Raw genomic sequence first — 144,179 nt, forward strand, 5'->3', positions numbered from 1 at the left:
TGGTGTGTGACTATGAATGACCCCCTGCCTTCCCCTCAATCTGTCCTCTTTTAATGGATTCAGTCCCTGGGGGTGTGTGGGGTGGAGCGAGAGGTCTGAAGACCTTGAAGGGTTTGCATTAACAAAGAAGGGTGATGTGGGAGGAAGGTGTTAAAAAAGAATTGGAGGCCTCGCACCTGTGCAACAGGTTTGGGAAGAGACTTCAAAGTCTTCCATTAAATATAGATATGGCACAAAGAATTAAAGTAAACTGGAGAAGCAGCTTCGTTCTGGCAGAATAGCTCGGCAGGGGCTTTCCTGCTAAAGAGGACTTCAGCTTTGAGGCTCAACATGATGTTGATTAGTGCAAATAAACCTTTAAGCGAGGCACTTTTTCAGAAATTGCAATCAAACCCTGAGACTGGGGCTTCAAAAGCTTCATCACTCCCTCCCCACCCCACTGAATGCAACCTCCCAACGTGTGCAGCACCAAAGGACGTGAGTAGATGGCAAACTCATCTTAGCTGGTCCTAGTTGATTTGTTTTTTTTGTATTTTTGCAAATGGAAAACAGCCTGGATAAAGAAACAGGCACATTAAAAGAAATATCAGCCTCTGGAAGGCTGAAGAAAATGCACTAGGAAAGGACTATGACATATATATATGTTTTCTGAGGTTTTCGCGGGTGTTCATATGTGGATCATTGGTTATTCGGGTTTTTCCCCGTGTAGAACTAAAGGTGTAGCCCCTACACCTTTAGTTCTATGCGGGGAAAAACCCGAATAACCAAAGATCCATATATATATATATATATATATATATATATACATATATGAGATATATGTATATATATATATATATATATATATACATATATCTCAGAATCTCAGAAGGGTATAGCTGACTGAGGACGACTAAGGAGTCAGAAATGCATCTCAGTTTCCCTTTAATTCTTTGTTAGTAATTTACACAAATATATGAATTGTCCGGTGTGACTACTGCCTGTTTGATAGCCTTCAAGATAGGCTGAAAACAGGAAATAAAGATTTGCCCCATGTTTGGGGCCTAGCAAGGTAATCTAAATAGTTAACATTTGAAACATACATACATATATATATATATATATATATATATATATATATATATATATATATACACATACATACATACATACATATATATATATATATATATATATATATATATATATATATATATATATATATATATATATATATATGTAGATCTTTGGTTATTCAGGTTTTTTCCCACGTAGAATTGAAGGTATAAGAGCAACGTTTCGACGAAATCTCATCCGGCATCCTCAGGCTGGTGGCTTCAGCTTTGTTCTTCTATATATATATATTAAAAGGATAATGCATGGCATGTTGTAGATGCACTAGGAAAGGACTATGACATGACATTATATACATATACATATACATATACATATACATATACATATATCATATATATATGATAATGCATGGCATGTTGTAGATCAGCCACCCGGTAGAAAAGAAACTCATTAAATGCATTTAGAGAAATGTTATGTAAGAAAAGCACATTTCTTCCTCATATGTTTACGTGCGGAAAGTTATTCTGACTAAAAGGATTAAAAAACAAAACAAAAAAAGCAGATTTCAGATTGCTTCCCTTGGACCAGAGAAATTTAACATGCTATTATATAAGAGCCAGAGGTCACGAGGATCAGATTCACATCTGGACAGGGTGGCAAATATAGAAGATTTCAGTGAGATTTGAGAGAAATTTCAGGAGGAAATTGCTGTGTCGGTCTTTGAAAATGAATGAGGGGACAGGAGCAGAGGAAGCACCCAAATGGCATTTTCTTGTGTGGGCGCTGTGAAACTGGGCTGGCATGACGTGAGAAAGGGGCTTGCGCTGGTGAAGAAGAGGAAAAAGGGCACAGAAGGGATGGCATGATAGCAATGTTCCAATATTTGAGGGTCTGCCATAAAGAAAAGGGGGGGGGTCAACCTATTTTCCAAAGCACCTATGGGCAGGACAAGAAGCAACAGATGGAAACTAATCAAGGAGAGATACAACCTAGAACTAAAGAGAAATTTCCTGAAAGTTAGAACAATTCATCAGTGGAACGACTTGCCACCAGAAGTTGTGAATGCTCCAACCCTGGAAGTTTTTAAGAAGGGATTGGATGACCATTTGTCTGAAATGGTATGGGGGCTCCTCCTTGAGCAGAGGGTTGGACTAGAAGACCTCCAAAGTCCCTTCCAACTCTGTTGTTCTGTTCTGTTCTGTTAAATCAATAGCTTTCCAACTAACACATTTTATTAAATCACTTAAGCTTGCACGAGCTTGGTCGAAGCCCAAAGGAATGTAAATTCTACAGTTGATAGTCTTATCCTAATGGGCAGGATGAGGTTATTCTGGACAACAAAATTGTTCTGTTCCAGCCTATGACCGGCCCTGTTTGAATGTAGTCAACAGGCTGGAAAAACCCCAACCAAATTTATTTACAAAGAAATCAAAAGTTCAAACAAGAGCTAAACCAAAAGTTCAAACAAGAGTTAAACAGGAATAACAGACCAGAAGATCTTCAAACGATTGCCTTCAGTAACCAGCACCTCCCACACCTTCCCCTTTTATCAGCAGTCCCAAGGCATGGCTTCTCATTGCCTTCTCCTCCTCTCACTGACTTGCCTCATTGCCTTTCTCTGTTCTGCTCTGCTGGATTGCCTCCTGCTCCTAGCGTCCCTGAATAGATCCAGCTGTGAATCATCTTCGTCCAATACCTCGTGCTCACACGGCTGAGTCTGATGAGGAACATGATGGGAGGGGCCAGTCTGAGAGTCCTGCAGTGCATCAGAGCCTCCCTCTGACACCAAAGGCTCTCCAAACCCCTCCTCCTCCTCCTCTTCAGAATCATCAGACTCAGCTGCCAGTATCACAGGCTGACGCTGAATCACAACAAGAATAAAGACCTTAATAGGTCTTTAGGCACCTGGAGAAAAAAGATTTCCTATGAGTCTTGTTGCTACATTTTCAAGAAAAGCCAAAGAGAAGATCCTCTTTTAGATTGGAATGATGAGTTGTAAATCAGGGTCATCCAAGGACAACTTTAGAGTGATAGGAGAGCTCTTACTTTTCAATATTATTTTTGCCTAGATCTGACAGTGACTGGCCCCGAATTGTCCAACTGGTTTTATGCTTAAAGCAGGCCTAGAACTCATAATCTCCTGGTTTCTGGGCCTTAACCATTATATCAAACTGGGTCTTTTAGTAACGATCCAGATCTAAATGCAGAATCATTATCAACAGTCTTTTCTGAAGATGTTCTATCTGGCACTGTCTTAGTTTGCTTTTGATATTGCTTCTGGGATTGTTGGCATATGGAAATAGGAATGGGCACCTCTCACTTTGGAAAAAGCATCTGCTACGTCCATTTTGTTTTGTCAAACAAACACAGTATTTGATAATTCAGAAATGGGAGTAGAGTTTCGGCATGACATCAGACCAACTTAAAACAGGATATAGTGACACCATCTGACCCAGGACCATCACATCTTGACAGTTGGTCAAGGAAGTGAAAAATAAAGCAGGGAAACATTTTTGAGAATTGTGTGTGTTTAAATGACTGAAAGGAGGGGCAATTGGATAGTTGTGTATATATTTTTGTGCATAAATGTGACCACCATCTACTGCATTCTTGAACAACTTGCTATTTTAATGAATAAAGTTGGAGATTAATTAGGTTGCAGATACAGCACCAAATGGACTTATAATACATTTTATGCCCATCATGGCTGAGTTGGTGTAGCAAACTCAACTGCAACTGATCCATTCCTTTTCACAGACTGATGCTACGGCCCTTTCCTTCAGCAAACAAAAGCTGCTCCCGACACCAATATTTGAATCCAAATCACGCTAGAGAGTACCTGAGAGGGCCAGTGAGAGGCCTATGGAGAAGCAATTTCACATTTGCAGTCCAGCAGCACTGTGTCCATTAGCTGTGATGAGAAATCAGGACACAGCCTTCCTCTAAAGGGTTTTTCACTCACTTCTGGTGCTTTACAGACTCGTATCACTGATCAGAGTTCTGAAAATTCAGGGTTAGGACACTGAGCTTGTCGATCAGAAGGTCGGCAGTTTGGCAGGTCGAATCCCGAGTGCCGCGTAGCAGAGTGAGCGCCTGTTACTCATCCCAGCTTCTGCCAACCTAGCAGTTCGAAAGCACGTAAAAATGCAAGTAGAAAAATAGGGACCACTCCGGTGGGAAGGTAACAGCGTTCCGTGCGCCTTTGGCATCTAGTCATGCCGGCCACATGACCATGGAGACATCCTCGGACAAGTGCTGGTTCTTCGGGTTTGAAACAGAGATGTGCACTGGCCCCTAGAGTCAGAAACAACTGGCACGCATGCGCGGGGGAACCTTTACCTTTACTTTACCTTTATCACTGATCAGAGTTCTGAAAATTCACAGGGATAGATAATTTAATTGGATTTCACCACCTTACTCATTGACACACACACACACAAAACTGTTAAGAGTTCTACTCTGTATAATTTCCCCAGAATTATAGTCTTCCAGGATGTTTTTGTCAACCTTCTCCTTGTTGGAAGCCATCCATAAGTTCCATGATGGTGGTTACTGTTCTAGAAAAAGAACAGCACAAATGTCCCTTTCAAATGTTTACAAACATATGTGTTTGTTATTTCAAATCCTCTGTAACGTATTAATCCTTGCAAAGTAATATTGATAACCAGAGTTCTCCTATTTTATACACAATGCAACAATTCTCTGATGCCTCTTTTGACATCCCCTCATTGCTGCCACCAACGTGACCCCCGGGAAAACAATTTTTGCAGCTCACTCGCTCAACTGGATGAATTGTAACCATTCCCCCCCCCCTTCACATCTCTCGAATAGATCAAGGAAATGTTCGTCTTCCTCCTCATTGCCTTCCGACCTCAGCCCACCGCCCTGAGTCCTCCAGGAGAAGGGCGGTATATAAATCTAATAAATAAATAAATAAATAAATAAATTGTGATGTATACGAGGAGCTGGCAATCTTCATCCGCTCCACAGATGAGAGGACTTGTTGTGCTGCTCCATGCGTCACAGTAAAACAAGCATCGACGTGATGTCCTCAAAGCCAAATTCTGTTTTGGAGGAAGAAAGAAACAACACACGACAGAAACCAAATGTTGTTGGGTGATGCTCACTCGTGGTCTTATTGCTGAATATTCAAGCAGAGAAGAGGCAGTATTTCCCCCCCCCCTCCCTTATAGACCTAGAGATATTCATGCATATAGTGGAAAATTCTTCCTTTTGGTTTAATTTCTAGGCTGGCATTACAGGGTGGCCCACCAAAGTAAATCTTGAGAGCGAACTCATGTCTTCTCCTCGCCCTGTTTCTCTTTCCTCTCCTGATCTCAACACCCAAGGTGATCTGCTGTTTTTTTTTATTATTATTATGTCATGTTACATAGCTCATCCCGCAGGAAGCAAGGAAGAGGCATTTAGGCTCTTTACTCTCCTACCATCCGGTAGGAGATATACGAGTATAGCCAGCCGTACCAACAGGCTGAAAAACAGCTTTTATCCATGGGCTGTTAGGCTTTTAAATGGGACATAATCTCTGTGAACTTATGCAGAATTGACTTGGGAGGCCGGTGTGTGGTGTAGTTGGTTCACATGGTGTGGCAGGATGGAGGGTTTGTTGTCACTGTGTGTTGGGGGGAGAGAGCCCGGGGGGGAGGCTCAGCTAATCTCAATTTACACATGTTTATTTATTTATTTTATTTATTAATGGGACTTATATCCCGCCCTATCTCCCGAGGGACTCAGGGCGGCTAACAACAACAAAAATTAAAGGTCTCTGTACAGTAAATTAAAATTTAAAATTGAAATAAATTAAAGATTAGAGTTAAAATTGTAAACATAATTAAAATGCCTGTCAGCCCAGGTCAGCCAGGTGGAAAAGGAGTGTTTTGAGGCCGCGGCGAAAGGACTGGAGATCTTGGGCCATCCGAAGCTCATGGGGGAGCTGGTTCCACAGGGCTGGCGCTCCCACAGAGAAGGCTCTTCCCCTGGGGGTCACAAGCCGACATTGCCTAGCCGACGGTACCCTGAGGAGACCCTCCCTGTGTGAGCGTACTGGGCGATGGGAATTCGTTCCCGGCAGCAGATGGTCCTGCAAGTATCCTGGACCCAAGCCATGTAGGGCTTTATAAGTAAGAACCAGTACCTTAAATCTCACCCGGAGGGCAACCGGTAGCCAATGCAGCTCACGCAGGAGGGGTGTAATATGGGAGTATCGGGGTGCTCCCATCACTACCCGCGCGGCTGCACTCTGCACCAGTTGAAGCTTCCGGGTGGTCTTCAAGGGCAGCCCCATGTAGAGAGCATTGCAGTAGTCTATACGGGAGGTAACGAGTGCGTGGGTGACTGTACGTAGGGCATCTTTGTTGTACTTTGTACAAAGTACTTTGTACTTTGACAATAAAGGTTTTATTTATTTGATATTTATTTATTTATTTTAGTAGACTGAATTCTGCAAAAAAAAACAAAACAAAAAAACAAACAAACTCCAAGCTTTTTAGACTTCGGGCTGAGGCCGCCCGCGGGCGCCCACTCGACGGCCCCAGAGCGCCTGCCTTTGAGCGCCAGATGCGCATGCGCGGGCCGCTCCAGCACCGCTCGGCTAGCGGACAGCGGCTCCCCGACCGAGAGGCAGGCAGGCAGGCGGGCGGGCAGGTAGGCCTCTCCCTAGGCCGCCCCCGCTTTGGGGACGCGGCCTTTCCAGGGTCTCGGCCCCGTAGGATGCGGGTAGGGGGGGGTCGGTCGGGCTCTCACGGCAGCCGAGCCCTTTACGGCCGCGTCTGAGGGTGACCTAGGCCGCAAAAGCAGGCAGGCAGGCGGCCCGCTTCCCTCCGACCGCGTTGCTACGGCAACTGAGCGCGGCCGTTGAGGCGACCCGCCCTCTGCCCGCGCGAGGGCGCTCGTCTCCACGGCAACCGGCCCGGCCCTCCCTCTCTCTGCGGAAAGGGAGGGGGGCATCGTTGCGCGGCAACCGGAGAAGCTTGCGTTTCCAGGGCAACCGGGCCCTGCCTCCTCCTTCTTCTTCTACCTGGAAGGATGCTTTCTCCTTGCAGGAGCTTCTGAATGGGCCGAGGGGGGCGATTTGGGGACGGAGTCGGGCCGGGAGGGGAATTCTTTGCCTGGGAAGGGCGCCCTTGCAAGCGGAAGAGGAGCTGGGATCGTGGTTTCATCCAGGCAGCCTCCCAGCGTTGCCCAACCGTGGTCCCTGGACTCCAGATGGATGAGGGATGGGTGGGGGAGTGGGTGGGTGGGAGAGGGCATGTGAAGTTCAGGGGCTGGTGGTCCAGGCTGTTTTGTGGGACCAAGAGGGGCTTTTATTTTTTATTTATTTATTTTAATTCCATTTATATCCCGCCCTTCTCCGAAGACTCAGGGCGGCTTACAAGCTTAGCTTTTGTGGATGAGAAGTCTTGGAGTCACAGCTGGAAAAGAGGTGGTGGCTCTGATTCCAGGCACCGTGTGCAGATGGAGGGATGACTCACAATCGGGCATCTCTTTCCTGCATCATCTCTTGGTGGGTGGACCAAAAGACATTCAAGGAAATGTAGGAGGAAAGGGCTGATAATGGAATCCTCCTCCTCCTCCTCCTCTTCCTCTTCATCATCATCTTCATCATCAGCCTTCCAAGATAAGAATCTGAGCAGAACGCTTTACAAGTATTATAAATACCGTCAACAGAAGCACCACAAATATTTATTCAATTAATACATTCTTCAATTACATATGGTGAAAATAGATAAGAAATGGGTAGGTAGTTGGACAGATGAGATAGATAGATAGATAGATAGATAGATAGATAGATAGATAGATAGATAGATAGATAGATATAGATAGATAGATAATGATGGATAGATAGATTAGATTAGATAGATAGATAGATAGATAGATAGATAGATAGATAGATAGATAGATAGATATGATGGATAGATAGATTAGATTAGATATTAGATAGATAGATATGATGGATAGATTAGATAGATAGATAGATATGATGGATATATAGATGAGATAGATAGATATGATGGATAGATTAGATAGATAGATAGATAGAAAGACAGATAGATGATAGATATGATGGATATATAGATAAGATAGATATGATGGATAGATAGATTAGATAGATATGATGGATATATAGATTACATAGATAGATATGATGGATATATAGATTACATAGATAGACAGACATGAATGAACAGAGGGATGGATGCATGGATAGATGGATATTTGCTGCAAAATTAAATGGTGGATAGATAGAGATGGGTGGATAGATTGATGGGTGGGTGGGTGGGTGGTTGTTTGGTACATAGATATTTAGCGGATAGATGAGAAAGAAAAGGAGGGAGGGAGGGAGGAAAAGAGGAAGTAAGTAAGTAAGTCTTAGGTATGGTCATTGAACAAACAATGTAACAAAAAAGCACAAAGCGATGTCAGCAGGATGTAGTAAAAAAATGTCATTGGGATTTGTGACATCACAATTGGAGCTTTGCTTTTCCTGGCTCCTGTCTTGACTTTTTGATCCTATCCTTTGGACCCCCTTTGGGATAACAGCATAGCAGTAAGAAGGACCGAAACATTTGCTTGCTGAATTTTACAGAGTGTAAAGCAACATTTTTCAGCGTTTAAGGCAATGGATTACTTTGTCAGCGAGTCATTCAAGGTACAGTAAAGCAATCTGAGGGCCTTGAGAATTTTGTTGTTAATGGGGTTGGAAGGTGAATGTCTGATATGCCTGTAAAAATGATCACATGAAAAACATGAGCTGTGATTTCAATTATTCCATCACCACAATGGCAAAATCCAAGCACCTAAAAGATTTTTTTTAAAAAAAATGTTCAAGACTGTTGCATGGAATATATTAAAATGGTTTCAATCAATCAATCAATCAATCAATCAATCAATCAATCAATCAATCAATCTATTTATTATTACAGCCATAGGCCAACACATTAAAATGGTTTAAGAATAAGGCTCTTATGAAATACGGAATTGTAATTTTGTATAACTTATAAACTAATAACAGTGGGTGGAACAACAGCCTTAGAACTTAGCAGGTTTGAGTCCCACCAGGCTCAAGGTTGACTCAGCCTTCCATCCTTCCGAGGTAGGTAAAATGAGGACCCAGATTGTTGGGGGCAATTAAGCTGACTTTGTAATAATGCCGCTTGGGGGGGGGCGAAAGCCCTAATAAGCAGGCATATACATAGAATGAAGGCTATTGCTAAGCACATTGATTTGTGCTTCTTAGATTGTAAGCCGCCCTGAGTCTTCGGAGAAGGGTGGGATATAAATGGGATTAAAAAAAACCCCAATGAATAAAGAAAAATGATGGATAGCTTGGACTTTTAAGATCAACCATCAGCAATAAAGGAACAAGCAGTCAAAAAATACACAGACTAGCACTTACTCTAGCAGCTACGAAGGCCTCGGAAAAGATATTTGAATTCTGCAATGTTCTTATAACTGCAAAAATCAGAATTGCGCAAACTATGATATTTCCTTTGACGTTCCAGGGAAGCAAAAGTTGGATTCAAAGACGCAGGATAGGAAGACTCTTGATACTTTGAACTTCCAGGTTGCTTCTCTCCTTAGTTTCCATCCATTGTTTCTTGTCCCACCCTCTGGTGCTTTGGAAAATAAAATGACCCCCTCTTTATTTGTGGTAGCCCCTCAAAAACACTGGAATATTGCTATCGTATCACCCCTGTTCCTTCTTTTCCCTAGACTAGCCAAACCCAAATCCTGCAACCGTTCTTCACATGTTTTTGTCTCCAGGCCCTTAAGCACCTTCTCTGCATTTTTCCCCAAAGTCTCAACATCTTTTTTTGCAACGTGGTGACCAAAAGTGGATGCGGTATTCCAGACATGGTCTTACTTAAGGTTTTATAAAGTGGTACTAATATCTCACGTGATCTTCACGTGATCTTGATGCCAGGAAAGAGAAGAAAACAACAGGGTGCAAAAGTGCTTCGCTTTAGTCAACGATGAGTGCCCCGTTGGGAGACTGAAAGGCCGAAATTAGGGACAGATTGTTTTGGAGAAAGTCTATTTATATGGGCGCTAAGAGTCGACAACAATTGAGGAGGCATAATCAGTCAATTAATAAATAGTAGGCTGGACTTAGGTGTGTGGCCTCATGTTTGCAAAATAATTATTTAGACAGGGAGGTGATAAATTTATTAAAGGTTCAAATTTCTCTGAAAATTTAAAACAAAGTACTCTTGTGTGCCAATGAATGTATTCATATGCTCACCTTTTTTTATATGTATTGCTGCGTAACACAAATGGATGTTATGGCTTGCTTTGCATACCTAAGCAAATACTAAACATAATTATATACGTAGATTTGCCTGATCAGTTTTAGAACTGTACATAGAGGAACTTTGTGGTGTCACTAAATGTGTGAGTCCACTGTTCTCAAAAAAAAGTACCCCCATTTTCCTGTCCATGCCTTGAGGTAAATAAATAGGTTTACATCATCCTAAGTTGTAGCGTAATTAATTGTGATGTATTGAATAAGCCGCAGTTGGGGGGTTTATACTACATTCTAAGATAGAGAGTGTACTTAATAGATGACGGCAGAGCTTTGTGCACACCTACTAGTACTAAATCACAATAAAACAATTCAGTTTGGGGGAGGGGGGTCAGAAATGATGACATGTGCCTTGCAAATGTGTCTTTCAGACCTGTAAACATGTCACTGTGGAGTATCAGCCATGTCATCACAATATTCTCCATGTGTGACTACTGTCACAATTTCTCATTGATGCCACTGCTACTGTTCAAAATAGCTTTTTTTCCCCTAACCAGATGCTTCGCCGTAGATTTAATTACTGTATTCCATTTGCAATTTATCACCAATGCATTCAGTTGAGGTGTGCCTTTTTTTTGTGCAAATAATGAAACTGAGGAAGGATTATTATTATTATTATTATTATTATTATTATTATTATTATTATTATTATTTTATTATTATTATTAATTTTATTATTATTATTATTATTATTTTATTATTATTATTATTATTATTGTTATTGTTATTGTTATTGTTATTATTATTATTATTATTATTATTATTATTATTATTAATTTAATTTGTATACCGCCCTTCTCCCGAAGGACTCAGGACTTAGCCTGCCCCCATTCCCGTACAAGGAATGTAGTGGTTGGATCAACTATGTGTATATTTATTTTTTTACAGTAAATCCAAGTGGATGCTGCAAAGATTGCCCCTAGCAGGTTGTGGAAATCCATTCATTGTCCAACTGCTGTCTTTGCATTATTGGGTAATAGTTTTAGGTTCTGGGGCACCGTGGGATCAGTTTTTCTCCCGCTGGGAATATCATGATTTCCTCCTAAATGCTTCCAATTACATTTTGGGGAACGAATTAGCATCAAACATCTGTGGCGCACCTTTCAGAATCTCAGATGGAGAGATACTGTAGATGGCTATATAAATTAGATTAATGCATAAATTTTTTTTTTATTTTGGGTACAGAATTAAGTAAAAATCATATTGTGCATAATATCCCTGGGAGTTAATTTTAGCAACTTTTTTCCAACGTGTATTTGTAAAGGTAGAAAGATATTCCCCCCCCCACCCCCAATTATTGCTGATTCACCAAAGGCTTAAAAAATCACATTAAGTCGCACTTAATATTATACATTGTTTACTGACTAAGCCAAATCATGTATACATGCAATTAAACCATTGCTATTTATAAACTATAGCTTGCCATTATTGTCTGTAAATGTCTAGTTTATGCCAGTTATGCAAACCTTGGGAATTCTGGTTTGCTCAATGAATCACAAGAGGAGTAGATATGCTGGGCTGATACTGTTAACAATATGTTGCAGGCTGGAACAATATTTGTGTAAATTGACAATGTCTGCATTGCCATCGATTGCTGAAAAAAATCACAGGCATTTGGTAGACAAGATTTGCTCCCATGGTGTGAGCATGAGGTTTTTGAGGATTGTGTATATTTTTACTTTAAAAAATAATAATTTTGAATGATGCCTTTAGGCTTTTGAACTGCCTTTAAGATTTTTAGCATACAGGAACAGTGGCATACAGTAACAGGGACGCGGTGGCTCAGTGGGTTAGGATGCTGAGCTTGTCGATCAGAAGGTCGGCAGTTTGGCGGGTTGAATCCCGAGTGCCGCGTAGCAGAGTGAGCGCCTGTTATTCGTCCCAGCTTCTGCCAACCTAGCAGTTCGAAAGCACGTAAAAATGAAAGTAGAAAAATAGGGACCACTATGGTGGGAAGGTAACAGCGTTCCGTGCGCCTTTGGCGTCTAGTCACGCCGGCCACATGACCACGGAGACGTCCTTGGACAAGCGCTGGCTCTTCGGCTTTGAAACGGAGATGAGCACCGGCCCCTAGAGTCGGAAACGACTAGCATGCATGTGTGGGGAAACTTTACCTTTTTTTTTAACAGTGGTCAAGTGTTTACATAAATGTGGGCAGAAACGCCCAAAGCAATAATAATAATAATAATAATAATAATAATAATAATAATAATAATAATAATAATAATAATAATAATAATAATAATAATAATAATATAATTTTATTTGTATACCACCCTTCTCCCGAAGGACTCAGGGCGGTGTACAGGGCAATACATGTTAAAAGACAAGAATACAAAAATTAAAAGAGATTAAACAAGATGCCCAAAAACTATAACAATAAGTTAAAATACATAAAAAGCAATAAAACCCAAACCCATCACCCATCAGGCCAGGCCGGCTTGTTCGAACAGGTAGGTCTTTAGATCGCGCCGGAAGGAGCGAAGGTCGGGCGCCATCCGGAGCTCAACCGGAAGATGGTTCCATAAATCCGGCGCGCCCACAGTAGCAGAAAAGGGAGCAGCACTTGAAAATCAAAAGACCACTGATTCTTAATCAATCAGTCAATCAATCAATCAGAGCTGGAAGGGACCTTGGAGGTCTTCTAGTCTAGCCCCCTCCTCAAGCAGGAGACCCTATACAATTTTGAGACAAGTGACTGTTGAGTCTCTTCTTAAAAACCTCCAGTGAGGAAGCACTCACAACTTCTGAAGGCTGGTTAATTACTCTGGTTAATTATTCTCATTCTTAGGAAGTTTCTCCTTAATTCCAGGTTGCTTCTCTCCTTGATTAGTTTCCGTCTATTATTTCTTGTCTTGCTTTCTGGCGGGTCGAATCCCGAGTGCCGTGTAGCAGAGTGAGCGCCTGTTACTCGTCCCAGCTTCTGCCCACCTAGCAGTTCGAAAGCACGTAAAAATGCAAGTAGAAAAATAGGGACCACTACGGTGGGAAGGTAACAGCGTTCCGTGCGCCTCTGGCATCTAGTCATGCCGGCCACATGACCACGGAGATGTCCTCGGACAAGCGCTGGCTCTTCGGCTTTGAAACGGAGATGAGCACCGGCCCCTAGAGTCGGAAACGACTAGCACGCATGTGCGGGGGAACCTTTACCTTTACCTTTTATAGTTTAACCTTTACCTTTACCTAGTTTTACTATAAGTAAAACCAGGGCTTTTTTTTGGTCATAGAACGACCAGAACGGAGTTTCAGCACCTTTTTTTGGATGGAACCTTATAGGCAAGGCAGGTTGTATGATGTGTGTAAGTTCCGGCACCTTTTTCTTTCTTTCTTTCTTTCTTTCTTTCTTTCTTTCTTTCTTTCTTTCTTTCTTTCTTTCTTTCTTTCTTTCTTTTTGTAAACTAATCAGGAATTAGTAAAACTAATCAGGAATCTTAATCCTTTAAGTTTAAACAATTTTCTGTGACTCCAGAGGTGGATCTAGCCCAGTGGTATCCAACATTCGCCGTCTTAATGCCTGTAGACTTCAACTCCTAGAATTTTCGAGCCAACTATGCTGGGACTTAAAGTCCACAGGTCCCAAAGTTGCCAAAGTTGGACGCCCCTGACCTAGTTTTTATTTTCTGCCAAAACACAAAATACATCCGTCCCAAGAGAGGAATATTCTAAGAGTGGGAGGAGCTACCAAGGATGGATGTTCCCATTGAATCTTCAGCACTTTGGATGATGGGTGATTCTTCCCAGTACTTAAAGTGGCATCCTGGGAAAATTTATTTGGGAGAGTGGATCCAGATACAGTATGATTTGGAGACATGGCTTTTCTCCGTGGGAAGGTGCTAAGAAGGTAAACGGTGTCGCAATTTTCACGAGTAAGAATATCTAGTATTTGGTGGGAGAAATAAACTAAAATAAGGATTGCAACAGGATTTATGATAAGGTAAACCAAAATGACTGAAAAGAAAAGGAATAAGTATACTAATATGATTATTATTTTTTTTAGGAATATTGGAAAAATTATATACTCAATTGTTATTTATCAAAACAGTAAGAACTGTATTAACCCAATGTTTGCGAAAAAGGATATTTTGGGGAAAGAGGAAATCAACTAAAATTAATGTATGGAATACAGATTATAGAAATTAATTGTTAAGGGTTCTTTTATAAATGTAACCCAGACAACACATTTTTTACCAATTATTGAGTGACTTATGCTTTGTTAAAAAATCAATAAAATATATTATTTAAAAAAAACAGTGTTGCAATGGAGGCCTGTGCCATTTTGGGACCTGTGTGGTCATTCGTGGTCATTCTAAAGGTGTGGCCCTTGCATTGCGATGCTCTACTCACTCTCTTGCTGATCTTGACCACCATTGTTTGAGCATGTCCTATTTTTGGAAGGAATACTCAACAGGTGGGCTGATTCACTTCACACTCATTTTAATACCTGTGGAGGGGAAAAAAAATAAAGACATTTAACAGGATTAATGACAGCACTGCATTCTAAGAACATCAACAGAATTAGATCTCAAATATAGCTCTCCTTATGTGTGAGAAACTCCATCCAGTGGTGGGATTCGCACCACTTCGGCAGAACCGGTAGCTACCGTATTTTTCCTTCTATAAGACGCACCCTTGTATAAGACGCTCTGGCATGCAAGTTTCTCCGCACCGATCAGCTGTTCGGTGGAGCGTCAAACAGCTTAGCCGGCAAATCCGAATGTTCGGCCAGCCAACGATCTTGCCCCCACCACCCTCCCGTTAGTGGCAAGCCCACAGGAGCTTGACACCTGCACCAGGCGGCATGGCAAGCCGCACAGGCATGCTCTGGGCCGCAAAGGTTACCATTATTTTTCTGTGTATAAGACGCTGCACTTGTATAAGACGCAGCTGATTTTTGAACAGGGTATTTGCAGGAAAAAATAGCATCTTATGCACAGAAAAATACGGTAAATCTTTTGTTGCCCAGGCCCAGAATGGACTTCTGGAAGTGGCATCCACACACAGAACCGGTTGTTCACATATGTGAATCCCATTACTGACTCCATCCATTTGCTCAGCCCGCTTCCTTCTAGCACGACGATGTTACCTAGTTGGGTAACGCAACGTCTGCTAGAAAACAATCCAGATCAGAGAACACCAACGACCCCACAGTTCTCCTTCTCTTTCTCCTCCTCTGCCTCTTCTCCACAAACCTTAACTCTATTCTAGCACTGATAACGTTACCTAGATCGGTAATGAAACATCCACCCAAGCTCAGAGAGCACCAAAGGCCCTACAGTTCAAATATTCTCTTCCATTGGTAACACAGTGTGTGTTTTACTGTAAGGTAACCCTCGTGTTTTTTCTTTTTTTTCACAGTTCCCCATCGATGAAATATGAGTCACTTGCGGTTGGTGGCTAACACTCTGAAATGTTGTGGCATTTCTTCCTTTGTGAAGAGGAATGGAAACAGGGCAGCATTTTTGCCAAGTCGGCCTTACGTTTCCCCCGGGGTCAAAGAACCATTTCTGAGTGGGAGCAATTCGAGCTATGTTGAAGAAATGTATTACGCATGGCTTGAAGACCCAAGTAGTGTGCATAAGGTAAGATTTATATATATCTTAAGACTTGTTAGGGCACTTCCACTTTTTTTTTAAAAAAAATAATAATTAAAATTGATGTTTGTGCTTCCGTTTCGCCTCAGTGCTGTGTGTTCTCCCTGTTTCTATACACTTGAAATTCAGGTGAGGAAGTTCTTTAGGCGTTCTGAAATAAAACTTTTATTAAGAGGGGAACACCAGCAGCTTTCTTCCACAATTATTTTACCTTCCTCTTATAATGTTATAATTTTATTATGATTATCTTGTCTCGTGAAGTCTAGTATATATATGATTGCTGGGCAGCGTGATCTGCTGCAGACGGAAGCGTGGATGGAAAGGAACTTTATTTGTGCAGAGTTTGCCAATTAAGTTAGGCGTTCTCGTGCTTCGTTATTTCTCCAACGTGGCATAGCAGTATTGCATTCTCACTTCTAAACTTTAATAATTTGTGCCTTCAGGGATGAACTACTTTCGTTCGCAAAGCCTAAGCTGTTAGATTGGTTGAGAATGTCAGCACCTTGCTGAACCTACGTGAATAAAAGAAACCTTTGTTACCAGACATTTAAATAAACTTTTATGTTATAAAATTTTATAACTAACACTGTTACTTAATAGCTTATGCTTTTCCTGCAGAACACTATTTTTTTTTATTAGCTGCTGGATGTGACCTAATTTTCCATGGGTTTTTTTTTTTAATCAGTGCTTAGGTTCACAAAATGCAGGAATTGATCTTAGAAGTTGTATAGGCAAATATTCCACAGATTTACATGGATTCCCTCATGGATGCGTAACGAAACATAAAGGTCGTCGCCTGCAGTAAGCACTCAGTGCGCGACCACACGACCAATCACAAGCCGAGCAGCCGGATGAAGTACAGATGCATCGGATTCGACGCACAAGCAGCCTTGAACGCACCGTTTTAAGGATTTTGCTGCCGACCTGCTGCGCTCGACAGGGCGATTCAAATCCACGCGGACCAAGCATCAAATTTTTTCAAAAGTGACTTTTAAAACTTGGAAAATCTGTCAAAAAAAGGGTGCTGGAACTCCATTCCGGTGAGTTCTATGACAAAAAAAAGCACTGGCTATGGATCAAATAGGGACGTGGTGGTTCAGTGGGTTAGGACACTGAGCTTGTCGATCAGAAGGTCGGCAGTTTGGCGGGTCGCATCCCGAGTGCCGCGTAACAGAGTGAGCGCCTGTTACTCATCCCAGCTTCTGCCAACCTAGCAGCTTGAAAGCACATAAAAATGCAAGTACAAAATAGGGACCACTACGGTGGGAAGGTAACAGCGTTCCATGCGCCTTTGGCGTCTAGTCATGCTGGCCACATGACCACGGAGACGTCCTCGGACAAGCGCTGGCTCTTTGGCTTTGAAACGGAAATGAGCACTGGGCCCTAGAGTCGGAAACGACTAGCACGCATGTGTGGGGGAACCTTTACCTTTACCTTTATGGATCAAATAATATATTTGGAAAATATATATTTCGAGGGAGATTTCCCCTTCCCTTGACACAGCGATAGTGGAGAGGATAATAATTATATCAACAATTATATTGGCTCAGCCAATCTCATTGTATACATGGTTGTACTTTGACAATAAGGGTTCATTCATTCATCAACAGATGTATGCAGGATTATCCCACAATAAGACATGCTTCAACATAAACCTGGGACCTTTTTTTTGTTCTGAAAAAGGCTGGATACTCATGTAACTTCCACAGATACAGCATCCTGTTTGAGATCTTTTTTTTTTCCCAGCGGGACATTGGCCCCTAACGCGTGCCGTGTTATCGAGGCTATGCTAAACTCTCAAAACAAATGTTAATACCTGAGTTTAACCATGACGTCCCCAGGATAGTACCAATAATAAATAGGGGCCTTGGATACCAATCCCAAAGCAGGTGGAGCCCCACTTGAACACCATTGGCCTTGGCAAATTCACCGTCAGTCCATTGCAAAAGGCGGTTTTATTTGGAACCACATCCTGCAATGACACCTCTAACACCGTGTGACAACGACCTCTGCCTCTCCCAGCTCCTTGGAAGGACTCAACAGGTGGGAAAAAAAAGCCCAGTCCAATATGAACATCTGGGTGACTGGGCAATGAACAATAATAAAATGCATAACATAATCCAGCTGTCTTTGGACACTTAGTACTGGAGTGGTTAACATGAATAAGATCTGGAAAAGTAGAGATTTTAAAAAACAGCCTCGTTCGAGCAATAGCCTTCCCCATAATGATGTATGGGTGTGAGGGTTGGATACTAAGAATGGCTGATCAAAGAAGAATCCACCCCTTTGAACTGTGCTGCTGGCACAAATCATTGCATATGCCATGGACAGCTGGAGTAACTAACAGAGAGCTGTTAAATCATATAAAATCAGATGCATCACTAGAAGCTAAAATCACAAGACTGCACCTGATTTACTTTGCCTATCTCCTGCATGCAAATTCATTGGAGAAGGCAGTCAACTAGGAATGGTTAGTGAAACAGGAAGAAGGAGAAAGCAAAGAAGACGCTGGCTTGATAGCATCAAATCTGATACAAAGATGAACATCCAACAATTAAAAAACAACAACCGCTTGACAGGGTAGCACGGAGACACTTGCCTATCAAGTCACCAACACTCGGACACGGCTAAACGGTTAAAATGGCAATACCACAAATCCTAGACAGGAAGCAGTGAAAAAAAAATGAAAATATCCATCGTGTTTAGATTTCAAAGGGACGCGGTGGCTCAGTGGGTTAGGACGCTGAGCTTGTCGATCAGAAGGTTGGCAGTTTGGCGGGTCGAATCCCGAGTGCCGTGTAACAGAGTGAGCGCCTGTTACTCGTCCCATCTTCTGCCCACCTAGCAGTTCGAAAGCACGTAAAAATGCAAGTAGAAAAATAGGGACCATTACGGTGGGAAGGTAACAGCGTTCCGTGCGCCTTTGGCATTTAGTCACGCCGGCCACATGACCACGGAGACGTCCTCGGACAAGCGCTGGCTCTTCGGCTTTGAAGCGGAGATGAGCACCGGCCCCTAGAGTTGGAAACGACTAGCACGCATGTGCGGGGGAACCTTTACCTTTACCTTTACCTTAGATTTCAACTGTATTTTCCTGAAAAAAAAATCTATTCTTTTTCCTGTTGATCCATTGGGTCAGGCTTTTAAGAACCACTGTGCCTTTTTTCCCCTGTCCTCTGTACCACTACCGCAAAATAGCATCTAAAGCAGGTCTGGGAATAAATATAGCAGAAGCCCTAAAAAACGGTATAATATCTGCTCATGGAATAATGTCAGGACCATATATCTCAGGGAAGGGGTTGACAAGATTCAGTTATTGCTATTGCAAAATTGAGGGGGGGGGGAAATATATGCCTGGATGCCTATGGAATTTTTCTGTTGTGGTCTTCTCAGCCTGCAGCCAATCTTCTATGAAGGTACTACCATTTCCTTGATTCTATTTAGCTGCTATGGTGAAGGTTGTTTGGCTTCGTTTCCTTAATGCAATTATTAACGCTCAATACAGTCAAGTTTAAAAAAAATAATCCAGGTACTAGAAATGGAATGGTTACAGAGCCCTAACACGAAACTTTTACGGGAGCCATTTTTAGTCCTGGGTTTTTGTAATCAATCCAATCAAAGTCTTATGAATGTAGTAATCCACATGAATGTCTCCATAAGGATAGATCATCGTTTATACTTCAAACTCAGTTTTTTTGCCTTAAAATAACTCTTTTGTCTTCAGTTCTGATTGCTCAATACAGGTAGTTCTTGACTTATGACCACAACCAAGCCCTACAGTTCTGCTGCTAAGTGAGACATTTTGCCCCATTTCACAAGCTTCCTTGCCACACTTGTTAAGTGAATAGAATGGAATGGAATAGAATAGAATAGAATAGAATAGAATAATGAGATAGAATAGAATAGAATAGAATAGAATGGAATAGAATAGAATAGAATAGAATAGAATAGAATAGAATAGAATAGAATAGAATAGAATAGAATAGAATAGAATGGAATAGAATAGAATAGAATAGAATAGAATGGAATAGAATAATGAGATAGAATAGAATAGAATAGAATAGAATAGAATAGAATAATGAGATAGAATAGAATAGAATAGAATAGAATGGAATAGAATAGAATAGAATAGAATAGAATAGAATAGAATAATGAGATAGAATAGAATAGAATAGAATAGAATAGAATAGAATAATGAGATAGAATAGAATAGAATAGAATAGAATGGAATAGAATAGAATAGAATAGAATAGAATAGAATAGAATAGAATAGAATAGAATAGAATAGAATAGAATAGAATAGAATAGAATAGAATAGAATAGAATAGAATGGAATAGAATAATGAGATAGAATAGAATAGAATAGAATAGAATAGAATAGAATAGAATAGAATAGAATAGAATAGAATAGAATAATGAGATAGAATAGAATAGAATAGAATGGAATAGAATAGAATAGAATAGAATAGAATAGAATAGAATAGAATAGAATAGAATAGAATAGAATAGAATAGAATAGAATAGAATAGAATAGAATGGAATAGAATAATGAGATAGAATAGAATAGAATAGAATAGAATAGAATGGAATGGAATAGAATAGAATAGAATAGAATAGAATAGAATAGAATAGAATAGAATAGAATAGAATAGAATAGAATAGAATAGAATAATGAGATAGAATAGAATAGAATAGAATAGAATGGAATGGAATAGAATAGAATAGAATAGAATAGAATAGAATAGAATAGAATAGAATAGAATAGAATAGAATAGAATAGAATGGAATGGAATGGAATAGAATAGAATGGAATAGAATAGAATGGAATGGAATAGAATGGAATGGAATAGAATAGAATAGAATAGAATAGAATAGAATAGAATAGAATAGAATAGAATAGAATAGAATAGAATGGAATGGAATAGAATAGAATGGAATAGAATAGAATGGAATGGAATAGAATAGAATAGAATGGAATGGAATAGAATAGAATAGAATAGAATAGAATAGAATAGAATAGAATAGAATAGAATAGAATAGAATAGAATAGAATAGAATAGAATAGAATAATGAGATAGAATAGAATAGAATAGAATGGAATAGAATAGAATAGAATAGAATAGAATAGAATGGAATAGAATAGAATAGAATAGAATAGAATAGAATAGAATAGAATAGAATAGAATAATGAGATAGAATAGAATGGAATAGAATAGAATAATGAGATAGAATAGAATAGAATAGAATAGAATAGAATGGAATAGAATAGAATAGAATAGAATAGAATAGAATAGAATAGAATGGAATGGAATAGAATAGAATGGAATAGAATAGAATGGAATAGAATAGAATAGAATAGAATAGAATAGAATAGAATAGAATAGAATAGAATAGAATAGAATAGAATAGAATAGAATAATGAGATAGAATAGAATAGAATAGAATAGAATGGAATAGAATAGAATAGAATAGAATAGAATAGAATAGAATAGAATAGAATAGAATAGAATAGAATAGAATAATGAGATAGAATAGAATAGAATAGAATAGAATGGAATAGAATAGAATAGAATAGAATAGAATAGAATAGAATAGAATAGAATAGAATAGAATAGAATAGAATAGAATAGAATAGAATGGAATGGAATAGAATAGAATGGAATAGAATAGAATGGAATAGAATAGAATAGAATAGAATAGAATAGAATAGAATAGAATAGAATAGAATAGAATAGAATAGAATAGAATGGAATAGAATAGAATGGAATAGAATAGAATAGAATAGAATAGAATAGAATAGAATAGAATAGAATAGAATAATGAGATAGAATAGAATAGAATAGAATAGAATAGAATAGAATAGAATAGAATAGAATAGAATAGAATAGAATAATGAGATAGAATAGAATAGAATAGAATAGAATGGAATGGAATAGAATAGAATAGAATAGAATAGAATAGAATAGAATAGAATAGAATAGAATGGAATGGAATGGAATGGAATGGAATGGAATAGAATAGAATAGAATAGAATAGAATAGAATAGAATAGAATAGAATAGAATAGAATAGAATAGAATAGAATAGAATAGAATAATGAGATAGAATAGAATAGAATAGAATAGAATAGAATAGAATAGAATAGAATAGAATAGGACAGGATAGGATAGAGCTGGAAGGGACCTTGCAAGGTCTTCTAGTCCAGCCCCCTGCTCAAGCAGGAGAACCTATACCATTTCAGACAAGTGACCGTCTAGCCTCTTCTTAAAAATCTCCATGATTTCTGAAAGCAGCTATTAATTGTCTTCACAGTCAGGAAGTTTCTCCTTAATTCCAGCTTGCTTTTCTCTTTGATCAGTTTATTTATTTATTTTATTTTAATTCCATTTATATCCCGCCCTTCTCCGAAGACTCAGGGTGGCTTACAAGCTTAGCAGTAGCCTTCGTTTCCAACCATTGTTTCTTGTCCTGCCCTCTGGTGCTTTGGTGAATAACGTGACCCACTCCTTTTCTTAGTGGCAACCCCTCAGATACTGGAACACTGCTATCATGTCACCCCTGTCTCTTCTTTTCTTTAGACTAGCCAAACCCAAGTCCCGCAGCCGTTCTTTGTAGGTTTTAGTCTCCAGGCCTTGGATCATCTCAGTTGCTCTTCTCTGAATTTTTCCCAAGGTCTCAACATCTTTTCTCTGATATGGTGAGCAAAATTGGCTGCAGTATTCCAGGTGTGGTCTTACTAGGGTTTTATAAAGCGGTATCAATACCTGGCGTGATCTTGATTCTATGCCTTTGTTTATACAACCCAGGATTGTATTAGCTGTTTTGGCTGCTGCTGCACACGGCTGGCTCGTGGTGAAGTGATCATCCACTAGGACTCCAAGGTCCCCCTCACAGTTGCTGCTTTTGAGCCAAGTCTCACCCAATCTGTGTTTGTACCTTTGATTTTTTCCTGCCTAAAATGTAAAACTTGGCTTTTTTCCAGGTTGAAACTCAATTTGTTGAATAGGGAATTTGCTGAATGGGAAGATTTAGCAAGCGAAGCCTTTGTTCTGGCTTTGCCTTTGACTTGACGCCTAGTAAACTATACCTTTCTCAACAAGTGGGAGTTGGGATGTTTTCACTTAGACCAGGGCTTTTCAACTTTTTCACCCATTGTACCACTTTTAGGATATGGCAACATCCGAGTACCACCAGTCACCTAGCAAGGTGTCAAAAACTTGATGAGCAAAAAAAAAAAAGGGAAAAAAGTGATGAGGTACAGGTAGTCCTCGACTTACAGCAGTTCGCTTATTGACTGTTTGAAATTATAGTGGCCCTGGAAAAAGTGCCCTCCCCAAGCCACAGCCGAGCAGGACACCTGCCTGCCCGCCCGGTGGCGCTCTTCCTCCTGTCTGAGGTTTTCATTGTTGTGAGCATTTCTGTTGAGGATTGGCAGTGGGGGGTGGGGTGGAGGGTGTTTGGTTTTTATTCCCCCCCCTCTGCTGGGTGGTTGCAGCAGGTTTTGGTCACTTCACATGACCCTGGGACACTGTGACCGTCATAAATATGAATCAGTTGGCAAGCATCTGAATGTCAACCACAAGACCCTGGAGATGCTGCAACATTCCAGCTGATCGGCGCTTCTTCTTCTGGGCTTAGCAGACGTGCCGGGATCAGTGCCAAGCTCCAGCTGGAGCCCGGCGCTGATCCCGGCGCTTCCGGTGAGCCCTGACAGCCCTGAACAAGCTCTGATCCTGACACTTCCGCTCAGCCCTGACAGCCCTGCGGCTCCAGCCATCTCTCGCTCAGGCTTGTGCGGTGCTGCCACCGGTTCAGCTCACTCCCCTCCTCTGCTACCACTTTTCTAGGATGGTCGCATACCACCTGCCAGGTGCCAATGTACCACGGGTGGTACCCGTGTGCCACTGGTTGAAAAGCCCTGACTTAGAAGACCAAGTTGACACAGTATTACACCATTGGAGAACTAACCATTTCTCACTCCTCTCTCTCTCTCTCTCTCCTACCCTCTGCCCTTCTCAGTCTTGGGATTTATTTTTCCGTAATGCAACTGATAAGGCTGCTTCTGGACGGCCCCTTCCTTCATCTTTGCCAGAGCTTTCTGAAAGCAAGACATCGCTCATCCAGAGCCATGGGCTGACCAAAGCACCTGGTAAGGCTGAGAAGCTGGTCGAAGACCATCTGGCAGTCCAGTCCTTGATCAGAGCTTATCAGGTAAGTAAGCGAACAAGAGGACTTCCCAGGAACGGTCTGATCTTGTCACGCTTCCTCCGTCTAATTTCTTAGGGGTGGAAAGAGCACCACCAGGCATAACGGTCCCTCATTGTTCTTGGGTGGTTTTAACAGGGGACAATACTTTTCACTCTGGTGCTGTTTCTGTGCCTTGTTTCCATAACCGCCAAATTCAGTAGCATCCATCACGTATGAAGCCAAAGATAGAGGAAGGACTGACTACGGACTTAAAACTGTTCACCCTAAGCAACAGTCTTAGAAATTACACTGCATAAAACAGCATGGCACGGTTATTTACCAGCAACAACTAAATAAGAACCTATTCTTTAATAAAATAGAGGAAGGGGAAAGGGAAGAAGGGAGGGAGGGAGGAAGGAAGGAAGGGAAGGAAGGAAGGAAGGAAGGAAGGAAGGAAGGAAGGAGGGAAGGAGGAAGGGAGGGAGGGAAGGAAGGCAGATTATGCCTACCTCTGTAACGTATCCCCAACAGAAGACCTACTGTACGTTGTTCTGCTATTTTTTCCTGTTCCTTCTTTAGAACATAAATTTGGTTTATTTCTACTATAAACGCCAGCTGAGCAGAATTGAGGAAAACCGTTTACCGTACGGTCTTTCTAAGTGAAATATGTTCAAAGCAACAGAAAGAGCCGTCATCTCTCGCAGATAGGAAGCAACAGCTCATCCGAGGCTGTATGTGCAAACAGGGCATTCCGAAGGAAAAGTCCTATTTCCCAATTCTCTTGACTTTTTAATTATATTCAGGGTCCCAGGAGCGCTTTTATCAGAACTGGGTGTGTGCGCGCGCGTCCCTGGTTCATATATTGACCAGATGACTTGAGTGAGAGGGAATGTAATGTTTAATAACAGAAAAGAGCCATGGCTGCGTAGTGGTTAGAATGCAGTATTGCAGGCGAATTCTGCCGACTGCCAGCAGTTCGAGTCTCGCCGGCTCAAGGTTGACTCAACCTTCCATCCTTCCAAGGTTGATAAAATGGGTGACCCGGGGCAAGAGGCCGACTCTGCAAACTGCTGAGAGAGGGTTGCAAAGCACTGTGAAGTGGTAGATAAATCTAAATGTTATTGCTATAACTTATTTGGTTCTAAACACCCACCTATGCACGTCGGAATGGGACAAGCCACCACAGCCAATTCGCCACGGCCAACTCGTCATGGCCAATTCGCTAGTGGCCAGCACAGCACTCGACAACTCACCATGGGATTCATTTACTTCCTTTTATTTTTGTTGACTCCGTTTTCAACCAAGTTATTTGATCTCTTATATCAAAGGAAATCATTTCTTTGGACTACCAACGTTTGTAATCCTTTGGTAAATGACACAAAGAACTTATTCCGCCTCGGAATTGTTCCGCGGTGAGTTGGCAAGGGCGAGTTGGCTGGGCTGAATTGTCCGAGAGCCCCGTGCACATCTGCGTAGAAAAGATTTAATCAAATGAAAGCCTGAATTGGAGTTGTCAAAATGGTTCTACACAGGGCTTTTTTTCTCATTAGAACGCTCAGAACGGAGTTCCGGCACCTTTTTTGGATGGAACCAAGCTTCTGATGATTAAGTTAAATTATACTTGCCAGTGCCTAATTCCTCTAAACTTCATTTCTTCCACAGCTCGTAAAAATACGTTATGTGTTCCTCCTTTGAATTTTTGCCGGCATAATAGTAATAGTAACCATGATAAAAGGACTTCATTAGCAAAACAATGCATGCTCTGATCCTGTGTAATTTTCACATTCTGGGTACCAGCCGCCTAAGTTGGGAATACACCTAAAATATTGTATATTAATTTCAACACGCTTAATAACCTCCATGACAAGAATCCCACTAATTTACTCTTCACCGACAATGCTAAAAGAAAAATGATTTATGCAGATCAATCACCTTTACCCAAGGCGGGTTGTATGACATGTGTGAGTTCCGGCACCTTTTTCTTTTACAAAAAAAGCACTGGTTCTACGTAAGATCATATCGTGCACGAAGATAAGAGTAACGACAAGAAGGACCGATTTGGGGATGATTCGCTGAAATTCCCCAGTGCCACTTCGCGTTATCAGCAGACAGGGTTCTGTCTGTTTGCTATAAGGAACGCACCTTAGAATTTTCAATTTTAACATTTAATTCTAAAATTAATTCCTTGCAACTGGGCACGAAGGTGCTTTTCACTGCTAACTGGGCCAAATTTGGTAAACTAACCAAGATAAGCTTGTACTGCTAAGCTTGTAAGCCGCCCTGAGTCTTCGGAGAAGGGCGGGATATAAATGGAATTAAAATAAATAAATAAATAAATAAGATTTCTTCTAGTTCGCGTGCCCAAATGACAGGTGTACTTATTTCCAGTTTGTAGGGCACTACAAAGCTCAGCTTGATCCTCTGGGGATTCATGCCGTTTCTTTTGATGCTTCTATGAACCATTGTAATTCCACGAATTTCGGTGAGCTTCTCCTCTGATTTACCCCGTTTGGCGGTGATGCTTGTTCTTTTCTTCGCCTTTCCTACTTCCCTTCTTTCCCACTCTTAACCTCTTCAGATCCGGGGACACCACGTGGCTCAGTTGGATCCCTTAGGAATCCTGGATGCCGACCTGGATTCATTCGTTCCATCGGATTTAATCACTACTATAGATAAGCTGGGTGAGAGTTTTAAACCTCGTTGGCCGTAAATTAATATCCATAGTCAGAGGAACGTCTCAGGGAAGCGAAATGCAACTAGCAAGAGAGTTGAGCATTGGCATTTCCTTTCGTGAGATTGTCCTCTAATTATGGGTATTAGTTTATCGTGAATCGATTAGCATTTTTTTATATGTACGTCCGTGGGTTTTTGCGTATGTTCACACATACATTGTGTTACTTCACTGAAGGGGTGTCTGTCCGTATAGGCCCGAAGAGGGGAGTTTTTTTTAAAATAGCCGAAATCTGGGGTGAACTTTAAGAAATGTTCAGAAGTCATCCCAAAGGTGCTTTTTCAAGACACAACTGGGAATTTTTTTTTTTGCCTTGAAGACATTTCGCTTCTCGTCCAAGAAACTTCTTCCGAAGAACTGAAGAAGCTTCTTGCTTGAGAAGGGAAACATCTTCAAGGAAAAACAATAATAAACCTTTATTGTCAAAGTACAACATGTGTACATTGAGATTAGCTGAGCCTCCCCCCGTGCTCTCTCCCCCCCAACACACAGTGACAACAAACCCTCCATCCTACCACACCATGTGAACCAACTACACCGCACACCGGCCTCCCAAGTCAATTCTGCATAAGTTCACAGAGATTATATCCCATTCAAAAGCCTAACAGCCCACGGATAAAAGCTGTTTTTCAGCCTGTTGGTACAGCTGGCTATACTCCTATATCTCCTACCCGATGATAGGAGAGTAAAGAGATACCGGCCAGGGTGTGAGTCATCCCTGAGAATTTTCCTCACTCTTCCAAGGCAACGAGCCCTGGCCATGTCATCCAGTGGTGTCAGGGGACAGCCCACAATGTCCAGTTGCCTCCTGAAAAAGCACCTTTGCGACAGCTATGACCTGTATGACTAAAAATCTCCATGCACGTGTTCAGAAGTCAGTTCCACCCTCGAAAAAATTAACCAAGAAATTCAAACCAAAATAGGAAATACTGAGAAAGAATATATATATATATATATATATATATATATATATATATATATATATATATATATATATATATATGTATATGTATATACTGTATATATATATATATATATATATATATATATATATGTATGTATGTATATGTATATACTGTATATATATATATATATATATATATATATATATATTCTTTCTCAGTATTTATATATGTATATGTATATGTATATGTATATACTGTATATGTATATATATATATATATATATATATATATATATATATATATATATATATATATATATATATATATATATATATATGTATATATATATATATGTATATATGTATTCCAGAAGAAGGAAGCTGAAGCCACCAGCCTGAGGATGACGGATGGGATTCCGTCGAAACATTGCTTCTACACCTTCAATTCTACGTGGGGAAAAACCCAAATGACCAAAGATCCATATATATGTGTATATATATATATATATATATATATATATATATATATATATATATATATATATATATATATATATATTTCAGTAGATAAGGCTTGAACTTGCATCATGATGCCTTGAGAAAACTTCTCTCCTGGTTGCCGAAATCTCCCAAGTGAGCGTCAGATGTATGTTTACATCCATGTTTGAGCAGTATAATGGTGGCACTCACACATCACATTAGTCGTTCTGTATGTCAGCCGTGTCTTAGGGCATAGCTTGCTCAAATCTAGTTACCTATGGCTCCCTCAGTAAATCGTGGCTACAGCCAGTCATTCAATGCGCTGTGTGAATCCAGTCAGTGTGTTAGCACGTCTTCTCCCCGTGAGAAGATAATCCTTTGCAGAGAAAGTCTGAAAGGGAACAAGGTGAGCACGTATCAGGTGGACCTTGGGATATAGGGGCCTTGTTCGATTTTTGGCTTGCTGTCTTCCTTTCTCTTTGCTAATCGTGTTCATGTCACAGAGTTTTATGGTTTATACGAATCTGACTTGGACAAAGTGTACCGGTTGCCTACCACCACCTTCATAGGAGGAAATGAGACGATGCTTTCTTTGCGGGAGATTATCAGGCGGCTGGAGGTCAGTGTGGTTGCTTCTTCTTCTAAATGGGACTTGGGTAATTTTCAATCTTCCAGCAACACTGACAGAGCAATCCACTAGTATATAAAAAGAGATCACCCCCCCCTTCCTTCTAGCTCTGATGATATAATCTAGTTGGGTCATGAAACATCTGCCAGAAAACCATCAAGCTCAGAGAGCACCAAGGACCCCTCAGTCTTCAGTCTTTATCTTTTTTGAATAGAATAGAATAGAATATGGAATGGAATGGAATAGAATAGAATTAGGAATAGGAATAGGAATAGGATAGGATAGGATAGGATAGGATAGGATAGGATAGGATAGGATAGAATATGGAATGGAATGGAATGGAATGGAATAGAATAGAATAGAATAGAATAGAATAGAATAGAATAGAATAGAATAGAATAGAATAGAATAGAATATGGAATGGAATGGAATAGGATAGAATATGGAATGGAATAGAATAGAATAGAATAGAATAGAATAGAATAGAATAGAATAGAATAGAATAGAATAGAATAGAATAGAATAGAATAGAATAGAATAGAATAGAATAGAATAGAATAGAATAGAATAGAATAGAATAGAATAGAAAATATGGAATGGGATAGGATAGGATAGGATAGGATAGGATAGGATAGGATAGGATAGGATAGGATAGGATAGAATATGGAATGGAATGGAATAGGGAATAGAATGGAACAGAACAGAACAGAACAGAACAGAACAGAACAGAATAGAATAGAATAGAATAGAATAGAATAGAATAGAATAGAATAGGGAATGGAATGGAATAGGGAATTGGGAATAGAACGGAATGGAACGGAACGGAACAGAACAGAACAGAACAGAACAGAATAGAATAGAATAGAATAGAATAGAATAGAATAATGGAATGGAATAGAATAGAATGGAATAGAATAGAATAGAATAGAATAGAATAGAATAGAATAGAATAGGGAATAGAATGGAACAGAACAGAACGGAACAGAACAAACCAGAACAGAATAGAATAGAATAAAATTCTTTATTGGGCAAGTGTGATTGGACATACGAGGAATTTGCTTCCAGTGCATAAACTCTCAGTGTACAGTACATACAAGCAACAAGTGATAAATCATGATTCTAATCATGAAAAACATTCATCGTAAATCATAAGATGCAACGCTCAGTGATGGTCAAAGCGGTTGTATCATTTCTTTGTTACAATTTGACTTAACTAGCTGTTGGCTGTAAATTGATATCCATAGTCAGAGGATTGTCTCAGGGGAAACCAGATGCAGCCAGATTTCCTGGAGGTTTTGAAGGAGGTAATACTATGGGTAAGGAAAACACAAACCGTTTTATGTAAAATGTAGCAATAGACTGTAAAAGTAAACTTTATTGACCTGTCTGCCCGTCGTATTCCCCCTTTTAATTTATACACCCATTGCCTTGCTGTCCAGAATACCTACTGTCAGCACATAGGGCTGGAGTTTATGTTTATTAATGATGTGGAACAGTGTGATTGGATACGGCAGAAGTTTGAGATGCCTGGCGTCATGAAATTTAACAACGAAGAAAAACGGACGTTGTTGGCCAGACTGGTACGATCCACAAGGTATATTTGGAAGGATGGGATAAACGTGTGCTGTTGAGATCTGTCTTAGCTGTCTTAGCTGTTTAATAAATACTTAGGGGTTTCCCACCCACCCCCACATTCTTACGGCAGGCTGAGGCAAAGCAACCATAAAACCACAGTCAGCTTTTTTTTTTTGGCCCCTCATCACAGTTAATGAACCTACCCATGAATGCTTGTGCTCTCAAGAAGATTTAAATATTAATTTCACATTGTTCCTCAAATACAACATTTGCTTCCTTGGGAGTATTTATTCAGCAAGACAGCCGTGGATCACTGTGCCGAGTTTAATTAAAATAAAAATGAATTCCAGCCAGATGCTTTTAATAATTGGGTTAACATGGCATTTGAGTGACAGGCTGTTAACCGCGTGTCACCCAGAAGTTTTGCTCATTTATCTTCCTGGAAGTGGGGGAAAAAGCCTTCAGTCGTACAGTTTCTGCTGCTTGTGCTGATTAACATGCGAAGGATCTCTTTAATAAAGTAGGAAGGCATTTCTTAGTATCTAGTTTATACACAAGAAGAACAGATGCGAAGCATACCTTAATAATGACTATATGGACGGATTCAGATCCTGTATGTGTCTCCTCTCCTCTCCTCTCCTCTCCCCTTTCTCCTGTGCTCTCCTCTCCTGTGCTCTGTTCTCCTCTCCTGTGTTCTCCTCTCCTCTCCTCTCCTCTTTGTCCTCCTCTCTTCTCCTCTCCTCTCCCCTTTCTCTCTTCTCTTCTCTTCTCCTCCCCTCTCCTCTCCTCTTCTCTCCTCTCCTCTCCTGTCTTCTCCTGTGCTCTCCTGTCCTCTCTGCTTTCTGTGCTCTCCTCCTAATCCTCCTCTCCTCTCCTTTCCTTTCCTCTCCTCTTTCTCCTGTGCTCTCCTCTTTGTCCTCTTCTCTTCTCTTCTCTTCTCTTCTCTTCTCTTCTCTTCTCTTCTCTTCTCTTCTCTTCTCTTCTCTTCTCTTCTCTCCTCTCCTCTCCTCTCCTCTCCTCTCCTCTCCTCTCCTCCCCTCTCCTCTCCTCTTCCCTCCCCTTTCTCTCCTCTCCTCTTCTCTCCTCTCCTCTTCTCTTCTCTCCTCTTCTCTTCTCTCCTCTCCTCTTCTCTTCTCTTCTCTCCTCTTCTCTTCTCTTCTCTTCTCTTCTCTTCTCTTCTCTTCTCTTCTCTTCTCTCCTCTCCTCTCCTCTCCTCTCCTCTTCTTTCTCCTTTCTCCCTCTCTCCTAGGCTCTCCTCCCTCCTCTCCTCTCCTCTCCTCCTCCTTCCCTCCCTCCCTTTATTTTATTAAGGAATACATTCCTGTTTACTTGTTGCTGATAAATAACTATGCAACACTCTTTTCTTCAAGTGCAATTTCTAAGATGGTCATCGCTTGATGTTAATATACCTGCTAGCTCAGTGGATGTCTGCTTCTTGTTTTAGCAACAGACTTGAGTTTGCGCGTAATAAACCATTGCTTTTTCACTTCCTTAGGTTTGAGGATTTCCTCGCTAGGAAATGGTCATCAGAAAAGCGCTTTGGCCTGGAAGGATGTGAAGTCATGATTCCCGCTCTTAAAACAATCATCGATAAATCAAGTGAAATGGGAATTGAGTATGTTATCATGGGCATGCCTCACAGGTAATGGCCTGGCTGATTCATCTGATCCCATAGCAATGCACTCGCTTGCAGTTCCCGAATATTATTAGGAATTTGGGCCTCCCTTTTTTTTTTAAAGACCTTGGCTCTCAGGAGCAAATCACATTTATGTGTTGACAACGAATGAATCCCTTAGTACTAGCACTACCGCTTAGGTTTATATACCGCTTATGTATACTGCTTTACTGCCCTCTCTAAGCATTTTACAGAGTCAGCATATTTGTCAAGTTTCCAACGTACGGGCTTTTCAAGTGACTCTGAGGCATTGTTTACCTTAAAAGTCCTTTATTCAGCGTAATACACCAACAAATGCTTGCTTGAAGGAATCTGGAATCTGAAATCTCCGCCCCCTTGCACAATATATTAAAACAATATATTAAACAATATTATAGATAGATAGATAGATAGATAGATAGATAGATAGATAGATAGATAGATAGATAGATAGATAGATCTATAAAGATTTTTCCTGATGATTGCAAGATGCCTCCCGGCAGGATGGAGGCTGGATGGCACATGGATTGCCTGGATTGCCTGATTTGCCTTGAGAAGCCCATCGCTGGTCCTGAAGACCTGAAGAGAAGGTGGGAGGCCGCGGGGGTTGATAGTTGGGAGACTCCAGGCTGGACCCCTCCTGGCAGTTAGGCCCTGGGGAGAGGGTAGGAGGCCTTGGAGGGGGGCTGGTCACTCCCGATGTCCTTTTGGCCTCCAGGGCTATCTAATCTAATCTAATATATATATCTTATATCTATCTATATCTATATCTATATCTATATATCTATATCTATATCTATATCTATATCTATATATCTATATATCTATATCTATAGATAGATATAGATATAGATATAGATATAGATATAGATGATATAGATATAGATATATAGATAGATATAGATATATAGATTAGATATGCCTGTAGATATAGATATAGATATATATAGATATATAGATATAGATATATATTGTATATATATTAAATATATTAAAACACAATTCTCCACCTGCTAACATTGAATGTTATTGCTTGACAATATTACCCTCAACAATCTGGATCCTCATTTTACCAACCTCAGAAGGACGGAACGATGAGTCAACTTTGACCCAGTCAGGATCGAACTCCTGGCAGTGGGCAGAGTCAGCCTGCCATACTGCATTCTAACCACACTACACCTTAACATTGCCTCAGTCTTTTTCGACCCAGGGCTAGGAGAGCTCAGGATAGGGAGCAGAAGGGAATTCCCTCTCTAATCATCAGTCGTGGTTCACAAACCGCCTTGAGAATGCGACTCAGTGGAACTGGAACTAACATTTGCCAGGGATCTTGTCCGAGGAGGCTGAGTTTGAATGAGAAGCCGATTTGGCTACATTGAAATCTAACCCATGTCAGGCTTCCTCGATTACAAGCCGTCACATTCTATGAAAAAGGAGTTTGTTTTCTCAGCAGAGTGACACATTCCTGAACAAGAAGATTGCATTGTACCTAGGAAGAATTAATTTATCTTACAGAGGCAGGGGAATTCTGCTTTTCATCAATGAATGCATAGTCTACTTTCCTAAATCATCCAGGTCATGGTTGTCCCAAAGGTGTTTTTTTCCCCCCAAAAGGCAGCTGGACTTTCTTGTTTTGTTCTTTGAAAACGTTTCACTTCTCATAATAGAAACTTCTTCAGTTCGTTTCTTGGATTAGAGGTGAAACATGAAAGAGAGAAAGAAAGAAAAGAAGAGAGAGAGAGAGAGAGAGAAAGAAAGAGAGAGAGAGAAGGAGAAAGAAAGAGGAAGGAAGGAAGGAAGGAAGGAAGGAAGGAAGGAAGGAAGGAAGGAAGGAAGGAAGGAAGGAAGGAGGGAAGGATCTAGTTGTTTTTTGTAAAAAGCACCTTTGGCTGGTAAGAACTAACAAATTCCAGATTTTCATGGAATATATTTTTATTTCTATTTTTAAGGTTCCCCCCCCCAATTTAGTGTGTTATCATGTTTGTTCTAATTCATTCTGGTACCAAGAACATTCCTCTTCATTGTAAACATTTGGGGGAGGGGAACCCCAAATCTTTTGTTCTTAGGATCTCCTTTTCCTACTGTTTTTTAATCTCTTGCTGTGCTGTCAGTGTAAATTAAAAGTTCAAAGTAATAAACCTTCAACATGTGAATTTTATCATTTGATGCTGTTGCATGCTGCTTCCCCCCCCCAATCCTCTTGTCCGTTGTTCCCAAAATTTGGCAATTTGGCCATTCAGCTTATTTTCTCTTTATTAGTGGTTTGCTAATTTCAGGAAGGCCTGCTTATCGTTTAAAACAGTCCTGCTCACATTTAGGCGAGGTATAAACGCATTGATAAAAACATCAGGGAGAGAAATAGTAAAAATTTAAACCGCGATGTATGACGCCGATCACAAAATCTTAGTCCTCAATTCTCTAAAGAAGGTCGGTGTAGATTTGTTGATTATTATTTTTTTTACCTCTTGTGATTTATTTCCGATGCTTTTTTTTTTCCTCTCTCCCAGAGGAAGACTGAATGTGTTGGCAAATGTTATTCGAAAAGAACTTGAACAAATATTTTGTCAGTTCGACCCAAAGCTTGAAGCAGCTGATGAGGTGGGAAAATATCCTTTCAACTTTTCAGAATATTGTCAGCTACAATAGTTGGTCTTGATTGCACCGCTGTGTAGGTATTGGTTTGGGCAACTTGATCGCTTTCCCTAAAAGCTGGAGTTACCGCTTGTTTAATTAATTTTGATTAGGTAAGTCAACACTTACAGGTCACGCTCTGCCACACGACTGAACGATAATAGTTTTTGCTGTATATTAAATATATATTTAAAAAAGCAAGGATTCCACTCTCGGTGTATCAGGATGTACGTAGTTCTCTGTAGAGGTCATGCTTGTCCCAAAGGTGCTTTTTCAAGAGGCAATTGGGCTTTCTTGCTTTCCCTTGAAGATGTTTCGCTTCTCATCCAAGAAGCTTCTTCAGTTCTGAAACAGAGGAAGCTTCTTGGATAAGAAGTGAAATACAAGAAAGGACAGATAGGAAAGTCCAGTTGCCTCTTGAAAAAGCACCTTAGGATGTAGTATTTTTTCCTTTTCTTTTAAAGTAGCTTTAAAGTCTTCTTCTGCTGCTTCTGTGAATATTAAACTGTTGTGCCGAATGTTAAAATAATCAATGAATTAACAAAAGGAGGATTACCAAAAATTCAGAGGATTACCAGAAGCCAACAAAGAGAAAGAAGAAACTGTAGTTCTCCCCAACCTCTACGGGTTACTTGGAGTATTACATATGTACTCTGGAAGCCACGGATAGAATAGGTGTTATATCAATTATTTTGCTGCTGGGCAGTTCAGAAACTTAACGGACAGTATAAACACTCTCCTGCTAAGTTATTCGGATTCAGCTAAGTTACAAAATAAAGAGCAAAACACGGCTCAAAGAAGCTCAAATTTAGAAGAATCAGCTGCAAACTTTGAATTCTTGGTACACTTTGCTGATTAAATAAAGGCATACAAATGAGTCAGAGTTTGGGTAAAGAAACCATTGTTTTAACATTCTGCCAATCCATCCTAGGAGCGTATGCTTATATTAACATTCCTAACTTCTGATTGCCTAAGGGATCTGGAGATGTAAAATATCATTTAGGAATGTACCACGAGAGAATCAACCGAGTAACGAACAAAAAGATCACCCTGTCCCTTGTGGCCAACCCATCTCATTTGGAAGCGGTAAATCCCGTTGTCCAAGGCAAAACCAAAGCCGAACAGTTTTACCGAGGGGATACCGAAGGGAAAAAGGTAACATTGTCTGAATAGCTTCGGTTGAGTGTCATAAAACGTTCAATTTTCAAAGCTTGCTTTGAACTCCAGTTGAATTTATAGAAGAGGTTAAGAGGAAAATCCCCAAGGATGTTTAGTACAAGCCGTGACGGCACCCAAATTATGTCTGGTATGTCATGTCATCATTGCGCAACCTGGAGAGGTGGCCAACTCACGGCAGGACAATTCCCCGTGGGACAATTCTATGCAGGACAACTCAAGAGAGGGACAAGTGAATTGCAGCGGGTGTCTTACTTTAGATTTAATTCTTCTCAAATTAGAAGTCCTTGGGGCTGGGGCGAGCTGCATTTCTATCGTGTGTTGAATTGTTCCATGGCTAGTTGTCCCATGGCAAGTTGGCCATAGTGAGTCAGCCAGGATGAGTCAGGAGTAGTGAGACAGGCCAGGGCTGGTCAGCTATGCCGAATTGTCATCGTGTCGACCAGGAGAGAAGCTGGAGAATTCCTTCATGAGCTCCAGAAGCTATTTTAAGCGAATCTGGCCCTAAGACTTTGAAGGCACTAAAGGTCACAACCGATAGGTCTCTGCATCTTCAGAAGAAGTGCTTCAGGGTCTGTGGAAGTGCAAACGTTTTCTTTTCTTTTTCTTTTAAATTTTATTTTATTCCAATACAGACCATACAGACAAAACACATATAAATCTAAGTAAAAAAAAACAGTATATAAAAAATACAAATGCTACGGTGCACCCAGACCCCTGGAGACCATTTTTATTGCCTATATTTCCTCTCATATAACAACTTACAATATATTTCAATTGTATCTAAACGTCCCTTTGAAAGTTCTCTAATTTAACCTAAGCAAAGGTTTTCTTTTCAAAATCATTAAAGCAGCCATATCTTTCCAGACCCACCTAGTAATTTTGAGAACTGCTCTTGGCTTCACGGCTCCAGGGTGCAGCTCCAGGGTGCTGTTCTGTACCAGCCTGCTACCAGCCCTGCAGAAAAAGCAGGGACAACCCCTTTACAAACGGCAAGAGGCTGGAATAAAGCCTGCCAAATTTATTAACATAAAACAGACACCAACCATGAAACAGGAGCTATGAAACAGGACTATTCAAGCGGTTGCCTTCAGCAAAGCAGCCCTCCCACACATTCCCCTTAAATACAGTTCAGGGCGTGGCTTCTCTCTGCCTCCTTCCGAGGTGCCCCATTGCCTTCCTCTGTTTACTCCTGATTGACTGCCTCCTGCATCAGGCGTCCTTGAACAGGGCCAGCTATGGGTCATCTTCATCCACGCTGTCAGGCTCACACAGCTGGGTCTCCATCGTGACCAGGTGGGAGGGGCCTGGCTGAGGGCTCTGCGGAGCCTCAAGGCCATCATCAGCAAGCTCTTCAACACCCCCCTCCTCCTCCTCTGAGTCGTCCGACCCAACTGCCGAACCCACAGGCTGACCCTGAATCACAACAGGTGCAGCTTTTAAAGCATTGCACAAACCCTTAAAAAATAATAAAAAAACACCCCACCACAACTGCTTTAATTCCTGAGTGCTTCGCACTCACCACTCCTCTTCCAAAAGACTCGCATCACCCTTCATCGTCGTCTTTCTGAAATTCCACCCCAAAACAGACATGCTCATTTGTAAGACCGTTGGTTGATAACTACATATATTCTTTTTTTTTTAAAAACCCATTACGGCTTAGGTTATGTCTATACTTCTGCATGGAGATGCTGCCTTTGCTGGCCAAGGAGTGGTTTATGAAACTTTCCACCTGAGTGATCTTCCATCGTACACCACAAATGGCACAATTCACGTTGTGGTCAACAATCAGGTACAAAGCAAAAACTACTCTTAACAATTTGAGTTGCATTAGCATCTTTCGACAGCTCTTTTTGAAGCCGCTTTAGAATAGAGTAGGAGCTGGAAGGGACCTTGGAGGTCTTCTAGTCCAGCCCCCCCTCTCCCCCCCCCCCCGCTTAAGCAGGAAAACCTATACCATCTCAGACAAGTGACTGTCTTACCCGGGGGTAGGCAACCTTGGCTCTTTTATGACTCGTGGACTTCAAATCCTAGAATTCCTGCGCCGGCATGGCTCAGTATGGAAACCTCTCCATTTCTCCTCGGCATGGCTGGCTCAGGAATTCTGGGAGTTGAAGTCCACGAGTCAAGTCCACGAGTCATAAAAGAGCCAAGGTTGCCTACCCCTGGTCTAGCCTCTTCTTAAAAATCTCCAGCGATTGAGCGCCCACAATTTCTGGAGGCAACCTGTTCCACTGGTTAATTGTCCTCACTGTCAGGAAGTTTCTCCTTAATTCCAGGTTGCTTCTCTCCTTGATCAGTTTCCAACCATTGTTTCTTGTCCTGCCCTCTTTGGTGACCCCCTCTTCTTGGTGGCAGCCCCTCAAATACTGGAACACTGCTATCATGTCTCCCCTATTTCTTCGTAGGCTAGCCAAACCCAAGTCCTGCAGCCGTTCTTCGTACGTTTTGGTCTCCAGGCCTTTGATTGTCTTAGTTGCTCTTCTCTGAATTTTTTCCAAACTCTCAACATCTTTTTTTGTCATATGGTGGCCAAAATTGGCTGCAGTATTCCAGGTGTGGTCTTACTAGGGTTTTATAAAGCGGTACTAATACCTCACGTGATCTTGATTCTATGCCTCTGTTTATACAACCCAGGATTGCATTAGTTTTTTTGGCTGCTGCTGCACACGGCTGGCTCATGGTTAAGTGATCGTCCATAAGGACTCCAAGGTCCCTCTCACAGTCACTGTTTTAAAGCCAGGTCTCGCCCAACCTGTACTTGTGCCTTTGATTTTTTTTTCTTCCTGCCTAAATGTAAGACTTTGCTTTTCTCCACACTGAAACTCATTTTGTTGGGTAGGGCCCATTGTTGAAGTTTGTCAAGATCTTTTTGGATCCTGACTTTGTCTTCTGGGGTGCTGGCTACTCCTGCCAGTTTTTTGTCATCTGCAAATTTGATGTGTTCCCCTTGAATTCCCTCATCTAAGTCATTTATGAAGATATTGAAGAGTACTGGGCCTAAGACGGAACAACCTGTGTGGCACCCCCAATGAACCTATGTGACATTTGGTTCTGCCTGGAACCAAATTGTTCTATGGCAGAAAAATATGGGTTAAGAATTATAGTTCTCAGAATATCCAGTTAACCATAGTTGTAACCCCAACCAAGTTGGAGGGCATTTAAGTTGGAAATTCCTAACTATGGGAATTTGGTTCTCTATCTCTGTTTCTCTTTTTTTTAAAGGCAAGTGTCGCCAAAAAGACCCCCCCACACACACACACCAATATTGTGCTGCATGCAGGTTAATTCTGAATTTAAAGCACCATCGTGCTTGTTCGAACCAATCTCGAATTGCCATGGACTCTGCAGATTTTATTTTCCCTGTCTCTTCCGCGAATGAAAATGTTGTTAAGTCAAAGAAGGAAGAGAATGAAATGATACTTTTTCAAAAAAAAAAAGAATTAAGGTCGTGCGCCAAGCTTAAAAAGCATATGATACCGTCAGAGAAGTCAGGACCAAAAGCTAAATCTCGGACGCTTTAATGCAGGGGTGTCAAACTCAATTTCATGGAGGGCCACATCAGCATTGCGGTTACCCTCAGGGGGCCGGGTGGGTATGGCCAGGGTGGGCGTGTCCTACTGGGTGGGCATGGCTAGAGTGCGTATGGCCTACTAGGTGGGCGTGGCCAGCTCTACATCGTTCGCATCAAGGGTGCCTATGGGCAGGAGTGGGACAGATCTGAGGGTCTCTGGCAGAAGGAGGGTCTCTGGGCCAGGGCCAAGGCAGTGGGGGCCGTTCCCTCACTGTTTCCAGGATGGCTTCGCGGGCCACATGAAACCACTTTGCGGGTCAGATCCGGCCCCCGGGCCTTGTGTTTGACATGTCTGCTTTAATGAGTCCAATAGAAGGCAATCTCTGTCATTCAGGTTTGAACTGAACTCTTTGAGCGTGGTGGTTTTCTTGCGGACATTTCATAACCCAGCTAGGCAACATCATCAGTGAGTTATTTTTTCATCGCGTCATCTGACAATGAAATGTCGGCAAGCAAACAGATCACCCAGCTCAAAGGACACCAACGAATCCACCTGAATAACTTTCAGCAACAGGGAAGTGGAAGAACGGGAACACTGCAACTACTCAGTTGACCGATTTGTCTTTTCATTTGAGATTGGTTTTACTACGGATCCACGAATGGCTCGGTCCTCTCCATATCCCACCGATGTGGCACGGGTAGTCAATGCGCCCATCTTCCACGTCAACGCTGATGATCCAGAAGCAGTGATGTATGTATGCAAGGTCGCTGCGGAGTGGAGAAACACCTTCAACAAAGATGTGGTTATCGACCTGGTAAGGGGGCTCATTCTTTACTCAAATGGGTATCTAAACACGTACACAAAATCTTCCTTCCCATGAGCGCAGTAGAGCTTTTTAAAGCAGCCCCTTCCTCTCGGTGTGCTCTTTTGCCGCTCCTGCAAAACTCCTGGGAGTTGCTCGGGAACAAAGCTGTTGTGAGAAGAGGCCATCAGTGCAAATCTTGCCTTTAGACCGATAGACTCTGAAGGGAAGGCATGTACTTTCCAAAATTCTGATCCTTAAGTTCTACATACGGAGAGTCCTGAATGTGATAATATGGTGTTAATAAGCTGACAAGTTGTCTTATTTATTTATTTTTATTTTTATTTTTTTTATTTTTATTACATTTATATCCCGCCCTTCTCCGAAGACTCAGGGCGGCTTACAAGCTTAGCAGTAGCCTTCATTCTATGTATATGCCTGCTTATTAGGGCTTTCACACACACCCCAAGCGGCATTATTACAAAGTCAGCTTAATTGCCCCCAACAATCTGGGTCCTCATTTTACTTACCTCGGAAGGATGGAAGGCTGAGTCAACCTTGAGCCTGGTGGGACGCGAACCTGCACTAATGGCAGGCAGCTGGTGTTACTTAAGGGTCCAAAATTGCTGTGATTAGGTGCTTCCCTCTGCAGGAAATCAAAGAAATCATTCCCCTCTTTAAAAATACACCAGCTATGCTTGCCAACACTTCATATTCTGCTTTTATTAAAAACTTGCAGTTGGCTGGGTAGCAACAAAGAACATGCAATGCTGGAGGTGGTTGCTTAGATGGATGGTAGACTCCACCTCTCACCTTCTGTTCTCTGCTCTCCACCCATCCATCTTTTTGATTATCCTATCGATGTATTTATTCTTGAGGTGTTCCTTTGTCATCGTTTTTTTTACTGTTCTGTTCTTTTACTTCTGTTTACACATCTTTCATTTTTCTTCCTTTTTATTATCACGAGCCCCCTACGGTGAGATAGGCGGCAAGTGCCCTTAACAAATAAATAATATACATATCAACAATTCATGGTTTAGCAAGTGTGAGCTCCACTTTACATGGGAAATGGGAAAAAGACATCAGAATGAAAGGAACAGTTTCTTCGCTCTGTTTAGAGAGCGAATGTGTTGTGACTCAGGGCCAGCCTGTGGGTCCGACAGCCGGGTCCGATGTATCGGAGGACTCAGATGTGGGGGAGGAGGGAAACGAACCGGCTGATGATGATTTGGAGGCTTTGCAGAGTCCTCAGCCGGGGACCTCTTCTCAGCTGTGTGAGCCCGAGAGTGCGGAGGATGATGACCCACAGCTGGCCCTGTTCAAGGACGCCCGACGCAGGAGGCAGACGAGCAGGGACAAACAGAGAAAAGCTATGGGACTCCTCGGGAGGAGGCACAGGGAGACCACGCCCTGAGCTCTCTATAAAAGGAGTGTTTGGGGAGGGGCTGGTTGCTGAAAGCAACTTTTCCGTTTGAGAAGTCAAGCTCTTGTATTTTTGTAACAGTGTAATTAAAACTTGGCAGAAGCCTTTTGATCTTGGACGCTTTCCAGACTCTTCTTTTGATTAGGGGTGCGAGAAGAGGGCTGGTTCAGAACAGAATGGGGTACAACTTCATCCTGATGTCTATGGAGATTCTCAAGTCATCCAGGTCGTGGTTGTCCCAAAGGCGCGTTTTCAAGAGGCAACTGGAGTATCTTTGCTTTTTTCCCTGATGATCTTTCGCTTCTCATCCAAGACGAAGCTGAATAGCTGAAGAAGCTTCTTGGTTGAGGAGTGAAACCTCTTCAAGAAAAAAAAAGAGACGAAGATAGTCAAGTTGTCTCCTGGAAACTTCACCCTGATGAAAATCCAACCTCTCTCTGCAGGTTTGTTATCGCAGACGAGGCCATAACGAAATGGATGAACCCATGTTCACTCAACCGCTGATGTACAAGCAGATTTCGAAGCAGGTGCCGGTGTTGAAAAAGTATGCTGACCAGCTGATTGCCGATGGAGTGGTCACACTGCAAGAGTTTGAGGTAGACCCGGGCGACGTGGGATGCCAGTTTTGTGATAAGGAACCCGTTGACCCGTCATATTTTTCCTGCATGTAATTAACGGTGGAAGCCAGGCTGTGGCTTCTAAGTCTTTTAAAAATAAAGCAACCTTTAACATCTAGCAACGTTAAGCGGGGAAAAAAAAAGAACAAAAGAACAGTAGGCATGACGAATTGAATAATAACCGGAAAGGTGAAAAGCCAATCAATCAGGGACAAGGGGGATGGAGGATTTGATTGTTGCGCGCAACACACTGTTTCTAAAATGGGGCCTAAAACCCAAGTTAACTTCTTCAAAGATTGCCAGCATCTTTTCTGTATGTCTCAGGACTTCGGAGAGATGGGGTTCGGTGTCATTAGAAGCAAGAACAAATTACAAAGATTATGGGTGCCTTGTTATGCAAAGTTACTTCCAAAAGCTGTTTCTGGCTCTTATAGACGAATAAGTCAGAGGTTATTTAAATTATTATTGCATTTCTGTTGCCTAAGATCAAAGGAACATTGTTTCAATAGTGTTTTTCCTCCCCCCCCCTCACTGGTCTGCTTTTGAATCCTCGTTGTGACTTGGAGGGCAGAAAGTCTCTTATGTACTATGGCGTTAAAACACAGAGGGACTGTATTTGTTTGTTTCTGCTTGTTTACTCTGTTGTTCCTACGGAGAGCCATGTTCATAGCGAGGAGGGGTGGGGGTCTCTCTGATCCTCACAGTGGGTGAAATGATAGAGGTGGGTCCAAAGACATCAAGTGAGCTCATTGGTCAAGTGAGGACTTCAGTTTTAGAATACAACGAGGTAACCTCAAAGACTGAATAATTATTAGGGCAGCGAAACTATTCAGAAGGGTCACCATGAGGGGAGAGTCCATCCTAAGCTGCTCTTCAAAGCATCAAGGCATCACCAGCACGGCCATGGTGAGGGCCTTCAAAGCATCAAGGCATCACCAGCACGGCCATGGTGAGGGCCTTCAAAGCATCAAGGCATCACCAGCACGGCCATGCTGAGGGCCTTCAAAGCATCAAGGCATCACCAGCACGGCCGTGCTGAGGGCCTTCAAAGCATCAAGGCATCACCAGCACGGCCGTGCTGAGGGCCTTCAAAGCATCAAGGCATCACCAGCACGGCTATGGCGAGGGCCTTCAAAGCATCAAGGCATCACCAGCACGGCCATGCTGAGGGCCTTCAAAGCATCAAGGCATCACCAGCACGACCATGCTGAGGGCCTTCAAAGCATCAAGGCATCACCAGCACGGCCATGCTGAGGGCCTTCAAAGCATCAAGGCATCACCAGCACGGCCATGGTGAGGGCCTTCTAAAATCTGCACACGTTCTTCAAAAGTTCAAGAGCATCCACAGAGAACCATGAACGTTCCAGTAGGCCTTTGATGGGACATGGCTATCTCTGGGCTGCAAGGAATATCCTTCTAGGTGATTTATAAAATCAAAAATCAGCGAGACGTGGCTGATACACTTGAGTACGCAGATCTGTCTGATGTGTGTTTGTTTCCTCCTGCAAATCTGAGGAATAGAAGAACGTTGGCTAGATGAATTTGGCGACCAAATAGTCTTTCTTCTCACGCTGAAAACTGCAATTAATCACACGTTTTCTGTCATATGTGAGCCTAAGACTCTGGCCGCTAGCTTTTTCATGTGCCACATTTGGGAGGTAGCTTTATATCTGCACAACGAAGGTGGATGTCATTTCGCTTTGCAAACTGCTCTTAGTGCGTTAAATTAGTCTTGTTGCTTAGATTTGGAAATAATTGTATGGTTCCTTTACTGCTAGAGCATACTGCTATTCAGTCGGTAGATTAGCACTCATAACAGATTTACTTGTTGAGAAGATTTAAGCCACACCAAGAAGACCATCAGCATTTTTCAAGAGGAGACAAAGAAAAAAAAAGAAAGGGAAAATACGCAAGAGGAGACAAAGATTGCTTCTGGATAAGACATTGGTTCAAAACTCACTCTCTGATCCAACCACTAAGTTCTACATGATTACAGCCTGTGATTTCTCTCTCTCCCCCCCCTTCTATTCTACAGGAAGAAATTGCAAAATATGATAAGATCTGTGAAGAAGCTTACACCAGATCCAAAGATAATAAAATCCTCCATATTAAACACTGGCTTGATTCTCCTTGGCCAGGTACTGAGATTGTTGCAATTGCGCTGAGGTGCTCAGCTTTTCAGTATTTCCCTCTGAAGCATGGTTAAGGGTGCATATACTGTTTCCACGCGTAAAAATAATGCATTTCGATTGGTTAAAGATTGTTATTGGGGTGATCAAGGGTATCGGCACAGGGGATGTGTAAAAAAGAGGCGGAGTCCCGACGGCACAATTATGGCAGTCTAGTTGACTGTTTTGACACACACACGCAGTCCCCAGCATCCCTTGTGGTGGTGATAGCTTTCTTATCATTTTCCTCTAATCAGTCCCTGTGTGGGCCTTTTCGAATATTAAATTTACAAAACGGAAGATGTTGCCAGCATGCTTGAGAAACATAAAAGGAAGGGGTACCGTCAGCAAATCACATTTCCCACAAAAGAGGTTAAAAATATTTCACTTTCCATCTCCTATCCCAGTGATGGCGAACCTTTTCAAGACCGAGGGCCCAAACTGCAACCCAAAACCTACTTATGTATCGTCGGGTGCTGGGTGGGCATGGCCCGTTGGGTGGGCGTGGCTGCGGTGGTAACGGCAGACTGGGTGGGACTAAAAAGTTCAATCAATCAATTCCAACTTGTGAGATCTTTTTTTTCCCCATGAGAAGTTGAAATTGATTGATTGAACCTTTTTTTTTTGTACACAGCAGCGAAGGCCTAAAGCGAAAAGGTTTTATAAAACCCAGCTAAAGGCCTAAGACTGGGACGATGGCACGTGTGCCCACAGAGAGGGCTCTGCGTGCCACCTGTGGCACGCGTGCCATGGGTTCGCCACCATGGTCTTATCCTAATCATATTTTTCTGTTAAGATCTCTGAAACCACCAAGCCAGAAAGTCTTTTCAGCCTAAAAGTGGTCTGTCATCTCCATAGGAATCATCAAAAGTTGGGTGGTCAATATGTCTGAATAAATACACAATATCTCAGAATATATAATATTAATTGGTGGGACCCCATGTGGTGTAAGAGGCTGAGCCCTTTCTCAGAGTATGACTTCAAGTCTTGGAAGTTGGCAATAATTTTTCAATCAATTTGATTAAAGAAAAGAATACAATTAATCTCGTTTCCTCTTGGAAACCACTTCTGGACTTTGTGCTTGAGGTGTGTCTGTGTGCGGGGGGGGGGGGGGGCGGAATTGAAACTTTGATTTTGTGTCCTGCTGTTTAGATAGATTTATTATTATAAAAATGGCTAGCACATATTATTATGCAAAAGTAAAAATGTTAGGTTGTATGTTATTACCTTATTGTCAGGCCTGCCCAAGCTTGGCCATCTAGGAAACAAAGTCCCTCGACTCTATTTGTAGTGAAAGGTATTTGTTGTTGTTGTTAGTTGCGAAGTCGTGTCCGACCCATCACGACCCCATGGACAACGTTCCTCCAGGCCTTCCTGTCCTCTACCATCTTCTGGAGTCCCTTTAAGCTCACACCTCCTGCTTCAGTGACTCCATCCAGCCACCTCATTCTCTGTCGCCCCCTTCTAAAAGCCAAGTGGTTACAGCATAAGCAATGCCAGATCTGAGGATTCCTGCATAGGCCCAGTAACTTTCACTTCTCCCACACCATCCTTGCTTGGTCATCTTTGTTAATGTCCAATGAGGTTCAGACCAGTTGTTTTGGTAACAGTTCTAAAGTTTAGCACCTCTTTGGTGGGCATTTCCACTCCGTTCCCATGCCTGTGTCCTTGGATTGTTCAACCATTGTCTCTGGTTGACACTTCTGATTCCTGTCATCTCCTTACATTCTCTCCCCCCATACTTTATGGCAGGCTGCCATCAAAGCAAAGCAGGGCTGCAGCTGTGTGATGGTGGTCAGAATTCAATGCTTGTCTTTCCCCTTACACGGTTTTCTCTTCCCTTTTCCATTCCTTCCCTTTCTCTTTGTAGTTCTGTGTTTTTTCCATTTTGAAAAACTAATGCAAATTCGAACCCCCGTGTGGGAAGTTGGCAGGTGGACCTCTTGGAGTCCAATGCTGGGTTTACAGAGGAGTAAAGCAGTTCTGAAAGTAAGACTGTCAAGCTTCCCACGGACGAACTCGTCACAGAACTCTGAGGCATTGTTTACCTTAAAAGTCTTTATTAAAGCAACATAACATCGGCAATGCTTGGTTAAAGCCGAAATCTGGATTCCCCTCCCCTGAGCACGATAATATTAAAGCATAGTGCCCTCCTTTAGCTAACCGTCATAAATCACATTCTCCAACTAGTTTGAAAGGTACGTTTTCCCTCCTTAGCTTAACCTGCCAGTTCTTGTCGCCTCTTTATTACATACAACCTTCAAATTGCTTTGCTGCTATGTTCTTACGTCTATCTAATCCCCCATGCATATTCTTCCTTCCCCCTCCCATCTTCATCTAACTTTTCACTCTAAAAGGGATACACAAGTAGAAATACAAAATAGCTGCTTCTTCATCTTTGGTCAAAGCAAGAACGTCCGAGGTGAGCAACGTTGACAAAGACATCCCTGCCCTTTGGAAAGTTCCTCAGCCCATTACCTGATCATGGAACACCAAGACAGCCCTAAACTAATCTCCAATCTTTTGCAGAACATCCCTGTTTCAGACTGGGTGAAATCTGGTGGGAACAGATGAGGATGGAGACAGTGCCCAGGGAGATTTCAGGGACAGGGAAATACCCACATGGTCACGTTCCCACCACGTCAGGTTTCACCCAAGGTGGAAAAGGGATACGCCGTTAAAAGGCTGGGGCTACCCTTTTGCTGCGATTCCTCAGTTGACTTAGAGTGAGTGAGTGAGAGAGAGAGAACAGTTTTGAATACTATTCCAAATATCTCTCTTTTCCAGGGTTTTTTAACTTGGATGGCGAACCCAAGAGCATGACCTGTCCTGCCACAGGCATCCCTGAGGAGGTACTGACCCATATTGGCCAAGTTGCCAGCTCTGTACCCCTTGAAGGCTTCAAAATACACGGAGGTGAGCAACAGCTTCATTCTTTTCTGGGTTGGGGACCTCAGCTTCTCTTATCCTCCGGACGGGGTAGCGCTTGGATCCCACGAAAATGCAATGTTTCTTTTTTCTCCCTATTTCCAATGATGGTTTTCCAAAGAGGTAGCATTTCCCCACCTCTATTTCACTACCCCTAGCACAGAGGTCCCAGTTGCAATGTATGGCAGTGAAAGTTGGACCATAAGAAAGGCTGAGCGCCAAAGAATTGAGGCCTTTGAGCTATGGTGCTGGAGAAGACTCCTGCGAGTCCCTTGGACTGCAAGACGATCAAACCAGTCAGTCCTAGAGGAGATCAACCCTGACTGCTCTTTAGAAGGCCAGATCCTGAAGCTAAAACTCAAATCCTTTGGCCACCTAATGAGAAGGAAGGACTCAACGGAGAAGAGCCTAATGCTGGGAAAGATTGAGGGCAAGAGAAGAAGGGGACGACAGAGAATGAGGTGGCTGGATGGAGTCACTGAAGCAGTAGGCGTGAGCCTAGATGGACTCCAGAAGATGGTAGAGGACAGGAAGGCCTGGAGGAACGTTGTCCATAGGGTCGCGATGGGTCGGACACGACTTCGCAGCTAACAACAACAAGCACAGAGGTAGGCAACCTTGGCTCTTTTCTGACTCGTGGACTTCAACTCCCAGAATTCCTGAGCCAGCCACGCTGAGGGGAAAGGGAGAGGTTTCCATGCTGAGCCATGCCGGCTCAGGAATTCTGGGAGTTGAAGTCCGCGAGTCGTGAAGGGGCCATCGTTCCCCCATGCTGGCTCAGGAATTCTGGGAGTTGAAGTCCACGAGTCATAAAAAGAGCCAAGGTTGCCTACCCCTGCCCTAGCAGTTTACCACATGGGCATAAGCGTTCCATCGCTGTTTGAATCTGACTATCGGATTTGAATGTCAGGTTCGTTAATTATGCTTTGCTAAGTAACTGAACTTGAAACCATCAGGAAGAATTTGTTAGCTGTAACGAGCTAGGCAAATATTGCGTTGGGATTAGTGCTAGCTCGCCTGAGAGTAAAATGAAGTAATAAGGTAATAAAGTCAATAAGAGTAATAGCAGATGTTCTTACTGACCGTAAAGGCAAGCCTTTTACAATAGAGCTCATTGTACCTATGCATTTCCTCCTAGTGAACATGCAAAGTTAAAAGAGGAAAAAAATGTTTTTGCATGATGGGCTTTTTTTAAAAGTAGAGAGCAGAAATAAGCTGAAAGGGCTGGGCTGTGAAGGAAATCAAAAGTTGTGTCTACTGCAGTTTTTCTGTATCTCTACATTTAAAAAAACCTTGCTTTAACATGTTCTCCTAGGGCCTAGACACTGTCCAGCTTCTCTAAATATTCTCTAAATATCATGAACTAACTGAAGACATTTTCACATCTGTATACCTCTAGTCATACTGTGTGGGTCTAATAACAAATTATTCAATCAGCTGGCTATATTTTAATTATTTTCCCCCTTCCTTCCTTTGAGATTGATCAACAGGAGGTTTAGGCAATTAAAATTCCCAAGAAGCCTTTATTGCAATGCTTTCAATTATAATTCTCTAATCTTTTGTGTTCGAGTGGCATGCAATTAACCAAAATGTTCTGACTAAGTTACAATATCATTACTCATTAGGAAGCATTTGAAGTATGGCTGATAGCAGTTCTGTAGTTGCTAGAATGGTTGATGCATGGATATTTCATTAAATCCATATAGACATTTCTGGACCACTGAAAAGTAATAATGCATCTATGAACCATCTGCTTGTTATTTTATGGGCGTCTGTAAATGTTTCTAATTTTGGAGAGACAATTGTTGGACTGATTCAATTTCAGTTTATCAGACACACTAGAGTTGAAATTGTCAGTTGCAACAAAGTGAAATCTTGCTTGTCTCGTGAAATAGATGGGGACTTGCCCACAATATTTAAGCCTTAATATAAATCTAGACAGGGCCTTTGCTTCTGCTGCGAAACTTCACAAATTCAGCGAATCGTCTCATCTTCCATGAATGAAATGCAGAATGTGCTTTATTGGCTAATAGGCATTTCTGCAACATTCTGTTGCTTGCTTCAGGAAGGACCACAATTTAAATTTAAAAAGTAGGCATTTAGATCAAACAGGCAGAGGTTAAAAATGCCAATAAAACTGAGAAGTGAAGGCGACGTTTTTTTGGCAATTTATCGTACAGGAAGACAGATGACGGTCTGGGGTTCAGTCTTTTTAAAATGCAAATATATTACCGGCAAGAGGACTATTAAAGTATCAATGATTGTGAGGCTTTGCATGCGACTGCTCAAAGTATTCTGTTATGCAAGAAGGACAAGGTAAGTAATAAGACAGAACAGAAAACCTAGCAGGAACTTAATTACATGGAGGTTGTGCGAGTTGAATCCAAGTGCAGCTAGCAGAAAGGTAGAAATAGTCAAGGAGGAAAGTGAATTAAAGGTTTAAATGAGGCCACCGTGGAATTCGTGTATTACGCCTTTCAGCTCCTTTGGGATGGCTGATTTATACGGTTAATTTATTTGTTAGATTTTTTTTTTGTCCCAACTTTATTATTTTGTAAGGAAGTCAAGGTGGCGAAGGGACGCGGTGGCTCAGTGGGTTAGGACGCTGAGCTTGTCGATCAGAAGGTCGGCAGTTTGCCGGGTCGAATCCCAAGTGCCGCGTAACAGAGTGAGCGCCTGTTACTCATCCCAGCTTCTGCCAACCTAGCAGTTCGAAAGCACGTAAAAATGCAAGTAGGAAAATAGGGACCACTCCGGTGGGAAGGTAACAGCGTTCCGTGCGCCTTTGGCGTCTAGTCATGCCGGCCGCATGACCACGGAGACGTCCTCGGACAAGCGCTGGCTCTTCGGCTTTGAAACGGAGATGAGCACCGGCCCCTAGAGTCGGAAACGACTAGCACGCATGTGCGGGGGAACCTTTACCTTTACCAAAGTGGCGAACGAGCACAACATTACTCTTTCCTCTGTCCATTTGCTTTGCAAGTGAGAACAAGTCAAGAGCTCTCCAACTGCGACTCCTTTTTTTTTCCCCCTGCCACCTTTAGGGCTTTCTCGGATTTTGAAAAGTCGACTGGAAATGACCACGAACCGGGTTGTTGACTGGGCCCTGGGAGAGTACATGGCGTTCGGATCGTTATTGAAAGAGGGCATTCACGTCCGGTTAAGCGGCCAGGATGTAGAACGGGGCACTTTTAGGTGAGTTGTCAATCATCTGTTAAGTATTGGGGGGAAAAACAAATGAAACAAAAAAAGTTTTATGGTCATGTTGTCCCGCAGGTGCTTTTTTCCAACCCCCCCCCCCAAAACAAACTGACTTTGTTGGCTTTTCCCTTGAAAACATTTTGCTTCTCATCCCAGAAACTTCTTCAGTTCTGCCCGAGTGGCGGGGAATGGAAGGATTGCAAAGGATTTCAAAGAATATAAATCCTTCCATTCCCCGCCATTCAATCAGAACTGAGGGAGCTTCTTGGGGTGAGAAGTGAAACGTTTTCAAGGCAAAAAAACAACAACTAACAACAACAACAACAACAACAACTAAGAGCCCAGCTGCCTTTTGGAAAAGCACCTTTGAGACGAACATAAAGATTTTTTTTTTAACTAAGAGTTGGTGCTCATATTGGTCGGCTTCAAAGTTAGGGTGCGTTATTGGCCTGCATATTTTCCTTAACGGTTTGGTATGTTCGTTAAAAAGGGGACGCAAATTATATGGGCAGCAGGATACGAATCCCCGGATTCTAAATTGACTGCAAGAATTCTTAGAAGTGTCAGGAGCAGGATTTATTTATTTATTTTGCTTAACAGTAGAGAAGAGAAAAGGGACAGCGTGAAATTTGTGACGCTAGGACTGTCAATTTGTCTCAAAGAAATGACAATTCAGAAATTTGCTACTGCGATGATCGTTGGCTTTCCAAATACGATTTAGAATTTTGCTATTTCCAAAGCGGTAGCTGTCTCTCCGTACGTTTTGGTAAAAACGACAAAGGACCTTTCTACCTTACCGCTAACAGAAAACTTTTGTTTATTTATGGGATGAGGCCTCTCTGATTTATTCTGAAAACTAGAACGAAGCTTGGCATTCAAGTTTGCTCTTTTAAAAAATAAAAAATAAAAATAAAAAATGAGGTGAGTAGCGAACTAAATTTGCTCTCCCAATTGGCTTTTCACGGTCGTTCTCTCCCCTTCGACTCAAGCTGGTCTCGTTTTTAATGACCTTCATTTGTTGCGGAGCGATCGTTCGCTAAGAGCTCTTTGCTCGGCACGTTTGAAGATCAGAGCTCCTGGCTGCAGCTCGGGGAAGCATATGTCCACAGGATAGCTATTTTCAGGGTAATAACCCCTTTTTTTTCTCTTTCGTGGTTCTAGAAGTTGAACATATTGGTATGTCTCAGTCTGTTAGTCCTGCTCAGGGATTTAATGGATTACAGTAATTACTTCAATCGTCTCCGTTTTGAGAACGGTCCTCGGTGCCCCATTTTAAGGGTGATTAATGGCGCTCTGGAGGGCTCTCAGCAACGAATGTGTGGAGGGGGCATCGCAAAGAATCCGCTCTTTCCAGCTTGGGTCTTGAGGATTGCTTAAGGAAGTGGAAACCAAGGAGATGCGCTACAAACTGCTCATGTCTAAAAGCAATGAGTAGTAGAGTTTGGCAGCCGTAATTTGAGGGAAAGCAGCTCCGTTGTGCAATAGCTTCCACACTTCATATTTTATGGAGTATAACTGCTTACCCCGAAGAGCTTCGGGCCTTGCATAACAACGGTTCCAAAGTTGCCTTTGGTGGCTGAAGAGGCAGCATCAGTTCGCATGATGTTTAAGGGCTTCCTTCCATTCCTCCATTTTTATTTTTTATTTTAAAAAAAAATCTTGATGTCGGTATAATGACATCAGCTGTGCATTCACGCGATCTTCAGGATAGGGCGAAGGTGGGAAAGGGTGTGAGATTTCAGCAAGGAAAGCCCTCATTTAAATTGAACCTAAAGGAGGAACTCTTTCAGTTAAAGGCAAACCACGATATCTTGGCCTGAATCCACCAGGGGTCAGAGAGACTGCTCAACGAAAATTGTCTTTGGAGATTCTCAAATCATCCAGGTCATGGTTGTCCCAAAGGATACTTCTCCAAAAGACAACTGGACTTTCTTGGGGTTGTTTTTTTTCCCTTTGAAAAACGTTTCACTTTCTCATCCAAGTTAACCAACTTGGTATTGTGGTTTGGTATGCTGGTCTGACAGCCGCGGATAGGAAAGTATTACAGAGGGTGGTGAGTACAGCACGAAACATTGTGGGCTGTCCCCTGACACCACTGGATGACATTGCCAGGGCTCGCTGCCTTGGAAGAGTGAGGAAAATTCTCAGGGATGACTCACACCCTGGACGGTATCTCTTTACTCTCCTACCATCGGGTAGGAGATGCAGGAGTAGAGCCAGCCGCACCAACAGGCTGAAAAACAGCTTTTATCCATGGGCTGTTAGGCTCTTGAATGGGAAATAATCTCTGTGAACTTATGCAGAATTGATTTGGGAGGCCGGTGTGTGGTGTAGTTGGTTCACATGGTGTAGTAAGATGGAGGGTCTGTTGTCACTGTGTGTTGGGGGGTGGGAGCACAAAGGGAGGCCCAGCTAATCTCAGTGTACACATAGTTGTACTTTGACAATAAAGGTTCATTTCAAAAAGCAACCGGACTTTCTCATCATTTTCCTTTGAAAACGTTTCACTTTCTCATCCAAGAAACCTCTTCAGTTCTTGGATGACAAGCGAAAAGTTTTCACAGGAAAAAAAAAACACACAACAACAACGAGAAGAAAGTCCGGTTGCCTTTGGGAAAAGCAGCTTCGGGATTCAACGAAAGTTCTTGCAGCGCTACTACATTTCAGGTGCCCAAACAGTCAGTGTTTTTCATACCTCCGTTGCATTTTGTTTTTCAAATTCTTTTTCAACCGGCCTGCGGGAAAACCTTTTGTAGCCATCGCCACCATGTGCTGCATGATCAAAACGTCGACAAAAGGACTTGTGTTCCTATGAATCACCTTTGGGAGCAACAGGCTCCTTATACGGTCTGCAACAGCTCTCTTTCAGAATACGGAGTCTTGGGTAAGTTGGACGGGGTTTTTTTGGCACTATTTAGCTTAAATGGCTGTGCATGGCTTTGACAATCAGAAGGAACTATATTTTGATATTATGCCAATGTATTCATTAGATTTTTCTAAAAACAACAATCCACGAGGGGACAGGGATGAGAGGAAGGGAGGGCAAGACCTGCATGGACACGAACTGATGAAACGCCGCCAAAGAAGACAGGATTGTCTGGGGCGGGCATAATAGAACAGGCGAGGAAGGGAACGATGGGAGGAGAAAGGACGGTAAGACCCAAATGCGGACAGGTGGGCGCGAGGCAGTCAGAGCGATGACGGTTGGCTAGAGTGGATAGACCTATTACACGCTCAATGAGCAGAGTGCAGGAACAGCTAGGTTTATAAGCAGACTCTCCAACTTCCAGTTTTCACTCTGAAGACGTCAGCAGGGGACCGACGAAAGCTAAGGCAATAGATAGTTGTTTGTACAACAAACCGTTGTTTTTAACAATAAACTGTTGTTTTCACGTATCCCAGAGTTGGAAGATTTTGTACTTTCTAGGATAGATAGATAGATAGATAGATAGATAGATAGATAGATAGATAGATAGATAGATAGATAGATAGATAGATAGAGATAGAAAGATAGATGTGGAGAGAGAGAGAGAGAGAGAGAAAGAGAGAGAGTGTGTGTGTTTTTTATTGTGTTACCCCAGGAAAGAAACCCTAGCTCCTTTTCTATTAACATAATTTTAGGTGGCTACCATTGGGAAGGAAATATAAGATGCCAGAAATATTCTGCGTTGTCATATTAGTAATGTCAAACGTAGGAAATCAGGAGTCCAAACCATTCAATGAATATATAGGTTTATTGTATGCTAAAGCTCTCTACAAGAATCTGAACTGCTAACAGTCAGAGCCAATTGGTGGTATATAAGAGTCAGTGGAATTCAAGGAGGGCTGGATTTAGATCACTTGTGAGCACAAAGGGAGTTGAGACTTATAACACGTTTGACCCTTCCCTTGGCCTCAGCCTGGTTGTATCCTACAGTAATGCCATTATGGCCATTGAACTTGAAGTGGAAAATACATTCAAATTATCTTTCAGCATGATGTTCTCTAAATCAAATGCCATTTATATAGCATAGTAAGTTGTAAAAATTGTAAAAGAGACAAGCTTATGGTATGAGTGTTATGATGGGTATGAAAGTAGAGGAATAATGGCTCTAATGCGAGTGGTTTAATTTTTTTTAAAAAATGAAATAACATCTGCTTCCTGCAATTCCTTGAGAAAAAGAGAGAAAAGATGTATATTGCAGTAGGATGTAAAATTGCTGTAGCAAAATACTATTAATTAGGCAAAAGAAAGGTATGGAACTATTTTAACATTTCACAAATTCTTTTACTTGACTTTTAGGTATATTGATACAAAGATAGTTAAAAAAAATGGGCTCCTCAGATAAAAATACTGCTTCCATAACCTTTGCTGGGGCAATGCTAATGTTAAAATCCCTAGTATCCTTCTGATTGGAAGACATATTTAGTGATAATTGTAGAAAGAAGAAAGAACATTCTCAATTGCAGAAATGGTTTTGCTGTTGTGATTCAGGGTCAGCCTGGGGGTTCGGCAGTTGGGTCGGACGACTCAGAGGAGGAGGGGGGTGTTGAAGACCTTGCTGAGGGGGTTGAAGATCTTGCTGATGAGAGCCCTCAGCCAGGCCCCTCCCACTTGGTCACCACGGAGACCCAGCTGTGTGAGCCTGACAGCGTGGATGAAGATGACCCACAGCTGGCCCTGTTCAAGGACGCCCGATGCAGGAGGCAGTCAATTAGGAGTAAACAGAGGAAGGCAATGGGGCTCCTTGGAAGGAGGCAGAGAGAAGCCACGCCCTGAACTCTATATAAGGGGAATGTGTGGGAGGGCTGGTTTGCTGAAGGCAACCGCTTGGATAGTTCCTGTTTCTTAAAGCTCCTGTTTCTTGGTTTGTCTTGTTCCGTTTGTTTTTGTAGCAATAAATTTGGCAGGCATAATTCCAGCCTCTTGTCTTCTTGTAAAAGGGGTTGTCCCTGCCTTTTCTGCAGGGCCGGTAGCAGGCTGGTACAGAACATTTGCTTATTTACTTAGACACTGGTTGTACTTGCATTGAATTTGTCTAGTACCAGAGGTTGCTGGGAGGAGTGTGTCAACCCAAGTTGAAGAGAACTGGGACTTTGTCCATTGGATCAAGGTAGCCACTTGGGGACTGAGTCACCGGTTCTATTGGCATTTGCATAGCCCCAGGGGTTGCTGGCAGGAATGGCTCAACATAAATAGAAGAGAACTGGGACTTTGTCCGTTAGATCAAGTTAACCATGTTTTTAGCGCCTTTCAGCTCTGGAGATTATGACTCGCGGGTGGCAGGAATTCAGCTTCAGCAGCCTTTGCAGAACTTTTTCTTCGGCTGGGTTATCTCTGGACACCAAGAGTCTCCGCTAGGCAGGGCCCACTCCGATGACCAGATGTGTTCCCGCTGGCCCTCATGTTCCTTTGGCCTTGCGCCCACCGCCGGGGCTACCGTTATCACACTTCCTATCGGAGCCATGGCCTGAGCTCCATCCACCGATCTAGTCGCTGTGGTTGCAGCGGTAGTGACAGGTTCCTTTTTTTTCTCCATTTTGGGTCCTTCCTGAGTCTTTGTCATCCTCCCGAGACCCTGAAGAGGTGACAGGAACTCAGGAACCCATGAGTTTTAAATTGAATGTGAGTCTTGGGTGAATGTCATGGTTCCATTAGATGAAACTGTTTAGAAGAACTTCAAGGAAAAACTATCTTCCTTAGAGAATGTTTTATTTAGGAAGCAAAGTATCGGCACATACATAGGTGAACCCAAGACTAAAAATCCCCTCTCCTCGGTTACAAAGTTACAATTGCAATTCCCGCCCCAATTTACTGTCATAAATCACATTCAACAATTGTTACAAAATGCAGGCTCTCCAGCCCGCCAAAATGACCTTGATTCTCACAGATACGAATTGTTTTGGCTACCTGAGAAACTACACATTCCCGCCCCCACACACCTCTTCCTTAATCTAATATCTCTAAACTAAAATGTGGCAACGAAGACAAAATGAAAATGGCTTCAGTTCGGTTTGTCAGAGCATTGCCGGATGGTTTGCATCCATCGCGGAAAGGGGCTGAGTTACTTGGTACAAAATTCGGGGGTTTTCTGGAGAAGCATTTAAACTGAATAACGGGGACCGAGAGCTAATTGATACACAACATTTCTGTCCCCAGCAAACTAAAACTTAACAAGGTGGTTGGTGTTTCTAACATAGATGTTTGTACGGTGAAGAATGTTAAAATTGCTGTTAAGAAAAGTCAAGATTTTCATAGTGATACGCTATGTACACTAATCGAACAAGTGGTAAGGAAGAACTTAGCACTCAGGCACAAAACAGGTTGTGTGGAGAACAAACAGTGGGTCAGTCGAAAAAGACTCGGCCTACACACCAATGCACAGAGTATGAGCAATAAACAGGGTGAATTAGAAACTCAGGTAAATGAGGGCAGATCTGATATTCTTGCCATTGCCAAAACTTGACGGGATGAAACCCAGAAATGGAATATACAGCTAGAGGGATTTAAATTACTTAAACAAAGCAGACCTAATAAAAGCGGAGGTGGAGCTGTGCTATATATACAAGAAATAACTACATCTCTGCAGAAATGCAGCAGAACAATGACGACAACCGACTTGAATACATTGGGGCCATTATAGAAAGAAAAAAGAATGACATTGACATAGGTGTATACTACGGGCCACCCACAACAGAAATTACTTTTATATAAAAGAGTGTGACAATTTCTCTTGATAACAAACATCACTTTGAGGAAGACATAATAATTGTAGACAGTACTTTTTTGTAAAAGAAAAAGGTGCCGGAACTCACGCATGTCATACAGCCCGCCTTGCCTACCCTACAAGGTTCCATCCAAAAAAGGTGCCGGAACTCCGTTCTGAGCATTCTATGAGAAAAAAAGCCCTGGTTGTAGAATTCTCCAACTTTTGGGTAGGAGAGGCCACAATTCTATGGACATGATACGGTGGTTTTAGAAGCCAACCCTACGTTATATTTTAATTCCTTTTGACACTAACTTAATAATCCTCTCTCATTTCTTGTGTTCTTCAACTAGCAGTGAGTTAGCTGTTTGGAGCCTGGTAATGAAAAGGTACTGCTGTCATGCAGCCCAAGCTAAAACAGCTTTGCCTGTATAATATTGACATTAATTCTGTGAACTAAATACTGTTGTGTACTGGGTTTCTTGCAAGCAGGCAGCAAGACGAGAGAGTTCAAACAGGAACATTGCTTTATTGGATAACAGGAACTGAACTAGTAACCGAGGCTTCTATGCAGCTACTTATACTGCTGGCCACTAGGCGGCGGCCAAGAGGTTTGAAGGAACCTATTCCCGCCCTAGAGCCAACCAATGATCGTCCTGCAGACTGCCTGTCTGGGAAGCTAGCGACCGTTACACAGGCTCCCTGATTAAGCAATCTCAAGCAGCATTCAACGACACGGGGAAACAGCTCAAGTAAAAGGCCCAATACATTGCAAATACGATAAATTCCAGGAGGCCTTTCCTCTTGAAATAGTTTGCAAGCTTGAGTCTCTGCGGTCTGCATCATAAGTGACAAGTACATGAGACCTGTCAAGAGTTTGCTGGTGGGTTGAAGCTATGGTGACAGACTACAGAAGCCCTCAAGAACCACTATCTCAATTCTTGGGACAGTGTGAAAAATTGGTGGTTCCTGCAGAATGCAAGTGAGTGAATTGACCACATAGACCGTGGCATGTAGTCAATGGGGGGAGTTGAAATCAGTTGTAATCAGAGGATTTGCTGCCTGTACCACGAGCTCTCTGGTTTTAGGATGTATGTCTGTTTAATGATAAGAGTTACAGGAAGAATAAGAATTTCGGAAAGCAACATGACTCCTGTTGCAATGCAGTGTGTAAAGGTTGAGGTAGTTAGCTTTGCAATTTTTTTTAAAAAAAGTTATTTTCAATTAACTGTCAACTTTTATATTTGATGCCATTCATTCAGCATGTTTGCCTTTGTCAAGGGCTGTATCCAATTCTGCCTTTCAGCTATCAGCCTTTTTGTGACCCTGTAGTGTATTTTTTCACCCATATTATTATTATTATTATTATTATTATTATTATTATTATTATTATTATTATTATTATTATTATTTTGTTGTTGTTGTTGTTATCAATGATGATGATGATGATGATGTTCTAATAAGAGCCTTGGTGGAGCAGTGGGCTAATGCCTCCTTAAGTAACACAAACTGCCTGCAATTAGTGCAGGTTCGAGTCCCACCAGGCTCAGGGTTGACTCAGCCTTCCATCCTTCCGAGGTAGGTAAAATGAGGACCCAGATTGTTGGGGGCAATAAGATGACTTTGTAATAATGCCGCTTGGGTGTGTGTGTGAAAGCCCTAATAAGCAGGCATATACATAGAATGAAGTCTACTGCTAAGCTTGTAAGCCGCCCTGAGTCTTCGGAGAAGGGCGGGATATAAATGGAATTAAAATAAATAAATAAATAAATAAAATAATAGAATCTTAGTTTCTTTTGTTGCCTGTAGGCTGTTAAGGAACAAAAATATTTCCCTGTCAATCAGATTAAAATGTAACACAATAATATGAAACTAGTAGTCAGAAAAAGAAAAAAAAGCAGATAACCAAGAAACAAGCAACCTTTAACTAAAATATGAAAAAAATCAACTTTAACAAAGTATCTTTCTTTTTTTAAAGATTCAGTCTGGAATAATGAAGGATGGATGTTTCGGGCATTTGCTTAGGAATGTCTCTATGTCTGGATAGATAGATAGATAGATAGATAGATAGATAGATAGATAGATAGATAGATAGATTTATTTTTATTTTTATTTTTATTTTAATCCCATTTATATCCCGCCCTTCTCCGAAGACTCAGGGCAGCTTACAATCTAAAGCACAAATCAACGTGCTTAGCAATAGCCTTCATTCTATGTATATGCCTGCTTATTAGGGCTCCCCCCCCTGCAAAGCGGCATTATTACAAAGTCAGCTTAATTGCCCCCAACAATCTGGGTCCTCATTTTACCTACCTAGATAGTGAACTGAGGTCGGGTGGATTGGATTGCTAGATAAATAAATTTCCATGTCAGAGACATATTTTTATATAACTTAGCATTTTTATCCAATATAGTTGGGAAAGTTTACTGTTACGTAATGGAGGAGAATGCATCAGATAAGGATAGACTTTTTATATTTAATGCCAGTGTGAATGATATATTTGAGGGGTTTTTTTGTACATGTTTTTTTATTTTTATTATTAATTTTGGAAATAAAAAAATCCAGAAATGAAATCAGGATATGTACTGTATGTATGTGCACATACATACATATCCTGATTTCATTTTTGTAGTTTTTTTATTTCCAAAAATACTACATATATATGTAGAGTTCATATGTTATATATACTGTGTGTGTATAGATAGATAGATAGATAGATGGATATATATATATATATATATATATATATATATATATATATATATATATATATATATATATATATTTATTAATGGGATTTATATCCCGCCCTATCTCCCGAAGGACTCAGGGCGGCTAACAACAAAACATATAATAAGTACAGAAATTAAGATAAAATTAAAATTAAAATTAAAATCATGTATGTATGTATGTATATATATATATGTGTGTGTATATTATTCAAATTGCTAATAAAGAATTTGGGAGGCTAAGATGATCATTTCGAACTCTTTATGTTCTCGTCAGTTAGTCATACCCTTTATCTGAGATTCGAACCCGGGCTGATTATATATCAGGCAGTGTTTTAACCTCCTGAGCCACGGGTTCCTTCTCTCTTATATTAGCTGGAAGGCAAGGCAAATGTATGTTTTTAAGTATTTGTCAAGGCTTTTTGAATGGACCTTGCTAATTAACTCTTTCATTCCTGTTTTGGCCCGGCTCAGGGCTTATCCACAGGAACTAGTCAACTTATGACAGCTCATTATTTGTGCAAATTATTCAAATTGCTAATAAAGAATTTGGGAGGCTAAGATGATCATTTCGAACTCTTTATGTTCTCGTCAGTTAGTCATACCCTTTATCTGAGATTCGAACCCGGGCTGATTATATATCAGGCAGTGTTTTAACCTCCTGAGCCACGGGTTCCTTCTCTCTTATATTAGCTGGAAGGCAAGGCAAATGTATGTTTTTAAGTATTTGTCAAGGCTTTTTGAATGGACCTTGCTAATTAACTCTTTCATTCCTGTTTTGGCCCGGCTCAGGGCTTATCCACAGGAACTAGTCAACTTATGACAGCTCATTATTTGTGCAAATTATTCAAATTGCTAATAAAGAATTTGGGAGGCTAAGATGATCATTTCGAACTCTTTATGTTCTCGTCAGTTAGTCATACCCTTTATCTGTGTGTGTATATATATATATGATCTATATCTCTATCTATCTATCTATCTATCTATCTATCTATCTATCTATCTATCTATCTATCTATCTATCTATAAAACATGAACTCTACATATATATGTAGTATTTTTTCAGCTGTTGTGGAAGTAGCAAAGCAAACCAGGAAATGTCTGCCAAATGTAGCCAAAATCTCTCCCACAGGAAGAAACGTTTACCAGATGCTGTTGAATGCTTTGAAATGCTCCAATAAATAAAGGCCTGTGAAGGAGCCTCTCCGAGCAAGGTTGCTGCGTCCAACTTAGTCCTTAGTTCCGTTCGGCCCAAACCTCTTTGACTCCGGCACTGTCTCCTGTCCTCTAACTTGACTGCCCAGCGTATTATTCACTCTGTGCTTGATACCTTTAAAAAAAAAAAAGAACGAACGTCATAGATCGGCTCTTCCTAGCTGTTGTTTCACAGGTTAAAAAAAGAGAGAGAATTTCAGATGACTTGGAGCAAGGCTTGGCTCCTCCTCACTTTGCGGTGAAACCGTCGACTTTAGCTCACAAATGACATGGGAAGAGTTTAATGGCATCATCTTCCGAAGTGTTTTTGGATTTTGAAATGTAGTTTAACAGCCCTGGAATTTGTTGGCGGCCTCCTTTCCAATTTCTTATCAGAGCTCACCCTACTGTCTTCAGCTCAGTAAATTTAACATTGAGGACGGGAGTCAAAGAAAGTTCACCAGCTCCCTGCAGTGATGAACTGGATTTTAAGGAGCCCAGAATGATTTTTCCCCACATCATTCCTTCTTTCCCCCCCCCCCCCCCCGTATTTGCAAACTCAGGATCTAAGTGCGGAAAATGAATTCCCCACTCGGAAGTCTTATTTTTCCAGCTATATTGAATTATTCCCCATCAGATTTCCCCATCATTCTGGTAACTAGTTTTACTCAAATTTGTATACACACGGTCCTCTGTCAGCACAGGACATGGGCAGGTGTTTGTATTCTTATCCTTCCCTTTGACTTAAGTTGAAGATGAAGTCTTAACAGGCATCACAACAATCCCTTTGTACCCTTACCAAACCCGTGACCTATTTCGGTTCAAACACTTAAGGAAAAGATAGCTTGAAGGCAGAAGATGAGAGAGAGAGAGAGAGAGAGAGAGAGAGAAAGAGAAAAAGAGAAAGAGAGAGAGAGAGATCTTTTATCTGACAAGCATTGTCTGCCAAAGTGACACAGGAGACATAAAGACAAATAGCTCGGCGTTGTGCTGGGTTATTAAAAAAAAATTAGGTTAGCATCATTTCATGTTTTCATGAGGTCTCCAGCTCTGCTTGAAATCTTGTATTATGGGATGACACAACAGAGTGATGACAGCTATTCTGACCATTTCCTATTATTCTGCTCGAACAGGATCGTGCTGGTCATTATAATAGGTTTTTTTTTCTCTCCTCCCGTTCTTTTAGCGATTATGTAATGCCCCAGTTCATCCCCAGTGTCAATATTTTACCATAAATTTGTTAATCCTTTTGTCGAGAAGAGAGAGAGAGAGACAGAGAAAAAAACACACACCAAGAGATTCATTTAACATTTGACAGCATTCCAGCTGAATTTAGAATAATGTCTGCCTTTAAGGAATTGAAACTGCGCCAACTTTGGCCCTGTTAGCCGCATATCATGCATTAAGTATACTATAATTTTTTTCTGTCTTTACTCAAGTTAATTTTCTACCTCCACAGTTGATACTTCACCAAATACATGCAGTCCTTGCCTTACAACAGTTCGTTTAGTGAAAAAAGGGACTTCTGACCATTTCTCACACTTAACGATCTTTGCAGCATCTCCCTGGTCCCATGATTTACATTTGGATAACTTGGTAACTGGTTCATATTTATGACGGTTGGCGCGTCCCGGAGTCACCCGATCCCCTTTTGCGACCTTCTGACAAGCCAAGTCAAATGGGGAAGCCAGATTCACTTCACAACCGTGTTACTCATTTAACAACTGCGGTGGTTCACTTAACAAATGTGGCAAGGGGAGCGGTAAAATAAGGCAAAACTCACTTAACGAATGTCTCACTTAACAACATAAATTCTGGGCTTAATTGTGACCAAAAGTCGAGGACTACCCTATACTATATAACTAAATAGAGACTAGATTTATTCCTAAGAGCTGTCATGTTTTTTTAACTGATGTACAGATTTCCTAAACTGGTTTTGGTTTTGGTTTTGGTTTTGGTTTTGGTTTAGTTTTAGTTTTAGTTTTAGTTTTAGTTTTAGTTTTAGTTTTAATTTTAGTTTTATTTTTAGCTTGTTTTAGTTTTAGTTTTAGTTTGTTTTAGTTTGTTTTAGTTTTAGTTTTAGTTTGTTTTAGTTTTAGTTTTAGTTTTAGTTTTAGTTTTAGTTTCAGTTTGTTTTAGTTTTAGTTTTAGTTTTAGTTTGTTTTAGTTTGTTTTAGTTTTAGTTTTAGTTTTAGTTTTAGTTTCAGTTTGTTTCAGTTTCAGTTTTAGTTTTAGTTTGTTTTAGTTTTAGTTTTAGTTTTAGATTGTTTTAGGTTTTGTTTTAGTTTTAGTTTTAGTTTTAGTTTTAGTTTTAGTTTCAGTTTTAGTTTTAGTTTTAGTTTTAGTTTTAGTTTCAGTTTGTTTTAGTTTTAGTTTGTTTTAGTTTTAGTTTTAGTTTTAGTTTCAGTTTGTTTTAGTTTTAGTTTCAGTTTGTTTTTGTTTTAGTTTTAGTTTGTTTTAGTTTTAGTTTTAGTTTTAGTTTCAGTTTGTTTTAGTTTTAGTTTTAGTTTTAATTTTAGTTAGTTTTAGTTTTAGTTTTAGTTTTAGTTTTAGTTTTAGTTTTAGTTTTAGTTTTGACACAAAGGCTGATATTTCTGTTTCCGAAACTGTGATGACTTCTGAGCTGGAGGTGCAGAAGGTAGATTATTTTTGACAGAGAAACTATAAGGAAGGGTTTCTATTGATTAATAATGCTGGAGAGATATCTATTAATACCTTACTTTAGCCTTTGAACCTGGCCGGTAACTCTGTTTTCAGAGTGTCTAAGCGTGACAGGAAGTATTCAAAATGGACTGTAATTAATATAAGTTTTGATGTCATTTTTGTATAACTTGGCACTTTTGGTGCTGCTGCTGCTGTTGTTATGTTATTATTGTTATTCTTGGGATGGTGACATTGTTCAGTGGGTGCCATTCCTTCCTTCAAGCATGGAGCATTGGAATTTCATTTTAATGCATGCCATTGTGTATTAAGGCAAATGACAATGAAGGTTGTCTTATCTTATTGTGCTTAGCTGGGTTCTTGATGTTTTCCAATCGGGTTTCCCATCCTCCAGATGTTTAGCGCATGTCTGGCTACACATCAAGAGCTCAATAATTCCATCCTGAACCATAGCTACAGGTAGTCCTTGTTAACCGACTGCTTGCAGTTACAAAAATGGTGGAAAAGTAGCATTATGACCATCTGCAACTTTTGCAGGTTGTAAATGGAGCAAAGGAAAGCTGACATCCAATCCTAAGCCCTGTGGCAGTTTTACGATGCTTCGCTTAGTGCCTGATTTGCCGGTCGTGTTCTGTTCCAGCCTACGACCGGCCCTGTTTGAATGTCAGGGACAACCCCTTTTTATAGTCAACAGGCTGGAAAAAACCCAACCAAATTTATTTACAAAGAGTTCAAACAAGAGTTAAACCAAAAGTTCAAACAAGAGTTAAACCAAAAGTTCAACAAAGAGTTAAACAGGAATAACAGATCAGGACTCTAGCAGAAGAACTTCAAACGGTTGCCTTCAGCAATCAGCACCTCCCACACCTTCCCCTTTTATCAGCAGTCCCAAGGCGTGGCTTCTCTTTGCCTTCTCCCGAGTTGCCTCATTGCCTTCCTCTGTTCTGCTCTGCTGGATTGCCTCCGGCTCCTAGCGTCCCTGAATAGATCCAGCTGTGAATCGTCTACATCCAATACCTCGTGTTCACAGGGCTGAGTCTGAGGAGGAACATGACAGGAGGGGCCAGGCTGAGAGTCCTGCAAAGCATCAGAGCCTCCCTCTGATACCAAAGGCTCTCCAAACCCTTCCTCCTCCTCCTCTTCAGAATCATCAGGCTCAGCTGCCGGTATCACAGGCTGACGCTGAATCACAACAGGTCACTAAACAAGGGCTCCTTGTATTGCCCACTCTGGCACCTCTTGGGCTTAATAGCATCTTTTCCTTTCTTGGCTTAGGTTTTGAACTTGGTTTTGCGATGTCGAGTCCCAACGCGCTTGTCTGCTGGGAAGCTCAGTTCGGCGATTTTCACAACACAGCGCAGTGCATCATTGACCAGTTTATCAGTTCTGGGCAAGCCAAGTGGGTGCGTCACAATGGAATTGTCCTCCTTTTGCCCCATGGAATGGAAGGAATGGTAGGCCTTTCAGCAAATCAGAATAAAACTTCTGTGTTTTTTTTCTTTCTTTCTGCTGCTTTGAAATAATGCATTTTGCCATTCCTGTATGAATAGCTTTTTAAGATGTAGGAAGTTTTAAGAAGAGATTAGACACTTTTCCAAAATGGCATAGGGTCTCCTGCTTGGGTGGTGGTGGTGGTGTGCTTGGACTGGAGCACCTCCAAGGTCCCTCCCAACTCTGTCACTCTGCTTTTCTGTTATTCTTTCTATGATCATGTGTATCTACCCCATTAAAGCCCAAAGACAGTCCAGAATGTTATAGGACCACGGTGACGAACCTATGGCACGCGTGCCACAGATGGCACGTGGAGCCCTCTCTGTGGGCACGTGCATCCTCGCCCCAGTCCTAGGCCTTCAGCTGGGTTTTATAAAAAGTCTTCGCTTTAGGCCTCCGCCGCCGTGTGCAAAAAAAAAAAAAAGGTTCAATCAAGCAATCAATTTCAACTTCTCGCGGGAAAAAAAAAGATCTGGCAAAGTTGGAACTGATTGATTGAACTTTTTAGTCCCACCCATTCTACCGTTACCACTGCAGCCACGCCCACCCTATGGGCCACACCCATCCGATGGGCCACACCCACCCAACTGACCACACCCACCCAGCACCCTCACATCCTCACATCTTTAATAGTTCTCCCGTGGTGTGAATCTTTTGCGACGAATAAAAAATATTAGTGAAGAAGATTGCCAATGTTTTTTGAAGCGATTTAATATAAACTGGAGAGTAAGCCCCACTCGTTTTAGTAAGTCTGGAGGCTGAGAGATTTTTATGGAATTATAAAGCATTCCAGACTTAACAACAAACCCACTTAGCAATGAGTCACTAAGTCTGTGGGGCAGCCATCCGTGGTGGAGACTACAGCTTATACTCAACCGCTTGAATCCAGTGATATAAATTCACGTAATGATTCAAACAGGATTTCTACTGTTAAAAAAATCTTGCCGGACCAGCTTGTATATCTTGGGGGGGGTCCTTTGTTAGCTGTCGATTTTGTATTGCACTGTGCTGGAAGCAGTTCTGCCTGACATGGCAATTTTATTTGGATCTAGACGAGGGTAGATAATTTAAAGTTTTTTGTTTCTTTCAAATGATGTAATTATCAGGGTCCAGAGCATTCGTCAGCCAGGCCCGAGAGGTTCCTTCAGATGAGTAACGATGATCCTGACGCATTCCCTGTAAGTAGGTTTATTGATCGATTCTCACAGTTGCCACCTCTTCAAGCTGCCGTTTCATTCTCGTTAATAATGTTTCCTATCTAACACTGGTTTTAGATCATCAATGATATTAATTGAGCAGGCTTCAGAAAAGAAAAGCCAATGTGTAACTATCTGGTGGATTAAACATTGCAATCTTTTGACAATGGAAAAAAGAAAAAAACCCACTGCTTATAGTCATTAAAATCTTCCTTGCTAGGAAATCAATAAAATCACAACCAGGATCACCAACATATTAGTAAAATGCAAAATGCTTATGGACAGATAGAGGGCCAATTCATACCTATTATTTCCCTGAGGCAGGAATACAAAATAAAAGCAAACAAGACCTCATCGCCACCACTCAAATGATCTGATCTAAGCAGAGTTGCCTCACGTGATTTACAATAGGTTACCCAGAGCGCATAATTTTAATATTTTCAGTCATCCCATTTACCCAGAGCAACTTTGGCTGAAATGTTCACAGTTTTTAAAATGTATCAGGGAAATTAACTGTGGGTGTCGACAGTTGTCCTAGGATGGAGGAAGAGCTGAGCTGAATCGCACCAAGTACCAAGTTTGTCCAGTAATCTGTCTCTACAGCAACCGAGGAGTTATGTATTATAATCCCACAATGAGACCGTTTGTGTGCAATTTTATCCCTCTTCCTAACAATTGGCACTCAAAGGCAGGGAACCCCAAATATTGGATGGATAGATAGATAGATAGATAGATAGATAGATAGATAGATAGATATAGATATAGATATAGATATAGATATAGATATAGATATAGATATAGATATAGATATAGATAGGGATGGGTGGCTCAGTGGGTTAGGACGCTGAGCTTGTCGATCAGAAGGTCGGCAGTTTGGCGGGTCGAATCCCGAGTGCCGCGTAGCAGAGTGAGCGCCTGTTACTCGTCCCAGCTTCTGCCAACCTAGCAGTTCGAAAGCACGTAAAAATGCAAGTAGAAAAATAGGGACCGCTACGGTGGGAAGGTAACAGCGTTCCGTGCGCCTTTGGCGTCTAGTCATGCCGGCCACATCACCACGGAGACGTCCTCGGACAAGCGCTGGCTCTTCGGCTTTGAAACGGAGATGAGCACCGGCCCCTAGAGTCGGAAACGACTAGCACGCATGTGCGGGGGAACCTTTACCTTTACCTTTATAGATAGATAGAGAGAGAGAGAGAGAGAGAAAGAGAGAGAGAGAGAGAGAGAGAGAGAGATAGAAAGAGATAGAGATAGAGATATAGATAGATAGATATAGATATATAGATATATAGATATATAGATATATAGATATATAGATATATAGATAGAGATAGATAGAGATAGAGAGATAGATAGAGATAGATAGATAGAGATAGATAGATATATAGAGATACATAGATACATAGATATAGATAGATAGAGATAGATCGATCGATAGATAGATAGATAGATAGATAGATGATAGATAGATAGATAGATAGATAGAGATATATAGTTTCATAGTTAGTTGCTAAGAGTAGTTTGGTCTTCCCTAGTGGGAACAGAAGACTGGAATTTAATCCTGGGTCCCAAGACTAAAAAAAATCTTTAGTAGTATTTGTAGGGTCCCACTCTTTATGCACAAAATTGCTCCTAACTGGAAAAAAGACGTCAGTATTATTTTCCTAACGACCTCTGAATTATTACACTGGCATTAATCACAACTGAGCGCAACCTAAGATAAAAGGCGCAAGAGAAAAGCGTGAGTCTTTGCGGGCTGTCACCAGGAGCTGGGTTTCACCGGCCGATTCCCCTGACTGCCCTTTTGTGACGGTCCAAGGAGCATCTAAGTGGTCCAGGTTCGTCTGAACGAGACGAGCCTTTGAAAGGGCTGCGTTTCCCCTGCCGTCCTGCAGCCAGTGTCTAAACGCAGGAAGATAAAATGGCTGTAGCAGATGGCCTGGAAGCAGCACCTGGCTTCCTAATAACTCCCCTGTCTGTCCCTCTCCAGCAGTTTGAAGACGACTTTGAGGTTTCTCAGCTCTACGACTGTAATTGGATCGTCGTGAACTGCTCAACACCGGCCAGTTATTGCCACGTCCTGCGAAGGCAGATTTTGCTGCCCTTCAGGAAACCTGTAAGTTTTGGCTGGGTTTTGTCATTCGTCCATTGCCTGAAAATTAGGGATGGCAATCACGGTCCTCTGCCAGGGACGAAGCCAGATTGATATCATGGAAAGGTCCTAAGCCGTAAAAAACGATGCCGATTTATTTAGGAGCCATCTGGAAATGATATTTCAGCCCATTTGGGAAATTTGTCCCAACCCTTATGTTTGGGCTTGGCTGCTTTTACCTTTTCTGGTTTGGTCCCTGACTTACGACGACAAAAATGAAGTGGGTTTTGCCCCATTTTGCACCCTTTTATCGCCGCAGTTGCTAAGCGGATCCCTGCTGTGGTTAAATTAGTAACTCGGTTGATAAATGAATCTGGCTTTCCCCTTTGACCTTCCTTATGGGAAAGCCTAAAAGGGACGCGGTGGCTCAGTGGGTTAGGACGCTGAGCTTGTCGATCAGAAGGTCGGCAGTTTGGCGGGTCGAATCCCGAGTGCCGCATAGCAGAGTGAGCGCCTGTTACTCGTCCCAAAAGGCCAGAGGTGGCTTAGGGGCTATAAAACGCTGAGGTCTTCTCTACTATGATTACTGCAAGAACACAGTGGACACTCTGCTAGAGAAGCATTTGGCCAGTGGTAATGGATACCTAAAAAGGGACGCAGTGGCTCAGTGGGTTAGGACACTGAGCTTGTCGATCAGAAGATAGGCAGTTTGGCGGGTCGAATCCCACGTGCCGCGTAGCAGAGTGAGCGCCTGGTACTCATCCCAGCTTCTGCCAACCTAGCATTTCGAAAGCACGTAAAAATGCAAGTAGAAAAATAGGGACCACTCCGGTGGGAAGGTAACAGCGTTCCGTGCGCCTTTGGCGTCTAGTCATGCCGGCCACATGACCACGGAGACGTCCTCGGACAAGCGCTGGCTCTTCGGCTTTGAAACGGGGATGAGCACCGGCCCCTAGAGTCGGAAACGACTAGCACGCATGTGCGGGCAAACCTTTACCTTTACCTTTGTGGGAAAGCCTGAAAAAGGGATCCCATGACCCCGGGACACTTCAACCGTCATAAACAAACACGCCAGTGTTCAAAGCATCTGAATTTTGATCACGTGACCACGAGGAAGGTCATCATTGTCATAAGTCGCATTTTTTTCAGTGCCACTGTAACTTTGAATGGTCACTGAACGAACTGTTGTAAGTCGAGGATGACCTGGATAATGACTGGGTCAATGATTCTAAAGGGTGAAAACTGTCTGCTTGGATTCGTAAGAGAGATTTCTTGTTTTTTCCTCCTCTGACGTGACAACAGCTTGTCTCAGCTGGAATTTTCTGATGTCAGTCTGAGATAAAGTATAGTTTGCATGTATTTTGGTTGGAAAGCCTTTTGGGAATTTTTTACATATGTATATATAAAAGGTAAAGGTAAAGGTTCCCCCGCATATGCGTGCTAGTCATTTCCAACTCTAGGGGCCGGTGCTCATCTCCGTTTCAAAGCCGAAGAGCCAGCGCTTGTCCGAGGACGTCTCCGTGGTCATGTGGCCGGCATGACTAGACGCCAAAGGCGCACGGAACGCTGTTACCTTCCCACCGTAGTGGTCCCTATTTTTCTACTTGCATTTTTACGTGCTTTCGAACTGCTAGGTTGGCAGAAGCTGGGACGAGTAACAGGCGCCAACCTTCTGATCAACAGGATCAGTGTCCTAACCCACTGAGCCACCGCGTCCCTTTATGTATATGTGTATGTATGTGTATATATATATATATATATATATATATATATATATATATATATATATATATATATATAAATTTTATTCATTTATAACCTGAAATGTGAAAGTACAAAAGCAAATAGTAGGGGACAACAGTAGAAAAAGGGGAAGCAGCAAACAAGGTGAGAAGAAAGTGGTGGTGGTGGGGAGAAACAAAATGCATTGACTTTCGGCTCTCTGTTGCAGTAAAACCAGACATTAAAACCAAATCTCAACTTTTTTTACATTTCTATAGTAGTTTGCACTAACCATTTCTGTATCGGCAAATTAGTCTAATCGGTAAAACCCAAAATCATGATATCGGGTTTTTTTTCCACCTCAAGCACAGTCAATTTGGCCACCTCTGCTAATTCCATCAACTTTTGTAATCGTTCGTCCATGAGGCATCCTTCCCCTTTTGTGCACAGAGCAGTCTTGCTGCCTTCAGCAGATATAAAGTCAGAGTTCCATTATTATTTTTTCCCAGTTCTCTTTCCATTAGACCCAGAAGGAAAATTTCTGGTTTAATCTTTACGCCCACTTCAAGATTTTTCTGCATTAATATATGAATCCTACTCCAATATTTTCTTTGCCAGGGAATTTCTGTAAAAGCTTGGGTTATTTCACTTTTTTGGTGGTGGCTTTGATTTAGGAACTGTACTTTGGGAGGACCCCGTTTAATCAGCCTGATTAGCAGAGGGACATTTTCAGTGGGGTATTTCTATTATGGCCTCACCGGGGAGTTTATTGATGATTTGGTTGTAAACAATTCAGCCTCTGATTCAATGCTTCTTTGAATATACTGGCGCAACTATGTGCTGACTCGGATGACAAACTCACATTTTACATGATTTTTACAGCTAATTGTCTTCACCCCTAAGTCACTGCTGAGACATCCTGAAGCAAAATCCAGCTTTGATGAAATGGTGCCAGGTAGATTTGCCCCTTTGGGAAATGTTTTTGCTTGACCTCTACTTTGCCGTGACTGAATCTCATCTTACATGGCATGAAACTGTACCGGTACTTTGGATTCTCCTTGTATAACAGGAGACAATCTGAACTTTTCGCTGTTCAGGCCTCTGGGCTGACCCTGTGGGATCCTGCTAAAATCCGCTGCCTCTACAGCCACTGATTTCCATTTGAGGACACGGGGAGGAAAATAGCAACTCACTAAGATGGCTGAAGGGAACGCGGTGGCTCAGTGGGTTAGGATGCTGAGCTTGTTGATCAGAAGGTCGGCAGTTTGGCATGTCGAATCCCAAGTGCCATGTAACAGTGCCTGTTACTCGTCCCAGCTTCTGCCAACCTAGCAGTTCGAAAGCACCTAAAAATGCGAGTAGAAAAATAGGGACCACTCCGGTGGGAAGGTAACAGCGTTCCGTGCGCCTTTGGCGTCTAGTCATGCCGGCCACATGACCACGGAGACGTCCTCGGACAAGCGCTGGCTCTTCGGCTTTGAAACGGAGATGAGCACCGACCCCTAAAGTTGGAAATGACTAGCATGCATGTGCGGGGGAACCTTTACCTTTTACCTAAGATGGCTGAAGATAGGACTCAATTTTGTTGAAGGTGCTCAATATCTTGAGTGGATCATCCTATCCCTCCACGATCTGTTAGCTAAGAAAGAAATCCTGTTCCTCCTTTGAATATCTCATTGCCGTTGTTCTGGCTTATGTTGGTTTTGGGGCTATTAAAATTAAAAGGTGATCACGTGTATGTGTGTGAGATTAAATGAACATACCTAGAAGCAAGCTGGTATGCATCTTTAATTTTACACACATCCTTGCAGGTGGCAACTTTAAGATGTGTGGCCTTCAGCTCTCAGGATTCCCTGTTCTGGCTTACGTTGGCTTTTGGGCTGTTTAAAATAAAAGGTGATTTCATGTATGTATACAGGATTAAACAGACATAGTATCAGTATGTGTGTAAGATGAAACAAGCATACGTATAAACTAAGTATGTTCAATCTTAGACACATCCTTGCTTATGGAAACGTTTAAGATGTGTGGACTTCAGCTCTCAGAATTCCCCAGCAGTAAAAGCACTGGTCAAGAAGGTACATGAGTATTGGCCATGACCTTGTAAAAACCGATTCCTGGGAATCTGGACAAGCAAGATCTTACTTTATCGCCATACTAGCCCGATGATCCTCTGGGAAGAGTGCAGCTCCCTGCATCGTCCGTTCCCTAAGCCTAGAACATCCCCGTGTAAAATCACGAATATGGAAATTGAAGAATAAAGAATGCTATTACACCCTTAATCCCATTAACATGTCATCTTTGGGTTGTATAGTCACATGCCGGTGTCGTTCCTAGGTACCAAGTTTAAGCGTGTGATTCCAGAGGAAGGAGTTGCAGCCGAATCTCCTGGGGATGTGACTCGGGTGATATTCTGTACCGGGAAGGTCTATTATGATCTTGTTAAAGAAAGGAAAAATCAAGATCTGGAAAAAGCAGTGGCTATAATCAGATTGGAACAGGTAAAACTTGTGCCTTAGAAGCTCTGGAACATTTGTTTATTTATTTATTTATTTATTTATTTATTTATTTATTTATTTATTTATTTATTTATTTATTTATTTAGGTTTCTATACCGCCCTATTCCTGAAGGTCTCAGGGCGGTTCACAGGGCAATATTTAAAAGACAATATAAATTAAGATACAAATAGAATTAAAAAGAATTAATAATAGCCCAACAATAAAACAATGTTAAAACTTAAAACTAAAAACCCCCTCAGTCCAGGCCAGATAGATCGAAAAGCCAGGTTTTCAGGTCCTGGCGAAACGAGCGCAGGTCGGGGGCAACAGTTTTACATTTATGTGGTAATTAGATTCAAACTTTGATGCCTTGATTAGTCAGAATCCAAACTGGTTGCCTTCCTTCCTTCCTTCCTTCCTTCCTTCCTTCCTTCCTTCCTTCCTTCCTTCCTTCCTTCCTTCCTTCCTTCCTTCTGGGATCCTTTGGAGTCAATCATGCATAAAGTTTATAAAATTATTTCCCGTTCAAAAGCCTAACAGCCCATGGATAAAAGCTGTTCTTCAGCCTGTTGGTATGGCTGGCTATACTCCTACATCTCCTACCCAATACGTTAAGTTCTAGTTAAGCTGATTTATTGCACAAACAATATATACAAGACTCTAGTCAACTAACGTTCAGTGCTAAATTGGTACTAGATAAAGAGTCGACAGAATTCAGGAGGGGTTGAACTTAGATCATTTGTGGGAACGTAATGATTCTAGGCTGATAACTCTCTTGACTCCACCCCCCAGCTCTGCCTGCTCTTCTCCCACAACTGCCAAGTTTTAAAACAAAAAGTCTTCGCCAGCATTCCTATTTTATTTTGCATCTCCGTGCACGTTCTCACACCTACCGTCCAAACAGGTGGGAGTTTTGAAGGATATCAAGAATAACTGCACCCATAATCCTCACGTCTTTGCAAGAGATGCAGATTGTTTGGCTCACTTTGATTCATAGATCGAATCAAACCTTCAACCCTCCCAGTGGGTGTGGATGTGGGATGCCGCAGTGGAGCATTTTGGGAAGAAGATGTGTGGCCGCAGAACGTGACATCTTTGTATTTCAGAGGGTTGTTTCATGTTTTTCCCTCTAGATCTCACCATTTCCTTTTGATTTGCTAAAAGAGGAAATTGAGAAGTATGCTAAAGCCGAACTTGTTTGGTGCCAGGAAGAGCACAAGAACATTGGCTACTATGACTATGTCAAACCTCGTTTCCGGACCATTGTCAACCACACTCGACCCATATGGTAACCATGCTTGCATTGGATATCAATGATCACCTGAAAATCCTTTAGCCCCAGGCAATAAGCCTGGCATTGGCAGTGCATAGAGCACGTTCAGCCAGTAAATTGCATTCCTTCTAAGCTGGATTGGTGGGCTCCTATGGGATCTAAGCAGGCCACATGGGGGAATCTGCTTGGAGCACCAATCTACCGTAGAGATCTGAAAGCGTTTTGGGAAAGAGACTGAAGAAATTTGGAACCCCACGTGCTTCACTTTGCTCATAGAGCTGGGTAAAAATTGGCTGTTGCCCGTGTAAGATGTGGATGCTGTAGCAGAGAGCCATTCGGAGATGCTACTTAATCTCCTGCACATATCAGCTATTCATCAGAAATTATAGCATAAGCAGATGATATTACGTCTACACCGACTTCAGAGAAATCTCTAATTTATATCCTCTTGTATCTTTTAAGGTATGTCGGTCGTGAGCCAGCTGCTGCTCCCGCTACGGGTAACAAAAAGACTCACCTTGTCTCACTCCGGAGATTTTTGGATACGGCCTTCAACCTGGAGGCCTTTGAAGGGAAGACCTTTTGATCTTCATCCTGGCTTCTGCTGCTCCCATTATCTAGAATGCACATCTTTATGGAAGGAAGGCCGCGATCATAAAAAGAAGTGCAAGCTAGTTGAGGGTTTCCGTTTTTTTAGGCGGGGAAGTAGTCTCCTCTTTCAAAAGATTATCAGACTTGCTGTAGGTATGCTGTAAATGTTAGGAGTAACTTCTGATTCCGTTAATTTGGCTTTTGAGAATTAACTGCGCTGCTGCCTCTTAGGTGTAACACAGGTGTACACAGCGTAACCCAGGTCTTGTGCTTTAAGATTGGTGTTTGACAACTTTTTCATGATCTTGCCACCTTTGCTAGCTTCCTGGATGTATAAACAGGATATAGATTTAGCCGAAATTCTGTTCAGGTTGGCTAGGTTACTACTTAGGCTGGTGCTAAGAGAAAAGCATGCACTGACTGTGTTCACCATCACAATCAACAAAATCGACAAACGTTGCAAATGAAAAAGAAAAAAAAAAGATGCGCAGGTGAGATAGATACGTTGGGGAAAAGAAAACACCGTTGCAGAATAACTCGAACGTACTATGTTGATATTTCGTCTTGCCACCTTAGCTTGGAAATTTTGATTAAAAAAAACAAACAAAAAAAGGGGTCAAGAAAGCTGGCCGATATCGTGTTGCCCTGTCTATTGTAAAATGTAACCGTGGTGATTGTAAGAATTAATAAAATAGGATGCATCGGAAATATTCCGCCAGTATTTGATTGTGTGGCATCAAGTTGGGGTTGACTCTTAGCAGCCGCACAGAAAACCTACGGCAAAACATTTTGTGTTTTTTTAAAAAAAAGAATGTCAAAGGGAAATATATTTCACAATCTCAGTGGATCTTCCTTGTCTTCCTTTCAGTAATAAATGCTCTTGTAGCTGAGCAAAATTAACACAAGACATAAAAATTTGAAAGCATGGCTTCCCGTCGCTGTTGTTTGTGAGTCAGATCCTTCTGCTTCAAAAATAAATGTATCCAAGAAATGAAAAGTAAATAATAACATGTAAGGTCTGGTTTATGTGCGGTTTTATGACAGCCTCATCTTTAGGGATTGACAGTAGCATCCTGCTCACAAAAATACTGACCTCCATCATCATCATCATCATCATCATCATCATCATTATTATTATTATTATTATTATTATTATTATTATTATTATTATTATTATTATTATTATTATTATTATTCCATCCGCCAGATGGATTTCTTCAAGGGTGATTCCTTGCAGCCTAAGTGATCAGCTCTTGTGCCTGGTTAAAGTTTCAAGGGAGAAAAGTCAAATATTGCACCGGACTAGAATATTGTAAAACTCTTTCGTTGAGAGAGATACTGATCACGGATAGCCCCAAAGGTGCTTTTTCCAGAAGGCAACTGGACTTGCTCGGTTCAGAGCTGAAGAAGCTTCTTGGACGAGAAGCAAAACATTTTCAAAGAAAAAAAAAACACAAGAAAGTCTGATTGCATTCTGGAAAAAAGCACTTTTGGGACAATCGTGACCTGGATGCTGGAGAAGCTCCATAGATATCAATCATGAACAGTTTCACATTTAGCAACATGGAAATAGGCTGGAGATTCTTGGTGATCCTATTCCACACAGGAAAGGAAAAACTTCTTCAAAAGCTATGCTAATTCAGTAGAAATGTACAGGATATGAGTAGATGGTCAATAATGATGATGATGATAGTGGTGGTGGAAGGGACCTTAGAGGTCATCTAGTCCAACCCCCTGCCCAGGCAGGAAACTCCTATGCCATTTTGGACAAATGGCTGTCCAGTCTCTTCTTAAAAACTTCCAGTATTGGAGCATTCATCGCTTCTGGAGGCAGGACGTTCCACTGGTTAATTGTTCTGTCAGGAAGTTTCTCCTTAGTTCTAGGTTGCTTCTCTCGATGAGTTTCCATCCGTTGCTCCTTGTCTTGCCTTCGGGCACTTTGGAGAATAGCTTGACTCCCTCTTCTTTGGGGCAGCCCCTGAGATATTGGAACACTGCTATCAGTTCCCCCCTCATCCTTCTCTTCATTAAACTAGACATACCCAATTCCAACAGCCGTTCCTTATATGTTTTAGCCTCCAGTCCCCCGATCATCTTTGTTGCTCTTTTCTGTACTCTTTCTAGAGTCTCAACTTCTTTTTTACATCGTGGTGACCAAAACCGGATGCCGTATTCCAAATGTGGCCTTACCAAGGCCTTGTAAAGTGGTATTAACACTTCATGTGATCTTGATTCTATCTCTCTGATAATGCAGCCTAGCACCGTGTTGGCTTTTTTTGGCAGCTGCAGCACACGGCTGGCTCGTATCTAAGTGATTGTCCACTCGGACGTCGAGGTACCGTACAATGTTGGGAAAGTCCTACCAGTAATGCAAGCCGCTCTGTCAAACCCGTATCTACAGCTAACGGCAGGTCAAGGTCGCAGATGAAACAAGTAATTTTATTGCCATACTTTGGAGAGAAAACTATGCTTGCGATTCAGCACTTGAAGCATCCCCTCCTATAGTCAAATCCTGTTCCATATGAATCTACGCTACCTAGTTACGGGTTGATGTGAGAAGCCGGTGAACTTCTTTCAAGTACTTGAAACCGGAAATGCCACGCAACGGTGATATTTATTTATTTATTGTTGGATTTATTTCCTCTCCCCACCCCTCACTCAAGCTCCTAGCAAACAAACTCTCTATATCGCAGGAATGCAGTAGAAAGATGATTCTCACGAAGCTTCAACACACAGAGAAGCAGTGCAATAGTGCTTTGATCGTCCCTTTCCCCTTGTGGACACGGTGACGATTCAAAAAGGTGAGGAACACCTCAGAAGAGCCAAGAAAAGGCTCTAAATTAAGTAGATATAAAACAGGGACGTGATTAGTGAATCGGAGACCACACTGTTTTGGCATCAGGATAGGAAAGGAGTCTTTTTTTTTTTGCCTTCATTCGCGAGAAACGAGCTTTTAAAAACAAACAAACAAACAAAACGCAACGAAATGTCAGTAGGCTTTTAAGACCGCCTCTCTGGCTTCTTGGCAGAGTGGATCCAACTTCCCATCTCCTCCTGAGAGAAAGAGAGCAAGTAATTAATAGATCAAAATCCAGAGGGCATCCGTGGATCTTGACTTGTGGCATTTTTCAGCCGTGAGTAAAAGGAAGTATACTTCCGAGATGGCTGAGCCCACGTGGATGCCACTGGCACTTACCGAAATCTAAATCGTTAATGTTGCACTGGAAGATGGTCTCTCCATTCACAACCAATTGCACGTCGTTCCAGTCGGGAATCTGCTCCAGAATGATTTGATGCCCATCTGCTTTTAACACAGCTGCAGAAAAGCAACAGCAAGAAGAAAAGAGGGTTTGTTTCCAAAGCTGTTGACATCGGGAGTTATATGAAGGGCATCTCGAGATTAATCACAAGATTATTAAGAATAACAATGACGATAAGAGACCAGCAAACAGAAATAGAACGACTGGGGCGAAAGACAGCAAAGGCTTTACCAATACTAACAGGCGCCTTGAGTGCAATCCCAAAACATCTGGAGCACCATTTGAACCCCATCGGCATTGACAAATTCACCATTGGTCAATTCCGACAGGCAGCTTGACTCAAAACAGCTTATGTCCTGTGATGATACCTCTTAATATTATAAACCATCAACATCTGCTTATCCCAGGTCCTGGGAAAGGACTGTCTAGGGCAGGGGTAGGCAACCTCGGCTCTTTTACGACTCGTGGACTTCAACTCCCAGAATTCCTGAGCCAGCCATGCTGAGGGGAAAGGGAGAGGTTTCCAAGCTGAGCCCTGCTGGCTGAGGAATTCTGGGAGTTGAAATCCACGAGTCACGAAGGGGCTGTAGTTCCCCCAGGCTGGCTCAGGAATTCTGGGAGTTGAAGTTCACGAGTCATGAATGGGGACATAGTTCCCCCATGCTGGCTCAGGAATTCTGGGAGTTGAAGTCCACGAGTCATGAAGGGGGACATAGTTCCCCCATGCTGGCTCAGGAATTCTGGGAGTTGAAGTCCACAAGTCATGAAGGGGGACATAGTTCCCCCATGCTGGCTCAGGAATTCTGGGAGTTGAAGTCCACGAGTCATAAAAGAACCAAGGTTGCCTACCCCTGGTCTAGGTGGAACATTTGGAACATCTGGCTGACTGTGCGACAAACCAAAGATAGTGTCTTATTTTTCCCCACCCTGGTCCAATTCCTTTAAATCTCTCCCATTAATTTGCTTTTTCTAAGTTAAAGCCTCAACAAAACATGTCTTCATTGGAGAGTTGTGCGACTCTCAGAAAATCCTTGATGCTTCCTGTCTGACTTAGAAAAAAAGAAAGTCTGCTGGTGGTTTCTCCCATGCCAAGTTAAACAGGCTTTAAATATGTCTGTTCTGTTCACCGTTTATGCGTTACACAGAACTGTGGCTTGTGCACCTGTTTATTTGTTTTTTCTGCCTAGTCAAATCATTTTAAAGACAGGCGCACGCAGCAAAACCAAAACCAAACAAAGCAGACTTTTTTTTTAAAAAAAAAAAGCAGGCACCTTTAGGGTCTCGTCCCGAAATAGACCTTTCTTTAGACATTGTCAGGAGTTAATTAGCTTTCCGCTAATTAAGGACTCTTAATTTTTATTTTAGCTACTTCAGATTTCTGCACCTCTACCAACCGGGCAAGAAACTGAATTGGCAAAGTTGAGTAGAGCCTTGGTGGAGCAGTGGGCTAATGCCTCCTTAAGTAACACCAGCTGCCTGCAATTAGCGCAGGTTCGAGTCCCACCAGGCTCAAGGTTGACTCAGCCTTCCATCCTTCCGAGGTAGGTAAAATGAGGACCCAGATTGTTGGGGGCAATAAGCTGACTTTGTAATAATGCCACTTGGGGTGTGTGTGAAAGCCCTAATAAACAGGGATATATATAGAATGAAGGCTACTGCTAAGCTTGTAAGCCGCCCTGAGTCTTCGGAGAAGGGCGGGATATAAATGGAATTAAAAAAAAAGTTGCTGATAAGGTAAAGGTAAAGGTTCCCCCGCGCATGCGCGCTAGTCATTTCCGACTCTAGGGCCGGTGCTCATCTCCGTTTCAAAGCCGAAGAGCCAGCGCTTGTCTGAGGATGTCTCCGTGGTCACGTGGCCGGCACGACTAGACGCCAAAGGCGCACGGAACGCTGTTACCTTCCCACCGGAGTGGTCCCTATACAACATAGATAAATAAATTCCCGGTGATACGGCGATTCCTCTTTTAACTTTTTTGGGGAGGTCAGCGTACAAGTTTTTCTCTTTTGGAGAGGTAGACATATTTTTTTTATTTTTTATTTTTTTTAATTTTAATTCCATTTATATCCCGCCCTTCTCTGAAGACTCAGGGCGGCTTACAAGCTTAGCAGTAGCCTTCATTCTATGTATATGCCTGCTTATTAGGGCTTTCACACACACCCCAAGCGGCATTATTACAAAGTCAGCTTAATTGCCCCCAACAATCTGGGTCCTCATTTTACCTACCTCGGAAGGATGGAAGGCTGAGTCAACCTTGAGCCTGGTGGGATGCGAACCTGCGCTAATTGCAGGCAGCTGGTGTTACTTAAGGAGGCATTAGCCCACTGCTCCACCAAGTTTCCCTTCTTCGGCAAACTTCACAGTTGCGGGAACTTTTATCTGCTGGCGTGGGTCCACTTCACGGCTAAATCAGTTCAGCCTTTCTCTACAAGCCAGCTGTGACTTCCCTCTGCCCCCTAGTTCGGAGGCTGAATTTTAATTGAGCTTCCTGATGAATGACAGGAAGTTTCACCAGCAAGAAGTCCGGTTAATTAAGCTCTTGAAGTTTGGGCAAATGTTTTGCTAGACTGGGAGAGATGTCTTAAGATGTTCTTAGTGCTTTCTGGAGAGACTTAATGGGCTTGTGCAATTAGCAGAATGCAATAAAATAAACTCGAGGAAGTCTCTTCCTCCTGGGCTGCCACTTCTCCTTGTCTTGTGACATTTTATTATTCGGCTTTCCCCAAAATAATGGAGAAGGAGAAGAAGAAGAAGAAGAAGAAGAAGAAGAAGAAGAAGAAGAAGAAGAAGAAGAAGAAGAAGAAGAAGAAGAAGAAGAAGAAGAAGAAGAAGAAGAAGAAGAAGAAGAAGAAGAAGAAGAAGAAGAAGAAGAAGAAGAAGAGGAGAAGAAGAAGAAGAAGAAGAAGAAGAAGAAGAAGAAGAAGAAGAAGAAGAAGAAGAAGAAGAAGAAGAAGAAGAAGAAGAAGAAGAAGAAGAATTATTGTGGGGCGTTTTACCATTAACCAGAAAGTTCTAGCTAGTGGGTGATTTAATTTAAAAGTAATCATACAAATAATTAAATAAGACCCCAGCAGGTATTACGGCAATTGGACAGTGCCAGTGGACGTTTGTCTTTGGGTGCCAGTAACAACTTTATATTATACTTTTCAATCAAAGTATAATAAACGTTTTTCATTTTACATTTTAACTGCATTTATGCTGTTAGAATTAATTTGGATTTTGGCCAGGAAGTTCTTGCAGAAATAAAAGCCTAAACATTAGTGCACATCCCTGCTAAGTTCATCGTTGGGAAACTTAAGGGAAATTTTTCTTTAATCAGAAAATTCTTCATTCTTTAGGGCTGATTAGATCTGGTTGGAAAATGTGACTTGTCCAGTACTGTCTGAATTGATTCAAAATCCATAGGATGATCCTTTTCCTGGCTCCCATTTAAAATATCGACTTTATTCCCTGGATTGTAGTTACCCTACACAACGTCCTCCTATTTGCCCTACAACAACAATCCTGTGGTGGGGTATGAGTTGGTATTCTCGATTTGATTCTACATCTGTCCTACAGCCCCATTTATGCATAAATCAAGCATTGCAAGAAATTCGTAAATTTCTCTAGAGTTTTATATATAAAAAAGCCAAACCTTGACTTTACTCCCCGAGCTTTATCAGGTCCCTCATTATATTATGGTATAAAGGTAAAGGTTCCCCCGCACATGCGTGCTAGTCGTTTCCGACTCTAGGGGCCGGTGCTCATCTCCATTTCAAAGCCGAAGAGCCAGCGCTTGTCCAAGGACGTCTCCGTGGTCAAGTGGCCAGCATGACTAGACGCCAAAGGCGCATGGAACGCTGTTACCTTCCCACCGGAGTGGTCCCTATTTTTCTCCTTGCATTTTTACGTCCTTTTGAACTGCTAGGTTGGCAGAAGCTGGGACAAGTAACAGGCGCTCACTCTGTTCCGCGGCACTTGGGATTTGACCCGCCAAACCGCCGACCATCTGGTCGACAAGCTCAGCGTCCTAACCCACTGAGCCACTGCGTCCCTTACATATTATGGTATATTTGTGTGCAAATCATATCATTTTGCATCTGGACATACAGTATATATTAGCCAATGTAATTTCTATGCTACTACAGGGGGTCTGGTTCACCATCCTATTTACAGAAAATGCTGTGGGCAATTCTGCCCTTAAAAATTCTCTTACGAGCAGGCACACATGAACACGCAGCCAACTAACATAACCATGAACCTTGGCCTATCTGCCAATTAAGTTATCTGTTATTACTAAAACGTCTAATTAGATAATCCAGTGGGAGCTGTAATTGAATTTCCCATTTCCTTGCAGGACAAATGAAGCTGCGTTAGGAAGTAAGTATTGTTACTGTAAGTAGCGTTACTGCAACCAGGATACATTAAGAGCTACAGAGGCTGTGAGTGCCTTACAAATAACGAAGAAAGAACGGCGACAGAATAGAACTACCTCTGGCCTACCAGTTCCCCCATCCTAACCGTTCACTTCCTAGATGTGATGGGTTCCTTGGGAGAAAAACTAAGCAGATACAAATTGTGGTATACAAAGGGTATGAGTTTTTTTCTTTTAAGTGAAGTGAGTAAATGGGTAGTAAGTGTTTTTTTTGGCTTTGAGGGATTGTCATGCAGAAAGGTGAACACGATCCATGGTCTTTGGTGCAATAGGCAATTTGTTTTCAATGTGCATCAGTAAGAAGCAATAGAAGGCAAAGTCTTTGAATCAAGTCAAAAATGACTTAGAACATAGAATCATAGAGCTGGACGGGACCTCAGAAGCCTTCTAGTCCAATAGGGGAGACATGATAGCAGTGTTCCAGTATCTGAGGGGCTGCCACAAGGCAGAGGGGGCCAGGTTGGTCACCAAAGCACCAGAGGGCAGGACAAGAAACATTGGATGGAAACTGATCAAAGAGAAAAGCAACCTGAAATTAAGAAGAAACTTCCTGACCATGAGGACAATCAACCAGTGGAACAGCTTGCCTCCAGAAATTGGGCGCTCCATCATTGGAGATTTTTAAGAAGAGACTGCACATTCACCTGTCTGGGATGGTATAGGTTCTCCTGCTTGAGCAGGGGGCTGCACTAGAAGACCTCCAAGGTCCCTTCCAACTCTACTCTACTCTACTCTACTCTACTCTACTCTACTCTACTCTACTCTACTCTACTCTACTTCTGTCTTCATGGACATGTCCATGTAGCTTCCTTGACAATGATATGGTCGTGTTTATATCTTCTACATTAATTTCTGGAATGTTTCCTGGTCTCAGTCTACAATGTGGGCAATTTGCGGTGATCTCCCTTCTATGTTCTAACTAGTTTCAATCCTGCTCAATTTTCTAAGATCGACCAAGTAGGTTGAAGTAGGTTGTATGAAAGGAACGACTGTTAAAATGAACTTCGCTCTCGTGATCCCGCAGATCAATTGTTTTCTTTGGTAGCAACACATTTTAGATTAAACCCACTTATCTAGAACTAACTCTCTTTGGACTCAGTAATAAGACCCTCTTGAACACATGTTTGTTTGGGGATTTTTGACCTTGGATGCCCCACATGTTGTTTGACACAGGTGTTTTGTGGAAGAGACAAACATATATTTGCATATCTTTATGTTGACAACAACTGCCTTTTGTTTGGTATTAAAAGAATTTCCCAAAGCCCACCCAAAACGACATGCAAGGCGCTCAGACGGTTTGTAAATTCAGAAAGAAAGGAACTTTTTTTGTTCTCACAGAGGGCAAAAAAAAACCAATTGTAAGCTTTTCAAAAGTATTCCCCTTCTTATCAAACAAAACAGAGAGCAGAAGACAGTATTAAAGGTAAAGGTAAAGGTTCCCCCGCACATGCGTGCTAGTCGTTTCCGATGCTAGGGGCCGGTGCTCATCTCCGTTTCAAAGCCGAAGAGCCAGCACTTGTCTGAGGACGTCTCCGTGGTCATGTGGCTGGCATGACTAGACGTCAAAGGTGCACGGAACACTGTTACCTTCCCACCGTAGTGGTCCCTATTTTTCTACTTGCAGTTTTACGCGCTTTCGAACTGCTAGGTTGGAAGAAGCTGGGACGAGTAACAGGCACTCACTCTGCTACGTGGCACTCAGGATTCGACCCGCCAAACTGCTGACCTTCTGATCGACAGGCTCAGCGTCCTAGTAAAACTTCAGTGACAATAATAAAACCCCTACCACAGTTGTTTTCCACCTGAACAGAAAAAAAAATTCTATGCGTATTCCTTTCTTAATGTAATGTGTTCACTACTCCATTCACCTGAAGGGAAAGAATTTCTCTCAGTAGGAAAAATTTTGTTGGAAGAACATAGAACAGAACAGAGTAACAGAGTTGGAAGGGACCTTGGGGGTCTTCTAGTTTCCTTAAGCAGGAGACCCTAACCTACTTCAGACAAATGATTGTCCAGTCTCTTCTTAAAGGCCTCCAGTGATGGAGCACCCACAGCATCTGAAGGCAACCCCTTCCACTGATTGACTGTTCTCACTGCCAAGAAATTTCCCCTTAGTTCTAAGTTGGTTCTCTCCTTGATTTGTTTCTATCCATTTTTTTTCATCCAGTGAAAGAAGCAAACGAGCAAAGAACTAGAAGTCCTTTAACTTAATAAGCGAATTTTCATCACTTATTACAAACAAGAGATCGACATGATTAACCAATAGCAGGTTATCCCAAGCGGGCTTTTCCAGGAGGCAACTGGACTTCCTTGCTTTTCTTTGAAGATGTTTTGCTTCTCATCCAAGAAGCTTCTTCAGCTCTGACTGGATGTTGGAGAATGGAAGGATTTATATTCCTTGCAGACAGCTGGTCATTTGCATTCTTTTAGAGAGTCGTTGAGGCCACTTGGAGGTTTACCTGTGTCCTGAAGGTCACCTGAGTAGTGCAAATGAGTGTGGAGCCTACTTAGCTGGAAGACGTTTTCTGTCCTGTGTCCATTCACTGTTGAAGACCAGTGTGGGCTGTTGTGGATGAGTCTGGGTTGACTGCATCTCAAACTGAAGCACAAATGGTTCCTGGAGTCTGCAAAGTTTTCTGGAAATCCGTTCATCCTCCCGCACCATTAGGAGGATGTTCATTCCAAAGTCCATAGCTAAATGTCTATGGAGATTGTCAGTCATCCAGGTACAGTTGTCCCAAAGGTGCTTTTTCAGGAGGCCACTGGACTTCCTTATTTTTCTTTGAAGACACATTCCTTCTCAATATAAATATAAATCCTTCTACTCCCCACCATCTAGTCCAAGCTGAAGAAGCTTCTTGGATGAGAAATGAAATGTCTTCCAAGGGAAAACAAGAAAGTCCAGTTGCCTCCTGAAAAAGCACCTTTGGGACAACCATAACCTGGGTAATGGAGAATCTCCAGGTTAGCCAAGCTGTTCACCTGAGAATTCACCCATAAATTGGAACATTTCCAGACGTCAATGCAAAAGGGCAGGTTTATTAGTTGGATGGTCTTCATTCAACTTGGACTGGTCAATGCGTGAAAGGTGCAGCTTAGCCTCTTCAGCTTCTGAAGGTCCACAGGAGGTCACCTGCGGTGGGACAAGAGCTGAAATCTGTCAGGTCATTTTTGTTCTTTTTTTTTGGGTGGTGGTGGCAGGGATGAAGGATGAGGTTCCAAAAGTACTTCCCAAATGGAGGAACCTTATGCAGCCCAAAATCCAGCGGTTTTTGTTACACTTCCGCAGCGGAACTCAAAAGGATGATGTAGAGCTGTGAAGTGGAGGGTGGGGGTTGGAGGCCACCCGTGGCCTGCCTCTGCCACCCACAAAGACAGCTTCCATTCAAAATTCTTCCCTCCAGCCATCGACCTCTTATTCCCCCTTCTCCCAACCGGTCAGAACTAACCCTTCCATTCCCCCACCCCACCCTGCCTCACCATCCTGACATTACCAACGAAGCTTGTTGGATCAGAAGCGAAATGTCTTCCAAGCAAAAAAAAAAAAAAAAAAAACAACAACAACCAAGGAAGTCCAGTTGCCTTTTGAAAAACCACCTTTGAGACAACCCTGGCTTGGTTGACCAAGAACCTCCGTACGCCTTCTCTCGTCTCGTGGTTTTGTTGTTGTTTCCCCCCCCCCCCAGCAAGAAGCCAAGTGGGTTGTCACGCACCTTGCAAGCCCTCCAGGCGAAAAGTCCTGTGTTCAACCACCCCACAGCTCTGATAAGGTCCATATCTGAGGGTCACCAGAGCCTTCTTTGGCATTGCTGGGCAGCCAGTTAAGTTATAAGAAGAGTCCTGAAGAATGAGGAAGCAAGCTGAAGGGTGGAGCTGAAACACATTCTTCTCTCGCCGTGGAGGAAGCTCAGATGGCTTTGACATCACCCACAGTAGCCATGGCAGAGCTTGCCGTCTCCTTAGGGATGCAGTGTCACAAAGGGGGGGGGGAAATGTTGGCATTCAATTCTGTGTTGCTTCATTTGCACAGGGAGGGAGGGAGGGAGGGAAAGAAAGAAGGAGAGAGATGCTTCAGGACTTCAGACTTGCAAATCGGCGGTACTCTGATGATTTGGTGAAGGCGTGTGGCCTTTCGTCATGGGCTCAAACTACAGTCGTTTTCCTAATGGCGTGGGCAGTGAAAAAAACCTCCGTGGATTTATAATACCTTAATTTGACTTTTAGATTAGAGCCCGGTGTGAACTCAGCCTGTCTGTTCACTGAACTATTGTTCAGCATTGTAGTGGGTCCTTTTCCCCCGAAGCTTCAAAGGACTGGATGGACCTCTACAAATTTTTTATTTATCAAATAAATAAAAAGACCAAAGACAGAAGCCACCCGGAATTAAGGAGAAACGTCCTGACAGTGAGGACAATCAACCAGTGGAACAGCTTTGCCTTCAGAAATCATGGTCGCCCCATCACTGGAGGTTTTTAAGAAGAGACTGGAGAGTCAATTGTCTGAGATGGAAATGATTGATTGATAAATTGATTGATTGATTGATTATTAAGACAACCTAGAACAAGCGAGGCTAAAACACACAGTTGATTCAGAATAAAACCCACCATCGTGTTGTTGTTTTTTTAAATTTTGCTTTTTATTCACTACTTTGCGATCAACGATCAACGGACTCTAAATTCTTAGTATCAATGTATACAATGTGCCATGAACTTTAAGACTGAGAATGGGAATGATTTTATGCCTGGAAACATACAATCGATAGCTCATACTAACCAAAGAGGCTATAGAAATACACATTTAGATTTGGCACCGATCAATACTAGGTTATAAAAATAAAATATTACAAAATATGGACTTTAATGCAGCACACAGTGTAAAAAAGTTGGGATATATTGTCACCTTGTCGCTACATAATACTCTATCAGCTCATTTGAATGCAGTTCTTATATCTAGCCTGCATCAATCCATATAGCCATAAGATGAGGATCCAAAACAACTCTTCTTTCATCTAAAGATCATCTTTTTTTTTTAAAGCCTAGACACTCACTTAAAAAAACACGATTAAACAACAATATCTCTCTCATATGTGCTGATCTGTATGCTGACCTGCCAAAAAATGTTACCTTTGTATTGGCTCAAACCAGATGAGAGATTAACTCACGAACGCAGTTAACCCGTCTACTTTTTTTCAGCATTAAAAAAATAGCTTTGGGATACAAGTGCTGGATTGCGATGCAGGGGTGGGTGGGAAAAATAACCCCTTCTCACACACCTCACAATAAAAATTCTCCAAACAAAACCAAACAGAAAACTTAAAAGGCGTCAGTAAAGTGCTTTGTTTAATGTGTGCGTTCCAAGATATATTGCATAAATAGATTAAACGTTTTTTACAAATTTAAAAAACGAAAAACAAAACTGCAGCTGGGAAAGTCGAGAAGAGGAAAATTCACTGACTGTTTTGATGCTTCCTATGCCCAACTTGGGGTTTGCGGGTGCACCCATCAAAGTTCCTTCAGATGGAACTTTTTTTTTTTGCGTTTTGTCCTTCTGCAATGAGCGTTGGGCGAAACACATGGGCGCTCCAATGGGACATATTCAATGGGTTTAAAAACGGATCCGAAATCACGCTCGCAGTGGGACGGGTGGGGTTTTGTTTGAGGGGAAGGCTAGAATTGCTTATTCTGCTGCTGTTCTTCTGTCTACGCTGTGTCACCACCAACCTTATAGGGATGGAGAATTTGGTAATTAGCTTCCGTTTGAAATCATTCCTTCAGCTGCAAAGATCCATTTTTTTTTCCCTTGGCTGGAACTTGCAGTTCAGATAAAGTAGGATAAGACCACGTTCCTTAGAAACCAAGGGATCTGATCTGATCGTTAATGCTTCATCAATATTTTTGGGCTTCGCCATCGCCAACAAACCTTCAGGGCACGCATCCTGCAAGTCCACAATCAAACCCTTCCTTTACGTTTCCCGTCAAATTTGCATAGATAGCCATGATATATAGTTTTCTAAGTTGCAAAGTAAAAATGCATTCTATTGTTTGGCTACAACTCACTTTAACTGATAGGAAAACTTCCCTGAAATCCAGGCCACCACAAAGCACGCACGTGAGAGAAAAATAGCGCTATCACATAACAGGACAGTTTGATCGAAGGGGGCCCAGAATATAAATTGGATAGGTTTTTGCTTAACAATGCACGGACAAGCATTTTGTCCAAGAGACATTGCTTTACCCAGTACACTGGACTGAAGCAAGACTTGAGCGATACCTTGTTAATTATCTCGAAATATCCCTGAATCTGATCTTCTCGGTAAAAGCCAGTTTAAATCTGAAAGCTTGCTTATTTCTGGAATCCATGAGTCCAGAGCATTTCTGCGCTGTTTGTTTATTTCTAGGAATGAACTTGAGTTGCTGGGAAAGGTTCAAGAAAACTTGGAGGCATTATATTGTGCAGGACAAAGATTGAACCGTTTCACTGCGTTAGCCATTTCATGCAAAACAGATAGTAGCTCACCCATTTCTCAGAAGAATTTCAAGACAGATGGGTCTAATGATGGAGAGAAGAAAGAAACAGCCATTGAGGAAATACACACACACACACATGTGTGTGTGTGTGTGTGTATGTGTATGTGTATGTGGATAGATAGATAGATAGATAGATAGATATAGATATAGATATAGATATAGATATAGATATAGATATAGATATAGATATAGATATAGATATAGATATAGATATAGATATAGATATAGACAGATACAGCCGAGATAGAACTTGTGTTATTCTTTTTCAACCTGGCATTTGATCCTACCACACGTTTTCTTTCCATTTGTGGGCACTCCATTTTAAGAAGATACAGAGAAAGTGGAATCGGTTTAGATAGAGGCAACCAGAAGAAGGAAAGGTATGAAAATAGCCCTATGAATAAAGATGGTAGGAGATGGGCATCTTAAGACTTCAGAAGACTGAGTGGTGAGATGGTGGCCATCTCGCAAGACTTGAAAAGGAGAGTTAAAAATGTGCTCTCCAGACTGCAGGATTACTGGGGAAAAATAGCAAGAAGGCAGATGCTGATGGAATTTTTTATTTTTTATTTTAATTCCATTTATATCCCGCCCTTCTCCGAAGACTCAGGGCGGCTTACAAGCTTAGCAGTAGCCTTCATTCTATGTATATGCCTGCTTATTAGGGCTTTCATACACCCCCCAAGCGGCATTATTACAAAGTCAGCTTAATTGCCCCCAACAATCTGGGTCCTCCTTTTACCTACCTGGGAAGGATGGAAGGCTGAGTCAACCTTGAGCCTGGTGGGATGCGAACCTGCACTAATTGCAGGCAGCTGGTGTTACTTAAGGAGGCATTAGCCCACTGCTCCACCAAGGCTCTTATGTTAGGGGTGAACAACCCTAGCAGTAAAAAAAAAAAGTTGATAGTCAAACCAGTGACCCAAGTGGGGTACCGGGTTTCTTTTGTGGGATATTTTCAAATGGAGGCTGTCTTGTTTTAATTTAAGGAACGGACTAGTGTGACCAAATGTAGTCTAGAGCAGGGGTCCCCAATCCCTGGTCCGTGGACCAGCACTGGGCCGCAGCATGCCAGAAGCCGGTCCGCACAAACAAGCAAAGCCCCATCCGCGGGATGCAGGCGGTACACGAAACCACGCCCACTCCGGTCTGCAGAAAAACCTCTCTCCACGGAACTGGTCCCTGGTGCCCAAAAGGTTGGGGACCTCTGGTCTAGAGTCACAGGAAGGAGGGCTTCCTTCTCAGTGGGCAGAGCTTGGAATGTCTGCTAGGCAGGAAGAAGGCTAAGACGGTTCCTATCAATTCACAGACTACGTATCTACCCATATGCAGATAATTGCCTTAATCTGGCAAGATTCTGTTTGTCGGTGAACAACAACAAACTCCTCTGAAGCAACTCTACATGTCCAATCTTGATTCTCTGGGCCTGACAGCTGGGATTGGATTCTGCTTCTGGAAACATGATTCTCGGATTCCATCGTTCTATGACTACAGTTCCAAGAGCTAGCAATATGAAGAATAGTGAGCTGGGCAGTCTGCCTTATTAAAAAGCCACAACATTAATGTAGTTATTTCAGTACAGTTCACATTGACCGGCTGGATTATCAGAAAGGCATCTCCCTTAGTCCTTACTGGAGATGTCAAGTATTGAACTACAGTTATAGACTGCATGCAAAAGAGGCCCTCAATATCCGTTAAGCTCTGATCCTTCCAAGAAATGCCATTGTCCCGGCACACTAAATTCCCATCTGCCTAGCAGAATCCCCTCAGGCTCTGTCACAGGCCATTCTGGAACAACCAGATGATCACGCTTGGACCTCTTACAGTAACTGGAGTTGAAGCCACAATCCTTGAAGGCTAGCTAAAGATCTGACATCTTTTTTTCTGGTGATCCCCCATTGTGCCCTGAGGATGTTACCTACCCCGGTAATGAAGCATTTTGTAAGGGGACAAGCTCAACGAACACTAAAAACTCAACAATTCAACCCTGAGCCACATGCATGTAACATCTTTTTTCCCCCCTAACGAAACAATGAAAACATGCAACACTTATCACAACTAACCTGAAGAGAATATGATACAGGTACAATAATAGGTGAAGCATTTGAGCTGGCAATTGTGGAGGGCGTCAGGAACGGGGTTGAAGGAGGAGCAGGAATAGCTACTACTAAGACAATGGCCAGATACGTGGGGCTTGAGCCCAGGGCAAAAGAATAATCTGAGGAAACATCTCAGGTAACCCTCTGAAGATCACAGGAAGATAGAAGTGAGGGAGGAGGGAACACGTTCAGCCTTGCAATATTCTGTTATAGCCATTGCAATGAAGGTTGTCCTTCTTACTCTCACCTACCTTTTAGGTAGACAGCAATTCATTAATTAATTAATACAGGATTCAAAATGGCCTTTAGAAATTGAAGAGAAGGAAAATGCCTTCCAATCTTCATTGGCTTCTAACCCAATCTTCTCCAAAAGAGTTGACCGCGCTCTTGTGAAGAATACTTCCTGCCATAGGTTCTTGGAAATATCTGACTGACCTTCCGCATCATGGTGTTCTTGGTTTCTCTTGTGACCAAGACTACATGGACCAATTGCTCAAGGGGATAAAAAGAGGGCAGAGTCATTCTAGGCCAGCGGATTCAATCAGAGCAAACTCTTATCAGAACTGGAAGTCACAAGTCCATCCTTAAAATGACGGATAAGCCTCTTTTTTCTAAGATCTTTGGAGATTCTCAGTCACCCAGGTCATAGTTATCCCAAGGGCAACTGGACTTTCCTCTTTGAAGATGTTTTCCTTCTCATCCAAGAAGCTTCTTCAGCTCTGACTCCCCACCCTCCAGTCAGAGCTTGAAGAAGCTTCTTGGACGAGAAGCGAAATGCCTTCAAAGGAAAAAACAGAAAGTCCAGTTGCCTCCTGAAAAAAGCACCTTGGGGATTTCTAAGATCTTGAAATTGGGATATTTTTTAAAAAAATTAATATTGTTAGCACAATATCACTTCTTAGGTCCTGCTGTGTTGTTGTTGTTTTTATTGCATTGGCTATGTTACTGTGGCTCTTTGTATCCTGCTTAGACCAAAGTGGCTTATATATTCCATAAATGAATAAATAATAGAGAGTTGGAACTCTCACTCGTGGGATAGATTGCACATCCATGGCAGCTATTTCTAAAATACTAGCGTTAACTGCTTATTTCACATTGAGATGAATGGCATGTAATTTCACTCTTTGGGTCAAACATTATTCACACATTTGCACAGCACGGCACTGAAATGTCAGCTTTCTCAATAATTTAAGCCCCCGTTGTGATAAATAGGGATAGGAATACTTGCTTAAAGAAAAATAAAATTCTCCTGCCTCTAATAAATAGCTGGCTTTTTTTTTTACAGAAACATCACTCTACATTAAGAACATTTTGCAAAAGAGAAGGGAGGAAAAGACTACAACACGCATGGAATTAGGGTTTAGTAACCGAAGGACATCCTTTCAGCTTAGCCTGCTGGCTTGTCGAGGTCAAGGTGGATTCGCTACAGAGCTCTTTCAAGTCCATTAGACTTTGACTTATGGCTTTGACAAATTTGCTGGAAGAGGTCTCTGGACAGTTTTTGAAGCTTGAAACGCAGAATAAGATATGCTGGGACTGTGGATTGTAGCAAGCCCCATAGCCTTGAGGAATCACTGGCCCGTAACAGCAGAACATCTCCATTGTGGTGGGAACCTAATTTTAAGAACAACAAAACAGGGTTAAGTTAAAGCTGGCCAACTTAAGGTCTGACGCCCACCACTCTAGAGGTGGAACAACAACGAGTGGGTTTGTGGGATTGTCATTTTTGACAGTGAAAGAAGAAAGAAATGGCTAGACCCATTTAAGGTCATCATCTTCAATTCACTGAACATATTTTTAAATATCAACTGAGCTCCAAGACAGAGACCAACCACCTGGTGCTTGAACTGTGTAATTAATTATTATTTGACCCATTCAGAATCGCAAAACTGCATCTCGCTTACTTTGGCCCTGTTGTGCGGGGGAATTCACTGGAGAAAGCAATTATGTTTGGAAGAGTTAGTGGTAAAATGAAACCAGGCTGCCAAAGAACATGGTAACTGGACACCATCAAAGTTGACAATAAGCCAGACATACTGTAGAACAACTCAAAGTAGTGCAAGATTGTAAGATATGGAGAGACAAAATCATCAAGAGTCAGACACGAATAAAGGGATAACTTCATCATCATCACATGATGGTGATGAAGTTATCCCTTGAAGTTATCCAGAGATAACTTCATCATCATAACTCATCATCATGAGTCCAGAGAAGAGCAACAAAAATGATTAGGAGGCTGGAAGCCAAAACATACCAAGAGCAGTTACAGGAATTGGGTATACCTAGTTTAATGAAAAGAATGACTGGGGTGACATGATGGCACCATTCCAATATTGCGGGGGCTCCTACAAAGATGAGGGGGTCAAACTATTTTCCAAAGCACCAAAAGGCAAGATGAGAAACAATGGTTGGAAACTAACCACGGAGAGAAGCAACCTGGAACTAAGGAGAAATTTCAACCAATGGAATAGCTTGCCTTCAGAAATGGGTGCTCCATTACTGGAGGCTTTCAAAACTGGACAAGCATTTCCCTGAAATGGTCTAGGGTCTGCTGCTTGAGCAGGGGGTTGGACTAGAAGACCCCCGAGGTTCCATCCAATGGTATTATTCTATGTTCTATCTCCTATTTGACCTATTCACTGTTTCCACTCCATGACTTGACTGTCAAATTTTTGGAATTATTTCAGGGACTTCTTAAGTGATGCTTTTGGTTTGGAAAACAAAGGCTAAGAGTCCAGTTTTCTTGATCCTAATCCACTTTGAATGATGATGATTGGGTGGGTGGACGACCGAGCTGGCCATGCTTGTTCTTTTAATTGGATCATTTTATTATAGGTCTTCTGCAGTGTACAGCCTTGCCAATTTAATCCAAAGGTAATCAGATTTTTGAGCATGCCCACTGCACGTTCAGGGGAACCCATTAGTCTGTGAAATAACATTATTCCTTGACTTGTCAATTCTCTTTCATTGGCAACCTACTAATACGAAAAATAGCTGTCTTCTCTTTACGGTCTTAACTCTGAACAGTTACTGAGTGTACATTTAAGAGTTGGGCTTATTCAAATCTCAGAGATTTATTATCTCGAAAAAGCCTCGGAGGCAGTAAATTTTGCAAGAAGCTATTTCCTACGGACAAAGTCCTACGTTCTTCGTTCTTTTCTTCCCCCCCCCCCCCAGTTTGTTTGGAGGTTTGTTATTGTTGCGGAATGCAAAGCTTTCTTTAAATCCTTACGCTCCTGCCATTGTCCTGTACAAGCTTTCAAAACTCGCATTTAGCTTTTAATGGCACAGGACAAGCCATTAGTCCCACTAATAGAGTTATAGAAGAGTCAGATAAATTTGCTGTACCCCAGCCAAAGGCCATCAAGCTATTCAGATAACCCCTCCCCCCTTTTTTATCTATGGATGGTTTCTTGGAGAATTAATGTAGGCATGGGTGACTTACGCACAGTCATGTCTGAAAAAAATCCCCAGACAACATGATGAGATCGAATGACTTATTAGATTCCTTGTCTGCATTGTGCATTTTAAAAAAAATAAATCTGACTTTCCATATCTCAGGCAGAATGTGGAATACTGTGGCTATTAACATAGTTCGGTTGATTAAGACTGTGCACGCACCAAAATGTGTGGCGCTCACAGGGCGAGCAGCTCAAAGAATCCACAAATGGAATTATCTTGACTTCAGGAGCAAAGGAGAGAGAACAGTTTGAATCTTCACGCTTGGCGGGTCTTTGCAAGCTGAAAGGAACGCTTCCTAGCATTTGAAACCAGCAACATGAGCGAAGGCTGAAAGACTCCAGCAATCCTTGTGATCAATTTTAATAAGAATGCCTAACCTGAGGACCCAGATTGTTGGGGGCAATTAAGCTGACTTTGTAATAATGCCGCTTGGGGGGGTGTATGAAAGCCCTAATAAGCAGGCATATACATAGAATGAAGGCTATTGCTAAGCTTGTAAGCCGCCCTGAGTCTTCGGAGAAGGGCGGGATATAAATGGAATTAAAATAAATAAATAAATAAACCTGGAGCTTCATTTGATACTCAGGACATAGGCGTGGAGTTGGGGGCTTACAACACCTCCTGAACTTGCCATAAAAAATAAGTTTTTTTTAAAAAAAAGATATTTGAGAGAAAGAAACTTCTTAAATACCTGGCAGGGCATCGTTTGTTTATTTTATTTTTATTTTATTATTTGTACCCCACTGTTTACAAATAACTCAAAACGGCAAACAAATCTGTTACGCCTTCCTTCTCCACCTATTTTCTCCACAACAATGAACCTGTGAGGTCTACTGGGCTGAGACAGAGAGCGACTTGGCCCAAGCTCTGCCTCATACCTAAGGCAGAAGTAGAACTCACTGTCTCCTGGTGATTGGCCCAAAGTCACCCAGCCAGCTTTCATAGCTAAGGCAGGCTCTGAACTCATGGACCCCTGTTTTCTAGCCTGGTGCCTTAACCACTAGACTAGGGGTAGGCAACCTTGGCTCTTTTATGACTCGTGGACTTCAACTCCCAGAATTTCTCAGCCAGCATGGGGTAAACTTTGGCCCCTTCATGACTTGTGGACTTCAACTCCCAGAATTCCTGAGCCAGCATGGGGAAAACCTTGGCCCCTTCACGACTTGTGGAGTTCAACTCCCAGAATTCTTGAGCCAGCATGGGGAAAACTTTGGCCTCTTCATGACTTGTGGACTTCAACACCCAGAATTCCTGAGCCAGCATGGGGGAAACTTTGGCCCCTTCATGACTTGTGGACTTCAACTCCCAGAATTCTGGGAGTTGAAGTCGAGTCATAAAAGAGCCAAGGTTGCCTACCCCTGCACTAGACCAAACTGATGTTCATACTGAGGATGCTGAATCAATTAATTTTAATTTAATTTTAATTAAATATATTTATAAATTCTGTTCAGCTGGTTCTTTTCTCAGCTCTTCCCACTATTTTGCCAGACATATTTTATATCTCTGTTTTGCTTGAGGGTTTCTCAACTAGCTCTGATCTGCCTTTTGGGGAAGAGAACGTTGATTGATCCAGCAGAGCTCCAATGTTTCATTTAAGGACCAACCTGGACTATTGGCTGGCGTTTGTCTTTGGTTTAATTTGAGCTTTTGCCTGTGTTTATTGCCCAAATGGACAGCTGTTGGCTATTCATTTCTCCTGTTGTCAAAAGCCCAAGAAATGAAAAGTCATAACATTTTAAAGAGTGGTTGAGCATCAGAAAGTCTTTACCAGCTTCATCACAGGTTGTCACTGATTCATAAGGTCTGTCACAGTGAGAATAATGGAGGTTCCTCCCTCTGATTAATCCCAGGAAAATTTCACTCACCTGGCTGGTGGAGAGAACAAATCGATTGCTTGCCAAATAAGTTTCATCAGTAAATAATTCTGGCAGCTCTTCAAAGTTTTCTCGGGCCATCTCTCGCAGTCCCAACAAATGATTGTCGATAGCCATGCCTGTAATAGCCTGCGCCCCAGACAGAGAAAGAAGGAAGAAGTGATCATTGCAAGCCTAACAATTTGTACTTTGGGGTTTAATACGAAATCATTTCAAGTTTTTAAGATTTTAAGATAACAGAAGATAACAGGATAGCAGAATTGGAAGGGAGCTTGGAGGTCTTCTAGTCCAACCCGCTGCTCAAACAGGAGACCCTATACCATTTGGGAGGAATGGCTGTCCAGTCTCTTTTTAAAAACCTCCAGTGTTGGAGCATTCATAACCTCTGGAGGCAAGTTGTTCCACTGATTAATTGTTCTCGCTGTCAGGAAATTTTTCCTTAGTTCTAGGTTGCTTCTCTCTTTGTTCAGTTTCCATCCGTTGCTTCTTGTCCTGCCTTCAGGTGCTTTGGGGAGTAGCTTGACTCCCTCTTCTTTGGGGCAGCCCCTGAGATATTGGAAGACTGCTATCGTGTCACCCCTCATCCTTCTCTTCATTAAACTAGGCATACCCAATTCCTGCAGTGATCTTTTGTATGTTTTAACCTCCAGCTCCACAATTACACTTTCTTTAGACGTGAAAAGTCAAGAAGGACACAAGCCTAGCCTTGCCGTTTGAAGGAACTCTACTGAACTCAGTGGCATAAGAGAGAAGATGACCTTGACAGAGATAAGCAGGACTTGTTGCCTGGACAAAAGAGGGTGAAGCTTTTTTTAAAGTCCAGAACTATGAAATAGCATTCAGAAATAGTTCGGGCATGATCAGAGTTGCAAAATTCTGTTATCAGAACCAGTTTCAACAAAGCAAAATGTTAATCTTCCAGGTATGGTCTACTATCTAATGGGGCTGGCAGATTCATCTCAGAATTTCTACAAAAAAGGACATCCCAGTCTATTCAGTCTTGGATTGGACCGAATGAGTCAAAAATCTTATTTGTTCACCAGTGCTGTCTCCTGGATTTGCTACTGTTCTTGTTTTATTCTATATGTTTAATGCTTTATGTAAATTTAAATGATTATTCTCTTAATCTTGTTGTATTTCCCTTCTAGGGTTTTAATCATTTTTTTATCATAAACTGTGCTTAATAAATTTATAGGATGGTAATATTAATCTAAGGGACGCGGTGGCTCAGTGGGTTAGGACGCTGAGCTTGTCGATCAGAAGGTCGGCAGTTTGGCGGGTCGAATCCTGTAACAGAGTGAGCGCCTGTTACTCATCCCAGCTGTTCTGTACCAGCCTGCTACCGGCCCTGCAGAAAAGGCAGGGACAACCCCTTTTACAATAAGGCAAGAGGCTGGAATTACGCCTGCCAAATTTATAGCTACAAAAACAAACAAGACACGAACCAAGAAACCGGAGTTTTAAGAAACACGAACTATCCAAGCGGTTGCCTTCAGCAAACCAGCCCTCCCCACACATTCCCCTTATATAGAGTTCAGGGCATGGCTTCTCTCTGCCTCCTTCCGAGAAGCCCCATTGCCTTCCTCTGTCTACTCCTAATTGACTGCCTCCTGCGTCAGGCGTCCTTGAACAGGGCCAGCTGTGGGTCATCTTCATCCATGCTGTCAGGCTCACACAGCTGGGTCTCCGTGGTGACCAAGTGGGAGGGGCCTGGCTGAGGGCTCTCATCAGCAAGATCTTCAACCCCCTCAGCAAGGTCTTCAACACCCCCCTCCTCCTCCTCTGAGTCATCCGACCCAACTGCCGAACCCACAGGCTGACCCTGAATCACAACACCAGCTTCTGCCTACCTAGCAGCTTGAAAGCACATAAAAATGCAAGTAGAAAAATAGGGACCACTATGGTGGGAAGGTAACAGCATTCCGTGCACCTTTGGCATCTAGTCATGCCGGCCACATGACCACGGAGACGTCCTCGTACAAGCGCTGGCTCTTCGGCTTTGAAATGGAGATGAGCACCGGCCCCTAGAGTTGGAAACGACTAGCATGCATGTGTAGGGGAACCTTTACCTTTACCTTTAATATTAATCTGCTTCCATTAATGTTTACAATAGTTTGTCTAGAAACTTTGCAATACCATGTCAGTTGTATAATGACTTGGGACAATTTTCCCCACACTGCAAAAGGGAAGATGACATGTGGCTTAATGTGTTTATAGACATAATGTGGGGTTCTTTAGGGAGATTCTGCCCCAGAATTTTTTTTTAAAAAAAAGTTTTCACTGCTACAAGCCAAGCATTTTCAAAGCAGATGACTACTACTCCAAGCAAAGTATAAAGAACTGTTCATGGATCTTTAGGAAAACAAGAATCCAGCGTTGGCCTGTCTGGCATCAGAATGAGTGCGAGAAAAGATGATCAAACCGAGGTCACCATGGTTTCCTCCCACTATAAGAAATGGATTGGAGGATCAATGAAAATATCGTCCTATCTAGTGTGATTTATAAGGCTATAAGCACTGACATGTTTCCCGGGTAGATTAATGTCCTATCTAAAGGGAAAAAAGATGGCTGTGTCGTAACATAATAAAAGGGGTGCCAGCACATTCCTCACAGTTTGCTAAGGGTACAAAGTTTAATTTATCACAACCATTTGCTAAGCAAGGAAAAACTCGCGATGTCACGTGACCTCGCACAACGTATCGGGACTGCTTTGCCATTGCCGGCCATGGGGTGGGCGCGGCTTCCACGTGACACGTCTGGCCCGCGGGCCTGCAGTTTGACACCCCTGAGCAAGGCTATCTATGCCACAGCTGGAAGAATTGCTTCTGGAACAAAGATTGTGAAGGAAAGATCTTGAGAAGTTTGGAAGAGCCGTTCTGGATTTGGCCCTAGGTCCAATTAGTTCGGCGTTCACTTGGGAAACGGAGGAGGTGAGGAATTACATGCCAGGAGTAAAACTGAGAGGCAATCGTACTCTCCTATTGCTGCTACCGTAACTGTGGTGGAATGATGGCCAGATCTTGGGCATGTGGAAAATGGAGCCAAGCCATTACAGAACAAGAAAGTCCTAGGCTGCCTTAACAGAGGGATAGAATCAAGATCGCACAATGTGTTAATACCACTTTATAATGCCTTGGTAAGATCACATTTGGAATATTGCGTCCAGTTTTGGTCACCAGATGTAAAAAAAAAAGATCGTGAGACTCTAGAAAGAGTCCAGAGAAGAGCAACAAAGATCATCAGAGGACTTGAAGCTAAAACGTATGAAGAACGGTTGCAGGAATTGAGTATGTCTAGTTTAATGACGAGAAAGACCAGGAAGTGACATGACAGCAGTGTTCCAATATCTCAGGGGCTGCCACAAAGAAAAGGGATCAACCTATTCTCTAAAGCCCCTGAAGGCAGGATAGGAAGCAATGGATGGAAACTGAACAAAGAGAGAAGCAACCTAGAAATAAGGAGAAAATTCCTGACAGTGAGAACAATTAATCAGTGAAATGGCTTATCTTCAGAGGCTTCCAAGAACAGGTTGCACAGTCATTGGAACAGACTGTTACAGAGAAGAGTCCTTAGTCCAAGGGATGAGGAAGAGGAGGAAGAGACTCAGAACTTCTGTTTGGTATAAACTGATTTGGGCAATCTTTGGCAGGCTTTCAACATTCTATTCCTTTGCCCTCTATTTCTTTCCAGAAATCCAGAGGTTTCTTGAATTTGCAAGCCTGACAGGATCCAACGTTTGGTTTTGTTATTGGAATTCTAGATGGCTTCTTGGTCTCAAAATGATTTCAACATACAGAGATTTTTTTTGGGGGGGGGAATTTTTGAATTTTTTTAGCCTGAAGACCATATCAGGATTTTAAATAAGACTACCAGATCTGGGATGCAGAAGTCTCAGTGTCCACTAGATGGCAGCACTGAAGTATAGCTTTGCTACCCTCTAGTGGCTGGGTAGTTGAGTAGCATGCAAGGGATTGCACATTAAAAAGTACATGAATGCATTTGAAACCAATTTTACCTACGTAATTGATTCTGTTGGCATCTTTCTTGAAATATTTAAAGCACAACAAATTCTATACCAGACATACAATTGAAAATAAACCAAAAAAATCTATTTTGGCCTCTGATTTCTAAAAAGTACTTGTATTACATAGTCATCACCATCACTGAACAGTTTTTGTTTTTTTTAGCAAGGAACTTCCCCCCCCCATATAATAGATGCTTACCAAAACAGTGTAATTGGTCTGGGCTGCTATTGCACTCTTAAATAGCTGCATTTTTTCAGAATTCTGTAGACAAAAAAAAAGAGCACAGACATTTTCTAAATATATATATCCACATGGGAAATTCCACTACTTTTACAACCAAATAATTCATTGGTCAATTTCCTTAGTGCAGGTGCATTCGGAAGCCTGCCCTGGGAGTGGAACTGATCCTAAACTAGAATGCAAGTTTGAACAAATTTGTCCTTTTATTTCAAATGTTGCAATACTTCAATTAAAACATCATCCAAAATCAGTTTGAAAAGGCATAGCTAAGCTTCAGTCTTCAAGAGAAAAATAGAGAAAAAGGATGGAGTGCACGTTTAGCCGAGCAGTTGTATGTCAATCGTCAGATGCTGTAGAGATGTTATTTCTCCTTGTGTTGTAGGCATGTAGAAAGAACACACACAAAGTTGTAACAGTGCAGATATAGGCTGCTCTGTCCACCCTTCCTTATGGCTGCCTTCCCCAACATGGTGTTCCCCAAATCTGATGGTATTACAACTCTTAACCGCTCCACTCCATATAATTGAAAGTTTCCCCAGAAGCCATTGAGATTACAGCTAACTAAAACCAGTGGAATAAACACAGTTTTAAGAATAACAACCCAACCATTAAACGCTTCAATATCTCAAGAATCAGCTTGGTTGTGATCAGCAAAAGAGTAGTTCATAGCATGCGGGAGCTCTTTAAAGCAGCTACATTTTGTATGCCCATTCTCCTCAGCTGCTACGAGAATCCAGGGATAGATATAGGTGCTTTAAAGAGTTCAGGCTGGTGCTATTTCTCTTCTCCCTTGCTTTGAAGCACCTGTTGAAAATCAAGACTGAACAACGCACAATTCTGCTGATTCTGCAAGTGCATGATAGTTACCCCTCAAGATGAGTTGTTACAGCTTCAGTTGAGCTTACTAAGTAGGCATTACAGCTTCACATGGCATTGCTTTTATCACTGGGCATCTACCAAGGGTTACTCACCAGCAAGGGATTCTGTCAGATCCCATATTTCTAAGGGTGCTCTTTCTAACTCTGACTCTTAAACTCTGTTCCTTCTATTCCTCTGGGTTCTGTCATACTCCTGGAAGAGAGGGGGGGGGGAAAGACGCTGCGGGTTGCTTCCTTGTTTTTCTCTATCGCTACAATTAACTCTTTCGCTGTTTCTGCATACACACTCTTTGAACTGTCCTCCCTTGATGTCAACTAGAAGGTGGAGGGGGGAGGAAAGAATGCACCTCTGGGCATCTGGCTTATCTCCTATTCGGAAGGGAAAGTGAGAAGACCCAACAGACACCGCTATAACCCTGAGACAGACTGGCGCCATCAGCATTTTCACACAACGGACCTAACACATGCGGATTGGCCCGTTCGAACCGACCGGATGAACTATTGGGGTGGGGTTTGCTTGGGACTCTTTTCCTCTGAGCGAGGAAACCTCAGATCCTGTCTGTTATGCCTGCTGTCAGCTTCTCCTAATAAAGGTTCATAACGGCTTCCACCAGTTCTGCTTTCTTGGGATGCGGTTTTGAAGTGGGCCCTGACAGACGCCTTGTAAAATCCAGAATCATCTAGGTATTTCTTCTCTTTCTTGCTCTTCCTGTCTATTCACCTGTCCTTTCTAGACAAGCAAAGGAGGGCAGAAGTGAAGCATCCCCCAACCCATCTACCTCAAACCATTTACAGAGGGAGGTGTTCTGTTCCAGCCAACGACTGGCCCTGTTGGAATGTCAGGGACAACCCCTTTTTTATATTCAATAGGATGCAATTAAGCCAACCAAATTTATTTGCAAAAACTAAACGAAACAGTTCAAAACAAAGTTAAACAAATACAGACCGAGACTCTTATCAGAAGCTCTTCAAACGGTTGCCTTCAGCAACCAGCACCTCCCACACATTCCCCTTTTAAACAGCAGTCTCAAGGCGTGGCTTCTCATTGCCTTCTCCCGAATTGCCTCATTGCTTTCCTCTGCTCAGTTCTGCTAGATTGCCTCCTGCTCCTAGCATCCCTGAACAGAGCCAGCTTCCAATGTTTCTGGCTCACACAGCTGGGTCTGAGGAGGAACAAGATGGGAGGGGCCTGGCTGAGAGCTCTGCGGTGCCTAGAAGCTTCCTCTGACACCAAAGGCTCTCCAAACCCCTCCTCCTCCTCTTCAGAATTGTCTGACTCAGCTGCCGAAACCACAGGCTGACGCTGAATCACAACAGGAGGAGAACAAGGGAATCGATCATCCCCCACAGTAAAAGATTTGTCTTCTTAGCCGTCTTGGGTACTTTATCAGAGGAAAGACAAGGATAGAAATGGAATGCATATCTAAACACAAAACCTAAGCCACAGATACCTGAAGAGCTGATTTCTGGTCTACCATTCCTTTCACAAATGTTAACACTTCAGGAGTGGCAGAGCGGATGTTGTCTACCCTTCCACACTCGTAGCGGCGAAGAGAAGCACTTTCGTAGGTGGGAACCAGCCTCATGTTCAACCTACAGCGGGATGACAATAAAATCCTGATTGGATCATCCCCTTATAGAAGCTGTAAAGGGGCAGGAAAAAAAACAAAAAAAAAAAACAAACGATAGCATTCTGATCCAGGTGAATATTTTACCATTGTGTTTCTGGTTGGGTTTAGGACTTCATTTTTTTTAACTGTGTGGAATTCTGTGGGAAGAATCTGCACAACAGCCAGCCTATTCCCTCAACATCAGGGTCAAAATGCATTGAATTGAATTGAATTTGCTCTGGTTGTGAGATGTGCAAAGGAAACCTCTCTGCCAGTCCAGGAAATGCACACAGAGTTTAAAGAATATTTTATCTGAGTCACATTTCAGCACGTGGGATTAAGAACGTAAGGGTAAGACGACAATTTTATTAAAATTTCATTTTAAAGTAGCCCACGTGAATAGCACGGGACCAAATTGTCCACAGCATGCTAGATTTTAGAGCTATGGGAAGGCAGGGCTGAAGAAAGAAAGAAAGAAAGAAAGAAAGAAAGAAAGAAAGAAAGAAAGAAAGAAAGGAAGGAAGGAAGGAAGGAAGGAAGGAAGGAAGGAAGGAAGGAAGGAAGGAAATCTGAGCTACAATAATCTCTCACTGATGATTCACACCTGACCCATCACAAGGCCCATCACAAGGCCCTCTCTTGACACACTCACACCACACCCATCAGAAGACCCTCACTCGACACATCCACACCTGACCCACCACAAGACCCTCACTCGACACACCCACACCTGAAGCCCTTATAAACAGAAGAACACGGACATCCCCTCCACTCTGATGAAGATGTTACGTAGCCTGGTAATGAAACATTTGAAAACCAACCCCACAAACTCGGAGAAGGAACCTTTACTCTCAAGACTTTCCCCCCCCCCGTACTTCAGAGAACCTTTGAGCAGCCTGGACTTTTGACCACGAAGTGGACAGCAGGCTCTCTTGATTTGTCACTGAATTAGATGATTTTTATTTATCGTTCATTGGCCACTAATGTGCTTTCGTTGTGTGCTTTATCAATAAACCCAACCCCCTCCTCTGAGCCACGTGGGGACACCAATGTTAAGGTCCATGTTCTCTCTGGGATTGAGAAATGCTGTTTGGTTAAAGTATCTCAGCTCCATGCCCGTCCCAGGTGGTCACTCCTGTGTAACGTGTAGCTTTGCCAAAACAGTCTGCATTAAGGGAAGCTGTAGAGAAGGTCACAGAGGATTGGCAGACCAAGGAGGGAAAGACACAGCTGGCCATTTGGCCTGGATGAAATGAGTGTGGTCAACATATTTCCTTCACGTACCGGTAAAAGGCCAGCTGGAGCGCCACTTGGATGTAGGCATCTGGGCTCATCTTCTGTTTTTTGATAAATTCCTTCCCATAGTTCTCAAACCTATAAGCAATAAAGTCTAGATTCCTCACCAGTCTAGAAAAGGAGAAAGAAGAGAAATAAAAGTAGTTCTCATGGTTGTTGTTGTTGTTTTGAAGTGAAAAACGCTTTCCCCAACAATTCCAGTAAGCTCTTTCAAGCTTTGAGAAGGATTGCGTCCAAAGGAAATTTGGAATTCAGTTCTTAAAACTCAGTTCCTAGACATCAGGTGGCCTGTTCGGTGCAATTTAAGAAGCTCTACATATCCTCTTATGGGACGCAGTGGCTCAGTGGGTTAGGACGCTGAGCTTGTCGATCAGAAGATCAGCAGTTTGGCGGGTCGAATCCCGAGTGTCGCGTAACAGAGTGAGCGCCTGTTACTCGTCCCAGCTTCTGCCAACCTAGCAGTTCGAAAGCACGTAAAAATGCAAGTAGAAAAATAGGGACCACTCCGGTGGGAAGGTAACAGCGTTCCGTGCGCCTTTGGCATCTAGTCATGCCGGCCACATGACCACGGAGACGTCCTCGGACAAGCGCTGGCTCTTTGGCTTTGAAACGGAGATGAGCACCGGCCCCTAGAGTCAGAAACGACTAGCACGCACGTGCGGGGGAACCTTTACCTTTACCTTTACATATCCTCTAAGCATTGGAATAAACAATTCCGGAGGAGCACAAGGGCATGCAAAACGGTAAGGCTTGAATTCAAATGGGCTACAGTATTTAAATTAGTTACATTTATTTCTATGATCTTTCTCTACTCTACAACTCTAGATCTACTCCTCAGACTAATCAGAGAACACCTTGTGCACCCACAAAGGGTGAAAGTTTACATAAAATGCAAAGACAAATATCCACTTTATTTCCCCCTCTTGTTTGGAATCGTTATTAAAGCAAGAGGAACACACTGACAATAGTACACATGCCACTGCCACTGGTGAAGGACGAGGCCGAATCCTGCAGGGCTTCAGTTCTGTTCCTTTGCATGGATGTTTTTCCAGATATTTATATATTTAACAGAGCTTTCCGAGGGACCTTTTACTTACTTCAAAGCCATGGCATTTAATATATTTCTTTGCCATTTTTCAAGGCTGGGATTTTCCCCCAAGGTGCTTGTAATGCAAAAGCAACATAGGAATAGTAAAATAAGCAAGTGGAAAAGAAAATGTAACTGAAATATCTAACAGCAGGGGAAAAAAAGGTTTTAGTGACAAGCCAGAGAGAACAAAAGTTTTAAAAGGAGGAGATACAGATGAAACCATGGATGCCTCTTTAGGAAGGGAATTTTCTGATGAGACATCACCACAAAAATATATTTTTTCCTATAGTGCCTAATTTACATTTGCTAATATAGAATTACAAAATATAGAATTACGACTACAGATAAAAAGAAACAGGAAGGAAGGAAGGAAGGAAGGAAGGAAGGAAGGAAGGAAGGAAGGAAGGAAGGAAGGAAAAGGAAGAAGAAGGAAGGGAGGGAGGGAGGGAAGGAGGGAGGGAGGGAGGGAGAGAGGAAGGAAGGAAGGAAGGAAGGGATGAGAGAAAGGGGAGAAGGCAGACAGGCAGATAGGCAGGATATCCTTAATTATATATAAAATTTGAAACTCAACATTAGGTTTACATTAAAACATTAAACTCAACATTAAGAAAACCAAGATCATGGCATCCAGCCCTCTCAATTCATGGCGAAGAAATGGAGGTAGTGACAGATTTTATTTTCCTGGGCTCCAAGATCACCGCAGATGGGGACTGCAGCCAAGAAATTAAAAGACGCTTGCTCCTTGGGAGGAAAGCCATGGCAAATCTAGACAGCACACTAAAAAGCAGAGACATCACCCTGCCAACAAAAGTGCGTATGGTCAAGGCTATGGTCTTCCCAGTTGCAATGTAGGGCAGTGAAAGTTGGACCATAAGAAAGGCTGAGCGCCAAAGAATTGAGGCCTTTGAACTACGGTGCTGGAGAAGACTCCTGCGAGTCCCTTGGACTGCAAGGCGATCAAACTGGTCAGTCCTAGAGGAGATCAACCCTGACTGCTCTTCAGAAGGCCAGATCCTGAAGCAGAAACTCAAATCCTTTGGCCACCTCATGAGAAGGAAGGACTCACTGGAGAAAAGCCTAATGCTGGGAAAGGTTGAGGGCAAGAGAAGAAGGGGATGACAGAGAAGGAGGTGGCTGGATGGAGTCACTGAAGCAGTAGGCGTGAGCTTAAAGGGACTCCAGAAGATGGTAGAGGACAGGAAGGCCTGGAGGAACATTGTCCATGGAGTCGTGATGGATCGGTCATGACTTTGCAACTAACAACAATATATGCACTTTATTCCACCATCAACAGCTATATTTTTAGCTCTTTTCTCCACCAGCATCTTCCCTCAATATTTATTGTGCTCCACAGATCAATCTGTGAGAGCTTGCAGCCCTCAATATCTCCATATGAAGTTGAACCACCCAACGAAATGATTGTTGTACCTTTCCAGTTTTTCTGCAGAAGAAGCCAAGTGATTCTGAATTTCTGGAGAACATTTCCACCGTAGCCTCCTTGGAGCGGGCAGCTCACTCACTGAATCTGCTCTGACCAGTTTTTTTGCACCTTCTTTCCTGTTCGTAGAGAGGTAGAACAGTCCAGTGGTTTTCTTGTTGGTTTGTTAGTTTTGTGACCTGCTTTTTGTGAATCAACTCAGTCTCTCTTAGATACCCGCTCCGTAAATTATTGCTTCTGAGCCAGAACTACTTTCAGCTAGAGTTGAAAACCGGGGTTTGGCAAATTAAAGGGGGAAAAAAAATTCTGCCTGAAATAAGAGCTTGAGCTTGGTTCTTGGGATCTGTGCAGGATGATACTCTGAAGCTTACTACCCAAAGTATGGAAGCTGTTTGTTATTGTCTTTCGTGGCACCTTCTTCTTCTTTTTGTCTTCTCAGTCTATGTTACAACCCTCAGATTCCCTGGTGATCTTTCATCTGCTTCACTGACAAAAGAACCCAACATGGTTACATCCATGTAGACTCCAGGAGTTAAGCCCAGCCTGAACTAGAACTTCCTTGCCCCCCACCCTATCTACTATTTCTCCTTTGAGTCGGTGGCCTTAAATTTGGGACTCTCTTCTTTTCCAGCAAGTGCAATAGAATTTGCAGATTACTCGTTGCATCGCACTTGCCTCCCCATTCCAAGAGGAGAAACCTCCCTCAATAAGTGTCTCCTTCCAAGATTTGGCCAAGAAGGAAGGTGCCCATCCAGTCTAGACTTCTGCACAGCCTGACGAAAGGAAACGATGGATAATCATGAATAATGGAAGACGCTCAATGAAGTGACGCTGGCTTCAGGTTATTGCTGAAGTCTGAATGTCGCTGGAAAACATGAAATGCACATGTGGAAGTAAAAAAAAAAGCAGCTGGTTTCTTAGAGCAGCTGGAGTAGCTTACATGTGCTTCAATATGTGTTCGATGCACTGCACAAGAATGATCCCATCAAATGGGGAGTGTTCACACACTGTTCCACACACTCCGTCTCGTCCTACAACAAACTAAGCAGGGAAATTAATTTAGACGGAAGCGAAGTATAATAATAATAATAATAATAATAATAATAATAATAATAATAATAATAATAATAATAATAATAATAATAATAATAATAATAATAATAATAAAAAGTTGGGAGGGACCTTGGAGGTCATCTAGTCCAACCCCCTGCTCAGGCAGGAAACCCTATACCATTTCAGGCAAATGTCTGTCCAGTCTCTTCTTAAAAGCTTCCAGTGTTGGAGCATTCACCGCTTCTGGAGACCGGATGTTCCACTGGTTAATTGTTCTAACTGCCAGGAAGTTTCTCCTTAGTTCTAGGTTGCTTCTCTCCTTCATGAGTTTCCATCAGTTGCTTCTTGTCCTGCCTTCAGGTGCTTTGGAGAATAGCTTGATTCCCTCTTCTCTGGGGCAGCCCCTGAGATATTGGAAGACTGCTATCATGTCCCCACTCGTCCTTCTCTTCATTAAACTAGACATCCCCAATTCCAGCAAATGTTCTTCCTATGTTTTAGCCTCCAGTCCCCTAATCATCTTTGTTGCTCTTCTCTGTGCTCTTTCTAGAGTCTCAACATCTTTTTTACATCATGGTGACCTAAACTGGATGCAGTATTCCAAGTGTGGCCTTACCAAGGCCTTGTAAAGCGGTATTAACACTTCACGTGATCTCGATTCTATCCCTCTGTTAATGCAGCCTAGCACTGTGTTGGCTTTTTTGGCAGCTGCAGCACACGGCTGGCTCGTATCTAAGTGATTGTCCACTAGGACTCCGAGATCAAGAGTTACTATATATGGATTTAGTAACTCTTGAATTCAAAAGAATGCAGTATATTTTGCCTTTAAGATACCAGTTAGAAACACAGACCAGCCAGTATTAGAAATGTAAGCAGGGTTTGTTTTATGCATCGGCCAAATATCCCAGAAACAATTTGAAACGCAACAATATCCAAAGGTCTTAACCTTGACATAGTGGGATGACCTGAAATATCAAAAAGCACCAACGTTACAAGGAAGTGTAAAAGCATAAAAATGTGAGTGTTTTTTCTTCTTCTTCCAAAAACAACAACAACAGAGTGAATAATGTTTATGAAGATATTCAATAAGTCAAGGGAACAATTCCAAGTGCCATGAGTGTTTTTCAACTTATCTTCCTTTTCACTCAGAATAACAGAGGCGGGAAAGATCTTGCAGATCTGCTAGTCCGACCCACAGCTCAAGCAGGAGACCCTATACCCTTTGAAGGGCTGCCACAAAGAAGAACGGCGTGTGTGTGTGTGTGTCAACCTATTCTTTAAAGCACCGAAGACAGGACAAGAAGCAATGGATGGAAACTCATTAAGGAGAGAAGCAATGCAGGACTAGGTAGAAATTACCTGGTAGCAAGAACAAATTAGCCCATGGAATGGGTTGTCTTCAGGAGTAGCGGGTGCTCCATCGTTTTTAAGAAGAGATTGGACAGCCATTTATCTGAAATGGCACAGGGCTTTTTTTCTCATAGAACGCTCAGAACGGAGTTCTGGCACCTTTTTTGGATGGAACCTGTAATGACATGTGTGAGTTCCGGCACCTTTTTCTTTTACAAAAAAAGCACTGGAAATGGCACAGGGTTGAACGAGAAGACCTCCAAGGTCCCTTCCAATTCTGTTATTCTGACATTTTGTTCTTCCAGGTGAAAGCAGAGACGTGGGAAAGAATGGGAAAGGCAGTCCTCCCAGTTACGTGTTCCTGGAGGACTTGAAGCAAGTGATGAGTTGAAAATTAGATCCCAGCATACACCTCTATGTTTCGTTCCTTTTCTCTCCTGCTACATCATGCTTCCAATGAAGGCTAGACAAACGCTGGAAAAGTTTGAATCAACGATCACGTTGTTCTGTTCCAGCCTACTACCAGCCCTGCAGAAAAGGCAGGGACAACCCCTTTACAAAAGGCAAAAGGCTGGAACTAAGCCTGCCAAATTTATTGACACCAAACAGAGCAAACTGAACAAAACACGAACCACAAAACAGGAGCTATTCAAATGGTTGCTTTCAGCAAACCAGCCCTCCCACACATTCCCCTTTTAAACAGTTCAAGGCGTGGCATCTCTCTGCCTCCTTCCGAGGTGCCCCATTGCCTTCCTCTGTTTACTCCTGATTGACTGCCTCCTGAGTCGGGCATCCCTGAACAGGGTCAGCTGTGGGTCATCTTCATCCACGCTGTCAGGCTCACACAGCTGGGTCTGCGTAGTAACCAGATGAGAGGGGCCTGGCTGAGAGCTCTGCGAAGCCTCAGAACTGTCCTCTGCAGGCTCTCCAAAACCACCCACCTCCTCCTCCTCTGAATCGTCCGACCCAACTGCCGAACCCACAGGCTGACCCTGAATCACAACACACATCTAGACAGTTATTTAGAGGAAGATGAAGGTTTTGCAGTGCCTTAAAAGCAGTGGTGGGATTCAAATAGGTGAACAACTGGTTCTCTGTCTGGATGCTGCTTCCGGAAGTCCACTTTGGGTCTGAGCAACAAAAAAAATTAGCTACCAGTTCTGCCGAAGGGGTGCAAACCAGCTGAATCCCACCACTGCTTAAAAGAAAGTTAGCATGATCATGCCGTGATGGTAGTGAGGTTGGCTTGCTGAAGACAAACCTGGTGCAGAGAGCCGATTTGGACCCAGAACATCCATATCCATTTTCAGTTGTTTAAACCTGGATAAGAAGCTCTTTTCTTTGAGAGCATCACATTATAGCGAGATCAGAAGATCTTAATTGCCTCCCTCTAATTCAACCAGGAATTGATGTGTAGCTTTTCTGGTAGTTGTTGGGACTTACCTGCATAGACTTATCATACCAACGATTGGCACCATTTCTATGGTAGCCTCCACCATGGAGAAGCTGCAAGGCCCTGTTGGTGTCATTCAACTCCTCTCCACCTGGACTATCAAGGCAGACCAAGCACAGACTCCGTTCAATCATATCAAGGGAGTCTCTGTTTGTAGAATCTAGAGTAGAAAACAATTTGCTTGGAACAATGGCACACTGTTCCTCGATTTTTCTGCTCCTAATTGAATTGCTCTGCTTCATACACTCATTCTCTGAGAACTCTAAGAGTTTGAGTCTTTTGCTCCGTCAGAATGAAGCTAGTGGAAATTTAGGGTGTACAATGTCTGGGTTTCTACCCATCAGGCTGGGAGGAGGTTAGATCTCCAAGCAATTTAATCTACAAATTAATCTGCTGAACTTGAAAAGCACCATATCGCTTTGGTAATTTGATGGACTTATAGTACGCCGGGAACTGCAGTTATACACATTTTATGAGACTGAGATCTGAAATGAAATCAGATCATTCAAACGGAATATTAGATATTTGTCGTGACTCCTCACCAGCCCATGGATCCGGCAGCTGAGTCTGAGGACCTGGAGTGTCATCAGAGTCAGAGGGAGGCTCTGAGGAGCTCCAAGACTTACAGTCTGATGAGGAGCTTGGCCCCTCTACTCGTGCTCAGGCTGAGACACAGCTGTACTGGGAGCCTGTGGGGGACAGTGAAGACTGACAACTGGATGATATCCAGGATGTGCATAAACGCTGGCAGGCAAAGAGAGCAGGACAGAGGAACACAACGGGGCGGCTCCAAAGGCAAAGGAAAAGGCATTAGGAAAGCCACGCCTTGGATGTAAAATAAAAAGGGAGGTGTGGGAGGTGCTGGTTGCTGAAGGCAACTGTTCGGGTTAAGAATCAGGTTGTGATGAACTGTGTTTGTTTTTCCTCAAGTCAATGAGTAATAAAAGGGGGTTGGGCTTTTCCTGCGGTTTCTGCCCGCTCGATTGGAAGAGAGGTTTTTCCTTGTGAACTTAAGAAGGACTCAAGTAGGCTGGGACAGAACAATATTCTTGCAATCTAATCTTGGTGGTGGGGGTCCTTGGTGTTCTCTGAGCTTGGTTGTTGCCTTATAGATGTTTCATTACCAACTAGGTGGCATCACCGGTGTAAGAAGAGAATGGGCTTTGCACTCCCAAGCACTGAAGACGTTGCCCAATTGGGTCGTGAAACATCTGCAACAAAACCACCCAGCTCCAACAGCGCCAAAGAGAGCCCACAGTTCACACCTGAGCTACAAATATTCCCTTCTATTGTTCATCTGGTCTTTACCTGAAGAAGCCTCTTTCCACCTCTCATAATTTCAGGTGCAAATTCCTCTCCTCCAACAACGATAGGAAATGTGAGCATTTGTGAAAATAAGAAGTAGCCTTTAAGAGGGGACCAGAGAGGGATCTACTTCATTGGGAAGAGCTTCTGAGCCTGCAAGGAGCTGACAACAGAATGGCAGAAATTTGGGCAATCTCTCATTTCAGTTTCTGAAATGGGGGAAACCTATGCCGGATAGGCCTAAACGAGTATTTCATAAAGAAGAAGAAGCAGGTGGACAACTGCTGCTGGGGCCACTCTGCCAAAGAACAGAACGATGGGGTAGGTGGGACTCTGAGGTAGTTCTTGCTGACCTTCCATCAGGATTGTCCTGGACTTGGCCCACTCCAGCCTTCCATCTGAGGTCAGGAGACCAATTGGAGGCAGCCTGTCTTCCTCGTTCTCCGACATCTTCACTATCTTCCGTAACTGAGTGAAAAGGTCCCCCTCGCTGAGACGCCGGAAATTAATCACCACATCCAACACAAAGAACTGCCGAGAAAGCATCAACGTTAGTGGCGGGAGGAGCGAAAAGACGAGAACGGTTTAATCTTTGAATCAGGGGATGGCTGGGGCACGAAGGCCATTTTCCCCTTGCTGATTGAGCTCCTGGAGGCCATTTCACAACTTGTTCCTGCTTGGCATAGTTTCTTCACCCACCTACGGCATGCACCACCCCCAACAGCCTCTGAGCATCAACAAAGTGCATTCAGATCTGGCCAAAATAAAATGGAACTAGGTGTGCTTGTGCCAGACATTAGCCAGCTAGACCCAAGAGACTAGCTGAATTGATTGGCAAAGTCTTGCAACTTGACTTTATATACATTCTTGATCAATTCAACTGAAGAAGAAGTGGATGAGGGGTAGGGGGTTGTTGTTGTTGTTTTAAAAAAGTGAGATTCAGATGCCCTTACCTGATTGTTACAAGCCACAATGATATGGTCTGGTTCAGGCATGATACTGCTTTTCTGGGACACGAGGGTGTCCTTCGCATGTCCCGGAAGACGATAAGAAGAGAACAGTCCGTAATATTGCTTCATGCAAAGAGGATGACCCGACAGTTGTCCACGAGCAAAATCCACAGGCAGTGCATGGCTTGGTGGAACAGAACAAGAGACAAATCCATCATGCGTGTAAGGGCAGAAAGAAAAGAAATCTAAATCAGTTCCACTAGAACCAGGATAGATTAAAGAGAAAGTATCGGTAGATGGATTGCCAAAGCTGAAAAGCCATCATTCTTAACAGGTCCACAGAAATCACGTTCCAACCGCATTACCATTCATCAGTGCTTTTTTTGTAAAAGAAAAAGGTGCCGGAACTCACACATGTCATACAACCTGCCTTGCCTACCCTACAAGGTTCCATCCAAAAAAGGTGCCGGAACTCTGTTCTGAGCGTTCTATGAGAAAAAAAGCCCTGCCATTCATGAAGGACCACTGGAGAAAACATGGCCATAGTCAATAATAAGGACCAAACGTATCTACTTTCCCCTGTCTTGTAATGTTCTGCTGGACTTTGAAATCACAGACTGAAAAATACGAACGTGTTGCCACTCACGGTAGAAGGAGCCTTGGTGGAGCAGTGGGCTAATGCCTCCTTAAGTAACACCAGCTGCCTGCAATTAGTGCAGGTTCGCATCCCACCAGGCTCAAGGTTGACTCAGCCTTCCATCCTTCCGAGGTAGGTAAAATGAGGACCCAGATTGTTGGGGGCAATAAGCTGACTTTGTAATAATGCCGCTTGGGGTGTGTGTGTGAAAGCCCTAATAAGCAGGCATATACATAGAATGAAGGCTACTGCTAAGCTTGTAAGCCGCCCTGAGTCTTCGGAGAAGGGCAGGATATAAATGGAATTAAAATTAAAATTAAATTAAATTCTGCCAGAGAGGACTATGGGTTGTTGTTTTTGGTTTTTTGTGGTGTGACAAGGAAGATCTTGGATGGACTTAGTCCTTTCTAAGGGGCAGGCAAAATTGTAAGGTCAGTGTGATGATTTGGGAGAAACGTGAGATGCTAAAATTGATATGGTATCATATTAATATCTCATTCTAAGGACAGTAGAAAAAATAATCATTATAATGCTTTGTAAGCATGACTTCTGGAGACACTTGTAAAAGACGTTGTGCTAAACTAGGTGGAAATAGCAGACTTAAGATAAGATAACCTTTATTGTCATTTTTTTTTACTGTGGGCACAACGGCACACATCAAAAATGAAATTTAATTGCCCGCTCTCAAAGTGGAACACACACATGACACACACCTAACCATACTATATACACATATGTATAGACCCACACCCTTACATATACATAACAAATATTAAATACTGTCCATCTTGAATATATAATGGAAGGAAGAAGCTTGAGAGTTCACAAGGTTAAAGATTAATTGTTTGGCAAAATATCATATCAACTGTTCCCCTGGAATAAAGGTTTTTTTTCCCCCCAGAGTTTCAATTAGAATAATATTTGATAGAATCTGAACATTTCAAATCAAATTGTTGAGTCTCACTGTTGAATCATTTGAGATGCATTTGAATAAAATCAATTTAAAAGGATTTTGAGCACACGTGAAAGCTGTTTTTCCCCCAGATTGTTCCTGCAAATTGAATCAACCCAATTCAATCCTTCAAATCACATCACATCATATTATATGGAGATGATCCAATTTTCAAACAGCTGTGATCAGATCTTTGACTCTGTTTAGACTGATGATCTGAATGGAATGATTTGAATTGTATAATAGACAGTTCCATAGTCTGGACTGAGAAGATGTATTGAATGGATCCAAAGCAGGGATGGAAGTGAGTGCATTGTTGAACTAAAGTGTCATCTAACACAACAGGATCACTCAACACAAGACATAACACATGCAGTTTTTGTTTGTGCAGTAATGCTAGTGAAGACAGACTGGCCCACAGTGGAATGAATATGCAAACTTTTTATGCTTTGGCAAATGATCACATATATTCATAATAACATCTTAAACCCCATTCCACGCAGATCTAGCTTTGTTACGCTACTCAATGTTGTGACAGCAAGATTTCATAAATCACATATTCCTCCTTGCAAAGAACTAGAAATGGTTGCCTTTTGATGCCAAACTATAATTCTGGGGTGCACAACTTTTTCAGGGCTGAGGGACACATTTGGCCTTTTGAACAGCACCGCTGGAACCATCCTTCCAGGAGTAACAGGTGGAGACAAGGCCAAATTAACACTCTTTGCTTTTCATTTATCTTTCATTTTCATTCAACAGAAATGTCATTATTATGATTACTTCCAATTGTGTCTTCTATAATTTCCCCCATCCTCTTAAAAAAAAAAAGAAGCAGCAGCATCCACATTTTTTGGAGTCCTTAGGACAAGGGTTAGGCAACCTTGGCTCTTTTATGACTCGTGGACTTCAACACCCAGAACTCCTGAGCCAGCCAGGCTGAGGAGAAATGGAGAGGTTTCCATACTGAGTGAGCTATGCTGGTTCAGGAATTCTGGGAGTTGAAGTCCATGAGTCATGAAGGGGGCCATAGTTTCCCCATGCCGGGTCAGGAATTCTGGGAGCTGAAATCCACGAGTCATAAAAGAGCCAAGGTTGCCTACCCCTGCCTTAGGAGGACATGCATATGAAATTTGGGGTGTGTGTGTGTGTGTGGAGATTGCCTTCAGCCCTGGGATCATACCGGCAGTTCATGCAGCAACCTTGTTCCTGCTCAGAAAATATACTGTTTTTTTTAAGATCTTCTAATCTTCTGATATTTTTTTTTCCCAACCAGTTCCAGAGTCTGGGACTTAAGTCAGATGTAATCATGTTAACTGTCCACAATTTTTATGGGACTTGCCCCTGAAATCAGTGCATCTAAATTACATCTACAGTTCTCCTCAAGACTAAAGCATGATTGACTTCGAGAGAGTGACTTCGCTGCTGCATGAAGTCATCTCAACAAACTTTTACTTTTGCCCCTCATTTAAGAAGAGGTTCTATTCGTAAGGGACGGCTGCCTTACCTGTCCAGGAGAGCTTTATAATCCAGAACTCCAGAAATGAGATTGGCCACAAACCTAGAAGTCAAAATATAGAAGCAATTTCTGTAGCAAGAAATTATATACACATCACCTTCATCAACATCATCATCGAATGATCACGGTGGGGTGTTGTTGTTTTTTTGCCAGCTAACAATCAAGGAGCAGTAGGATAGGATGTCCATCAGCATTAATTGATCTTATTAGTTCCATTTTTAGATCTCTTCTGAAAGGGAATGGATGAGGTTCTCAGCTAATTTGTCCTGTAAAGTAGTTTAGATCCCTGATACGGTGTAGGAACCCAAACCTAGGTCTTCTGAATCCAAATTCATTTTTTTAACCAGTGCTTTTTTTGTGAAAGAAAAAGGTGCTGGAACTCACACATGTCATACAACCCACCTTGCCTATCCTACAAGGTTCCATCCAAAAAAGGTGCCGGAACTCCGTTCTGAGCGTTCTATGAGAAAAAAAGCCCTGGTTTTAACAATAAATTGAGGAAGTGTGTTAATGAGTTTCTTGCACCTATTCAGATTGGGTTAGTCCTTGCGAGAGACCCAGCCAGAGTGGTTTAGCAAAAATCCAGGACACAGCTATTTTAATGCTCCCCATTTTCTCTTTCCCCCACAAACTCTTCTTTCCAAAGGATATTTTTAATCTCTCATTATTATTATTTTTTTCCCTGAAGGCAGGCAAACAGGATCATGGGTTGTTTGTTTCAACCCGCCTTTGATTTGGGCTAGCTAGCCTTAACTCCCGATGTTTTACGGTACTGTGCGTGAATGATGGGTGCACTCGATGCTTTTCTCTGAACAATTTTTAAATTAGGACTGCCTTATTGCAATTCACATTTGTACAAGATTGTGTCTGGACAGCATTTTCTGTTTCTTTCTCCTGTCCAAGCTTTTTGTATAGGGCTCCAGCGAAAAGTCTTTTCCAGGTCAGGATCTGTGCAAATAATAGAGATGCAAAGCAGGGGGGGGGGAGTAGCTGCCACAATGAAGCTATTCAGTTTATATCTATAGACAAATCGGCACTGATAATGCATTTTTGAAAGATTCTGAAGATGAGCTACTGTATAAAAGAGAATAGTTCTGCTCAGTGCTGCCATTCTGTAATTTTACAGTGTATGTCAATAACATTTGCAGATCATATAGTTTAATCAGCATACGTCGGAATCAGGACAGGCTAGTTAGAGAGCTGAGTGTGAGATACAAACTCAAATGTTAGAATAGAGTAGAGTAGAGTAGAGTAGACTAGAATAGAGTAGAGTAGAGATGAATAGAACAAGAATAAGACTAAAGTAGAGAAGTAGAATAGAATGATAGAGTCTAGAATAGAATAGAATAGAATAGAATAGAATAGAATCTTTATTGAGAATAGAATAGAATAGAATCTTTATTGAGAATAGAATACAATAGAATAGAATCTTTATTGAGAATAGAATAGAATAGAATCTTTATTGAGAATAGAATAGAATAGAATCTTTATTGAGAATAGAATAGAATAGAATCTTTATTGAGAATAGAATAGAATAGAATAGAATCTTTATTGAGAATAGAATAGAATAGAATAGAATAGAATAGAATAGAATAGAATAGAATAGAATAGAATCTTTATTGAGAATAGAATAGAATAGATAGAATCTTTATTGAGAATAGAATAGAATAGAATAGAATAGAATAGAATAGAATAGAATCTTTATTGAGAATAGAATAGAATAGATAGAATCTTTATTGAGAATAGAATAGAATAGAATAGAATAGAATAGAATAGAATAGAATAGAATAGAATAGAATCTTTATTGAGAATAGAATAGAATAGAATCTTTATTGAGAATAGAATAGAATAGAATCTTTATTGAGAATAGAATAGAATAGAATCTTTATTGAGAATAGAATAGAATAGAATAGAATAGAATTTTTATTGAGAATAGAATAGAATAGAATAGAATAGAATAGAATAGAATAGAATAGAATCTTTATTGAGAATAGAATAGAATAGATAGAATCTTTATTGAGAATAGAATAGAATAGAATAGAATAGAATAGAATAGAATAGAATAGAATAGACTAGAATAGAATAGAATAGAATCTTTATTGAGAATAGAATAGAATAGAATCTTTATTGAGAATAGAATAGAATAGAATAGAATCTTTATTGAGAATAGAATAGAATAGAATCTTTATTGAGAATAGAATAGAATAGAATAGAATAGAATCTTTATTGAGAATAGAATAGAATAGAATCTTTATTGAGAATAGAATAGAATAGAATAGAATCTTTATTGAGAATAGAATAGAATAGAATCTTTATTGAGAATAGAATAGAATAGAATAGAATAGAATCTTTATTGAGAATAGAATAGAATAGATAGAATCTTTATTGAGAATAGAATAGAATAGAATAGAATAGAATAGAATAGAATAGAATAGAATAGAATAGAATAGAATAGAATAGAATCTTTATTGAGAATAGAATAGAATAGATAGAATCTTTATTGAGAATAGAATAGAATAGAATAGAATAGAATAGAATAGAATAGAATAGAATCTTTATTGAGAATAGAATAGAATAGATAGAATCTTTATTGAGAATAGAATAGAATAGAATAGAATAGAATAGAATAGAATAGAATAGAATAGAATCTTTATTGAGAATAGAATAGAATAGAATCTTTATTGAGAATAGAATAGAATAGAATCTTTATTGAGAATAGAATAGAATAGAATCTTTATTGAGAATAGAATAGAATAGAATAGAATAGAATTTTTATTGAGAATAGAATAGAATAGAATAGAATAGAATAGAATAGAATAGAATCTTTATTGAGAATAGAATAGAATAGATAGAATCTTTATTGAGAATAGAATAGAATAGAATAGAATAGAATAGAATAGAATAGAATAGGATCTTTATTGAGAATAGAATAGAATAGAATCTTTATTGAGAATAGAATAGAATAGAATAGAATCTTTATTGAGAATAGAATAGAATAGAATCTTTATTGAGAATAGAATAGAATAGAATAGAATCTTTATTGAGAATAGAATAGAATAGAATCTTTATTGAGAATAGAATAGAATAGAATAGAATAGAATCTTTATTGAGAATAGAATAGAATAGATAGAATCTTTATTGAGAATAGAATAGAATAGAATAGAATAGAATAGAATAGAATAGAATAGAATAGAATAGAATAGAATAGAATAGAATAGAATAGAATCTTTATTGAGAATAGAATAGAATAGATAGAATCTTTATTGAGAATAGAATAGAATAGAATAGAATAGAATAGAATAGAATCTTTATTGAGAATAGAATAGAATAGAATCTTTATTGAGAATAGAATAGAATAGAATAGAATCTTTATTGAGAATAGAATAGAATAGAATCTTTATTGAGAATAGAATAGAATAGAATAGAATCTTTATTGAGAATAGAATAGAATAGAATAGAATAGAATAGAATCTTTATTGAGAATAGAATAGAATAGATAGAATCTTTATTGAGAATAGAATAGAATAGAATAGAATAGAATAGAATAGAATAGAATCTTTATTGAGAATAGAATAGAATAGAATCTTTATTGAGAATAGAATAGAATAGAATAGAATAGAATCTTTATTGAGAATAGAATAGAATAGAATCTTTATTGAGAATAGAATAGAATAGAATAGAATAGAATCTTTATTGAGAATAGAATAGAATAGAATAGAATAGAATAGAATAGAATAGAATAGAATAGAATAGAATAGAATAGAATAGAATCTTTATTGAGAATAGAATAGAATAGATAGAATCTTTATTGAGAATAGAATAGAATAGAATAGAATAGAATAGAATAGAATAGAATCTTTATTGAGAATAGAATAGAATAGATAGAATCTTTATTGAGAATAGAATAGAATAGAATAGAATAGAATAGAATTAGAATAGAATAGAATAGAATCTTTATTGAGAATAGAATAGAATAGAATCTTTATTGAGAATAGAATAGAATAGAATAGAATCTTTATTGAGAATAGAATAGAATAGAATCTTTATTGAGAATAGAATAGAATAGAATAGAATAGAATCTTTATTGAGAATAGAATAGAATAGAATAGAATAGAATAGAATAGAATAGAATAGAATCTTTATTGAGAATAGAATAGAATAGATAGAATCTTTATTGAGAATAGAATAGAATAGAATAGAATAGAATAGAATAGAATAGAATAGAATAGAATAGAATCTTTATTGAGAATAGAATAGAATAGAATCTTTATTGAGAATAGAATAGAATAGAATAGAATCTTTATTGAGAATAGAATAGAATAGAATCTTTATTGAGAATAGAATAGAATAGAATAGAATAGAATCTTTATTGAGAATAGAATAGAATAGAATAGAATAGAATAGAATAGAATAGAATAGAATAGAATAGAATCTTTATTGAGAATAGAATAGAATAGATAGAATCTTTATTGAGAATAGAATAGAATAGAATAGAATAGAATAGAATAGAATAGAATAGAATAGAATAGAATAGAATAGAATAGAATAGAATAACAGAGTTGGAAGGGACCTTGGAGGTCTTCTAATCCAATCCCCTACTCAGGCAGGAGACTCTATACCAGACATGTCAAACACAAGGCCCGGGGGCCGGATCCGGCCCTCGAAGTAGTTTCATGCGGCCCACGAAGCCATCCTGGAAACAGTGAGGGAACGGCCCCCACTGCCTCGGCCCTGGCCCAGAGACCCTCCTTCTGCCAGAGACCCTCAGATCTGTCCCACTCCTGCCCAGGCCCCCATAGGCACCCTTGATGCCAACGATGTAGAGCTGGCCACGCCCACCCAGTAGGCCATATGCACTCTAGCCACGCCCACCCAGTAGGCCACGCCCACCCTGGCCACACCCACCCGGCCCCCTGAGGGCAACCGCAATGCTGATGCGGCCCTCAATGAAATTGAGTTTGACACCCCTGCTCTATACCATTTCAGACAAATGGCTGTCCAGTCCCTTCTTAAAATCTTCCAGTGTTGGAGCATTCACAACTCTGGAGACTAGCTTGACTCCCTCTTCTTTTTTTTTAATTGAAAAGTTTTAAAATACATTTTATCTTTCACAATCCCCCCTCCCCCCACCCCTACCCATCCCTCCCTGCCCCTCCCCCCCATTTCCCCCTCCCCCCCGACTTCCCAGAGCTAAGTACAAGGTATAAAAACAAAGAACAATCATAAACATCCCTATGCTAACAACAATAAGCTTGACTCCCTCTTCTTTGGGGCAGCCCCTGAGATATTGGAAGACTGCTATCATGTCACCCCTCGTCCTTCTTTTCATTAAGCTAGACATCCCAATTCCTGCAACTGTTCTTTATGTTTTAGCCTCCAGTCCCCTGATCTTCTTTGCTGCTCTTCTCTGCACTCTTTCTAGAGTCTCAACATCTTTTTTACATTGTGGTGACCAAATGTAAATGGAAGTTATACATAGAACTGGAGTCCCTGTGCCTTATGACAGACTAGGTAAGGAATCAGCTTTTTAAGACTTGACAAGCATTGAAATTCTTAGATTGTACTCAAAGTAAAATAAGATTAAGCACATAACCACATTAGCAGTTAGAGCAGTGCATTCGTCAAAACAGAACAATTTCAATCAATGCATTCCATTAAAATTTCAATATTTTTAAGTTGCCTCTGTACTTTAGGAAATGCTATTTAATTTGACCAGTAACTTGTACTCAGGGAGGGCTTGTTATGATAAAAAGGAGAAATGTATCTAATAACTTCATTTATTTATTTTTAAAAAGGAGCTTTTGGGCATTTTTAAAGGAAAAGTCTCCTTTAATCTTGATTTTAGGCGGCTACGTGGATATGATAAGATGAGGCAGTTTTAAGCAGTTGACTATTAAAATTTAAGTCACCTGCATAGATGTGCTTAATTTATTGAAGTTTAAGTCAACTGCTTAAAGAAGATATTTTTTTAAGGCCTCTGTGCAAACCTGGGAAGTGGATGCTTTAAAGAGACAACCACTTGTTTTCCTTAAAAAGGTAAAGGTAAAGGTTCCCCCACACAAGCGTGCTAGTCGTTTCTGACTCTAGGGGCCAGTGCTCATCTCCGTTTCAAAGCCAAAGAGCCAGCATTTGTCCGAGGACGTCTTCCATGGTCACGTGGCCAACATGACTAGACGCCAAAGGCGCACGGAACACTGTTACCTTCCCACCATAGTGGTCCCTATTTTTCTACTTGCATTTTTTTATGTGCTTTCGAAGTGCTAGATTGGCAGAAGCTGGGAGGAGTAACTGGAGCTCACTCTGCTACGCGGCACTCAGGATTCGACCCGCCAAACTGCCAACCTTCTGATCGACAAGCTCAGCATCCTAAGACCAATTTTCCTTTTGGGGATCAGTCAAGCTTATTACAGTAGGTGCTGCCTCCTACTGGAACCTCAATCTGTTTAAATATCTTGAATTTTTATGCAATATATTATTAATTGAACAGAATCAAGGGAGGGCCAGGACATGTTAGAAAAATCTATAGAAAAAAAATGACAGAGATCTGTGAGAGAATCCTGTCTGAAGATCCCAAGAAACAAAGAAAAGATATTTTCCCCAGCTTAACGGCTTTCCAAATATGTCAATAACTCCTAGAAACCCTGAGGTCCAATATTATCTGGATAGATCAGTTATAAAATAGCTTCTTATGTTACTTCTATATATTGTGCCGTACTGCTTAAGTTATAATAGTAATGGAATGCTAATTATAGGTAAAAGGTAAAGGTAAAGGTAAAGGTTCCCCCGCACATGCGTGCTCGTCGTTTCCGACTCTAGGGGCCGGTGCTCATCTCCGTTTCAAAGCCAAAGAGCCAGCGCTTGTCCGAGGACGTCTCCGTGGTCATGTGGCCGGCATGACTAGAGGCCAAAGGCGCACAGAACGCTCTTACCTTCCCACCGTAGTGGTCCCTATTTTTCTACGTGCATTTTGACGTGCTTTCGAACTGCTAGGTTGGCAGAAGCTGGGACGAGTAACAGGCGCTCACTCTGTTACGCGGCACTCGGGGTTCGACCCGCCAAACTACCGACCTTCTGATCGACAAGCTCAGCATCCTAACCCACTGGAAATAAGCAATGGGACTTATTTCTGGATAGGTATTTTGGTTTCCACCTTAACTCCATCAAAGATAAAGGTTTTCTTGGTGATCACTATGTTAAGGAATACTTATTTTAATTCCAAAATCTTGGGAATATATCTTAATCCTTGGATTGGCAGTCCTTAAATATAAGGATTTGGATTTAGAGACTGTGATTTTGGAATATCCAAGCATGCAAAATTAGCCCTAGTTTTGCTGGTGCCCATCTAAAGACTCTACTACCTAAATTGTTTCTTCGTCCAAATTATCCCGTAACGATACTCGTGGCATATGAAAATGTCCAGAAAGCATTTGGCTCACATTAAAATAACTTTCTTTTCCATAATTTTTTTTTCCTGCCGATACCATTTCAGGTTCTAAAAACCGCTAGCTGAAAACCCCAACCATTCACCAAGGCACCTCGACTTTTAATTCCTCCTTCCACAATTCTGAGCAAGCTATAATCCGAAAGGCGAAGGTTTTAGTGGCTCAGGCATCGCAATTTGATCAACGCTGCCTGGCAGGGGTTGACTAGAGCAATACAGAGGCTGACCTTTTGTGAACAGGAGGACCCAAGAGACTGTTTTTATTGGGAGGGAGTCTGTCATAAGTATCAGAAGCAATCCCCAGTCCAGTTTATCTTCCCAGATCATTTTAATTTTCAAATCTATAGGCCAGGGCAGGCACAATGAATATAATTTTTTTTCTTGGGAAAAAAAACGATCCTTAGCCTCTGGTTTCTACATGATCAAACTCAATATTTTCGTCCTACAGTTAATCCATACTCTTTGAGAACAATCCAGTCACTGAGAAGGGTTTTTATATATATTTTAATTGATTGGAATATTATAAGAGTAATGGCAAATATCACAATATCTCTGTTTCTGACATTTGTTTATCTGTTCCGACAAGCAGGGCAGTGTGCATGTCTGTGTTTACATACTCACACACACATACCTATAACAGCTACTCATTTTTGTTGTTGTTATCTGCTGGAGCTGTCTGTACTTTATCTATTTTTATTGCTTTTAGTTTATCTGTCACTGTGATTTTATGATGTTGCTTGTGATTAATCTCTCCAGACAATGGAAAATGAATCAGAAGGCTGGGATATAAATTATCTAATGAATATGAAAAATAACCAAAACAGGGTGATGGCAGAAAAAGCTGCTTTCATCTTTAACACGGGCTTATTTAAAGCAACACAAAGCAAAATCCTAACATGGTTCACTCCTTTTAAATTCAGTGGGGCATGCCGAAATCTGGTTGGGCTATAGCTGAGCTGACGTAAATGAAGTTGCTTAACCAATAGGTTGATGTCAGACAAAAAGATGAAGGAGCTGAGGACTCAAAAGCTAAACGCAGTATCCCATGAATGAAGGTATTCCATTCCATTGAGCTTGATTCCTGAGACAATGAATGGAACAGAATGATTTGATATTCTCTCTGTCTATGGAGGTTCTCAGTCATCCAAGTCATGGCTGTCCCAAAGGTGCTTTTCCAAGAAGCAATTGGACTCTTTTTCCTTGAAGACTTTTCACTTCTCATCCAAGAAACTTCCTCAGTTTTGACTGAAGGGTAAAGGATGGAAGGATTTATATTCCTTGCAGTCATCTGTTCATTAGCACTCTTTCTGAGAGTCACTGAGGCCACCTGGAGGTTTATCTGTGCCCTCTGGGGTCATCTGAATAATGCAAATGGGAAATGTGGAGCTTACTTGAAACTGCTGAAAGGACGGTGTTGTAAACACAGCCTGTTTTTATAACATATACACTGTATATTCAACAAGCAGTATATACTGTCTATTCAACATGTATACCACATATTGTGGGAAGTCAGCCCCCCCCCCAGAGAAGGAAATATTAAAAGGGCAGAAAAATGTATTTCCTCAAAGGATCTTAAAGAGCCTTGGTGGAGCAGTGGGCTAATGCCTCCTTAAGTAACACCAGCTGCCTGCAATTAGTGCAGGTTCGAGTCCCACCAGGCTCAAGGTTGACTCAGCCTTCCATCCTTCCGAGGTAGGTAAAATGAGGACCCAGATTGTTGGGGGCAATTAAGCTGACTTTGTAATAATGCCGCTTGGGGTGTGTGTGAAAGCCCTAATAAGCAGGCATATACATAGAATGAAGGCTATTGCTAAGCTTGTAAGCCGCCCTGAGTCTTCGGAGAAGGGCGGGATGTAAATGGAATTAAAATAAAAAAATAAAAAATAAAGAGGCAGAAAAGCAGGCCCAGTTTTCTTAATAGCGCCAAGTCTCCCTCCCCCAAGCAGAAACCAGCTCCGTAGAAATGCAGATGTGATAATCCATTCAGGAAGGTTGGAGGCCCCCAGCTAGAAGATTAAGAAGACAAAGACACCTAAAATCTACATACCTCACCCAAACTCTAAGATGGGACATAATAGGATTAACCCACAGATGCCAAAGGGGCACACTCAGACTCAGGTCAGAATACATGACACGGGTAATACAAAGCCTCAAACAGGAACAGGAGACAACTCCAAACAAAAGGCTCCAGAGGGTATAAAAACCCACTCCCTACATTTTTTTTATTTTTTATTTTTATTTTAATTCCATTTATATCCCGCCCTTCTCCGAAGACTCAGGGCAGCTTACAAGCTTAGCAGTAGCCTTCATTCTATGTATATGCCTGCTTGTTAGGGCATGTGCTCTCTCTCTCTCTCTTTTCTTCCAGAGCCATCTTCCTGTCTGGCTCTCCTCTTCAATAAACTACAACTTTCTTTCTAAAGCAGTCGCCATGTTGTTTATTCCCGGCTTGGACTGAACCACGATGAAGACTTTTCCTTCAACAATTTGGCACCCAGGATGGGGCTCCAAGCTAACCTCTCCAATAGAGTGAGACCGGTAAGCCCCATCTTGCCAGCAGCAGACCCCCTTGTGTCTGTGGATGGGTTTCCCAGGCCCTGCCCATGTGGAGCCAGGGTAGTAAAGGGAGTTTGGGGTTTGAGCTCAAGGGCTGCTTTGGAAAAAAGGTGAAGCCCTGAATATCTTACACTGGTAGACTCAGATTGGGAGTCCTAGGGCTCAGTAGGTACAATTAAAGAAAATGTAATAGCCTGGCTTGCATGTTGGCTAACCTCAGTTGGACGTCATTTTCTGGATGCACTGAACTAAGAGCTAAGGCAGGAAACAACCCTTGAAAATGGGCAGCCATGTACCAAGGCAAACCATGGCTATGAAGAATTTTGGGAGGAATGTGCAAACCTGACTGGAAGCTCAAAGTGACATCCAACATTTGAAAATGACTGGCCCGGAATATTGGAAACTATAAATTTCTTTTCCACCCAACAAAATTTTTGCTCTGACTTTTAGGACTTCATGGGTTGGAAGGTCCCCTTTTGGGAGGCACTGCAAGGATCTTTTTCTGCTACCTCCATTAGTGTCTTCTTCTTCTTCTTCTTCTTCTTCTTCTTCTTCTTCTTCTTCTTCTTCTTCTTCTTCTTCTTCTTCTTCTTCTTCTTCTTCTTCTTCTTCTTCCTCTCTTGTTTATCAACTCTCCCTGATCAGATCAATTTTAATCTTGGGCCAGTAAGTGTGTCATTCACACACTTATGGCACAAAGGGGGAGGGGATAATATAAACAATGCAAACACGGTATAGCTTCTCTGTGTTATAAACCCAGTATATATTCTCTCTCTCTCTCAATCTCAAACTCTCTGTGTAAGTATGTGTATATAAATGTTTCCAGGGTCAGGAATATGTTTTTTTCTTTCTTTCTTTCAGAATTCAACTTCTGAACAACCTTAGCATTCCTCATCATTGGCTTTGGAGCTTGAGATGCTGAAAATCGCAACTGATCAACATTGGGAGCATAGGTCATCACAAGGAGAAGAAGATGGCGTCAAAAGAACCAAAATGGTAGGCCCAGCTATGAAGTCGTGTCCTTTTAAAATCTGTTTTACCTGCATTGGGATGCAAGTAAAAAAGAGTTGAGATTTAATCACAAAGTTGAGGCCACCATCTTGATTTTTTTTTTTGACACACCCTCCTGACGGATGCACCTGATTGGGAAGCCATGGTTCCCCAAACTCTAGTGTACCGATAGGTAGACCCAAGAACATGGAACGATTGTAAACATGAAGAAATTACTTAAGACATTTTTGTTCAGGTGGCTGTACTTCAGTTCTTCATATATCTTTTCGAGACAGAATAATTTACCTATAGAGTGAAGCATACTTGCGAGACCACCTGCTGCCATTGTCAACCTCCCATCGCCCGGTTCGCTCCCACAGAGTCGGCCTCCTCCGGGTGCCGTCGGCCAGGCAATACTGGCTGGCGACCCCCAGGGGGAGAGCCTTCTTTGTGGGCGCGCCGACCTTCTGGAATGAGTTTATTTGTTTATTTATTTTTGGGACTTATATGCCGCCCTATCTCCCGAAGGACTCAGGGCGGCTAACAACAATAAACAATGCAATAATACAAAACTTAAAAAAGGATTAAACTAGCAGCCCCAATAATAAAATTAAAAACCTTTTAAAAATCCCTGTCGTCAGTCCAGGTCAGCCTGATGGAAAAGGAATGTTTTAAGGCCGCGGCAAAAGGACCGGAGATCCGGGGCTAATCCGGAGCTCAAGGGGAAAGTTGGTTCCACAGGGCTGGCGCTCCCACAGAGAAGGCTCTTCCCCTGGGGGTCGCCAGCTGACATTGTCTAGCCCACGGCACCCTGAGGAGACCCTCCCTGTGTGAGCGCACTGGGCGATGGGAAGTCATTCCCGGCAGCAGATGGTCCCGCAAATATCCCAGGCCTAGGCCATGTAGGGCTTTAAAGGTAAGTACCAGTTGCCTCTGGAGCTGCGGATGGCCCCTGACCTTCGGTCCTTCTGCCATGACCTGAAGACCTGGTTGTTCCAACAAGCGGGGCTGGACTGACTACGTTTTTTAATTAGGCTTTTTACTGGGTTTAATTAGGCTTTTTACTGTCTCGTAATTTTGCATTTATTGTTTAATTCTCTTTTCAATTTTTTACTCTATGTTTTTTTTAAAATTTTTATTGTTGTGAGCCGCCCTGAGTCCTCAGGGAGAAGGGCGGCATATAAATTTAATCAAATCAAATCAAATCAAAGTTTCATCGTGGTTTTGAATGCAAATCTGTGGAAGGTGCTTTTAAATTCACCTGCATTTCAGAGGTAGCTCATTCAGAAAAGAGGAGGACTCCAAACAGAAATTCAAAATTGGCCATGGTGATGAGCGGGCCGGGGGGGGGGAGTTTAAATATATTTATGACTTTTCTATATGCATCGTTTGGACTTCTGTTGGTGATAAAGGGCTACAGGTCTAGCCAGAACAGAATGTCATGGTCGGCAGTGAGTCTTCATATACTTTACCTGAGTTGGTCATCTGCTTCTGGGAACTGTTGGCAAGCAAAGATAATTGCTGGGCTAGAATTGATGGGGAGAGCTGATCGGTTGTTAAGGTACATGTCATCTAGCCAGTATTGCAATACCTACGAGAGAGAGAGAGAGAGAGAGAGAGAGAGAGAGAGAGAGAGAGAGAGAGGGAGGGAGGGAGGGAGGGAGGGAGGGTACATTGTCTTTTACCATAAGTGTCTTTGCCTTTCTATTTTATTTTTATTTGTTTGTCTCCCGCCTTTATTATTTTCATAAACAACTCAACATGGCAAACATTTCCAGCACATCTTCCTTTTCCTATTTTCCCACAACAGCGAACCCTGTGAGGTGGGTTGAACTGAGAGAGAGAGAAAGAGTCATTGGCCAAAGTCATCCGGATGGGTTTCGTGGGTAAGGTGGGACTGGAACACACCGTCTCTTGCTTTCTAACCTGGTGCCCTGGTCACTAGACCAGGGGTAGGCAACCTCGGCTCTTTTATGACTCATGGACTTCAACTCCCAGAATTCCTGAGCCAGCTATGCTGGCTCAGGATTTCTGGGAGTTGAAGTCCATGAGTCGTAAAAGAGCCGAGGTTGCCTACCCCTGCACTAGACCAAACCGGCTCTCGATTTTTAACCTGAATGTTCTTTGATGACTACAAGTCTAGAGTAATTCTTCTCTCCCACTCTAATCTCCCACCGTCTTCAAACAAGGAAGTCTGTAAATAAACATTTGTCTGTACTAATCATGCCTCTGTGACATCAGAGCATCTCAGTCAAGTCCAGAGAGGAGGGAATAAAGGAGAAATCCTGGCGTGATCCTAGCCCTTTTCACCTGTTCACCTGTTTGAAGCTGAAGGACAGAAGGCTTACCCAATTCTCCATTTGTTCACGCCTTTCAAGGAGCTTCTTCTGAAGGAACTCTCCATGGCCTCCTGGCGCCCCAAACGCCTCCACGAGAGACTTGGTTTTCTTATATTGTTCTTCAGTCACCAGATGTTTCATGCACCGAAGGTACATGTCTAACGTTTGCTGGAGGGAAGGAACCGGAAGCTTGGGAAGTGCCTAACGAAAAAGAAGCCGAGTAGTTAGTAATTGAATATTCCCGCGGTATTTTTTTTTGTTTTACAAAACTATTTTTGGCAGTTGAACTTCAGCTTGGATGTTCTAACCCTGGGCTTTTCAAGCAGTGGTACGGGTACCACCTGTGGTACATGAACACCTGGCAGGAGGTACGCAACTGTCCTAGAAAAGTGGTAGGGGGGAGGGGAATGAGCTGAACCGGTGGCAGCACGGCACAAGTCTGAGCGAGAGACGGCTGGAGCTGCAGGGCTGTCAGGGCTGAGCAGAAGCACCAGGATCAGTGCCAGGCTCCAGCTGGAGCTCGGCGCTGATCCTGACGCTTCTGCTGAGCCCAGAAGAAGCACCGATCAGCTGGAATGTTGCAGCATCTCCAGGGTCTTGTGATTTACATCCAGATGCTTGGCAACTGATTCATATTTATGACGGTCACAGTGTCCCAGGGTCATGTGAAGTGACCAAAACCTGCTGCAATCACCCAGCAGAGGGGGAAAATAAAAACCAAACACCCCCCACCCCGCCCCCACTGCCAATCCTCAACAGAAATGCTCACAACAATGAAAACCTCGGACAGGAGGAAGAGCGCCGCTAATTTTAATTGACCATCCTTCTCCTTGTACACTTCACATTAATCCGTTTTCCACAGATAAGCGGTTTGTTGAATTTTTCAAGGCAACTTCACTCATGTTGCCCGTGAAGAGGAACAATGTGATGACCGTCCCTCCAAACAAGGGTTGTTCAACTTTGGCAACTTTAAGACTTGTGGACTTCAACTCCGAAGATGCTGGCTGGGGAATTCTGAGAGTTGAAGTCCACAAGACTTGAAGTTGCCAACATTGGACGTCCTTGATTTCAAGTCTTGTCCACCCCACTGGAAATTCAACTTCCATTCTGATCCCTCTTTCCATCACTCACCATCTCGTCTCCGCTTTGTGTGGCAATTTCCTTCTTTGCCGTGATCTTCTCTCAGATTGGCACTTTGAGTCTCCTCTAGAGCTTTTCAACAGATCACAAAATCTGAAATCGCTCGCAGAAGGTTGCAGACTTAGCTCCTTGGGTCTAGAAACATATATAAAGGTAAAGGTAAAGGTTCCCCCGCACATGCGTGCTAGTTGTTTCCAACTGTAGGGGCTGGTGCTCATCTCTGTTTCAAAGCTGAAGAGCCAGCGCTTGTCCGAGGACGTCTCCGTGGTCATGTGGCCGGCATGACTAGACGCCAAAGGCGCACGGAACGCTGTTACCTTCCCACCGGAGTGGTCCCTATTTTTCTACTTGCATTTTTTATGTGCTTTTGAACTGCTAGGTTGGCAGAAGCTGGGACGAGTAACAGGCGCTCACTCTGCTACGCGGCACTCGGGATTCGACCCACCAAACTGCCGACCTTCTGATTGACAAGCTCAGTGTCCTAACCCACTGAGCCACTGCGTCCCTCCCTCCCTCTCTCTCTCTCTCTCTATCTATATATCTATATCTATATATCTATATCTATATCTATATCTATATCTATCTATCTATCTATCTATCATCTATCTATCTATCTATCTATCTATCTATCTATCTATCTATCTATCTATCTATCTATCTATCTATCTAATCATATATATAATCTTCATAGAGGAAAATCTAAGGAATAGACTTTTCCAGATTAAGAACATTTCTCTATAATCGAGAACTAAATCACTCTTGTGCCTCCTTTTTGTCACCCTCTAGTTGTGATGGTTGAGAAAGTAGAAAGTAGAAGGTGAACCCTAAAGTATTGCAGGCGACAAATAATAGCCTTTTCCTACAGTATTTCCCCCCCTCCCAATTTGTGTTAATTTGGGGTGGGTGGGTCCTTATTTTCAGAAAAGGAAATGAAACCCCACCAAATTCTCTTTCATCAGTAATTTGTTCTGGTAGTGGAATTGGGCACTCCAAGATGAAAGGTTAATACATCAAGTGATAGGTCCCTTCTGCTTTGTTGATATTATTTGCTAAATATTCTTTCATTTTTGATGGCAGCATATATCCCCAGGATCTTATCTCATCTTATCTCATCTTATCTCATTTTATCTCATCTCACCTCACCTCACCTTATATCTTATGTCTTATCTCTTATGACTTATGTCCTATGTCTTATGTCTTATGTCCTATGTCTTATGTCCTATGTCCTATGTCCTATGTCTTATGTCTTATGTCCTATGTCCTATGTCTTATGTCTTATGTCCTATGTCCTATGTCTTAAGTCTTATGTCTTAAGTCTTATGTCCTATGTCTTATGTCTTATGTCCTATGTCTTATGTCTTAAGTCTTATGTCCTATGTCTTATGTCTTAAATCTTATGTCTTATGTCCTATGTCCTATGTCTTAAGTCTTATGTCTTATGATGATGATAACTTTATTGTCACTTTGAATGTACACCAATCGGCATACATCAAAATGAAATTTCGTTGCATATAGCTCTCAAGTCTTATGTCCTATGTCCTATGTCTTAAGTCTTATGTCTTATGTCCTATGTCTTATGTCTTATGTCTTAAATCTTATGTCCTATGTCCTATGTCTTAAGTCTTATGTCCTATGTCCTATGTCTTAAGTCTTATGTCATGTCCTATGTCCTATGTCTTATGTCTTATGTCCTATGTCTTATGTCTTAAGTCTTATGTCCTATGTCTTATGTCTTAAATCTTATGTCTTATGTCCTATGTCCTATGTCTTAAGTCTTATGTCTTATGATGATGATAACTTTATTGTCACTTTGAATGTACACCAATCGGCATACATCAAAATGAAATTTCATTGCATATAGCTCTCAAGTCTTATGTCCTATGTCCTATGTCTTAAGTCTTATGTCTTATGTCCTATGTCTTATGTCTTATGTCTTAAATCTTATGTCCTATGTCCTATGTCTTAAGTCTTATGTCCTATGTCCTAAGTCTTATGTCTTATGTCCTATGTCCTATGTCTTATGTCTTATGTCCTATGTCTTATGTCTTAAGTCTTATGTCCTATGTCTTATGTCTTAAATCTTATGTCTTATGTCCTATGTCCTATGTCTTAAGTCTTATGTCTTATGATGATGATAACTTTATTGTCACTTTGAATGTACACCAATCGGCATACATCAAAATGAAATTTCGTTGCATATAGCTCTCAAGTCTTATGTCCTATGTCCTATGTCTTAAGTCTTATGTCTTATGTCCTATGTCCTATGTCTTATGTCTTATGTCCTATGTCTTATGTCTTAAATCTTATGTCCTATGTCTTATGTCTTAAATCTTATGTCCTATGTCCTATGTCTTAAGTCTTATGTCTTATGTCCTATGTCTTATCTCTTATGTCTTAAATCTTATGTCCTATGTCCTATGTCTTAAGTCTTATGTCCTATGTCCTATGTCTTAAGTCTTATGTCTTATGTCCTATGTCCTATGTCTTATGTCCTATGTCTTATGTCTTAAATCTTATGTCCTATGTCTTATGTCTTAAATCTTATGTCCTATGTCCTATGTCTTAAGTCTTATGTCTTATGTCCTATGTCTTATCTCTTATGTCTTAAATCTTATGTCCTATGTCCTATGTCTTAAGTCTTATGTCCTATGTCCTATGTCTTAAGTCTTATGTCTTATGTCCTATGTCCTATGTCTTATGTCCTATGTCTTATGTCTTAAATCTTATGTCCTATGTCTTATGTCTTAAATCTTATGTCTTATGTCCTATGTCCTATGTCTTATGTCTTACGTCTTACGTCTTACGTCTTATGTCTTAAGTCTTTTGTCTTATGTCTTATATCTTGTCTTGTCTGGTCTTGTCTTATCATCTCTTTTCCCCTCCCCTCATCTTCCCACCTCTCCCTTCTCCTCTCCCCTCCCCTCCCCTTTTTGCCTCTCCCCCTCCCCACTTCTCCCCGTCTTCCCCTCCTTCCCCTCCCATCTTTCTTCTCCTCCCCTCTCTCTTCTTTCCCCTCCCCTCCCCTCTTATCGAACTCCAACATGCAGTTTTTCCCTTCTTTTTTGCTATTTCTGTTGAAAGAGAAGACACAACCACGTTGATATAAAAGCCCATCTACGCCAGCAGCCATCAATCCCGTACGTTGAGCTGCAAAACCGGCGAGCAGGGAAGGGAAGGTGGAGCCTTCCATCAAAGAAGAGAAGAAGACCAGTCCATTGCAGTCTAATTGCTGTGTCGGACGCCTCCGAGCCAAATGTCAAACACAACATGGGCTTATTTCTCAAGGATTCCATGCTGCAGAAGACTTAATTATGCCAAAGGGGGGAAAAAAAAGTTCCACAGAGGGCTTTATGGCCACTTCTGCCCAGATGATTTAAAGGGTCAGGCAATTTGCTAGGAATCAAATTAATGCCGACCGATTTGATTACGCTGAACTTCTTACGCCCCATCCTGCCAGTGGGCCTGCAATGGGCAGATTGACATTTATGGGGGTCCTGTGGCCTTTGCAGTCCTTCAAAAGCAAAGAGTAATCTGCAACAAAGGAAGAGGGACCTTCCCACTAGGGACAAGGGAGATGGATCCGACTTTAAATCAGGGCTCTACTCAATTTAGTGTGGCTGGTTCGCTCAAGGCACACCCAAATCATCCCTCAGTTGTAAAGAAGAAGCAAAAGAAGACATTCTGAAAAGCTGAACAGATACAGAGATACAGGGAACAATTTTATGTGGGCTTTCAGCGGGAGGAAACGAGTTATTTATGGTTTGCAGAATAAAAAGAAGAGAGAGAGAGAGAGAGAGAGAGAGAGAGAGAGAGAGAGAGATAGAGAGAGAGATGACGAGAGAGAGAGAGAGAGAGAGAGAGAGAGAGAAATGGGTGTATTGCAAAGACAGGAGTTTAAGATGGAGAAAGGAAAGGAAATAAATGGTATTATAAGTAATTGTTCCATTCTCTTTCTTATTTTCGATTTCAAACATCTTGGAGGTTTTAGAGAAGGGAAAGGAGAAATCTTATTGGTTTAATACTGTCCTGAACTTAAATTTCTGCCATTGGGGTGACCCAGGCATTTATTTCCTCCAGATGGAGTGATTCACCTCCCTCATTTTGTATCTTTTTTTAAATAATAATAATAATAATTTTTTTGATTTTCAAAAAAAAAGAGGACAAACTTGAAAGGTAAACAAACAGAAAAGGAAAAACTGGAAAAAGCTCAGGAAAGGAAAAGAATAATTGCGGAGAAGCAAAAAGAGTAAGGAAGACAGAAAAAGAACGACTTCCAGCTTTCTTGAGTACAGTTGTAGAATTAAAAAAATAATAATACTTGCAACTCTTCGGCTAAGGTTTCTCTTGCATTTCTAAGGATGCAAGGAAGTCACGTTCTGTGCTCTTCCTTGGAGAAGGCATTCGTACGAAGAGAAGTGGGAGAAAAGGGGAGAAACGGGGCAGCCTTCTTCTAACGTCGGCGTTGGTTCTATTTTACGTCTTCAGATGCGTCAGTGAGTTACTACTGGATGATGTTACTATTAATTCTGTGCTACGACAGGTGAAAATCTCTTCAGATTGAGAAAAGAAAGAAAGAGGGAGGGGAGAAGGAGGGGAGGGAGGGGGGAGGGAGAGTGCCGGAGGATGGATGGATGGAATGAAGGAAGGAAGGAAGGGAGGGAGGGAGGGAGAGAGGGAGGAGGAGGAAGAAAGGAAAGGAAGGAGGAAGGTACAGAGGGGGAGATGGAGGAAAGGGAGGAAAGAAGGAAGGAAGGAAGGAAGGAAGGAAGGAAGGAAGGAAGGAAGGAAGGAAAGAAAGAAGAAAGAAAGAAAGAAAGAAAGAAAGAAAGAAAGAGAAAGAAGAAGAAAGAAAGAAAGAAAGAAAGAAAGAAAGAAGGAAGGAAAGAAGGGAGGAGGGAGAGAGGGAGGAGGAGGAAGAAAGGAAAGGAAGGAGGAAGGTACAGAGGGGGAGATGGAGGAAAGGGAGGAAAGAAGGAAGGAAGGAAGGAAGGAAGGAAGGAAGGAAAGAAAGAAAGAAGAAGAAAGAAAGAAGAAAGAAAGAAAGAAAGAAAGAAAGAAAGAAAGAAAGAAGGAAGGAAAGAAGGGAGGAAGGGAGCGAGGGAGAAGGAGTGAGGAAGAAAGGAAAGGAAGGAGGAAGGGACAGAGGGGGAGATGGAGAAAGGGAGGAAAGAAGGAAGGAAGGAAGGAAGAAAGGAAAGAAAAAAGAAAGAAGGAAGGAAGGAAGGAAAGAAAGGAAGGAAGAGAAGAAAGGAAAGGAAGGAGGAAGGGACAGAGGGGGAGATGGAGGAAAGGGAGGAAAGAAGGAAGGAAGGAAAGAAAGAAAGAAAGAAAGAAAGAAAGAAAGAAAGAAAGAAAGAAAGAAAAAAGAAGGAAGGAAGGAAGGAAGGAAGGAAGGAAGGAAGGAAGGAAGGAAAGAAGGAGGGAGGGAGGAGGAGTGAGGAAGAAAGGAAAGGAAGGAGGAAGGAAGGGACAGAGGGGGGAGATGGAGGAAAGGGAGGAAAGAAGGAAGGAAGGAAGGAAGGAAGGAAGGAAGGAAGGAAGGAAGGAAGGAAGGAAGGAAGGAAAGAAAGAAGGAATGTCACCCCACAACTGTCATATGCGGAAGCAGCTTCTCCTTCAAGGGGTGCCTTTCCTTAAGACTACACGGGGAACAAAATTTCCTTGAGTTTGCACATCTCCAGGTTGCATCGGGTTGTTCTGCTGTCCTTCATCTTCTCAGTCATTTGTCTTCTCCAAACCGAAGCACATAGATCTGAGACCAGCTCCTTTGGGGAAGGGTTCAACTTGGTCATTGTGCAGTTCGTGAAAAGGACGCACGCTTCATTGTCTCCTAAAATCGCTTTTCTGTGGCTCTTTTCCCCAGAGCTCCGCCAGGAGAAAAAGAGAGAGACTCAAGACATTTTAGGAAAGGGCCTGCTGAAACCTTGCAGCTCAAAATGTCCGACCCTTCTTAATTTGATAGCTTCTCAGGGTTTTGATAGGTTTATAGACTAAAACACACACACACACACAAGAGAGAGAGAGAGAGAGAGAGAGAGAGAGAGAGAGAGAGAGAGAGAGAGAGAGAGAGAGAAGAGAGACGCTTCATGGAGACTAGATCGTGAAAATCATGTTTGTCTCCCTCTATCATTCATTTCTGACTGGTGAGACAGAACGGATAGAAATTCAAACTTAGAGAGGTTCTCCCGAAATTCTTTCTGGATGGAGTCACCATCTCATTACAGCAGAGAGAAAAGGGGACGAACGATTGAACCAAGAAGTCAGTGCATTTCACTCGTTCGTGATACCTACAAGCTTTTCACAGCATCCCTATTATAAATAATAACAGAACTACTCGGTCATAAATTGGACTACGGCATTTGGAAACATTTGTTTTCATTAAGAAATTCCATTACTGCAGGACACTAAAGAGCAGTGAACGCTGTTTGAACCGTCTGTTTCTCAACCTGCCTAAGTTAATCTTTTCTGCACGCATAAAAATTAAGTCCCCACCCCCCCCCCCCCAGTTTTGAAGTAAGGTTGCCATTATGGAGAGACTGGAAAATGTGCTTGATGGAAGGTATCAAGGGCAAAACTCAACCTGAACTCAATTCCTGGTGATTCCACGTCCGTAAGAATTGTCGTGATAATACGGAAGTGTTTGCCATTGTATTCCTGTTATTGCTATTATTGTGATGGCTGGTCATATGGTCAGCCAGATGTTTAGACTGGAGTTGGCATTTTGATCCACCTATCGAGGCCTTCCCAATACCTGGGGAGAGCAGATGTCATGGCTGGATGGTCTTAAAGTATCACGGCCGGATTTAAGCTGTTCCAATTAATTGGTGCTGGAGAGACTCCTGCAAGTCCCTTGGACTGCAAGGTGATCAAACCGGTCAGTCGTAGAGGAGATCAACCCTGACTGCTCTTTAGAAGGCCAAATCCTGAAGCTGAAACTCAAATCCTTTGGCCACCTAATGAGAAGGAAGGACTCACTGGAGAAGAGCCTAATGCTGGGAAAGATTGAGGGCAGTAGAAGAAGGGGACGACAGAGAATGAGGTGGCTGGATGGAGTCACTGAAGCAGGAGGCGTGAGCTTAAATGGACTCCAGAAGATGGTAGAGGACAGGAAGGCCTGGAGGAACGTGGTCCATGGGGCCCCAATGGGTCGGACACGACTTCGCAGCTAACAACAACAAATTAAAGCTGCCCTCTGCAATTGACTAGTGGTGATTTTGTCAATGGAGACGGTGTCCAAGTGGTGTTTCTGATGCTTTGGGATTGCACACCAGGTGCTCCTCTTTGGGGATTTCTTTTGCCCCAGTCGTTCTACTTCTGTTTGCAGGCCTTTGTTGTATGTGATTTTTCCCAGCTCTTTCTCTCTCTCTCTCTCTCTCTCTCTCTCTCTCTCTCTCTCTCTCTCTCCTCTCTCTCTCTCTCTTTTTTTTTTTTGTTGAGCTTTTTCTTGAAGGCCTAGACCAGGGGTAGGCAACCATGGCTCTTTTATGACTCATGGACTTCAGCTCCCAGAATTCCTGAGCAGCTGGCTCAGGAATTCTGGGAGCTGAAGTCCATGAGTCATAAAAATAGCCACGGTTGTCTACCCCTGGCCTAGACCCTTGGTTGCTTAGAAATGCCGTTGCTTCCCTATCTCCGAGGGGAGTCTGGTGCTTTCTGAGCTGGTTGTTTCTTGCAGGCATTTCATTATCCGAAACAGGTAACACCAGCCCCGCTGATGACGTTACCGAGCTGGGTAATAAGATGTCCGCGAGAGAAAACAACAAGCTCAGAGAGAACCAAGGACCCCTCATACTTCTTCTTCTCTTCTTCTTCTTCTTCTCTTCTTCTTCTTCTTCTTCTTCTTCTTCTTCTTCTTCTTCTTCTTCTTCTTCTTCTTCTTCTTCTCTTCTTCTTCTTATTATTATTATTATTATATTATTATTATTATTATTATTATTAGCCATTTATCTGAAATGGTGTAGGTTTTCTTGCCTGAGCAGGGGGTTGGACTAGATGACCTCCAAGGGTCCCTTCCAATATTATTATTATTATTATTATTATTATTATTATTATTATTATTATTATTATTATTATTATGCCATTTATCTGAAATGGTGTAGGTTTTCTTGCCTGAGCAGGGGGTTGGACTAGATGACCTCCCAAGGTCCCTTCCAATTTTTATTATTATTATTATTATTATTATTATTATTATTATTATTATTATTATTATTATTATTATTATTATTTATTATTATTTTTACAGTTCCTTTAATACACCACAAACTAGCCAATGAAATATAAACATTTTTTGCAGGTATTTAACATTTGTTATGTCAGTAATGCTGTAGGCATTATATATTGACATACATAAATACATACTACACGTAAGTTTGGGTGCTGCTCGTCCATTTCCCCTTGCACTGTATCCACCCTCCTTATCTCTCTTCCTCTTCTCTACTTTCTTTCTCGATTTTCCTCCTTTCTTTCCTACTTCCCTCTTCTTCCTCTCCTCTCCTCTTCCCCTCACCACTCCCCTCCCGTTTCTCCCCACTTCTCCTCCTCTTTCCCTCCAACCTTCCTACTTCCTTCCCCCTCCTCTACTCTCTTCCCTCCCTTTCCTCTTCGATTACAGTTCAGGGGTGATGAAGGACCCCCTCATTTCAACCCTGAGCTACAAACATTCTCTTTGATTTGTGTCACCTCTGTCTCTCTCATCAGGAAAAGATCTTCCTGGTGGGAGATCTCTAATTCCTTCTGAACCAAAGAGAGAGGGAGGGAGAGAGTTGTTCTCACTGTCAGGAAGTTTCTCCTTAGTTCTAGGTTGCTTCTCTCCTTGACTAGTTTCCATCCGTTGCTTCTTGTCCTGCTTCCAGGTGCTTTGGAGAATAGCTTGACTCCCTCTTCTTTGGGGCAGCCCCTGAGATACTGGAAGGCTGCTATCATGTCACCCCTCGTCCTTCTCTTTATTAAACTAGACGTACCCAATGCCAGCAAGAGTTCTTTATATGTTTTAGCCTCCAGTCCCCCAATCATCTTTGTTGCTCTTCTCTGTACTCTTTCCAGAGTCTCAACATCTTTTTTACATCGTGGGGACCAAAACTGGATGCAGTATTCCAAGTGTGGCCTTACCAAGGCATTGTAAAGTGGTATTAGTACACGTGAGTTCGGGAGGAACCAACACACAAGCGCATAAATGTAACGCAGGTGAACCTAGGTCTTCTTAGGGAGCAGTGTTATTCCCTGGCTGCGGCCTTTGCTGGCACCTGGATTCCTTTGCTTTTGGCAGCACGGATCCAGGCGCCCTACCATCTGTTCCCACATTACGCTAGAGGAACCGTCTCAGGGCTGCGCTTTCATACACATCTGATGGAAGCCAAATGCTTGACGGGAGAACGGAACAAAAAGTTCCTGCGTGGAGAGGCAGAGATTTTGGAGGATTTTCGCCAGCCACCATCTTACGAGACTTGCTAGCTGGTCTTCTGCCCCTGTTGCCTGCTATAGTCAGGAAACACATTTTTAAAAAGAGCAGTTTCAGTTGGAATCCCCCAAATATTATTGAAATCTCTCTCTCTCCCCCCCTCTCTTTCTGTCTCTGTTTTTCTCTCTTTTTCCTCTCTCTCTCTCACACTTTCTTTCCCTCTTTCTCTTTCTGTCTGTCTGCTTTTCTCTTTTTTCATTCTTTCTCTCTCTCTCTCTTTCTCTTTTTCATCTCTCTCTCTGTCTGTCTATCTGTTTTTATCTCTTTTTCATCTCTCTCTCTCTCTCTTTCCCTCTCCGTCTCTTTTTCTCTCCCTTTTCTCTCCCTCTCCCTCTCCCTCTCTCTCTCTTTCTCCAGTTGTGATGGGATATGCAATAAACTGGAGCAATTTAAGTTAAAAAAAAAAGTGAGCAGCGCCAGCTGCATTGCAGAAGCAGCTGTTTGCACATCTTGGTGATCTTTTGATAGAAACGCAAAGCATCCAGTTCGTGCACCCAGCTAAGTCAGACATATCAAACACAAGGCCCGGGGGCTGGATCCGGCCCGCGAAGTGGTTTCATGTGGCCCGTGAAGCCATCCTGGAAACAGTGAGGGAACGGCCCCCACTGCCTTGGCCCTGGCCCAGAGACCCTCCTTCTGCAGAGACCCTCAGATCTGTCCCCACTCCTGCCCAGGCCCCCATAGGCACCCTTGATGCGAACGATGTAGAGCTGGCCACGCCCACCCAGTAGGCCATACGCACTCTAGCCACGCCCATCCAGTAGGCCACGCCCACCCTGGCCATACCCACCCGGCCCCCCTGAGGGGCAACCGCAATGCTGATGTGGCCCTCAATGAAGTTGAGTTTGACACCTCTGAGCTAAGTCCTAGCTTTAAGGCTTAGCAATAGTTTTAAATGGGAGATTCCTTTGAGCATATACAGAATGCATGGCCTTCATAGCTGAATGTCCCCCCAACCTTAGCAGGAAATAGCAAGCTTTTAAGATGGCTTTCCTGTTGTTTCTCAAACGCAGGGCTAAGAGTTAATTTAAAGCTTGATTGCAAGCATTAGGCAGCAGAAGCCCAGCGTGCTCTTTCCATGGCTGGGCTGAAGGCTCAGTAAGCAAGCTATGAAATTGCCACACTCCTGGTCCTTCCACAACCTCTCTTTGTCCCCAGGGATTCCCCCCCCATGGTAAATATAAAGGGATAAAGCCTTCGACCATGTAAGAACTTTTCCTTTATGAGATGCAGCTACGGACAATATAAGCCAGTCTCACCCATGATGGACTGAGAGCGAGGTAAACCAAGGGCCGTGGCAGAAAAAGAAAGAAAGAGTTCACCAATAGGGGTGGGACTGGGCACAAGTGGGCGAGGGGCTTTTGAAAAGCAGTTAACAGTCATTCAAAAGAAAGGGCTTGGAAGAGCTGCCTTGCAGACATCAATGCCTTATCCTGGGTGTTAAATGTTGAAATCCTGAAGTGATGCAATAGTAAAATGCTGTCTGTCTGTCCGTCCGTCCATCTATCTATCTATCTATCTATCTATCTATCTATCTATCTATCTATCCATCCATCCATCCATCCATCCATCCATCCAGCTAGCTATTATCTATCTATCTATCTATCTATCTATCTATCTATCTATCTATCTATCTATCTATCTATCTATCTATCTATCATCTATCTATCATCTATCTATCATCTATCTATCTATCTATCTATCTATCAATCAATCATCTATCTATCTATCTATTATCTATCTATCTATCTATCTATCATCTATCTATCTATCATCTATCTATCATCTATCTATCATTTATCTATCTATCTATCTATCTATCATCTATCTATCATCTATCTATCATCTATCTATCTATCATCTATCATCTATCTATCTATCTATCTATCTATCTATCTATCTATCTATCTATCTATCTATCATCTATCTATCTATCATCTATCTATCTATCATCTATCAATCTATCATCTATCTATCTATCTATCTATCTATCTATCATCTATCTATCTATCTATCTATCTATCTATCTATCTATCTATCTATCTATCTATCCATCCATCTATCTATCCATCCATCTATCTCTGTCTGTCTATCTATATCTATCTAGTTATTATCTATGTCTGTCTGTCTATCTATCTATATCTAGCTATCTAGCTATCATTCATCTATCTATCTATCTATCTATCTATCTATCTATCTATCTATCTATCTATCTATCTATCTATCTATCCCGACCTGTTTGTGTCTCTATCTATTTACCTACCTAACTTATCTGTCTGATCTCTCCCTTCCCCTCCCACCTCTCTCTCTCTCCACACCCATGGAACCTTAAGTGGTGAATGGAAATAAAACAGAATCAAACCATACAACACCCTAAAAAAATAATCATATTATCCATGCATCAAGAAAATCACACGCACAACAAAGGTCCACACCAACATCCGGGCCCTCCTCCAGGGGATTAGAAATTTCTAATCCTAAATCAACCCTATGGATTGCAGTCAATGAAGGTGGCTTGTTGAGCTCAGCAGAAACAGAGAGAACAAGATACTGTATGGCGGAGAGATAGAATTGCTCAGGTTTTCTTGGCAGCCATCTGGCTTGCCACGCGCCCCCGCCTGTGCGTTTCCGCTGGGATGGATGCAAGTGTTGATTTATGGAAAGAAATTCAGGAGAGAAATTCAGTTGCAGCAGGTGAACACTCCCCAAACTGGACATGTGACAGGCATGCACGCTGTGGGAACAGCGTTACAGGTGGATGGAAGGATGGGTATGATGAGCAAACAGGACAAAAGCAGCGGTGCGCGCATCAATCCTCACATACTGATGTTGACCCCTTGCTTGGGAAATCCACTAACTGCAACAAAGAACATTCTGGAACGCTGGGCGCCAGAAATCAACAAGATGCAGGGTCTGTCGGTGGATGGGCACAATTTTTTTTAATCTTTTTAAAAAAGATGCACGGTGGCAAATTTGCCGGCTGCCTGCAACCTTATCCATCATTTCTGATTAACTGTCCTCACTGTCAGGAAATTCCTCCTTAGTTCTAGGTTGCTTTCTCTCCTTGATTAACTTCCATCCGTTGCTTCTTCTCCTGCCTTCGGGCGCTTTGGAGAATAGCTTGACTCCCTCTTCTTTGGGGCAGCCCCTGGGATATTGGAAGACTGCTATCATGTCCCCCCTCGCCCTTCTCTTCACTAAACGTACACACACCCAATTCCAGCAACCGTTCCTTATCTGTTTTAGCCCCTTAATCCAGTGTTTCCCAACCTTAGGAACTTGAAGATGCGTGGACTTCAACTCCCAGAATTCCCCAGCCAGCTATGCTGGCTGGGGAATTCTGGGAGTTGAAGTCCACGCATCTTCAAGTTCCTAAGGTTGGGAAACGCTGCCTTAATCGTCTTTCTTGCTCTTCTCTGCACTCTTGCTAGAGTCTCCTTTTTTTATATTGCGATGAGCAAACCTTGAGGATCGCACCCTTCAACTGTCACAGACCCCAGCAGTGGAAAGCTTTGGGTCAGGAATTCCTAGGCAGGATTACTCCAGAGTAAACCCCATGCTTAAAACTCAGCCGGGTTTCAGACACGGAGTTCAGACTGAAGGTTTTAGGCACAGCTCAGGATCAATCCTCCCGGCAGGCATGGGGCTAACTTCTGTGTAGGTGGGGTGGCTTGCCCTACAAAAGATTTGCCCGGCTGCCCATCCCCACAGCTTGGGTACGAATGCCTTGTCTCCGAGCTGGATTCTTAAGGAACTTAAGCAAAGCTACAAAAACCAGGACAGGGAAAAAAAACCACCAACCAAGTGAACCCAAAACGCCTTCAAATTAACCCAACCCTTGCCTCTGACCCTCTGAAAATGTACCTCTTTCTTCCTACACACACACACACACACACACACACACACACACACACTGCCCCATCCCCAACGACACTGATAGACACAGGAAGAAAAAACAGCCTAGTGATATTTTCCAAACGCCCCTTGTCCGGACGTTGCTCGCTGTTTTCACACAACCCAATTAACTCGAGTTCTGAGTCCTCCCCAGCGCATTCACACACACCCACCCACCCACACACACACACCCTGCCCCATCCCCAACGACACTGAT

At 41.9% G+C, this 144,179-nt stretch overlaps 3 protein-coding genes across 4 annotated transcripts; 1 reads left to right on the top strand and 2 right to left on the bottom strand.

Moving 5' to 3' along the window:
• Positions 1–15,724: 15,724 nt before the first annotated feature.
• Positions 15,725–75,192, top strand: OGDHL (oxoglutarate dehydrogenase L). Of its 2 annotated transcripts, XM_083364188.1 has the most exons (22): positions 15,725–15,954; positions 23,985–24,176; positions 26,731–26,833; positions 28,772–28,887; positions 30,336–30,490; positions 31,967–32,113; positions 34,633–34,723; positions 35,732–35,911; positions 37,596–37,724; positions 40,082–40,261; positions 42,116–42,268; positions 44,325–44,427; positions 47,245–47,373; positions 50,430–50,580; positions 53,343–53,470; positions 65,133–65,311; positions 66,455–66,526; positions 68,532–68,657; positions 71,238–71,310; positions 72,693–72,856; positions 73,988–74,142; positions 74,590–75,192. In XM_083364188.1, the coding sequence occupies exons 1-22, from the start codon at positions 15,748–15,750 to the stop codon at positions 74,711–74,713; spliced, it is 3,057 nt and encodes a 1,018-aa protein (XP_083220314.1). In that variant the 5' UTR covers positions 15,725–15,747; the 3' UTR covers positions 74,714–75,192. The 2 variants fall into 2 exon arrangements, with proteins under 2 accessions (XP_083220314.1, XP_083220315.1); XM_083364189.1 differs by lacking the exons at positions 15,725–15,954; positions 23,985–24,176; positions 26,731–26,833; positions 28,772–28,887; positions 40,082–40,261 and having other exon boundaries at positions 30,354–30,490.
• Positions 75,193–77,707: 2,515 nt separating this feature from the next.
• LOC310641820 (UPF0728 protein C10orf53 homolog) lies at positions 77,708–86,197 on the bottom strand (the record flags this gene model as incomplete). Its single annotated transcript, XM_083365091.1, has 3 exons — positions 77,708–77,772; positions 77,915–78,034; positions 86,104–86,197. 3 exons carry the CDS (start codon positions 86,195–86,197, stop codon positions 77,708–77,710), a joined length of 279 nt encoding a protein of 92 aa, XP_083221217.1.
• Positions 86,198–92,369: 6,172 nt separating this feature from the next.
• CHAT (choline O-acetyltransferase) lies at positions 92,370–134,060 on the bottom strand (the record flags this gene model as incomplete). The annotated part of the gene is made up of 14 exons (XM_083364909.1): positions 92,370–92,630; positions 96,344–96,481; positions 100,576–100,638; positions 102,947–103,088; positions 104,390–104,512; positions 106,920–107,048; positions 107,870–107,970; positions 110,776–110,945; positions 112,444–112,621; positions 113,044–113,224; positions 116,134–116,187; positions 128,605–128,723; positions 129,481–129,672; positions 134,040–134,060. The coding sequence occupies 14 exons, from the start codon at positions 134,058–134,060 to the stop codon at positions 92,370–92,372; spliced, it is 1,872 nt and encodes a 623-aa protein (XP_083221035.1).
• Between the last annotated feature and the right edge of the window lie 10,119 nt (positions 134,061–144,179).

The sequence above is a fragment of the Vipera ursinii genome, assembly GCF_947247035.1.
Source record: "Vipera ursinii genome assembly, chromosome: 5".
In the NCBI taxonomy this organism is placed as follows: domain Eukaryota; kingdom Metazoa; phylum Chordata; class Lepidosauria; order Squamata; family Viperidae; genus Vipera; species Vipera ursinii.

What these genes read in the sequence shown, in the direction of transcription:
- OGDHL (XM_083364188.1), top strand. Translation starts at nt 15,748, where the DNA reads ATGAGTCACTTGCGGTTGGTGGCTAACACTCTGAAATGTTGTGGCATT. An exon ending in AGACTGGTACGATCCACAAG is followed by an intron (nt 30,491 to 31,966) that starts GTATATTTGGAA and finishes TCACTTCCTTAG; the next exon opens with GTTTGAGGATTTCCTCGCTA. An exon ending in AACCACACTCGACCCATATG is followed by an intron (nt 74,143 to 74,589) that starts GTAACCATGCTT and finishes GTATCTTTTAAG; the next exon opens with GTATGTCGGTCGTGAGCCAG.